General features: G+C 48.6%; 6 protein-coding genes across 35 annotated transcripts; 3 read left to right on the top strand and 3 right to left on the bottom strand.

Annotated features, from left to right (window-relative positions):
- The first annotated feature begins 25977 nt into the window (after window positions 1-25977).
- FAM219B (family with sequence similarity 219 member B) lies at window positions 25978-31803 on the top strand. Of its 7 annotated transcripts, none has more exons than XM_036349235.1 (6): window positions 25979-26226; window positions 26430-26514; window positions 27049-27126; window positions 27377-27450; window positions 27567-27615; window positions 29204-29338. In XM_036349235.1, the coding sequence occupies exons 1-6, from the start codon at window positions 26070-26072 to the stop codon at window positions 29205-29207; spliced, it is 447 nt and encodes a 148-aa protein (XP_036205128.1). In that variant the 5' UTR covers window positions 25979-26069; the 3' UTR covers window positions 29208-29338. The 7 variants fall into 7 exon arrangements, with proteins under 7 accessions (XP_036205094.1, XP_036205128.1, XP_036205113.1 ...); XM_036349220.1 differs by having other exon boundaries at window positions 29201-29334; XM_036349201.1 differs by lacking the exon at window positions 29204-29338 and having other exon boundaries at window positions 25978-26226; window positions 27240-27450; window positions 27567-27621.
- A 1589-nt stretch (window positions 31804-33392) lies between these two features.
- Window positions 33393-41391, bottom strand: MPI (mannose phosphate isomerase). Of its 7 annotated transcripts, none has more exons than XM_036349073.1 (8): window positions 41315-41391; window positions 40702-40829; window positions 39132-39332; window positions 38047-38188; window positions 37521-37703; window positions 35309-35482; window positions 34419-34627; window positions 33393-34108 (listed from the first exon to the last, which is right to left on the bottom strand). In XM_036349073.1, the coding sequence occupies exons 1-8, from the start codon at window positions 41328-41330 to the stop codon at window positions 33890-33892; spliced, it is 1272 nt and encodes a 423-aa protein (XP_036204966.1). In that variant the 5' UTR covers window positions 41331-41391; the 3' UTR covers window positions 33393-33889. The 7 variants fall into 7 exon arrangements, with proteins under 7 accessions (XP_036204966.1, XP_036204975.1, XP_036205015.1 ...); XM_036349082.1 differs by having other exon boundaries at window positions 39222-39332; XM_036349122.1 differs by having other exon boundaries at window positions 40702-40920; window positions 41315-41383.
- Window positions 41392-52409: 11018 nt separating this feature from the next.
- On the top strand, window positions 52410-86968 carry SCAMP2 (secretory carrier membrane protein 2). Of its 4 annotated transcripts, none has more exons than XM_036349163.1 (11): window positions 52410-52626; window positions 53736-54622; window positions 64698-64809; window positions 67645-67713; window positions 68626-68727; window positions 70584-70701; window positions 71186-71314; window positions 72008-72167; window positions 73493-73594; window positions 85133-85250; window positions 85463-86968. In XM_036349163.1, the coding sequence occupies exons 3-11, from the start codon at window positions 64777-64779 to the stop codon at window positions 85595-85597; spliced, it is 966 nt and encodes a 321-aa protein (XP_036205056.1). In that variant the 5' UTR covers window positions 52410-52626; window positions 53736-54622; window positions 64698-64776; the 3' UTR covers window positions 85598-86968. The 4 variants fall into 4 exon arrangements, with proteins under 4 accessions (XP_036205056.1, XP_036205066.1, XP_036205038.1 ...); XM_036349173.1 differs by having other exon boundaries at window positions 52418-52626; window positions 68629-68727; XM_036349145.1 differs by lacking the exon at window positions 64698-64809 and having other exon boundaries at window positions 52422-52626.
- A 649-nt stretch (window positions 86969-87617) lies between these two features.
- On the top strand, window positions 87618-94742 carry ULK3 (unc-51 like kinase 3). Of its 15 annotated transcripts, XM_036348961.1 has the most exons (16): window positions 87618-87835; window positions 88542-88682; window positions 88767-88887; window positions 89432-89536; window positions 90223-90366; window positions 90578-90660; window positions 91103-91258; window positions 91439-91544; window positions 91738-91778; window positions 92249-92351; window positions 92460-92524; window positions 92610-92688; window positions 92763-92803; window positions 93190-93237; window positions 93464-93530; window positions 93651-93810. In XM_036348961.1, the coding sequence occupies exons 1-16, from the start codon at window positions 87734-87736 to the stop codon at window positions 93665-93667; spliced, it is 1419 nt and encodes a 472-aa protein (XP_036204854.1). In that variant the 5' UTR covers window positions 87618-87733; the 3' UTR covers window positions 93668-93810. The 15 variants fall into 15 exon arrangements, 12 of the variants coding, with proteins under 12 accessions (XP_036204854.1, XP_036204845.1, XP_036204838.1 ...); XR_004973982.1 differs by lacking the exon at window positions 92763-92803 and having other exon boundaries at window positions 93651-93726; XR_004973983.1 differs by lacking the exon at window positions 91738-91778 and having other exon boundaries at window positions 92309-92351; window positions 93651-93677.
- A 6518-nt stretch (window positions 94743-101260) lies between these two features.
- On the bottom strand, window positions 101261-104976 carry CPLX3 (complexin 3). The gene is made up of 3 exons (XM_036348933.1): window positions 104788-104976; window positions 103556-103643; window positions 101261-101883 (listed from the first exon to the last, which is right to left on the bottom strand). The coding sequence occupies exons 1-3, from the start codon at window positions 104949-104951 to the stop codon at window positions 101659-101661; spliced, it is 477 nt and encodes a 158-aa protein (XP_036204826.1). The 5' UTR covers window positions 104952-104976; the 3' UTR covers window positions 101261-101658.
- A 4325-nt stretch (window positions 104977-109301) lies between these two features.
- LMAN1L (lectin, mannose binding 1 like) lies at window positions 109302-114105 on the bottom strand. The gene is given in 5 exon segments (XM_036334590.1): window positions 109302-109596; window positions 110238-110266; window positions 110269-110379; window positions 110673-110881; window positions 114062-114105. Coding segments are annotated over 5 exon segments (447 nt in total). The 3' UTR covers window positions 109302-109542.
- Window positions 114106-117250: the final 3145 nt, after the last annotated feature.

Raw genomic sequence — 117250 nt, 5'->3', positions numbered from 1 at the left:
CTGCCCTCCCCTGCCGACCATCTTGTGATGATGTGGGGAGGCCATCTTGTGACAACATGGGGCAGCCATCTTGTGGCAATGTGGGTGCGGCAATCTTGTGATGATGCGAGGGCATGAGGGTCAATTTGCATATTACCTCTTTATTATATAGGATTTCCTTGTTGATAAGGCCAGCAAACCCTGGGCTTAGGGAATTGGCTGTCTGAGGATAGATCAAATTGTGTACCTTCCCAAAACAGGTGAAATAAAATTTAAAAGTGGTCATTGAGATAGTCCTGAGGATGTGCTGTAGGGTTGCCAGCCCTCTCTTAGTGCCCCTTTCCTTCCCTGCCTGGTCTTCCCTGACAGTGCAGTATTAACTTTAGACATCAAAGAATTTGCTGTTGTATATTTGGAGGCTTTCTCCTTAAAGAACTGAGTACATGGGTTTACTTCTTGAGAGAATTAATAAAATAAACAAATCCTGTCTTTAGAAGCCCCATAATACTGGATATCCACTGCTGAATAAAGAGGTTCTAGGACTGAGTGACTTCTACTACAGCCAGTTCAGACTGCAGTGTCCAGGGAATAGGGTTAATGTTCAGGTGAAATTTTTTTTTTTTTTATCATTTGTATCTTTACACTTTTACTATATAATTTTTTTTAATCTGGAAAAGTGAAAATAAGATTTTTCTTTCAGCATGTTCAAGTTTATGCCCCAATCTCATTATCACAGAATATGCTGATACACTATGTGGAAAGTGTAAAAATGGGGAGAAAACCCATAATCACACCTGTAATGTTATTTTTTCCCCCATTTTTTATTTTTATTTCTTCATTAATCTTTATTGTTCAGATTATTACAGATGTTCCTCTTTTTCCCCCCTAGTTCCCCTCCCACCTGGTTCCCATCCCACCCCATGCCCTTACCCCCTGCCACTGTCCTCATCCATAGGTGTAAGATTTTTGTCCAGTCTCTTCCCGCACCTCCCACACCTCCTTCCCCCCAAGAATTGTCATTCCACTCCCTTTCTATGCCCCTGCTTCTATTATATTCACCAGTTTATTCTGACTTAATTTTTAGGTTCACTTGTTGATAGATATTTATTTGTTTTCACTTTGTTGTTCATAATTTTTATCTTTACCTTTTTCTTCTTCTTCCTCTTTTTAAAGAATATCCTTCAGCATTTCATATAATCCTGGTTTGGTGGTGATGAACTCCTTTAGCTTTTTCTTTTCTTTGAAGCTCTTTATCTGACCTTCAATTCTGAATGATAGCTTTGCTGGGTAGAGTAATCTTGGTTGTAGGTTCTAGCTATTCATCACTTTGAATATTTCTTGCCACTCCCTTCTGGCCTACATGGTTTCTGTTGAGAAATCAGCTGACAGTCGTATGGGTACTCCCTTGTAGGTAACTAACTATTTTTCTCTTGCTGTTTTTAAGATTCTCTCTTTGTCTTTAGCCCTTGGCATTTTAATTATGATATGTCTTGGTGTGGACCCCTTTGGATTCCTCTTGTTTGGGATTGTCTATGCTTCCTGGACTTGTAAGTCTATTTCTTTCATCAGGTAGGGGAAGTATTCTGTCATTATTTCTTCAAATAGATTTTCAATATCTTGCTCTCTCTCTTCTCCTTCAAATGTTGGTACATTTGAAGTTGCCACAGAAGCACCTTACATTATCTTCATATTTTTTTTATTCTTTTTTCTTTTTGCTCTTCTGATTGGGTGTTTTTTGCTTCTCATATTTCAAATCATTGATTTGATTATCAGAATCCTCTACTCCCTTGAAAGTCTCTCTAAATCCCTTGACACTCTCATTAATTCCCTTGAAGCTTTTATTAAGTTCCTTGAAACTCTCATTAAGGTCCTTGAATAACCTTATAACCATTGTTTTGAACTCTGTATCCAGTAGTTTGCTTGCTTCCATTCTTTTCATTTGTGACATGTTTGTTTCCACATTTTGGCTGGTTCCCTGCATTTGTTTCTATGTATTGGGTAGGGCTGTTATCTCTCCTGGTGTTGGTAGAGAGGCCTTGTGTAGTAGGTGTCCTGTAGGGCCACATGGCTCAGCCTCCCCAGTCACCTGACCTGAGTACTCTAGGTGTGCCCCTGTGTGGGCTGTGTGCACAGTCTTGTTGTAGTTGAGTTTTGATTGCTCTTGGTGTCACTGGGAGGAATTGTCCTGCAGACCATTTGGCTGTGAGGACCAGCTGTGTCTGCAATAGAAGAGCTGCTAAGCAGGAGACACCCCTATGAAGCAGGACTTGCTTCAAGGGGACTTTGGTGCTCACTGAGTCTGCCCCTTGAGTGTGTTGCTTGTGGATGGTGTAGAGCTGTAATCTTCTATGATCTAAAGCTAGCCACTGGGTGCACTGGCCCTGGGGCCTCCATGGAAATGCAAAATCAGTCACTGCTTGGGGCCACCTGGCAGGAGCTACAGAGTGATCTGCAGATGGCTGCTACTTGTATTGGATAGGAAGTGCCCAGGTGAAGCCCAACTGTGAGGCAAGGCAGGCTGGTGCTAGTGCTGGATCTTGGGCATTTTGAAGGACCTCTTTGTGGAAGTGTCCATTTAGGTCCTTTACCCATATTTAACTTGGGTTGTTTACCTTCTTTTTGTTGAGTTGTATGAGTACTTTATATATTTTAGTAATTAACCCCTTATCAGATGTATCACTGACAAATAGCTTCTCCCATGCGGTGGTTCCCTGTACATTTTGGAGATTAAACCCTTATTGGAGATAACATTGGCAAATATGTTCTCCCATGCAGTGGGCTTTCTTGTTGTTTCATTGAAGGTTTCTTTTGCTGTGCAGAAGCTTTTTTTTTTTTTTTTTTTTTTTTTTTTTGATGTAGTCCCGTTTGTTTATTTTCTCTTTAGTTTCCATTGCCCTAGGGGCTGTATCAGTAAAGATATTGCTACCACATGTCTGATATTTTGCTGCCTACAGATTCTTCTAAAAATTTTATGGTTTCCCATCTTACATTTAAGTCCTTTATCCATTTTGAGTTTATTTTTGTGTATGGTGTAAGTTGGTGATCTAGTTTCATATTTTTGCATGACTCTGTCCAATTGTCCCAACACCATTTATTTAAGAGTCTGTCTTAACTCCATTGTATGCTCCTTTGTCAAATATTAATTGAGAATAATGGCTTGGGTCAATTTGTGGGTTCTCTATTTGGTTCCATTGGTCTATATGTCTCTTCCTAGGCCAATACCAGGCATTTTTGAGACTAGTGGCTTTGTAGTATAGCTTGATATCTGGTATTGTGATCCCTCCAACTTTGTTCTTTCTCAGGATTGCTGCAGCTATTCGGGCTCTTTTTTATTCCATATGAATTTTTGGAGAGTTTGTTCTAGGTCTGTGAAATATTCCATTGGCATCTTAATGGAGATTGCATTGAATCTATAGATTGCTTTGGGTAATACAGACATTTTAATGATGCTGATTCTACCAATCCATGAACACAGTATATTCTTCCATTTGTTTGTCTTCCTCTATCTTTTTTTTTTCAACGTCCTATAGTTTTCCTCATATAGGTCTTTTAGCTCCTTAGTTAAGTTTATTCCTAGGTATATTCATTTTTTTGTCGCAATGGTAAATGGGATTATGTTTTTAGTTTCTCTTTCTGTGAGTTCATTATTGGTGTATAAAAAGCCGTAGATTTTTGGGTGTTAATTTTGTATCCTGCTACGTTGCCAAATTCATTTATTAAGTCTAGTAGTTTTTTTTATGGAGTCTTTGGGATTTTCTATGTACAATATCATGTCATCTGCAAATAATGACAGTTTTACTTCTTCTTTTCCAATTTGGATGCCTTTTATTTCTTCTTCTTGTCTAATTGCTATAGCTAGCACTTCCAGTGCTATGTCGAACAGTAGTGGTGAAAGTGGGCATCTTGCCTTGTTCCTGTTCTGAGGGGAAATGGTTATAGTTTTTGCACATTGAGTATGTTGTTGGCTGTAGGTTTGTCATATATAGCCTTTATTATGTTGAGATATGCTCCCTCTATTTCAACTTTGCTGAGAGGTTTTATCAAAAATGGGTGTTGGATTTTGTAGAATGCTTTTTCCGCGCCTATGGATAGGATCATGTGATTACTGTCTTTCAGTTTGTTTATGTGATGTAGCACGTTTATTGATTTGCGAATATTGTACCAGCCTTGCATCCCTGGAATAAAATGCACTTGATCATGGTGTATGATCTTATTTATCTAATCTAATAAAAGACAAACATGAAAATTGACCATACCTTCGCTATGCCTTAAGCCATGCCCACCAACCAATCAGAGCAACTGTATGCAAATTAACCCAACCAAGATGGCGGCCAGCGGTCACGGAGATGAAGTGAGCAGGAGGCTTGCTTGCTCCAGTGAAGGAGGAAGCCAGCCTGCCACCAGCTCTCAGCTCCACTCAAAAGCAACAAAGTTGCAATTATAGAAGGTAAATAAACCCCAGATACCTGCTTTCAGCCGGCCGTGGCCACGGAGCTGGAGCTCAGCTCTCAGCTCCACTGAAGGCAACGAAGTTTCAATTATAGAAGGTAAATAAATCCCAGAATAAAAAGAAAAAAGAAAAAAAGAAGAGGCTGGGAGCTTCCATTGCCAACGGGCTTGGCCAGCCTGAAAACGGCCCTCAGCCCCTTACCCAGGCTGGCCAGGGACCCCAGTGGGGGCCCCCACCCTGAAGGGGGTGTGACCAGCTGCAAAAAGGCCATCAGCCCCTCACCCAGGCTGGCCAGGCACCCCAGCGGGGACCCCCACCCTGATCCAGGACACCCTTCAGGGCAAACCAGCCGGCCACCACCCATGCACCAGGCCTCTATTCTATATAATGAAAGGGTAATATGCAAACTGACCATAACAGCAGAAAGACTGGGAATGACTGGTCACTATGACACAATGACCAGCAGGGGGCAGATGCTCAATGCAGGAGCTGCCCCCTGGTGGTCACTGTGCTCCCATAGGGGGAGCTCTGCTAAGCCACAAGCCAGGCTGATGGCTGCCAGTACAGCGGTGGTGGTGGGAGCCTTTCCCGCCTCCTCAGCACCGCTAAGGATGTCCAACTGCAGTTTAGGCCTGCTCCCTGCTGGCAAGTGGACATCCCCCAAGGGCTCCCAGGCTGCCAGAGGGATGTCTGATTGCCAGCTTAGGCCCAATCCCCCAAGGAGCAGGCCTAAGCCAGCAGGTGGTCATCCCCTGAGGGGTCCCTGACTGCAAAAGAGCACAGGCCGGGCTAAGGGACCCCTCCCCCAAGTGCACAAATTTTTGTGCACCGGGCCTCTAGTATATATATAAAAGCCAAAGCAACCAAACGACCAGATGACCAGTCAACCGGTTGCTATGATATGCACTGACCACCAGGGGGCAGGCACTCAACGCAGGAACTGCCACCAGGTGGTCAGTGCGCTCCCACAGCCAACCTCCCATGGCTGGCCAACCTCCTGTGGTCGCTCCCCTCCAGCTGGCCGGCCGTGATTGACCCTGATCACCAGCCAGGCCATGGGACCCCACCCGTGCACGAATTCATGCACTGGATCTCTAGTATAACCTATCTAATAAAAGAGAAACATGGTAATTAGCGTACGGCCGCTACCCTTCCCATTGGCTAATCAGGGTGATTTGCAAATTAACTGCCAGCCAAGATGGCGGCCGGCAGCCAGGCAGCTTGAAACTAACATGAGGCTTGCTTGCTTCAGTGACGGAGGAAACCAACGTTCCCCGCCTGTCTTGCCGACCTCTGAGCCAGCAGTTTGAAACATTGTAACAAATATAGAAGCTAAACAAAACTCCAGAAACCTGCTTTCAGGGAGCCAGGATCTCAGAGCTGGAGTAATACATTCTTTCGATTATAGAACCCAAACAAAGGCCAGAAACCTGCTTTCAGCAGCGGAGGCCTAAGAGCTGCAGCCTCAGAGCTAAAGCTGGCCCAGAATTTTAAAAAAAAAAAGCTGTTCGGAACTTCCGTCACCCGCCAGCCTGAAAACAGCCCTCAGCCCCTCACCCAGACTGGCCAGACACCCCAGTGGGGACCCCCACCCTGAAGGGTGTGTGACCAGCTGCAAACAGCCCTCAGCCCCTCACCCAGGCTGGCCAGGCACCCCAGTGGGGACCCCCACCCTGATCCAGGACACCCTTCAGGGCAAACCAGCCAGCCCCACCCATGCACCAGGCCTCTATCCTATATAGTAAAAGGGTAATATGCTCCCAGCACCGGAATCAGCGGAGCCGCAAGGCCTCCCAGCACCGGGATCAGCTGAGCCTCGAGGCCTCCCGGCACCGGGATCAGCATAAAGGGGGCAGCACCCAAACCCCTGATTGCACTGCGGCTCTGTATGTGACGGGGGCGGGGCCACAACCTCCCTATCTGCCCTGCTCTGTGCCTGATACGGGGGAGCTCCCCAACCCCCTGATCGCCCTGCGGCTCTGTGTGTGACAGGCTGCGGCGCCCCACCCCCCACCCCCCACGGGCCCTGCGCTGTGACAGGGTAGAGCCATAACCTCCCCATCGGCCCTACCCTGAGTGTGAGAGTGGCAGCGCCCCAATCCCCTGATCGGCCCTGCTCTGTGGGTGATAGAGGGCGGCGCCCCAACCCCCACCCCCCATGGGCCCTGCTCTGTGTGTGATGGGGTAGAGCCATAACTTCCCCATCGGCCCTGCCCTGAGTGTGAAAGTGGCAGCGCCCCAACCCCCTGATTGGCCCTGCTCTGTGGGTGATAGAGGGCGGCGCCCCAACCCCCCCACCCACGGGCCCTGCTATGTGTGTGATGGGGTAGAGCCATAACCTCCCCATCGGCCCTGCCCTGAGTGTGACAGTGGCGGTGCCCCAACCCCCTTATCGGCCCTACTCTGTGGGTGATAGAAGGCAGCGCCTCAACCCCCTGATCTGCCCTGCTCTGTGCGTGACAGGGGGCGGCGTCCCAACTCCCCAATCAGCCCTGCTCTGAGCCCGACCAGGGGCTGCACCTAGAGATTGGGCCTGCCCTCTGCCACCCGGGAGCAGGCCTAAGCCAGCAGGGCGTTATCTCCCGAGGGGTCTCAGACTGGGAGAGGGCACAGGCCAGGCTGAGGGACCTCCCTTCCCCCGAGTGCACAAATTTTTGTGCACCGGGCCTCTAGTATATATATAAAAGCCTAAGCAACCAAACAAATGACTGGTTGACTGGTAGCTATGATGCGCACTGACCACCAGGGGGCAGACGTTAAATACAGCAGCTGCCCTCTGGTGGTCAGTGCACTCCCACAGTGGGAGTGCCGCTCAGCTGACAAACTGGTGGGTGGCCCACCAGCCCGGCGGCAGCCACTCACTCCTTCAGCATTGCTGCAGGTCCAATATCCGGAGAACGGGCCGGGCACCGACAGACCGGCGCCACCAGCAAGATCCTGACAGCACCACCAGCCTTCTTGAAGTTGGCCTCGAGCACCACAGCCTCTTCTGCTCCCTAGACGCTCCACAAGGAAGAAACGATATAAAGGCAGCCATCAGGTGTCTGCCAACAACCAGTGCGAACATCAGTGGGATGGATCCAGATCCCAATCTGATCCCAGTCCGGCAAGGGTGTCCCACCAACCGCCTAGAGAGCCGATCGAATCCCAGTTTCCCCCACCCCCTCAGGACGGGCACCAGATGCAGGGCTCATGGCTGGCGAGCACTGCTGTGGCAGTGCAAGCCTCTCCCAATCAGGACTGACTGGTGCAAGACCACGGCAAGCACAGCTAGGCTGAGAGCAGCAGGCAGGAGTGGCAGGCCGCTTTGGACTGCCAGTTTTTGGCCTAATCCCCACAGGCCAAACTGAGGGACCCCACCCATGCACGAATTCGTGCACTGGACCTCTAGTTTTAATATATTGCTTGATGCAATTTGCTAATATTTTGTTGAGGATTTTAGCATCTATGTTCATCAAGGATATGGGCCTGTAATTCTCTTTCTTTGTAGTGTCTATCTGGTTTTGGAATTAGGATAATACTGGCCTCATAAAAAGAGTTTGGAAGTGTTCCTTCCTCTTGGCTTTTCTGAAATAGTTTGAGGAGTATAGTGTTAGTTCTTCTTTGAATGTTTGGAAAAACTCCCCTGTGAATCCATCCAGACCTGGGCTTTTGTTTGGTGGAAGTTTTTTTTATTACTGCTTCTATTTTATCAGTTGTTATTGGCCTATTCAGGCTTTCTAATTCATCCTGATTCAGTTTTTGGAGATTACATTTTTCTAGAAATTTGTCTATTTCATCCACATTGTCAAGCTTGTTGGCATATAGTTTTACACAGTATTGTCTTACAATCCTTTGTATTTCTGTGGTGTCCGTGGTTACTTCTCCACTTTCGTTTACAATTTTACTTATTTGGGTCCTCTCTCTTTGTTTCTTGATGAGTCTGGCTAATGGTTTATCAATTCTGTTTATCCTTTCAAAGAACCAGCTCTTGGTTTCATTGATTTTTATTTTTAGTCTCTATGTTGTTTATTTCTGCTCTAATATTATTATTTCCTTCCTTCCACTAATTCTGGGCTTTTCTTGTTGTTCTCTTTCTAGTTCTTTAAGTTGTAGGGTTAAATATTTTATTGCTGATTTTTCTTGTTTTTTGAAGTACGCCTGTAGTACTATGAATTTCCCTCTCAGGACTGCTTTTGCTGTGTCCCAGAGATTTTGGGTTGTGTGTTCATTTTCATTTGTTTCCAGGAAGTTTTTGATTTCTTTCTTGATCTCATTGGTAACCCATTCATTGTTTAATAATATGCTATTTAGCCTCCATGTATTTGAATGTTTTTGGGTGTTTTTCTGTAGTTTATTTCTAATTTCATTTCACTGTGATCTGAGAAGATGCTTGATATGATTTCAGTCTTCTTGAACTTGTAGAGACTTGGTTTGTGTCCTAACATGTGGCTTCTCTTTGTATATGATCCATGTGCACTTGAGAAGAATGTATATTCTGCTGTGTTGGGATGATATGTTCTATAAATGTCTATTAAATCCATCTAATCCAGTGTGTCCTTTCGAGTTTCTGTTTCCTTGTTAAGTTTCTGTTCTGTCCAGTGAAGTCAGATGGGTGTTAAAGTCCCCTACTATGACTGTATTGTTGTCAATCTCACCATTAAAGTCCTCTAGAAGTTTTGTTATATATTAGGTGCTCCTATATTGAGTGCATATATGTTTCTCAGGGTTATATCCTCTTGTTGGATTGATCCCTTTAGTATCATGTAGTGCCCTTTGTTGTGTCTTTTGTTGTTGTTGTTGTTGTTGTTGTTGTTGTGTCTTATGATGGCCTTCATTTTAAAGTCTATTTTGTCAGATATGAGTATTGCTACTCCAGCTGGGTTTTTTTTTTCCATTTGCATTTTTTCCATCCCTTCACTTTCATCTTGTGCGTGTCTTTTGTTTTGAGATGGGTCTCTTGTAGACACCATATAGTTGGGTCATGTTTTTGTATCCATTCAACTACCCTAAGCCTTTTGATTGAAGCATTTAATCCATTTACATTTAAGTTTATTATTGATAGGTATTTATTTATTGCCATTTTAATTCTGTATGGCTAGGTTTCTCTCTTTGTTTCTTCTACTCAGCAATCCCTTACAGCAATCCCTTTAGCATTTCTTGTAATGCTGGCTTTGTGGTGATCAACTCCTTTAGCTTTTTTCTTTTTTTTTTTTTTTTTCTTTTTTGTTTCTTTATGTGATCATCTATTTTGAATGATAGCCTTGCTGGATATAGTAAACTTGGTCTCAGATCCTTGCTTTCCACCTTGAGTACTTCATGCCACTCCCTTCTGGCCTGTAGAGTTTCTGATGAGAAGTCAGGTTTCCACCTTATGGGAACTCCTATGTAGGTTACAGTTTTCTCTTTCTGCCTTTAAGATTCTCTCTTTGTCTTTAATTTTTGGCATCTTAATTATGTGTCTGAGAGTGGGTCTGTTTGGGGTCTTCTTGTCTGGGGTTCTCTGTGCCTCCTGAACTTGTGTGACTTTTTCCTTTACCAGGTTAGGGAAGTTTTCTGCCATTATTTCTTCAATCACCTTCTCTATTCCTTTCTCCCATTCTGCTTCTTCTGGCACACCTGCTATTCTAATATTGTTACATTTCATGTTGTCCCACGGTTTCCTTAAGCTGTTCTCCTGTTTTTTAATTGTTTTTTTTTTTCTTTTGGTTCTCTGCTTGAGTGATATTTTCAACTCTGTCTTCTAATTCACTAATTCTATTCTCAGCTTCCCCTTATCTGCTGTGTATTTCTTCCAATGTGTTCTTTTTTTAAAAATATATATATATTTTATTGATTTTTTTACAGAGAGGAAGAGAGAGGGATAGAGAGTTAGAAACATCGATGAGAGAGAAACATCGATCAGCTGCCTCCTGCACGCCTCCCACTGGAAATGTGCCTGCAACCAAGGTACATGCCCTTGACCAGAATCGAACCTGGGAACTTTCAGCCCGCAGGCCAACGCTCTTTCCACTGAGCCAAACCAGTCAGGGCCCAATGTGTTCTTTATTTGTTATGTCATTCTTTATCTCAGACTGTTCCTTTTTGATAGTTACTATATCTTTTTTCATACTGTTGAGCATTTTTATCATCATTATTCTGAACTCTGTTTCAGATAAATTTCTTGTCTTTGCTTCATTTATCTCTTCTTCTGGATAATTCTCTAGTTCTTTCATTTGGGGATTCTTTGTTTCCTCATTTTGGTTGTCTGTTTGGGTTTGTGACTATGTTTTAGATCAGTAGTTCTCAACCTTGGCTGCACATTAGAATCACCTGGGAATCTTTTTTAAATCCTGATTTCTGGGCCTCATCCTCCGGAAATTCTGTTTCTTTATTACTAATGTTCAGGCCTCACCCCATAACAAAGAAACAGACTTTCCGGAGGATGAGGCCCAGAAATCAGGATTTTTAAAAGATTCCCAGGTGATTCTAATGTGAAGCCAAGGTTGAGAACCACTGTTTTATTTTACTTTATTTTATTTTTTTGAATTTTTATGCGTTTATTTGAGCCAAACTTGACAACAGTTACCAGGAAGCAAAATCGGAACAGATTGAGAAAAGGGGTCAGAGTATGGCAGTTTTGCAGCTTATTTTATACATTAGAATACGTGAGAATAAAAGGAGGAGACATAAGGAGGGTTACATGAAATCCTTTGGTGGTAGATTAAGGCATAGGAGAGAGCAAAGTAGAGAAATTTCTGGGATTGGATAAAAAGTCAAAATAGACACATATTTCTTTTACATTAGTGGGTACAGGATAGTTAATAATTAACATTTTCAGGACATGGAGATGGTGTGTTGGGAGCAAGACAACAATGAGGGGGAGAACCACTGTTTTAGATAGATCCCCTATACCAGTGGTCGGCAAACTGCGGCCCCTTGAGTGTGGCTCTTCCACAAAATACCACATGCAGGCGTGCACGTACAGTGAGATTGAAACTTCATGGCCACACTCAAGGAGCCAAAGAGCCACATGTGGCTTGTGAGCCGCAGTTTGCTGACCACTGCTCTATACCTCTCAATCTCTAGTTCAGGACAGTGTTAAGGGCTGTTTCTGACTAATTGGATCAGGCAAACACTCAAAGACTTCAGAGACCATCTCAGTCTACAGCAGCCGAGGGCAAACTATGGCCCGCAGGCCGGATCTGGCCCGTTTGAAATGAATAAAACTAAAAAAAAAAAGACCATACCCTTTTATGTAATGATGTTTACTTTGAATTTATATTAGTTCACACAAACACTCCATCCATGCTTTTGTTCCGGCCCTCCGGTCCAGTTTAAGAACCCATTGTGGCCCTCGACTCAAAAAGTTTGCCCACCCCTGGTCTACAGACTAATAGGATTCTGACTTGAATTGCCCCCAGGCAATCGTCCTCAGGGGTAGGGAGAGTTTTTTTCAATAGGGTGGGGCAGTTGCTTCTGCCTGGAGGCTGTTACCTTTAACATCTTAAGTGGCCTCAGGGCAATGTGATTTCCAATAGGGTGTCTGGACTGTCTTCCCCCAGGTTAGGCAAATGTCTGTGTGGGAAAGATGTCCTCTGCTGGGTAAGGGAATGACTCAGCCTAGGAAACTTGGATGTCTGCCTTCTGAGTTCTATCCCCTGAGTTCTCAGTTCTGGGTTCTACTCTCACAGCTCCAGTCCACTTCACCCTCCCTCTCCCAGAGCACAAGGTGGGTGGCTCCACAGGGAATTTTTGTGCATTGGCCCTTCAAGGGGGTACCTGAACTTTCAGCTGCTACTCCCTGGCAGACAGCACCCCACTGCTTTTCACAGCTAGATGTTATGTGATACCATCTTCAGATTTGGTGCTCTCTACTGGGGAGCCCAGTTTGGGGATTAGATCCCAGAGTTCTCAGTGGCACCGCCCCCCCCCCCTCCACCCTCAACAGCTGATATATCTCTCCTCTCTCCGGGACTTCAATGTGCTTTCAGTGGTTGGAGGGGTGGAGGCATGGAACAGGCTGGTCCAATGCCCATGTGCTATTTTTCAAATCAGGATGGAGATCATCTCTGTGGAGGCCTTGTGTGGGGAGCAAGGGGTCCCAGCCCCACACCAACCACCAAACCCAGGGTTCCAGAGGTGGAAAGAGAAGTCCCCGGAACCACAAGCTGTAAAGACCAGCAGGGATTATGGCTGAGCAACAAGGAGGCTGCTGGAGACCCAGATGTTCCTCTTAAAGGGCCTGCGCACAAACTTACATGGTCCCATTTCTTCTGAGCTGCAGCGTGGGGTAGGGCAAGGGGAGGGGCAGACACATATGTCTTGCTTCAGGGCAGAAACTCGTGAGAAGCTTTCTTCCTGACAGGGGAGCTCAAAGGAGTCATTGTTCCTGTGCTGGGACCTCCTCTGCTGCAGGGCTGACTGGCAGCCATATCTTAGTCTCCATCAGCCTGGAGCACACTGTTTGCTCCACCCTGGTGATTCCCTGAGACTCCACCCCATCCAATTTGCAGCCCCACCCAAACTGTTTGTAGCAGCTTTTTCATATGAATGGCCTGTCCCAGCTCAGGCTTCAGACTTTGCTAAAAATCTCTCAAACAAGCAGCAGTAGCTGGTGACAGTATGCCCCAAACCTATCAATAAAAAGCCCAAGACCTGGCACTAGCACCAGCCCACCTTGCTTCACAACTGGGTCTTGACTGAGCACCTCCAAACCCAATATAAATAGCAAATAGTAGCTGTCTGCAGATCCCTCTGTAGCTCCTGCACCTCCTGGGAGGCCCTAGAGCAGTGATGGCAAATCTTTTGAGCTCGGCATGTCAAAATTTTGAAAAACCCTAACTTAACTCTTGTGCCATGTCACATATAGAAATATTCATAATTTTTTTTTATATTTGCAACCATAGTAAAAAAAAAAATTATATTTTTGATATTTATTTTATATATTTAAATGCCATTTAACAAAGAAAAATCAACCAAAAATATGTATAAAATGAACAAAAACAGAAAAACAATGTACATTTAGGAAAAAATAATAATAAAAACAATGATAATCAAATGGTATGAAAACTAGAAATTAGTGACTTTTTTGGTGCTGAAGTTTGTCTGCTAATTCTTCGATTGCAGGTTCATACTTGGTGCACTTCAAGGCCAAGCAAGTGCCACTAACTTCATCTGTTAGCCGGTTTCTTTTGTTCGTTTTAATATTATTTAATGCTGAGAACAAAGTCTCACAAAAATATGTTGATGAAAAAATTGTTAGCAAAGCCATTGCTAGATTTTTTATGTCACTAAAAGTGTCAGGTACTCTGTTCCAAGCACTCAAAATTTCTTGTTCATAGTTGCACTCTTCTTCATTATTGAAATGATTTCTTTCCAGATTTTCAAGTTTCAACCTTAAGTCGACAAACACATGAGTCCAAATGCTACCTTGAAAATCTGCAAGTTGCATCTCTAAATCGTCAATTTGCATCCATTGGAAATCCTTTAATTCCAAAGTACTGTAAATAACTACATCTGGATACTTAATTATTTTAATGGTCTGTTCTAGGCTTCTAAATTGGTTGAATCTTTCGCTGAACTGTTCAAATAACGAGTTTACTATATTCTGGCACATAAGTATGGACTCCATTACACTCATTGTAGTGGCCTTCTCGAAATACATTTTTATCTGAGGAAAATACTTACAAGTTTTAGTTTCACTTGAAAATTTTAAGTTTACTTTCAAAAGATTTGATGTATCCAAACATAACATCAATACTTTTGCCAAAACCTTGTAATTTTAAGTTCAGTTCATTCATATGAACAGAGAGATCTGTAAAAAACATCAAATTGCTGACCCACTTATGATCATTGATCTGAGGAAAGTTTACCAGATCCTTCTTCTCAATAAATACTGTAATTTCTTCAAAGCACTCCACAAATCGCTCAAGTACTTTACCTCGACTCAGCCATCTCACATTATTGAACATCAGTAGTCCACTGTAGGTTGAATCAACTTCCTGTAAAAGTGCAGAAGGGGTCGAGAAGCTATAAATTTCACAATTTTTGCTACAACTGACATTAAATCATTCAATTCTGAGAATCCCGATTTGGCACACAACACCTCCTAATGGATAATGCAATGAAAAGGTACAAATGGATGTCTAATAGCTCCCATAAACAATTTCAGGAATCCCACATTTTTTCCCACCATATTTGGTGCCCCATCTGTCGTGACTGACACAATTTTAGAGATATCAATGTTTAGGTCACTGAATGTTTTTATAACAACCTTACATATTTTGTTTCCTGATGTACTTATTGGCACTGATTCTAACTTTATCAACTCTTCTCTTATTGTGAGACCATCAGAATATCTAGCAACAATGGCCAACCGAGCATTTGATGTGACATCAGTAGTTTCATCAAGAGAAATCGAAAAATATTTACAACTACTTAAGTCTTTTTTTAATTGATGTTGTATGTTTTTGTTAAGATCTATTATTCTGTCTTTGATAGTATTTCTACTGAGTGGTAACTCAGAAATTCTTTTAATATCATCTTTATTTTTCATATAGTGAAATAGAGCTGGTGCACATCTTAGAAATGTTTCCTTAATAAATTCTCCGTCACTGAGGGCTTTTCCATGCTGAGCTATGGAGTGAGCAATACAGTAACTTGCTGATGTTAAATTTGTAGAGCATCTTACAAATTTAATGATGGAATTTGATTGACTTTTATAGAGGTATAGCTGCCTAGAAATGTATTCCTTCCTTTCATCAATACTTTTTTTTCAAGAGCTGACAATGATTAGTTTCAAAATGTCTCTTTACATTCCACATTCTGCTCACTACCATTTCATTACACAGTATGCACAATGATCTGTTGTTTCTGTCGATAATCCCGTACATCTCGGTCCATATGTCTTGCTACTTCCACTTCCTTTATCATTAAATCTTGCTTTTTTATTTTTTTGATTCTCCATCACAAGGCTGCAAAAATAAATAAATATAAATCACGGCATTTTTTATAAAAGATTGATAGGTTTCTTACCTATTAACTTTTTGCAGTGTTGTTGCACTGACCCCTGGTGCAAAACAATTCAAAGATAGTATGTATAACCAACAAATATATGGTGCTGTAATCAATTATCCGACATGCAGAATGTCTCCTCAAGCTCTGTTGCACTGTATATCTTTTTCTTCTAACCCTCCCACTCCTGTCTCCTAACAAACATGGCGATCAAATGCGTCCGTTTGCCGAATGCACCCGAACGCACGGGAAGCTTACCCGAGGCACATGTTGACAATAACGAGGCCGTTTCCAGAATTGGGCATTTTGTCACTCGAGTAAAAATAAAATGTCATGAGTAAAGATTAATCTCTTTATAGTGCAATTCTTAACCTTTTTATATTAATGTCAATATTGGAACAGTGTATCTTGGATGTTTTCACTATGTATCTTTGCTACGCAACACCGATGTACATGTTTACATCCGGTTTTAGAACTGCATTATTGATCATGAGTAACATGAGTAATAATATTACTCGAATGATGCCCAACTCTGGCCGTTGCGAGAGACAAATATTTAAATTATGCAATTTTTTGTTTCTGTCGATGTGTGTCACCCAAAATGAGTTTGCGTGTCATCTCTGACACATGTGTCATAGGTTCGCCATCACTGCCCTAGAGCCAGTACACCCAGTGGACAGCTTCAGGCCATAGCAGATTACAACTCTACACATGCACAAGTGACACACTCAAGGAGCAGACTCAGTTAACACCAAAGCCCCACTGAAGCAAGTCCTGCTCCATAAGGGTGTTTCAGACATAGCAGCTCTTCCACTGTAGCCGCAGCTGGTCTTCACAGCCAATTGGCGTGGAGGTCAATTCCTCCTAGTGACGCCAACAGCAATCAACACTCAGCTACAAGACTGTGCACACAGCCACACAGGGAACTAGAGTGCCCAGCTCAGGTGACTGGGGAGGCTGAGCCACTGGGCCCTACAGGACACCTACTACATAAGGCCACTCTACCAATTCCAGGAGACATAGCAGCTCTACCTAATACACAGAAACAAACACAGGGAAGCAGCCAAAATGTGGAGACAAAGAAACATGTTACAAATTAAAGAAATAGAAGTAAGCAAACTACTGGATACAGAGTTCAAAACCATGGTTAAAGATTACTCAAGGATTTTCATGAGACTTTCAAGGATCTTAGTGAGAATTTCAAAGACATGAAAAAGGACCAGTCAGAAATTAAGCATACACACCCCTAGCCAGTTTGGCTCAGTGGATTGAATGTCAGCCTGCATACTGAAAGGTCCCGGGTTCGATTCTGGTCAAGGGCATGTACCTCAGTTGCAGGCTCCTCCATGGCTGGGGCCCTGGTTGGAGCTCATGCAGGAGGCAAACAATCTATGTATTTCTCTCCCATTGATATTTCTCTCTGTCTTTCCCTCTCTCTTCTACTCTCCCTAAAAATCAATGGGAAAAAATCCTCAGGTGAAGGTTAACTACAAAATAATAATAATTAACAAAATAAAATAATTTTAAAAATAAAGAAATTAAGCATACACAGCCCAGCTGGCAGGACTCAGTGATTGAGCATCGACCTATAAACCAGGAGATCAACCAAGATCACATGCCTGGGTTGCGGGCTCAATCCCTAGAGTGGGACATGCAGAAGGCAGCCAATCAATTATTCTGTCTCATCATTGATGTTTCTATCTCTCTCTCCCTCTCCTTTCATCTCTCTGAAATCAGTAAAAATATTTTTTTAAAATAACAAAATTAAGCATACACTAACTGAAATAAAGAATAATTCACAGGGATTCAACAGTACAATAGAGGATTCCAAGAATCAAATGAATGATTTGGAATATAAGGAAGCAAAAAACACCCAATCAGAAGGGCAAAAAGAAAAAAGAGTCCAAAAATATGAAGATAGTGTAAGGGGGAAAAACTAAGATGGCGGAATAGATAAACACCGGGAAATTGCCGCCTCCCACAACAATTGAAAAATACCGCAAAGGACAGAGCAAACATCATCCAGAACAACAGGAAGGCTGGCTGAGTATAAATTCTACAACTAGAAGGAAAGAAAAGCACGCTGAGAGCCAGAGGAGCTGCGGAGGTGAAGTGCAGAGGTACGGCGGCTCGCGCACGCGGAAAGGGGGTGGCACCTGAGGACGCGGCTGTCTTTTTGAATCACAAGCTCCCGACTGCTCTGAACTCCGGTTCCGGGAAGTCTCTGGGGACCCAGGACTCATACGGGGAGAAGCTGGTCTGTCGGGCAGCGGGCGAACTTGAGGGCGGCTTTCCCTCAGAGGTGCTTGCAGCAATTATCGGGTCACTGAGACGCGCGACTCCGGGCGGAGAATCAGCCATAGCTGCTTTCTCCGCCCTTTGACTCCCTGAGACCCCGCCCCACCCAGACTGCGGCAGAGGCTTTTGCATGTGAATGTACCTAACTGCAGCTGAGCCAGGCAGACCGGGAACTTCCAAGAGAAGGCCCAAGGCCCCGCAGCGGCTTGCATTGCTTCACAGCTGAGCCTCTTCATGGCTCCTGCTGTGTGGCCTCAGGCAGAGGCTGAATTAGCAACTCCTTAGATCCAGGAGCCACTGTACCCAGTGGTCAGAGGGGGACCATCCAGATTACAACTCCTCAGATCCATAAGGGACACACTCGGGGGGCAGACTCAGTGAGCACCAAAGCCCCACTGAGGCAAGTCTTGCCCCAGAAGGGTGTCTTCAGCACAGAAGTTCTCCCACTTCAGACACAGCTGATTCTCACAGCCAATTGGCCTGGAGGTCAATTCCTCCCAGTAATCCTACAACAACCAAGGCACCAAGAGTGCACCAAGAGTGTCCACCCCAGGTAACTGGGGAGACTGAGCCACTGGGCCCTACAGGACACCTGGCGCGCAGGGCCACACTATCAACACAGGGAAGCAGCCAAAATGCGGAGACAAAGAAACAGGTCACAAATGGCAGAAATGGAGGAAAGCAAACGACTGGATATAGAGTTCAAGGCCACGTTTATAAGGTTTTTCAAGAATTTTATGGAAACCGCCAATAAATTTAATGAATCCCTCAATAAGTATAGTGAGACCATGGAGGACATGAAAAAGGACCAACTAGAAATTAAGCATACACTGACTGAAATAAAGAATAATTTACAGAGATCCAACAGCAGACAAGAGGATCCCAAGAATCAAGTCAAAGATTTGAAATACAAAGAAACAAAAAATACCCAACCGAAAAAGAAAAAAGAAAAGAGATTCCAAAAATATGAAGATAGTGTAAGGAACCTCTGGGACAACTTCAAGCGTACCAACATCAGAATTATAGGGGTACCAGAAGGAGAGAGAGGGCAAGATATTGAAAACCTTTTTGAAGAAATAATGACAGAAAACTTCCCCTACCTGGTGAAAGAAATGGACTTACAAGTCCAGGAAGCGCAGAGAACCCCAAACAAAAGGAATCCAAAGAGGACCACACCAAGACACATCATAATTAAAATGCCAAGAGCAAAAGATAAAGAGAGAATCTTAAAAGCAGCAAGAGAAAGACAGTCAGTTACCTACAAGGGAGTACCCATACGACTGTCAGCTGATTTCTCAACAGAAACCATGCAGGCCAGAAGAGACTGGCAAGAAATATTCAAAGTGATGAATAGCAAGAACCTGCAACCAAGATTACTTTATCCAGCAAAGCTATCATTCAGAATAGAAGGTCAAATAAAGAGCTTCACGGATAAGAAAAAGCTAAAGGAGTTCATCACCACCAAACCAGCATTATATGAAATGCTGAAAGGTATTCTTTAAGAAGAGGAAGAAGAAAAAGGAACTCTTACCATTTGCCACAGCATGGATAGAACTGGAGAGCGGATACATACCACAGGATCTCACTCATTTTTGGAATATAATGAACAACATAAACTGATGAACAAGGACTGATCCAGAGACAGAGAGGCATTGATTGGACTGTCGGGCCTTGGAGGGAAGGTAGGGGAGGGTGGGGGTAAGGGGGAAGGATCAACCAAAGGACTTATATGCAAGCATATAGGCCTAACCAATGGACACGGACAACGGGGGGGTGAGGGCATGAGCGGGGGTGGGGGGTAGGGTAGAGGGTAACGTGGGGACAAGGACACATATGTAATATCTTAATCAATAAAAAATATATTAAAAAAAAAAGATAGTGTAAGGAGCCTCTGGGACAATGTCAAGCATACAATATTCGCATTATGAGGGTGCCAGAATGAGAAGAGAGACAGCAAGATATTGAAAACCTATTTGAAGAAATAATGACAGAAAACTTCCCCTACCTGGTAAAAGAAATAGACTTACAAGTCCAGGAAGTACAGACAGTCCCAAACAAGAGGAACCCAAAGAGGCCCACACCAAGACACATCATAATTAAAATACCAAGGGTTAAAGACAAAGAGAGAATCTTAAAAGCAGCAAGAGAAAAGCAGTTAGTTACCTACAAGGGAGTGCTCATACAACTGTCAGCTGATTTATCAACAGAAATTTTGCAGGCCAGAAGGGAATGGCAAGAAATATTCCAAGTGATGAATAGCAAAGACCTACAACCAAGATTATTCTACCCAGCAAAGCTATCATTTAGATTTGAGGGTCAGATAAAGAGTTTCACAAACAAGAAAAAGCTAAAGGATTTCATCACCACCAAACCAGTATTATATGAAATATTGAAGGGTATTCTTTAAGAAGAGGAAGAAGGAGGAGGAAGAAGAGACAAAAAAATACAAACAATAAAAATGGCAACAAATACATGTCTATCAACAATTGAATCTAAAGAACAAAATAAATGAACAAGAAATGTAATGAACAAAATAAAATGATGAATATAATAGAACCAGAAGCATGGAAGCATGGAGCAGACTGACAAATCTTAGGGGGAAGTGGGGAGAAGGGGTGGGAAGAGATTAACCAAAGATCTTACCTATGGACACAGACAGTTAGGTGGTGAAGACCTGGGGTGGGGCGGGAACCAGGGGAAGGGGACATCTGTAATAATCTCAACAATAAAGATTTTTAAAAATTAAAAAGATAAGAAATAGCCCAGCCAGTATTGCTCAGTAGTTTTGCATTGACCTATGAACCATGAGGTCCCAATTTGATTCCTGGTCAGAGCACCTGCTGGGGTTTCGGTCTCAATCCCCAGTAGGGGACGTGCAAGAGGCAGCCAATCAATGATTCTCTCTCATCATTGATGTTTCTCTCTCTCTCCCTCTCCCTCTGTGAAATCAATAAAAATAATTTTTTAAAAAAATACAAGAAATATGTGTTGGCAAGAATATGGACAAAAAGGAACTCTCGTGAACTGTTGGTGGGAATGTACTTTGGTGTAGCCACTATAGAAAACAGTATGGAACTACTGTATGACCCAGCAATTCCACTTCTGGGTATTTATCCAAAGACAAGGAAATACTGACTCAAAAAGATATCCATCTGCCAAAACCGGTTTGGCTCGGTGGATAGAGCGTCGGCCTGCGGACAGAGAGGTCCCAGGTTCGATTCCGGTCAAGGGCATGTACCTGGGTTGCGGGCACATCCCCAGTAGGAGATGTGCGGGAGGCAGCTGATCGATGTTTCTCTCTCATCAATGTGTCTAGCTCTCTATCTCTCTCCCTTCCTCTCTGTAAATGATCAATAAAATATATTTAAAAAAAAAAAAAAGATATCCATCGCTATGTTTACTGCAGCATTGTTTACAATATAGAAACAACCTAAATGTTGATTTATGGATAAATGGGGGGAGATTTGTATACATAATATACAACTCAGTCAATAAAATAACATGAATTATTCTTATTTAGCCATAAAAAAGAATTAAGTTTTCCAATCTGTGACAACATGGATGAAACCTGAGGCATTATACAAAGTGAAATAAGTCATATAAAGAAAGACAAATATCATATGATCTCACTTATATATGTAATGTAAAACACAAAATAAATTCACAGATGCAAAGAACAGATTGGTGGGTGCGGGAAGGAGGAATGGATGAAGGGAATCAAAAGATACAAAAAATTTTTAAATATATTTTTATTGATTTCAGAGAGAAATGGAGAGGGAGAGAGATAGAAACATGAATAATGAGAGAGCATCATCACTGCACACTACCCACTGGGGATCAAGCCTGCAACCTGGGCATGTGCCCTGATCGGGATTTGAACTCTGTTCTCCGGGTTCATAGGTTGACGCTCAACCACTGAGCCATGCTGGCCAGACAAAAGATATAAAATTTCAGATATAAAATAATTACCATGGGATGTAAATGTACAACATTATGACTATAGTTAATAATACTATACTTCATATTTGAAAGTTACTAAGAGAGTAGATCTTAAAAGTCGTTATCTGCCCTGGCCGGTTTGGCTCAGTGGATAGAGCGTCAGCCTGCGGACTCAAGGGTCCCAGGTTCGATTCTGGTCAGGGGCATGTACCTTGGTTGCGGGCACATCCCCAGTGGGGGTGGGGGGTGTGCAGGAGGCAGCTGATAGGTGTTTCTCTCTCATCGATGTTCTAACTCTATCCCTCTCCCTTCCTCTCTGTAAACAATAAAATATATTAACAAAAAAAAGTCATTATCATGAGAAAAAAAAGAAAAAGAATTTTATAACTATGTATGATAATGGATGTTAACTAGACTTACTGTGGTGATCATTTTACAATGTATACAAATACTGAGTCATTCTGTTGTACATCTGAAACTAATATAATGTTATATTATGCTATCCTATATAATAAAAGCCCAGTGACTGAACTTGGAATGACCAGAAAAACCAGTCGACCAGTCGCTATGATGCTCACTGACCACTAGGGGACAGACGCTTAACACAGGAGCTGCCCCCTGGTGGTCAGTACGCTCCAACAGTGGGAGTGCCGCTCGGCTGACCGCGATAAGCAGCTGCTACCGCAGCTGGAGCAGCCACTCAGAGCGTGGATCCACAGCCACTCAGCTGATCGGGATGAGTGGCACTCCCACAGTGGGCCGATCCCCACAGGCCATGCCCCCCACCAGTGCACAAATCCCATGCACCGGGCCTCTAGTACCTCAATAAAAAATATTTCACCACTATTCCCCATCACTTCTTTTGCTTAATCACAGGTTCTTACCAGTGGACAGCAGAACAAGAATTCTTAACTGATAATGAAGATTCATCTGTCCCAGAACTAGAGAAAGGTTAGGAAATGGATGGGATGCCCATGATCTGAAGCCAAAGGTAAAGGATGTGACTGCACAATGGGAACAGAAGGGCCTGGAAGCCAGGATGGGAATTTCCCTCCACTCCATCCTACCCTACCTCCAACAACAAAGAATAAAAGAAGACTGGGAATCAAAAAGTGGGAGGCACCTTCTCTGTCCTGTTCATCATTAGATCTGTAGGGTCTCACATAGCACCTGCCCCACCTTAGATGAATAAAACTTTGCTGAATGGAGGAGCTAAGGCTCTCCAATCCAGCAGGGGTGCCAGCACAGTCATTCTGGGTTAAGGTCTGGGTAGATGAGGTGAGGAAGAGGGGCTTTTTGCCGTGTACTGTGGCAGTTCTTGTCCTGGAGACTTATCCCCTTGAGCCTAGGCTTTATTCTTTGTTGTTTGTTTTGGGGAGTTGGAAGTAATTTATTTTTTCTTCAATTCCTAGTGAACATCATATCTAAACAGAAAAGAGAGCTGTCCAGCCAAGTGAGAGAATAAATATGAAGTACTTAGAATACCATGTAAGCTGTGTAAAGTTAAATTTCTTGGTGCCAGTCCAAGCACTTGACAATTTAACCTCGTCATAGATTAGACAGTTATATAATCATCCCCATTTCTCAGCTAAAGGAACGGAGACGTAAGGAGGTTAAATAATTTGATAGTAAGTGATAGAGCAAATAATCTGGAGTCAGGGTCCATGTTCAATCACATAGCAATGAACTGAGCACTAATGATGGGAGATTGAGGAGGGGCATGAATGAGGGCACTCACTCTTTTTTGCTAAAAGTTCCTGAAGATTTTCTAACATCAAATAGGTTTTGATCACATTTTCTTTGGCCTTTGGTGAGGTCCCCATCAGTTTAACAGGCAGCATAGCCACGAGAAAAGCCATTTCTTTGGAGTCTACAGGGAGCTTGATTCAAATTCCAGATTTACCACTTAACTAGTGAAATTGACCAAATCTAAGCCTTATTGCATAACAGGAGTAACAACCAGCTTCATTGGGAGGTCAGAAAAGTTAAATATTAAGTTGCCCAGCCTGTGACCTATGAACTAGGAGGTCACAGTTCAATTCCTGGTCAGAGCATATGCTCAGGTTGCAGGCTCCATCTCCAGTAGCGGGTGTGTTTCTCTCTCCCTCTCCCTTCCTCTCTGAAATCAATAAAAATATTTTTAAAAATTAAGTTAAACCATATGAAATTGCTGTTTCTGGAAGTCAAAACAGAGGTGGAATCTAACAAAATAGTTAACATTCCTTTGTGCCTCTAATTTTTAAAAAAGTCCCCAGCTCTAAATTCTTTTCTCCTATGCTGCCTAAGGTATAGTCTAGCTCAGTGATGGCGAACCTTTTGAGCTCGGCGTGTCAGCATTTTGAAAAACCCTAACTTAACTCTGGTGCCGTGTCACATATAGAATTTTTTTAAAAAAATATATTTTATTGATTTTTTTACAGAGAGGAAGGGAGAGAGATAGAGTTAGAAACATCGATGAGAGAGAAACATCGATCAGCTGCCTCCTGCACATCTCCCACTGGGGATGTGCCCGCAAGCCAGGTACATGCCCTTGACCGGAATCGAACCTGGTACCCTTCAGTCCGCAGGCCGACGCTCTATCCACTGAGTTAAACCGGTTTCAGCAGAAATTTTTTGATATTTGCAACCATGGTAAAACAAAGACTTACATTTTTGATATTTATTTTATATATTTAAATGCCATTTAACAAAGAAAAATCAACCAAAAAAATGAGTTCGCGTGTTGCCTCTGACACGCATGTCATAGGTTCACCATCACTGGTCTAGCTCAACTGTTTGTATCACCCTTAGGGCTCAGAAGTTGCATTTGACTCCGAACAGCCTCAGGAGACTCATTAGTTCCTACAAGGATCTGGGACTTCTTTCCAACTAGCTACAAGCACATCACTTGGGGGCCAGAGAAGTCAAGAGCCATTGTGGCACAATAGTAAGAAGCTAGGAAAATTTCTGGGCAAGTAGAAGGGGAAACTGAGAAAATTCAACAAGGCCAAACAAGTTTGTGCAGCTTGCAGCCAGCTTGTAGCAAGACCTTACCTTCCCCAAGGACACTTGAGAGCAAATGGTTAATACCTCTCCTCCCAAACCAAAGAATACAGGGAAGGGGGCGGGGGGGCAGCGCGGGGGAGGGGGGGCAGCCGGGGGGGGGGGGGGGGGGTGGTGTTATCTCACCCATTGAACAAAGAAGTCAGCAGTCTTGGGATTTGCCAAGATAAAATAACCAGATGGTCTCATAAATTCTGGGAAAAGCCACAACAAAGTAAAAGGGGGACCTTAAAATTTAGTCTATTGCCCAAAATATCCAGGCAGGAACCTATAGAAGGGTAAAAACTGCTTGAACCCCATGGAGCAGTGTGCTCAGTTTAGCTGAGTGACTGCTTGAGCTATATGCCAAGTTTATCCTATATAATAAAAGGCTAATATGCAAGTTGTCCCCTCTGGAGTTCAACCCACCTGGAGTTCCACAGCTTGCTATGATGTGCGCTGATCACCAGGGGGTGATGCCCCACGAAAGAAGGCCCCCATCCGCCCTGATCTCTGGCCAGGCCTAGGGACCCTACCTGTGCACAATTTTCATGCACCAGGCCTCCAGTCTTTAATAGAGTTGCTTCCCTTGCTTCCTTAACAAATGTGCTTACTTTGCTTCAACACTGATGTCTGTCTCTCCTTTGAAATCTTTCTTACAGCCCAGAACGGGATAGCCTTCTCCCTCCCACTCAGACGGCTGACCCTTAACACCATGGCAGTTCCATGCCTTACCTACCACACACAGACTCAGTGCACACTTTCACCCTTCTGTTTACAGCCTATTTTACCCTTGTTTGTCGCTGCTGTAGGGTTAATGAGGTTGGTTCCATTTTCGAATGTAGAAACTGAGGCCTAAAGAGGGTCTGGCCTCGTCCAAGGTCTCAGACAACCCCTGGTGTTGGAAGTAACGTGATTTTGGCATTAAATCAGCCCAGGCACTGCCTCTAGTTATGACCTCCGCAAGGTCCTTGAATCTCTCTCCGAACTGTTTACTTTTATGGAGAAAAGCGCTAATACCTTTCTCATACAGTTCTTTTCCATTCAACCCAGGCTCTCTCCGCCGGTCCTTGAGGGGTCCGGCTGTGGCAATATGATCCGCGACACATGCGGAGACCACGTGCGCGCAGGGGCACACCCCTAACTCTCCATAAACATCAACATTTGATTTTTACTAGAGACAGAACTAGCCACGACAATCCCAAATTCAGACCTACTACAAGTACCGAAATGCATCGGAAAGGAGCGACTGAAATTACCTCGCCCGGGAAGAGCGGACGGCTGGCCACGCCCTCAGTGGGCGGGGCCGGAAGCTCTGCGGCTACAATCCGCGCCTGCTCGCCGCCATCTTGTTCAAAGAGAGCACCTCCCTTCGTTCCTTGGGCTTTAGGCGGGACTTGGCGAGGCCATGGCGACTGAGGAGCGCAGCGGGGCACGGCCTGCGGGGCCGGCCTCCGGGCGAAGTGGCTGCGGAGTCCCCCGGCGCGGGGAGCAGACCCCGGCGGCTGTGGAGAAGCGTGGGCCGTACAGGATGACTCGCGCGCCTTCCATTCAGGCCAAGCTGCGTGAGTGCGGCCCGAGGGGGTCTGCCTGGGCGGGCTGCCGCGTCCCCGCTGGCGGGCCCCGGAGCCCCGCTGGGGCGACCCCCGAGAGGCACCTGCAGCCCGCTCCCGTCCCCATACTCTGTTCGACAAGAGCAGCTTCCTGGCGTCTGGGAGAAACGGCCGAGCGGGGAAGACCCCGCTAACCCGGACCCTTTGACTTCCAGAGAAGCCCCGGGACCTGGCCAAGGCCGCCCTGCGGAGAAAAGGCGTGCTGGGGGCCGCGCGTCGCCCCGACTCTTCAGGGAAAAGGTGTCCGCAGGCGCCGCCCCTCCTGCCAGCGGTTTTCTGATGAGGCTGGGCGACCCTGGACTCCCGTTTAAGGCCCCGCTAGGGATTCCGCTGACGCCAGCCTGTCAGGTTCACTATTGTAAAACAGGAAGGAAAACGACCTTTTTCTCTTTTATTTCTTTAAGAATGTGATGGTGTCAGGGCAAGGGCTTTGGAATCAGAGTTTTGTCAGGGCATAGACTCACTCGCTGTCTTAAGTTAGGGAGGAGCACGGTGGCTGGGTCCCCGGGAGTGAAGATGGTCCGCCGCGGGGAGGGGCCCGCGCCGCCCTGAGCGATGCCAATGTGGCTGTCCTGGGTAGCAGTGGGGGCGTGGGTGGCAGTGCCTGTTCTGAGAGCTGTGTAGCCAGATACATAGCCGGCGGCGGCAGCCGTGTGACAGGTAGAGGGCAAGTCAGGAGTAGAGCCGTTCTTTTTCCGAAGGGAAGGATTCTGGCTTTCCCTGTAGATGCTGGTGCTTCATCTATGCTTGATCTCTTCTCCCATCTTCCCTCAGGTCAGTGAAGTTTAACAAGGGCTATACTGCTCTTAGTCAGAGTCCAGATGAAAACCTGGTGTCCCTCAACTCTGACAGGTGAGTGCTCTCCTTGGCAGTGCCCCTTGGGGAGTGACTTGGGTAAAACTGCAGATCGCTTGGTGCCTTCGCTAGTCCCCTGTCTCTTCCAAAACCCTTCATGCATGTTCCAGGGCTGTCTTCTTTGGAGCACTATTCCATCCCAAGATGGCTTGCTTAGAGGACTCAGAGGATTCATGCTGCTCTTGGATTTGGAGCACCAGCCTTGTCTGGAGAAACCATCCTTCCCTATTGTGTCTTGCACTGTTAGTGACCTTGTCCCTGCCGGAGCCATTGAAGGAACCATTTGTACACTCACAGCAAATTCTGGGCTTGAATCCTATGGTGTGTGGTCTTTACCTCACGAGTACTGCAGACCCTCTTGCATGCTCTTCATCTTGTCATTTGCAGCTGTGCTCCACAGGCATCCCCCTAAAATAACTGTCTTCCTCTTCTCCTAGTGATGGGGAGCTGGAATCCAGATACTCCTCCGGGTATTCCTCTGCAGAGGCAAGTGCAGAGTGCCTTCTTGCATGGGGCCAGGCGTCAGGCAGTGTTATCACCACTGCCAAGTGCTTGTCTAGTGCCTGCTGTATGCACAGCACTATGCCAGACTTCCAGTTGGTTCTCCAATCTACTCTGTCCTCTTCCCACAGCAGAGGTAGAGGTGTCTGAGGAGGGCTGTTGAAAATTCAGGAGACCATAGACTCTTGGGGCTGGAAATGGCCTCACAAATCTAATCCAGGCCATCACTGACAAAAGGAATCCTCCAGATAAATCCCAGCCAAGTGTTTACCAGCCTCTGCTTGGTTGCTTCTTGTAATCAGGTACTCACTACCTCCAAGAAACCTTGCTGCCCATCCTCCCTCCAGCACAGTGGTTCTCAACTTTGGCTGCAGATTAGAATCACCTGGGAATCTTTTTAAAATCCTGATTCCCGGGCCTCATCCTCCAGGATTCCCAGGTGATTCTAATGTGCAGCCAAGGTTGAGAACCACTGCTCTAGCACATATGCACAGTTCCTTCTTCATGCAGTTCTTAGAGCTAAGTCTTCCTTATTAATTTGAAATGTCTCCTGCAGCTGGACTCAATGGTCCTAAGCCTGCCCTCAGTGTCACACAGTAATTCTAGTCTCCTTTTTATGATAGTCTTTTATCTGACATCAGCATTCCTGTCCCTCCCCTGGCCATCCTCCACCAAGCTTGCTTGCTTCCAGGCCATACAACTGTTCCGTCTATGGGAACTCAGACTGAGATACTCGGGCTGGTCTTTTGGATGCGTTTCCAGAGTGATTGTCCCAGACAGAAACAAGGGATGTAAAGTTCTGGCATGTGCTTTCAACAGAAGTGAGTGCTGGGGACATGACTGTATACCACTGGTATTCTTATACTCTTGGAAACCTTTGACTACCCCCAATTTTCTGCCAAAGAGAATAGAGGCAGTTTTTAAATTGCTGCCTCCTTGTATATCTGGGTGCCTAAGATTGTTAAAACTAAGAAAATTAGCCAAGAGCCAGAGAAAGTCCTACACTGTCCCCAGTCTGACTTTCCTTCTGCTCAGAGCAACTGGTAAAACCAGACTGACAGGTTCCACTTTGCAAGAGACAAGCTCTGCAGGCATTGAAGGACAGTATGTCTAATGGTAGTGCTGACAAAGTGGCTCTCTACCCTGTTGTATAACTTATATTCCTTTACTATTTTACCCCACCATTCTGGTGTCATTGTCCCATATTTTTCAGCCTTCATAGGGACCAGTCTGGGTTCCCAGTGGGAATAGAGCATTGATTTTCAAACATATTCTAGAATCTAGTATTTACATCAGATTCCTCCATATTCTTTAGTGAGAGCAGCTCCCCTGGGGGCTTGTGACAGTGCAGTCTGGACAGTACTGGCTCAAGCTCCTGGGAGCCCTTCACTGCTGGCTGAGGCACAGGTAGAAAAAGCTGGCATTTCCACCTGCAGTCCAGGAATGTATGGGGTTGACCTGAGGGTGGAGAATGGACAGGAAACTCTGTAAAGGGAATGTGAGTCTGCATTTTGGGCAGCAGTTATTTCTACTTTGCAGGCTGGCTTATAATTTTCTCTCCTGCTCTTAGCAGGTGAACCAGGATGTGAGCCGCCAGCTGCTCCAGGATGGGTATCACCTGGATGAGATTCCAGATGATGAGGACTTGGACCTCATTCCCCCAAAGCCTATGGCTTCAACGTGCTCCTGCTGCTGGTGCTGTCTTGGGGACTCTTTCTCTTGTACCATCCAATAGACATAAGCCCCTAAAATGGGCCCTGCTTGCCATGCCTGCAGATCTCTTTTGGCTCTTCCTAGGTCACAGACTGCATTCCCAGAATCACTTGAGGTACTGGCCTTCTGGGAAGTCAGTGACCTGTAGTTACCCCTTACCTGGTGCTTCTCCGGCAGGAGGCCCCCATCTGGGTGATAGGGTAATATATGGAATTCTGCAGTTTTCCTCTGCTGTTGGAGCAGAGTTTGAAACCATTTAATAAGGGGGGGAATAGAGGAATTCTGTTTCTTAGGGTGAGTGATAATGCTGGCTTAGAAAAACACTTGAAAACATCTTGACTGGTATTTGTTGTCATGCTCTTTGGATGGAAAAAGAGCTTTTGTGCCCAGATTGTGCTGGATGGTGTTGTGTGGAGGCAGAAAATTTGTGGCTTGCAGCTGGGAATCTGAAAAAGAATTTATGTGGGACCAGTTCAAGAAATTCCTTAAGCTCTCCTTTCTAGCTCCAAGACGGGTTTACCCTTCAAGGAAGGATAAAGCTTTGGCCCTCTTCTGGTTGTGCCTGTCTGACTGTTGCAAGGAGGATAGCAGCTTGCTTGATGACACAGCAGGTTCCAGAATCCCTGGACCCAGATCATCCCCAAATGATCTGTATGAGTAGGTTTATTTTGTCGTTCCTTGGTTGCCATTCTCCACCTTGGTCTTAGCTAGTTTCTCCATCCAGTCTTGGAGCTAAATGTTGGCCCAGAAGCCTGCAGATTTTGGTTACCAGGAGAGGGAGCTGCAGGGAGCATTCAAATGTCTTTCTATTTAATAGCCTTGTAAACTTGAGAAGTAGCAATGGGTGAGAAGTATACTGGCTGAGCTGTGTGTGGGCTCTGACATAGACAGAGACAGACAGGATGGGGATTAGGGACCTGTGCCAGCTCCCAAGGCCTCTGCCTGAGGCAGAGGGCCTCCCTTCAACCCAATGTGGACCATTCCATTGTGTCCAGCTGTTCAGATTCTTCTGACCACAGCATGGGCCTCACAGTGGATACTCAGGATTGGACTTTGTACAGTAAACCTCTGTGTGCAACACAGCCTCTCAGCCCCCCATTGTGAACACAGCAGACACATAATCCCCTCCATGATCCCTACTAGACAACATACCTTGCTAAACCACACATCTCCCTAGAATTTAGTTTTAGTGTGTATTGCCTTACCTGGAAACGTGGTGAGGACTGAATGGGTGTGGGCAGGGTTCCTAGCCCAAGAGGTATGATAGCCAGGATTGGATTGTGGGCCCCACAGGGAAAGTGCCTGGTCTCTTGACTTACTTGATGCCCTACAACTACTAGGGGTATATGAGGGATGGCATGTACTCTTTTTTTGCTCTACTACTACATGAGGTGATTGAAAGACTGAGAATGTCAGATTAAAAGGCCATATTTGTCAGAGGACTAGCCTCATGAGGGTAATCCTATTAGCTTGATTGGCATCTATATTGGTGCTTTTCTCAAATCTCAGAAAGCTGAGAGGAATACAGTATCCAGGGGGCCGTGGCTAACTTATTCTGTGATCTCACAGTGCACACAGCAAGAGAGGGGACAGGGACCAGAGCCACTTCTGGGATAAGGGATAAGGGAGGCACATGGTCATTCTTTTCTGGAATGGGGCTCTGCAACTCTACATAGGTGCCCACTTTCTGAGCACTTTGAAAATGCTTGCAGGGAGTGAGGACATCTCCATTCTGACGCCCTTGCCCACCCACAGATATATCCAGGCCTTTCTGGCTTCTGCAGAGGTGACAAGATGTACACAAAGGGTGTCAGATGTAGGACAGTGTAAAGGAAGACAGTGGTAACAGGAAACCCAGTGGGGGCCAGAAAGTGGCTGTGGCAGCCAAATGTGGGACAATTTTCTGTGGGGGAGGTGGTTAGGACAGTGGAAACTGCTGGTGTGGCTATAGGAACCCAAGACCAAGGCCCTCTGGATCATTCTTGCTGTTAACACTAGTATATTTGGCTGCAGCTATTCCTGAAGAGGATGTTCCAGAGCTGGTTGACCCTGAGTGGGAGGCATTATCTTTGTGGGGAAAGTTGCAGGAACCTGAAATAGGGGACAGTGTGTAGTGAGGCAGGATAGGTATGGTCATTTGTTTGGGGCCAGAAGCTAACGTATCACCAAAAGGCACCAAGATGCCCAGAACCAAACTGCCTTATTGAGAGTGCTGGGTATTCTGTAGGTGACAGTACCCTGGGGACAGGGGTGTATTCAGGCTTTACCTGACTGATGGGAGTGGTGCTCTATGGTGTTTACAGAGTACTCTACAGAACTCTTGGCTTAGATTTCCACAGCTCTGTAAGTTTATAATAAATAGTCATGCTAGTTGAGCTCTCTGTTGCAATAGGATTTTTAAGAAAGGTCCAGGCCATAGTCATTGCTACTTCTAAATTCTGAAATAAAGAAATATCCAAATAGCCTGGCCAGTGTTGCTCAGTGGTTGAGTGTCAACCTGTGAACCAGGAGGTCGTGGTTTGATTTCCAGTGAGGGCACATGCCTGGGTTTCGTGCTCAATCCCCAGTGTGAGGCATGCAGGAGGCAGCTGATCAATAGTTCTCTCATCATTGATGTTTCTATCTCTCTCTCCCTCTCCCATCCTCTCTGAATCAATAAGAATATAGAAAAGAAATAGCGTAATAGCCCCAACTGTGACCATTCCTCCTAGGAGCTCCTCTCTGCTCTTCCCAGTAGGCTTCATTTTCAGACCCGCTTCACTGGAGACCATGGATGGAATTAGCCTTTGCACATCACTTCTCTTTAGAATAAGCTCCCTTTAACAGACGCTTTCTTCCCAGGTTTTTTGTTTGTTTTTTAAGCCAAGGACATTTGGGGGCCAAGAAAACCCAGAACAGATTGACCAGAACTTTTTTTGAAAGTAGTTTCCTAGAATTCACTTGAACAGGGAGTCTGGTGTGGGCAGTAGCCCAGAAAGATCCTTTGGTGAGAGTCCCAACCCTTATCCCACAGGAAGGAACCAATAGCCTGGGTTTCTGCTTAGTCTGGAGTGATAAGCTCTAAGACTGTTGGTCAGAATCTTCAGTGTAAAACACAACTGTGCAGCCTCCTGCAGAAGTGTGTCCCCCTGAGATGGTAGGCACAGGGAAAATTATATGCCCTCCAAGGTACTTTCTGCCAGTTTAGAAAAAGTACCTAGATTGCTCTTCACAAGACGAATTATATTATCTTGTCCCTGTCCCTGAGTGTGCTCCGGAGAAGTGGCTAACAAACTTTCTCTGTGAAGGGCCAGTCAGTACTTTGCAGGTTATACAGTCTGACATATCTACTCAACTTTGTAACCTGAGAGCAGGCAAAGAGGTATGTAAATGAGCAGGTGTGGCCAAACCTAGCCTGCTGGTTTTAGCAAGCTAATCTCAGCCCAAAGGCCAGATCACATCCTTAAACAGTGGTTCTCAACCTTCCTAATGCCGCAACCCTTTAATATAGTTTCTCATGTTGTAATGACCCCCAATCATAAAATTATTTTTGTTGCTACTTCATAACTGTAATTTTGCCACTGTTATGAATTGTAAATATCTTATATGCTATATGTGTTTTCCGATGGTCGCGGCCCACAGGTTGAGAACCACTGCTTAAGAATCTTGCTCTTTTTTTTTTTTAATTTTTTAAAAAAATATATTTTACTGATTTTTTACAGAGAGGAAGGGAGAGGGATAGAGAGTTAGAAACATCGATGAGAGAGAAACATCGACCAGCTGCCTCCTGCATATCCCCTACTGGGGATGTACCCGCAACCAAGGTACATGCCCTTGACCGGAATCGAACCCGGGACCTTTCAGTCCGCAGGCCGACGCTCCTTCCACTGAGCCAAACCGGTTAGGGCAAGAATCTTGCTCTTTTATACCCACTTTCCACTCTCTGCAGGGCTGAAGGGCCAAGGCCTGCCTGTAGGCTCTGCATCTGAGGCTGAAGCTGGCCACACCTTCCTATAAAAGTGCTCTAGAGTCCGGCCTACCCACTTCAGAGACTGAAATACCAAAGATTCAGTGCCTTAATACAAGTGATCTTTAATTGCTTTGACAAAGCAAGAGAGTGACAAGGAGCAATACTGGTCCACAGGTCTAACCTTTCACTCCTCTGCCACTGAAGAAATGGGCACTCCCAGGGCCAGAACCCTGTTCTTAGAAATTAGTTACTACCCTTTTGCTATAACTGATGCTGAGCTAACCATAGATTTCACCAACCTGTCTAATACTGTAGGTGAAATAGTTGCTCTATCCTGCATTGAGTCCGTCTCAGGTGTGGTGAGAATACAGGTGGAGTATTGGCCCTTACTCCTTACATGAGCCCCTCCTCCCAGGAAGATGGTTCAGCCTAGGCTTGCTTAGGAGTCACTACCTTTTGAGTTCACTGCTCTATACCAGCTCTTCTAGGAAGTACTAAAGAGTCCAGAGCAGGGAAGGAGTTTGGGCTGGACCTGAGGAGTTAAGACTGGCCAGGATTTAAGATGACTGGGCAGGAGAGCCAGAATGGCTATGCCCTCTACAACAGACAGCAAGCACGAAATATCAGCAGGTCCTCAGGCACAGTGAGCTTCAGTGAGACACTCTCATTGGCCCCAATGAAGAGCACCCCACCACGTTTCAGGGGGATTTCTGCCTGGGCTGTGGGAGTGCTGGCTGTCACTGTACCCTGCACCATTAAGAGGATGCTGGCAGAGTCCAATGCTGAGACTTTATACTCAGTGTCTGAACCAGGGACCTGGGTGGGAAGAAACAAAAGAATGATGTAGCTCAGACTCTGCTCCTACAGTTCACAGGCACAGGACAACCCCAAGGACCACCTTCTCTCCCACTGCTCAGGCTCTTGTCAGCATGGAGGCCTACATCTGGACCCTGGTACAGAGAGGAGTGGGCAGGCCCTGGGCCATCTCTCACCAAATGAACTTAACAAGAAAAGGAAACCCAGCCCCAAGTATAGCCCACAATGTGTATCTTGCCAGGTTTATCATGGCCCCCCCCCCCCCCAAACACACACACAAAAAGGACACCCACCATGGCCCCCTACTCACCTCCATCTTCATAACAGCAAAGTCTGGTACAGGGGGTGCATAGAGAGAAAGGTAGGGATCTTCCTGACTCCATTTTGGAGGAAAGAGCCTGTCCTTGCTGGGGCTGGGGGTATAGCTGAGCATTTCACACAGAGTTGGCACATCGATGAACTTTGATGTCAGGCCAGCACGTACTGTGTTGTCTGAACACGCCATGCACTCCACACAGTCTGAGGACAGAGAATTGTCATGCTGAGCTGATGAAGGATGCCTTGGTGTTTGGCTCTCCAAGGCTGGTCCTTCAAACTTTAGCACTACAAATCCACAGCAGCTAGGTAAAAACGTGTGAATTGCATTCTCTGAGAATAAAAACGTTGGACACCAAAAATAGGTGACAGTTCACTCACTGTTGTTAGGGGTAGTCATGTTCACCTTTGGGGAGCCCCAACCCTCCTCAGACCCTTAATTCTCCCAGAAATTCCTGTCCAAGAATGGATATAGGGCCAACAATCAAAATGGAGCACCCTTCCCTGGCAACATGTATTTTAATGTAAAATCCTTGGGTTAATAGGACAAAAATGAAGGCAGTGTGATGCAGGGGAGAGAACAACAGACTTGATCCAATATAGCCTAGGTTCAAATTGTGGTCCCCACACATTGACAGGGTTTTTAACATGAGTATCATGACCTCAAGGAGTTGGTGTATTGATTCAAGCAGTGTCTGACATCGTCTTAGTATTCATCATCCCTGCTGGCCTCTTCCCTGCTGACTCAGGAACTCTGGAACCCTGGGAAGTCAGAGCTGGATGGGACCTTAAAGGTCTCCTCAACCACCCTCTCTGTCATTTGTCTGGATGGGGAAACGGCCCAAGGGAAATGGCAGTGGGGCTCACTGCTAAAATGTGGCTCACCTCCTTTCAGGTAGGCATGGGGCACGTTGGCCTCAAGAAACATGGCTTCCCCTGGCTTCAGGGTAAGCAGGTTCAGGAAGTAGATGGCAAAGCATCCAATATCACCTGGATACTGCTGGTGCAGCTGCAGTAGGAGCTCCCCACAGATGTCTTCCACATTGTTTCCGGCAGCCACTGAGAATCACAGAGCACCCCAAGAGCATTTAGGGACACTCAGTGTATTCACAGCCCCACCTTAGAGAGTCAAGTGCCTGCCCACAAGAATTTAAACCAGCCATATGCTCAACCTCTTGGAGACCAGCCTTCCTTGATACTCCAGCTTGCACAGATGGCAATTTTTCTGTATGCCTAGCACTACACTAGGCATTAAAAGAGCTAGAGTGTGGCCTGGCCAGTGTGTTCAATTGGTTGAACCTCATCCCATGCCTATTTGATTCCCAGTCAGGGCACATGCACAGGTTGGGGGCTTGATCCCCAGGAGGGGGCTTGCAGGAGGCAGCCAATGGATGTTTCTCATCACATTTCCCTCCCTCCCTCTCTAAAAAGTCAATAAAAACATTGTGTGTGTGTGTGTGTGTGTGTGCGTGTGTGTGTGTGTGTGTGTTTTAAAGCTAGTGTTTGTTTCTCACCCTCAGCACTATTGACAATTTGGGCCAGATGATTGTTATGGGGGCTGTTCTGTGCACTGTAGGATGTTTAGCAGCATCCCTAAGTTCTACCCACAAGATACCACTAGCACCTCAACCCAGGTTTTTGTGTGTGTGTGTGTTTTTAATCAGAGAGGGAGAGAGAGATAGAAACATCAAGAATCATTGATCTGCTGCCTCCTGCATGCCCCCACTGGGGATCGAGCCTGCAACCTGGGCATGTGCCCTAGACCGGAATCGAACCTGGGACCTTTCAGTCCGCAGGCCGATGTTCTGTCCACTGAGCCAAACTGGCTAGGGCTCAACCCAAGTTTTGACAAGGAAAAATATCTCCAGGTAATTGCCAATGTCCCCTAGTTGAGAACCACTGTTCTAGGAGCTCAAAATCTAATTAAGAGATAACACAAGAATTCAGCCTTTCCCTTTTTTAGCACTAAAAGTACTGCATCTCAGAAAATTACTCAGTCCCAGGTTGGTCACCACAGATAGCATGAGACAGAATGCACCAAGGGTCAAAATGTGAGTTCAGCTTGGGCTAGAGTGGTGAGGGAAGGTTTTTAGAAATGGGCAGGGAGTGGGGGATAGCAGCTGAGTTGTCTTAAAGGTACTGGAGGAGAGGGGGTATTTGTAAGTAAAAAGCAGGGTGTGTCAGTGTCACATGAAGAAACCAGCTGGTCTACATTGGAGGGCTCTGAGTTCATACAGCTGAATGCCTACTCTGGGCTAAGCACTTGGGATGCAGAAAGGTCAAGGAGACAGGTCTATGGCCTGTGTGTGCACATGATATAGACTCACAGGTGTCAAGGGCTATACCTGACATATGAGCAGGGTGCTGTGGGATTTCCAGGTAGAAGGAATCACTTCTGCTATGAGTGCAAAAATCCCTAAAGGGACAGGCATGCAAGCAGAGAAAAGACCAAAAAACCAAAACAATTGGTAGACTTGGGTAAAACAGTTACTTGTGACTCAAGTAGTAGGGGAAATGTGTAGAGACAGAATCAGGAGAGTTCTGGGGTTACCTGGAGGAACTGGGGCCTCGTGTGTGTCATACTAGCTCATAGGTGAGAGTCCATTCTGCCTTGCTTTTCACTATTGACTCTCTAACCCAAAGAGACCACACCCACCACAGTCATTTCCTGAACTCTCCTTAATTAGCACAAGGTTGGGCACAGGGCAGGTATTTAAGATGTACGAATTGAGAGCTCTGAGCATCAGGCTTATGGAGAGAGAAAATTCCCTTCCTTCTTCCTGCTATCTAGCTCCAAAGTGCAAATCCATCCATAGGAGGCAGCTGTATGGCTGGGGAAATTTCAGAATGCCTGGGTGAAAAACATCCTAATTGTCTTCCAGGCCAATCAGTCTCCAGCCATCTAGAGAAGATGGCCAGTTAGGGCCCTGTCCACAAAGGTTAAGAAAGAAATGCCAAGTCACCAAAAGGCCACCTAAGTCGGGCCTGTTTTAGTGTTCCACTTGAGCAAAGGGGTTGAGAACCCTGTCCCCACAGCCCAGTGTCTGTGCCGGGGACCTAGGACAGGATGCTGGCCCCAGCCCATGGTGACACCCACCTTGCTGGGAGATCCGCTTCACCAGCAGGTTGAGCTGCTCCACCACCAGCTGCTTCTTGCTCTCCATCAGGTGGGAGAAACCGCTCTGCAGAGCAGAGGCCATGGCATGGGAGTCCTGGCTTAGGCTCTGCTTCAGCTGGGTTGTTGCATTATCTCCAACTAGGAACTGGAACTCAGGCACTTCTGCAGGAAGGCCAGGCCAGGGCCCATATCAGGAATGGCAAGATAGAACCCACAGAAGTGGGAAGTTGCAGGGGGCCTATCCATCCCATTCCTAACCAAGAAGTCAGGCGGTGCTAAGCAAACTGCAGTGAAAACCAACTGCTCACCACCAGCCCTCAGCAACCATACCTAAGCCTGGTCTCATGGGATTATCTCAGTGGCGTTAAGAATTCATGAGGCTAATCAGCCTTTCAGTTCCTGTGACATTCAACCTCTGTTCTTGGCCACTGTTCTAGCTCAGCCCTGGGTTGCCCATGTATTCTAGCCCCAATATGCATGCTGTCAGCATTTTGCTAAACCTTACTTGTCAGAAAGGTCACAATTTCCTCAACTGGCCGGAAGCCACATAAGCCCTGAAAGGAGGTGAGGGCAATGGCCATTTCTGGCTTATGGTTGGAATCAGGGTAGTGCTGTGGAGCCTGGAGGTGCAGCTTCTCTGCCAATTCCTGTGGGATGGCCAGGGGAAGAGGAGGAAGGTCAAGGTGCAGCCATCACCTAGCAGGATACCAGTCCCACCCAGGCCTTGCTCCCTACCCTCCCAGGCCCCAGAAAGCAGTAGCTTCCTACTTCTAGCAACAAGCCCAGTCAAGGCATAATGCAGAAATTCCAGGTTCAGCCAACCCAGGGCAGAGACATGGGCCAAGTCTGGGGACAGTCTTTAAGAGGCCTGGACTGCGAATCAGGAAACCCAAACACCAAGCCACACTCTGACACAAGCTGTTTGACTTTGGGTAAATCCCTCACTTCTCTGGGTCTTACTTTGCTCATCTAGAAATGAGGAGTTTGGATAGGCAAATGCTTATGATGTTACTCATGGGATTGTTGCAGAAAGACTCCCGGGGGTGGAGCTGAGGCAACAGCTAGGGTACCTGCCCTGCCCTAAAAGGTGAATTCTCTAAAAGAACCAAATAGGAAAATGTCAGATATGAATAGTCCTGGGCTGGGTAAAGTGAGAGAAACTCCCCTGGCACAGGCTGGTCAGCTGTTCACTTAGACTTAGCTGCCAGCATGTGTCACCATCATCTGGTCTTGCCGAGTTGTCAGGCCTGGATTTAGCTTTGAGCTGAAGCCTAGCATAGGTAGGGTAAAAGTAGCAGTAAAAGTTGTCAAAAGGGCCAGACTGGTGTGCTCAGTGGTTGAGCATCGACATATGAACCAGGAGGTCATGGTTCCATTCCTGGTCAGGGCACATGCCCATATTGTGAGCTCAATTCCCAGTGTGGGGTGTACAGGAGGCAGCCGATCAATGATTCTGTCTCATTATTAATGTTTCTATCTCTCCTTCTCCCTTCTCTGAAATCAATAAAAAATATATTTTAAAAAAATTGTTAGAGGGCCTTAAAAGTAAGCTCTTCTCTACCTTGATTGTACCCCATTCTGATCCTATACCTTGTTAGGGTGTGCCTGGATGGAGAGGGCTGTTTCAACCGAGAGCACTTTGAAGAGGAAGGGCAGCTTGCCATTAAAGGTATCCTTGACCTTTGAGCCTAAGCAGTCCTGGTTCTCAGCGATCCACTGGCCTAAGGTCCTCTGAGAGATTCGACTGTCAAGAATCTTGGCATCTCCCCGGGGATGGGTCCCCATCCACAGCTGGAAAAACAGGAAATTTGGGAGGAAAGAGAGAAAAACATACACCACCAGTTTGCTTGCTCCAATGCCTGAGTTACCCTTTGTTCCCCATAGGGCAGTTAAATCCCAAGACAGGCCTCCCAGCACTGGGTATAAATCCTCATGCAATCACGGACCTAAAATGAGGCAGCAGACCCCAGAATACCAGGAGCAGGAGACCCAGTCTCTAGTCCAGGTTCTGCCTCTAACCAGCTGTGTAGGCTTAGACTAGTTATTTCCTGTCTCTGGGTCTCAGTTTTCTCATCTGTCCAACAAGAAGAATAACAACCTACACTGTCAAAGTCACTAGAAATCTCTGAAGCTCAAATAGCTCCAGGAGGTGTTAGCATTCATTTATGCCAGTCTCCGATTTAGAGGCTAAAGCCTCCCTATGCTTTTGGCTTTTTCTCTACTAAATGGGCAGAAATATAATTTAAGCCTATAATTTTAGGTTTAAAAATGTAAAAGCTAGTGCCCTGGCCAGGTAGCTCAGTTAGTTAGAGCATCATCCCAATTCTCCAAGGTTGTGGGTTTGATCCCCAGTCAAGGCACATACAAGAAGTAACCAATGCCTGGCCAGCATGGCTCATTGATTGAGCGTCGACCTATGAACCAGGAGTTCACAGTTCCATTCCCAGCTGGCATATGCCCGGGATGCAGGCTCCATCCCTAGTATGGGGTATACAGTAGGCAGCTGATGAGCCATTCTCTCTCATCATTGATGTCTCTGTCTCTCTCCCTCTCCTTTCCTCTCTGAAATTAAAACTAAAAATAAAATACACAAATAAAAAATAGAAGCAACCAATTAATGCATAAACAAGTGGAACAAATCAATGTCTCTCTAATCAATAAATACTTTTGTTTTGTTAATCCTCACCCGAGGATATTTTCCCCCATTTATTTTTTAGAGAGAGTGGAAGGGAGGGAGAGAGGAAGGGAGACAGACAGACATCAGTGTGAGAAACACATGGATTGGTTGCCTCCTGCAAGCAGAGGATTGAACCTGCAACCCAGGTACCCACCCTTGACAGGAACTAGAACCCACGACCTTTCTACCCTTCAGTGCCGGTGGAGATCAAGACTAACCACTTAGAAACACTGGCCAGGGCAGTAAGTAATTTTTTTAAATAAATAAAAATGTAAAAGTCAAAGTAAAAACTTTAATTGTCAAAGAAGACTGAATAGAATTCAGTAAGTGCTAAGAGTTCTTTGAGGAAGGACACTGGAAACCCCGGCCTATTATGAGAAAACCTTTCTTCTTTGGGTGCAGCTTCCCCCTCCCAGGTGATCCACGTGCCTTGCCTCAGGTCCTGTTGAGCGGAGGAGTCTAAGTGGGCTGCCGGGCTCTCACCTCTGCGTATGGCTTGTCCTCTGAGATCCGGGCCAGTGGGTCACTGCTGGCCAGTAGCCGAGCCACTTCACTGTGTGAACCCATCTTCCCCCAGGCATACTGCTGCACCACACAGGAAAGTGGGAACACTGGGGGCACAGACAGGGGGTCAGCTTCCACTCCACCCCTGAGGCCGACTCTACTGTCCCGGGGAAACTTGACATCAGCTGCGGGTTTTGTCTGAGGGGCAAAGTCACATAAGGGGTTTGTAGGCTGTAGGCTGAGACCCTGCTCCTCTGCAGGCCCCCAATGTTCCTATTTATAAATCGGGCAATGAGGCTCTTCTGCTGACGTGGGGCAGATGGCTGCACCGAGATGACGGGGAGGGAGAGGAGGAACCTTTTCCACTGCACGCGGTCTCAAAGGGACCCTCGTGCGGCCTTTTCCCTAACGACCTTCCTCGAGGGTAGCAGTAACGACTCAGTGCCCATCGCAGGTACCCCTCCCCTTCCTGACGCCCATCCATCTTTCCGCAAAGTCCCGAGGGTGGATTCGACCTGCCATATCAAGTCAGGAAGGGTCCCCAGGACGCGATCCACACCCTCGCTCGCCTGCACCCCGACGCAAAGCCCACCTCGCTGAGAGGCCATCCTGGCAGCACCGGACCTGACTTCTCGCACGTATGCCCTTCCCGGCAGCAACCGCGCGGCCCCTCTGTGCCCAGAGCTTCATGGGAAACGTAGTTCCTCGAGAGGGAGAGCCTGGGATGCGCGGGAGCCCCCTGCGGCCATTCCTGCAATCGCTCTCCCACTCTCAAGTAACCAGAAGCCTCCACCAGTTCACAGGCTTCCAGTCTGCAATCCTTAGATCTAAGCGTTCATTCGTCCTCCACTGGACACATTTTTTGAGAACCTGCTAAATGCCAGGACTGTTCAAAGGGCTGGAGATACATCGGAGGACAAGATACTGATCCCTTTGTCTCTGTAGAGTTTACATTCTTGTGAAGGGAAAATAGTCAAACAAGAATAATAAATAAATCGTATAGTATGTTGAAAAATAAGTGCTACAAAAAGGGGTGGGTAGCAGTTTGCAGAATGTATTTATTTATTTTTAAATATATTTTTATTGATTTCAGAGAGGAAGGGAGAGGGAGAGAGAGATAGAAACATCAATGATGAGAGAGAATCACTGATAGGCAGCCTCCTGCACGCCTCCCACTGGGGATCGAGCCCGCAACCCCGGGCATCTGCCCTTGACTGGGACCCTGGGACCCTTTGGTCCGCAGGCCGACGCTCTATCCACTGAACCAAACTAGCCAGGGCTGCAGAATTTAAAATGTTGTCTAAGTAAGCCACATTGAGAAGCTGACATCTAAGCACAAACTTGGAGGTGAGGACAAGAGAGGGTTCTGGGCAAAAGAAACAGCTAGAGGGAAGGCCCTAAGGTGGGAATGTGGAATGTGCCTGCCGTGTTCTGGAGTAAATAGCAAAGAGGCCAGTGTGGGGAGAGCTGGTGAGCAGGACAGGGGTGGTCAGAGGGGAAAGGCAGTGAGCAGAACTTTGGAGGTCATTGTGAAGACCAGGTTTTACTCTGAGCATCACAATCATTAGCAGGTTTGAACAAAGAATTGCTGTGATCTAAGCAGGGACTCACTGATGCTTGATCATGATGGCAAATATCACATGCAAGGCCCTTAACCTGTCTGAGCTTCTCTTTCTTAATCTGTAAAATGGGATAATGCTGGACTGACAAGCTTGTTGGAGGGTCAGATGGGATGATGTGGGATTCAGGAAGGCAGTCAGTTCTGGGGGCTCCTCTCATCCTCCCTGCCCTAAGTTCTACAGCACTCAGAACCCCAGCCTCTCCTCCAGGCTGAACTGCTCACAAGTCACAACACACAGAAGTCAAGGAGAGTCACCAGGAGCCCTGTATGGCAAAGGCTAGCCTGGGCCTTGGATGTGGAATACTATTACTATATATATCCTGTGGAGAAAGGCTCTGACATCTGGACCTCCACAGTCAACAGCCCAGGAGGTGGGCAGCCAGCTGGAGGGGTCCAAGAACACAGTAGCCAAAGCTCCAGGGAACCTTGTGTGAGGGGGCTACAGTCCTGACTCTGCCTCCCCTACACTGATTCCCACAGCCTCTACCACACATGCCCAGGAAAAGAGGGGTACTGTTTTCTCTGTAATGTTATGTCCATCTGTAAACATCAACCTCCTCTGGGGTCCCCTGGCTCAGATAAATCAGCCTGCATTTCAAAGGAAGCTTCACCATATACTAAGGAATAATGAAACGGAAAAATAAGAATCATACAAACAGTCCTAGCTGGTTTGGCTCAGTGGATAGAGCGTCGGCCTGGGGACTGAAGGATCTTAGGTTCGATTCCAGTCAAAGGCACGTGCCCGGGTTGTGGACTTGATCCCTCGTGGGGGGCATGCAGGAGGCAGCTGATCAATGATTCTCTCTCATCATTGATGTTTCTATCTCTCTCTCCCTTTCCCTTCCTCTCTGAAATCAATAAAAATATATTTTTAAAAAAGAATCATACTAACAGCATATCTCCCCCTAGCCTTTTTTTGCTCAGTGGTTAGAGCATCAGCCTGCGTACTGGAGAGTCCTGGGTTTGATTCTGGTCAAGGGCACATACATTGGTTGCAGGCTCCTCCCTGACCTGGGTCCTGGTTGGGGCACATGCAGGAGGCAACCAATGGATGTGTTTCCCTCAGATTGATATTTCTCTCTGACTTTCCCTCTCTCGTCCACTCTCTCTAAAAATCAATGGAAAAATATCCTCAGTTGAGGATTAAAAAACAAAACAAAAAAGAGGGATTAGATTAGGTACTGAGGGTTCTTAGAGCATCTCCCACTATGACCACCACAGAAGACAGAGTCACTTCCTCATATTATTTCTATGGGAGGGAAGAACTTAGATTGCTGGGACAGAGCCTCCACCCCATGCTACCCTCCCTACATACAGAAAAACATATCTATAAGGAAAACTGAGGTGTTCAGAGAACCTAAAGCCTTTCACCCTTACCTCTTGCTTGTCTATCTCTAGCGGAACTGATCACACTTTATTATCCAGTGATGATCTGTTTTCCTCTCTCTTCTCTACTAGACCAAGTGTCTAATTCGCCATCACATATCTGCCAGTGCCCAGCTGAGGCTTAAGTTATAATAGCAGCTAACATTTATTTTCATTTCCTTTTTAAAAAAAATTTTTTTATTGATTTCAGAGAAGAAGGGAGAGGGAGAGAGAGAGAGATAGAAACATGAATGATGAGAGAGAACCATTGACCAGAGCCTCCTGCATGCCCCCTACTGGGGATAGAGCCCGCAACCTGAGCATATGCCGTTGGCTGGAATCGAACCTGTGACCCTTCAATCCAAAAGCCAACTATCCACTGAGCCAAACCAGCTAGGGCCAGCTATCATTTATTTTCTACTAAATCCTGTACTAAGCCTCTCTCAAGAATTCTCTCACTTCATTCTCAAGATAGGTACTGTCATGAGCCCCATTTTAGAGATGAGAAAAATGGATCTTGGAGAGATGAAGTAACTGGTCCAAGAACATAGAGTTCTGGTCTACTATACCTCCTCCCTTGTTGACTATGTGAATGAATAAATAAATGTATGATGTATCTTTCACAGGAAATGTGGACAGATCCCAGGAGACTTCAAAGACAGATAAGTGGGCCAGCTCTACACTGATAATAACAAGTTCCATTCTTTCTTCACCAGTCCACCATTTTACTAGGTTGGTCAGACAAGGAGAAGGCAGGACAGCTTCCTGCTGTATAGACTGTTTTCTCAGGCTGCAGACAGGCTGTATATCTCCTATGATATTATCTATATACTAGAGGCCCAGTGCAAGAATTCATGCACGGGTGGGGTCCTAGGCCTGGCTGGTGATCAGGGCTGATCAGGGCTGGGCCAATTGGGTCTTGCCAGCCTGGGGGAGGAACAGGGGGAGGGACCTCGGGCTGATCAGGGCCTGCTGGCCGGGGGAGCGGGGTGGGGGGGAGAGAAACAGGGCATGGGAGGTTGGCTGCAGGCCCCGAGGAGGGAGCTGGCCCTCCGCCCTGCTGGGAAAGGGGCTGCGTTCACCACCGCTCACCTCTGGTTCCCTGTCTCAGCCTGGGGCCCAAAGGCCCTGGTGAGGTCAGGAGAGGAGGCGATGGTTGCCAGGCAGGGCGTGGAAGGAACGGATGCCAAATACTGACACCAGCACCCAGCCACTGCGCGGTTCCTTACCTCTCCCCCACACTCCTTCCCTCACTGCCACTGCAGTGGTTGGGCGGTGGGCCGATCAGGGCCTGCTGGCCGGGGGCAGGAACAGGGCATGGGAGGTTGGCCGCAGGCCCTGAGAAGGGAGCCGTCCCTCGGCCTCCCCAGGGGCCATGTCCACTGCCACCCACCCCCAGTTCCCCATCCCAGCCAGGGACCCAAAGACCCTGGCGGGGTTGGGAGAGGAGGCGACGGTCACTGGACTGGGCGCAGAAGGACTGGATGCCGGATGCTGACGCTGCTGGCCAGCCACAGGAGGTTGGCTGTGGGAGCGCACTGACCACCTGGGGGCAGCTCCTGCGTTGAGCATCTGCCCCCGTGTGGTCAGTGCACGTCATAATGACTGGTTGACCGGTCATTCCTGTTGTTCCGGTTGTTCAGTTGTAACGGTTGCTTAGGCTTTTATATATGTACTAGAGGCCCGGTGCATGAAATTCATGCACGGAGGGGTTCCTCAGCCTGGCCTGCACCCTCTCCAATCTGGGACACCTTGGGGGATGTCCAACTGCCAGTTCAGGCCCGATCCCAAACTGGCAGTCGGACATCCCTCTCGCAATCTGGGATGACTGGCTCCTAACCACTTGCCTCCTTGCCTGCCTAATCGCCCCTAACCCCTCTGTCTGCTGGCCTGATTGCCCCTACCTTGCCCCCCTGCCTGCCTGATTGTCCCTAACCTCTCTGCCTGCCGCCTGATGGCTCCTAACTGCCTCTGCCTGCCTGCCTGATCACCCCTAACTGCCCTCCCCTGCCAGCCTGATCTCGCTCCCAACTGCCCTCCCCTGCCGGCCTGATCTTGCCTCCAACTGCCCTCCCCCTCTGGCCTAGTTGCTCCCAACTGCCCTCCCTGCTGGCCTTATCTCACCCCCAACTGCACTCCCCTGCCGGCCTGATTGCCTCTAACTGCCTCTGCCTCAGCCCCCACCACCATGGCTTTGTCTGGAAGGAAGTCGGACGTCTGGAAGATGGTCAGTTGACTCAGTTTAATTAGCATATTACTCTTTTATTATATAGATAGATTATATAGGATAGGATTGCTTAAATGGGGGGGGGGGCGGGAAGCCTTTTTCAACAGGAGGAGATGCTCTTGACAGACAAAAAATACATAATCCTTATATCTGGACTGATAGCCAGCCATATGCACCATACTGCCAAACCGGTCATTAAAAAATTGAACCATTTTCGGCTGGCGAGGCCCAGAGAAAAAGAGAGGCAAGAGCTGATCAGCAGGTCAGACCCTGATACTCTCTCCAGGCCTCACCAGCAGCCTGGGATGGCTGCTGATCAGCCCCACCTCTCTCTCTCTGAGAGGTCAGCAGTTCAGCCTGCTCACCAGTCCCCACCCACTCAAGCCTGCTGCGCGTACAGCCTGGTGTTCGGTCATCCCTTCGGTTATTTTGGACATTACGGACCCTGGCTCTTTATATATATAGAGTAGAATATAATCATTTAAAAATGTAATGACTGTTCCTAATTCAAGAGCTATACAAAAACAGGCAGTAGGCTGGATATAGCCTCCTGGATCTAGTTTTCTGTCACTTGCCCTACAGCACAATATCCTTGTTACCTAAAATTCCATTGACAATCATTTTTTAAACCCAGTCATAAAATCTATTAAATATTTCTTTTACATGTTCTCAGTCATCATTTGTTTTTTTTCTAGCTTCCCCTTATCTATCTTAATCACATTATTTCTTCTACTTTAATTTAGTGAATGATTAAAATTACAAATGAGACCTTTTCATTCAAAGTTCCATCTTCTTTTCTTTGTGATATCTTTAGCAAAAGTACTTTTTGAGAGAGGTTGGACAATGTAGGTAATAAACAGTGTATTAGAAAACCTGCAGTGAGTAAGCCATAGGAAATTTGCAATATAGGGAAAGCAGCTTAATTTAAATAAAAGCACATATATATATTAAAAAATTGAGCCACTTTCTTACACCTTACACCAAACAGCTGTTGCCCTAAAAACCCCTCCTCAGCCTTCACCTTAGGTTCTGCCTTCGCAGTTCACCCAAATTAGGTACTGATTGGTTGGTTTCTATTGCCAGTCAGTGTCAAAAGCTCCACCTCCTAGACAGACATTGGCTCCTTGCAATTCACCCAGATTTGGTCCTGATTGGTCGGTTTCTATGCCAGTCAGCATCAAAAGCCCTGCCTCTTAGGCAGCCATTGGCTCCTCGCAATTCACCCAGATTTGGTTCTGATTGGTCAGTTTCAATGCCAGTCAGTATCGCTGGGCCTATCTCTGGGCCTGATCATAGAGGTGGGGCTGATCAGCAGCCACCCCAGGCTACTGGTGAGCGGGCTGAACTGCTGACCTCTGGGAGAGAGAGATAGAGAGAGAGAGAGAGGCTTGGCTGCTGGCGAGGCCTGGAGAGAGAAGCAAGGTCTGATCACCCTGCTTCTCTCTCTGGGCCTCATCAGCTGCTGCTGCTGCTGCTGCTGATCAGCCCCGCCTCTCTCTCTCTCTCTTCAAGAGATCAGCAGTTCAGCCCACTTGTCTGCTGCACGAGCAGCCTGGCGTTCAGTCGAGCCTTCGGTCGTTTTGGATGTTACAAACCTGGCTCTTTATATATATACTAGAAGCCCAGTGCACAAAAATTTGTGCACTCGGGGGGTGGGGGGTGGGGTCCCTCAGCCCGGCCTGTGCCCTCTCGCAATCTGGGACCCCTCAAGGGATGACCACCTGCTGGCTTAGGTCTGCTCCCCAGGGGCTTGGGCCTAAGCTGGTTTAATCAGACATCCCTCTGGTAGCCTGGCAGCCCTCGGGGGATGTCCACTTGCCAGTGGGGAACAGACCTAAGCTGTAGTCGGACATCCTTAGCGCTGCTGAGGAGGCAGGAGAGGCTCCCACCACCAGTATAGCTCATGTACTGGCAGCCATCAGCCTGGCTTGTGGCTGAGCAGAGCTCCCCCATGTGGGGGTACTGCTGGGATGCCTGGCCAGCCTGGGTGAGGGGCTGATGGCTGTTTGCAGCTGGTCACACCCCATTCAGGGTGGGGGTCCCCACTGGGGTGCCTGGCCAGTCTGGGTGAGGGACTGAGGGCCGTTTTCAGGCTGGCCGGCGACTGAAGCTCCCAGCCTCTCCTTTTTTTCTTTTTTATTCTGGGATTTATTTACCTTCAATAATTGAAACTTTGTTGCCGCCACTGGAGCTGAGAGCCGGGCTCCTGCTCGTTCCAGCTCTGAGGCCACGGCCTGCTGAAAGCAGGTATCTGGGGTTTGTTTAGCTTCTATAATTGAAACTTTGTTGCTTTCGGAGCTCAGAGCCATGCCACGGCAGGCGGGGAACCTTGGCTTCCTCCATCACTGGAGCAAGCAAGCCTCCTGCTCACTTCAGCTGCGTCGCTGCCGGTCGCCATCTTGGTTGGGTTAATTTGCATATCTTGCTGATTAGCCTATGGGAGGCATAGTGAAGGTACGGTCAATTACCATGTTTGTCTATTATTAGGTAGGATAGATATATAAAACCCTAATATGCAAATAGACCAAATGGCGGAACAACCGAACAACTGGTTGCTATGACGTGTGCTGACCACCAGGGGACACACGCAAAACATGGCGGGCATCAGCCACGGATGGATGGTGGACTAGGTGAGCGGGGGCACCAGACCAAGGCGGGGCACCAGTCACTGTCATCTGGCAAGCCTCTGGTGGTTACTGAAAATTCTTTGCTCTTGCATGCCGTGGTCCCGCCCGGCGCTTGCACCTGCTGCCGGTGCCAGAGCCACTGCTCGCACCCGCTGCTGGTGCCTGGCGCTGGCCCCAATCACTTGGTGCCGCCAGTGGGTGCGAGCGGCGGCTGCTGGTCCCAATCGCCCCTGAGGGCTTCTCCACCTCCCCCTGCTCCTGAGGGGCAATCAGGGCACCAGCTGCCGCTTGCACCCAATTGATGGTGCTGGCCCCACTCCCACCGCTGCTGGTGCCGACCCCAATCGCTCTGCACCATCAGAGGGTGTGAGTGGGGCTGGCACCATCAGCGCATGGGAGCAGCAGCGGCAGGAGTGGGTCTGCTGGTAGACAGGGGACCTGGGGCTGCAGGGGGGAGGGGCTGGGCGGGGGCCAAGACCTGCCCCTGTGCCCACCGCAGCCTTGTAGCCCACAGTTCCTTTCTTCTTCTTTTTAAAAAAAATATATTTTATTGATTGTTACAGAGAGGAAGGGAGAGGGAGAGAGAGTTAGAAACATCACTGAGAGAGAAACATCAATCAGCTGCCTCCAACACACTTCCCACTGGGTATGTGCCCACAACCAAGGTACATGCCCTTGGCCGGAATCGAACCTGGGACTCTTTTTTTTTTTTATGTTAAATTTTTTTTTAAATTAAATCTTTATTGTTCAGATTATTACATTTGTTCCTCTTTTTCCCCCCCCATAACTCCCCTCCTCCCAGTTCCCGCCCCACCCTCCGCCCTCACTCCCCACCCACTGTCCTCATCCATAGGTGCACGATTTTTGTCCAGTCTCTTCCCGCATCTCCCACACCCCTTTTCCCCCCAAGAATAGTCAGTCCATTCCCTTTCTATGTCCCTGATTCTATTATAATCACAAGTTCATTCTGTTCATCAGATTATTTATTCACTTGATTCTTAGATTCACTTGTGGATAGATGCATATTTGTTGTTCATAATTTGTATCTTTACCTTTTTCTTCCTCTTCCTCTTCTTAAAGGATACCTTTCAGCATTTCATATAATCCTGGTTTGGTGGTGATGAACTCCTTTAGCTTTTCCTTATCTGTGAAGCTCTTTATCTGACCTTCAGTTCTGAATGATAGCTTTGCTGGATAAAGTAATCTTGGTTGTAGGTTCTTGGTATTCATCACTTTGAATATTTCTTGCCACTCCCTTCTGGCCTGCAAAGTTTCTGTTGAGAAATCAGCTGACAGTCGTATGGGTATTCCCTTGTAGGTAACTGAGTTTCTTTCTCTTGCTGTTTTTAAGATTCTCTCTTTATCTTTTGCTCTTGGCATTTTAATTATGATGTGTCTTGGTGTGGTCCTCTTTAGATTCCTTTTGTTTGGGGTTCTCCGCGCTTCTTGGACCTGTAAGTCCATTTCTTTCACCAGGTGGGGGAAGTTTTCTGTCATTATTTCTTCAAATAGGTTTTCAATATCTTGCTCTCTCTCATCTTCTGGCACCCCTATAATTCTGATGTTGGTACGCTTGAAGCTGTCCCAGAGGCTCCTTACACTATCCTCACATTTTTGGATTCTATTTTCATTTTGCTTTTCCGGTTGGGTGTTTTTTGCTTCCTCGCATTTCAAATCATTGACTTGATTCTTGCGCTCCTCTGGTCTGCTGTCGGGAGTCTGTATAATATTCGTTATTTCAGTCCGTGTATGCTTAATTTCTAGTTGGTTCCCCAATATAACATCGAGGGTCTCATTAGTTTTCTTGTAGATCTCATTAAGTTTATCAGCGGCTTCTAAACAGTTCTTGAGAGACCTTAAAAGTGTGGTTCTGAACTCTATATCTTCCATTGACAATTTTGTCCTGTTTCTTTGTCTCCGCATTTTGTTATGCTTCCTTGGTGCACCCCCTAGTGGTCTTTGTGCGCAGTCTTATAGTTAAACCTTGATTGTTGTAGCTAATACCAGGGAGGGTTTGACCTCCAGGCCAAGTGGCTATGAGAATCAGCTGTGTCTCTAGGGAGGTGCTAATCTAGCCTTTGCCTGAGGCTATCCGGCAAATGCCTCTGTGCAGGGCTTGGGTGGGGCGGGTCGCACAGGATCAACAGGGTGGGCCGGAGAGAGCAGTTATGGCGGCTCTCAGTCCTGTCCCCAGGGGCTCTGCCTCTCTGAGTCCCAGCACCCGCTGCAAAGCTCGGAGAGAAAGCTGCACTCTCTCTGACTGAAGCCAGACAGTCCCGCTTCATTTGAGTCTGGGTCCCTAAAGACTCGCCTGTATCTGGAGCTCAGAGTCTGCGACTCCCTCCCGATTGGAAACGCCAACCGCGCCCTCCCCAGCCAGCCCGCTCCGCGCACTCCGCACCTCAGAATTTGACTTCAGCACTGCGCCTCCTCTGAGTGTCCGTATGAGTTTCTCTTTCCTCCTAGTTGTAGGACTTCCACTCAGCCAGCGTTCCTGTGGTTCTGGGTGATGTCCCTTCCGTTTTTTAGTTTCACTTTTGAAGTAGTTGTTCAAGGCAGCAAACTCCAGCGTTAACCTATGCCGCCATCTTGGTTCTCCCGAACCTGGGACTCTTGAGTCCACAGGCCGACGCTCTATCCACTGAGCCAAACCAGTTAGGTCCCACAGTTCCTTTCAAGGTGCACTGGGCCCCTAGTATAGATATAAAAGCCTAAGTGACTATTCGACCGTTCAACTGGTAGCTATGACATGCACTGACCACCAAGGGGCAGATGCTCAACACACAGGCATGGAAACATGGAACAGACTAATGAATCTCAGAGGGAAGCGGGGAGGGCGGGAAGAGATTAACCAAAGATCTTATATGCATACTAGAGGCCCAGTGGCTTGCGAGGATTGGGCTGAAACTGGCCGCCTGACATCCCCTGAAGAGTCCTGGATTGTGAGAGGGTGCAGGCCAGGCTGAGGGATCCCACCAGTGCATAAATCCGTGCACCGGGCCTCTAGTGATATAATAAACAGCTCCTGTCCAGAACTCCTAAAACCTTTGTAATTTCCTAAGCAATAAAAGTGCTAGGGGCAGCTTTTTGTTCTAAAGTTTAGCCTCTGACCATGTTTTCTGAGGCAGAGCTCATAAATCCCTTGAATTTCCTGGGTGATTGGAGCACTTTTTGTCCTAATGAGGCAACTCTTGGTGGGCTTCTGGGTAGCCTCAGGATGTGGTTGGTCACCAGAAAGAACAAGCCTTGATTAGAAGCTTGAAACTTTCCACCCTCCCTTCTATCTTCCAGGGAGGGGAGAGGAGAGAGACTGAGTTAACTGTCAGTCATGACCATGCCTATGTGATGAAGTCTCTCTTTGGAAAGCTTCCAGGTTGGTGAACACATACACCCCAAATCCATTGGCACAGAAGCTCCTGCACTCAGGACCCACACTTCACCCTGTGAATCTCTTCAACTAGCTGTTTATCTGTATCCTTTGTCATATCCTTTATTATATAAGAAACCAGTAAACGTGTTTCTCTGAGTTTTGGAAGCAATTTTAAATTATTGAACCTGTTGAGGGGTTCAGAGGAGAAGCACAGGTGATGTCTGAGACTTACAATTGCCATCTGAAGTGGGGACAGTCTTGTGGGACTTAGCCCTTAACTTGTGGGATCTGATGCTAACTCCAGGTAGATAGTATCGGAACTGAATTGAATGACCACAGCTGTGTCAGAGAATTGGTTAGTATGGCAAAAACTAAACAAAACCTGTGTCTGGTCCCAGAAGTATTCTGTATAAGTAGTAAAGGAGAAAAACAAGTCTTTCCTTACACTACCCTTGGAGGGGTGGTTGTAGGGGGTGGGGGTAAGTAGGGTAGTTTCTAAGGGGACACAAACCTGGATCCCTTTCCATTCTCCCACTTGAGGACATTTCCTGTAGAAAAGTTCAGCTGGTCCTGTTGTGCCCAGATTTCATGATTCCCAAGAACCCACAGGGAGCCAGCGAGTCCGATGCAAAAGCAAAGAGTCATTCATTTCAAACCTAGGTTTGGCTCCCCTGCCACACTCACCGATGCAACGGTAAGCTCCAGTGGACGAGAGAGAGAAAACTCTGTGTGGAGAGAGCTTTTATAGGGGGTTGGGGTAAGGGGAGGAGAAAAGACTGTGGGCCCTGCCGATTGGCCAGGCGCGAGTCGGTGTCTCATTACACAGGATGTGGTCATAGTGATGGCGTGCACTTCCCTTGACTATCTTCCGGGAAGAAGCTTGCTGAGCACATGGCCAAGTTAAGATGGAGGGCATAGCCCTTACCCTGGGGCAAGGTGGAGGGCGTACTCCTCGCCCTTTCATTCCCTAAAAATAGTTGATATTTACACAGGGGAGAGGAAGGTAAGTGGATGAGGGAAATAGTAAATATTTTTTTTTTTAATATATTTTATTGATTTTTCACAGAGAGGAGGGGGGAGAGATAGAGAGTTAGAAACATCGATGAGAGAGAAACATCGATCAGCTGCCTCCTGCACATCTCCTACTGGGGATGTGCCTGCAACCAAGGTACATGCCCTTGACCGGAATTGAACCTGGGACCTTTCAGTCCGCAGGCCGACGCTCTATCCACTGAGCCAAACCGGCTTCGGCGGGAAATAGTAAATATTTACTAAATGCCTATTGTGTGCTGGTACTGTTAGTGCCAGAAATAAACAGTGAGCAAAACAGACCCTACTCATGCCCCTGTGTAGCTTACAATCTAGTGGGAGGGACAGGCACAAATAAATAACCACCTAGTCACGTGTGTACTACAATCTGCAATAGGTTTTATGAAGTAAAAGGTATAGGCTAATAATGAGTTTATGTGTGGGGAAGGGTGCTGATCCAACCTAGTATGAAGAGAGGCCACTCCAAAGGGGCATCTGAGCTTGAATTTGAAGGATACTAGGAGTTAACTAGGTGATAAGGGCATGAGCTAAGAGCATACCAGGAAGAAGGAACATCTGGTGCAAAGGCCCTGAGGCAGGAGGAATAAGGGAAGTCTGAGGAACTGAAAAGCCATTAGGAGGACTGGAATGCATGGGGGTGGGCAAAAGAAGGGGTGGGACCAAGAGGCCAAATTAAGAATTTGGGCCTTTATGTAAAATAATTTAAGGATTTTCAACATAAAGTTTCATAACAATTTTGTCCTCTTTAAATAGATCTCTGGTTACAACATGAACAAAAGACCAATGAGCAGCCCTGTACTAGTCCAGAGCAAGGAATGGTAGCGGCTGGATTCGGTGGTAGCAGAGATGAACAAAGCCAGAGAGGAGAATGCATAGTTTGTGAAGAGTGCAGCCACCTCCCCCATGGCTGATGGCTGTATTGATGAACTTCTTCATTCACTTAACAAATGCTTGATGCTCAGGTTCAAGTCCCAGCTTAGGCCCTAAACCTGTCTGGGCATCAAGGGGCAAGGCCTAAAAGAAGCAGAGCTCAGCTAGTGTGGGGGACAGCTGCGCGGCTGGTTCTTCAGAAGAGAACCCCTCCGCGGCCCTACCACTAGAGCACTCCCGCGCAGAAGCAGGCTCACATTCCATCTCCTCCCTCCTCCCTCCTCCCCGGTCTGCACCAGGTGTGCTTCCCAAAATTGCCCTCCAGGGAAGTGAAGGAGTTAAGTTTCCGGCTCCCCTTACGGGAGTTTACTTGGAAAGTTTACGGGAGTTTCCAACACAAATCTCGATGCTGTCAGACAGAGAAGCCGCGGGGCACGGCCCCGACATCCCAAGCCTGGCTCCCTAGTTCCTGGACGCCGGCCGACCAGGAAGCACGGGTACCAGGAAGAAGCAGAAGGCAGAGGAGTGCCGGCAGGAGGGCGGAGCGGACCTCTGTTACGTGCAGGATCACGCCCCTTGGGGAGGGCGCTGCGCCTGCGCCGGAACGGCCATCTCGCTCCCGGAAGTGGAGGGTGTGCCAGGAGAGAGCCGCTGGGTCTCGGTGCCCAGAGGCAGAAGCGCTCGCGAAGCTCGCCCGTCAGCCCCCGACTGCCATGTCAGCCTTTGACACCAACCCCTTCGCGGACCCAATGGACGTAAACCCCTTCCAGGTAGAGCTTCCAACACATCGCGCGCTCCAGTGCCGGAGGCCGCCGCCCGGCCTTTTCCCCAGTGCCAGGAGACGTGGCGGGGGAGGGACGGGCCGACTGCCCAATGGGAGAGCGGGCTCTCCAGGCTGGCCTGTCGTAGCGTGTGGGGGGCGGCACCAGCAGCAGGTGGAAGGCTGGGCGCTGGTAGCCTGAGAAGAGCTGCGACCCTCTAACTGCCCAGACAGAGCCCCTCTGACCGGGTGCCCCGGGGAAAGGGACTGGAGCAGACTGGAGGTTCCTCGAGTGTCAGAGAGTAATGGCTTCACCTACCACAGGTGCTCGGTGAAGTGTGACTACCACAATCCTGCAGTCTTGGTTTGAGTGAGTCACGTTAGGAGAGGGGTGACAGCAGCACAATGAAGAGGTGGAAGGCTTAGTGGGATGGAGAAATGTGGAGATCCCAAGACAACCCCGTCTCCTCTCCCCCAACAGCCAAACTAGCGTTTAAGGTATAAGAGGACCCCAGAGATTTGTCAGGAAAGGAAAGCTAGGGAGAGAGTGAGAAGCTGAAATACGGCCTTGATAAGAATGATACACTTTGGCCCGGCCAGTGTTGCACAGTGGTTGACCATCGGACCCAGCACCAGGAGGTCACCGGTTCCATTCTCATTGGGGCGCATGCCTGGCCTGCGGGCTCCATCCCCGGTGGGGGGCAGTCAGGAGGCAGCCCACCAATGTTGCTGTTTCTCTCTCATCCATGTGTCTATCTCTCTTTCCCTCTCCCTTCTCTAAAATCAATAAAAACATTAAAAAAAGAAGTACACACTTTGGCCAAGAGTCTGCTTTGGACTGGATTGGCTAGATAGGAGAGCCCAGGTTAGGGAGGGAAGAGAAGTGAGAGAGCTCTGAGGGTCTTGATGTTGGTCTGATGGACCTGTAGGTGGTGGCAGGGTAGTTGAGATGCAGTGACCTATGAGTTGACCTCACATTTTAATCAAACGATGGAGGAAGAAAGAGTCTTCCTACTTAAAGCCAAAACTTTTACGCCTTTGAGCTAAGGGGATAGGGGCTCTCTTTTTCCATGATGAAATGCTGGGACTCCTGTTAGTGCCCAAGCTCCTGTGCCTCTTGTTTCACGTCTGCTTAAAACCAGTTCTAGGAAACCTTACTTGTGTTCACTGGTGATTTATGAGCCCTGAGGTTTCTGCTCTGTGAGGATGTCACCAGGCACATTAGTAATTCATCCTGCTTGGACTTTGGTAGTTGTCAGCTTCATAGTTTCTTGGAGGTGTAGGGGAAGTTTTTGGAGGGGTCCTTCCTGCAGCTAACAGCATGAGCTTTCTCACCTTGAATCTCCTCAAGGACCAAAGCCAACCCAAAAGAGACTAGAACAAATTTACTATACGTTGTCAGGAAACTCAACATTTTATGCTTCTTTCATGGTCTCAAGGTACCTTAGCTAATGGGGACCCTCAAGGCAATTTGTTAACGTGTTCTTTGTAACATCAGGGAGTTCTTGTATCTTAATACTTCCTGACAGGACCGTTAGCAGGACCTTGTCTCTTAGGTGATTCAGTCATCTCTGTTAGTTGAGTAAAGAAAGAGCATTTGGCCCTAGCCGTTTTGGTTCAGTGGATAGAGCATCAGCCTGGGCACCAAGGAGTCGCAGGTTTGATTCAGGGTCGGGGCTCATGAGGAGGCAACCAATTGATGTGTTTCTAAACACATCGATGTTTCTCTCTGTCTTTCCTTCTCTCTCCTACTCGACCTAAAAAATCAATGGAAAAATATCCTCAGTAAGGATTAACAAAAAACACAAACAAAAAAGAATATTTGCATTTTATTTGCCAGTGTCTTCTGGTAACTGTTTTTGCTTTAATTACAAAACTGCTGTATAATACTGGAGTTTGAGTTTTCATAAGGATCTAGTAGGCTTTTGGTGTGTGTGCTGTGTAATCATTCGCTTTTTTTTTTTTTGTCCTGTCAGAAACAGAAGTAAAATATCTGTTGCTATCTGATAGAGGTGGTCAGCTTGTCCCCACGGCTAGTAGTGGGCAAGATAGTTGGCCTGAGTTCAGCTTTGTATTAGTACTAGCTTGAAAGTATTAAACTACATCTTCACCCCCAGAAATGATTGTGCAAACGGTGGTAGAAGAAACTTCTGCATTCAAGCAAGACAATCTGCCCATCAGGCAATCCCAGAATATGGCAGGATAGGAAACAGCTGTGGGCCTGTGAAGAGCAACATCTGGTTGGGGAATTCTTTGAAGGAAGAAGAGAGTTGGCTGGCTATGATTCTTCTTCATACTCTGGGCTGGTTTCCCTCTTGGTGCACAGTTGTGTGGGGAGAAGGAGCTTTGGAAGTGAGGCCCCCAAGCTCCTTCTGGAGCTGCTCTCCCTCTCCTTGTAATGGCAGGATCTGGTTCCCTGACTGCCAGGGCTGGGACAGTGGAGGGTGCAAGCCTTTGGGTGACAGGGTGTGAGCCCAGCTTCATTACCCATGGTGTTGGCACAGAACTCAGGAGGGAGGTGAAGGCCAGCCTTCAAAACAGAGTCCTTTGTTTCTATCACCTGATGGTGGGTTGTGAAAATATATTTAGCATCCAGAGTCCATGGTGGACTATTAAAGCTGGGAATATCCTCAGAAGTCTGTTCTAACCCCTTCAGTTAGAGATGAGAAAAACAAGAACCCAATGAGGATGGGACATGCCTGAGTCACTGGATAATTTGCAGCAAGAAGGAGCCCAGACCTGGATCTCATTCCTAGAACAGTGTTTTTCTAAAGGTTTTTAAGCTCAGATATTGTCTTAAACTGCTCTGGGGTTATTTAGCCAGCCAAGGAAAAAAATGTTATGTCATCATCACCACCACCATCCTTAAAATGAGAGTACTGCCTGGCTGGTGTGGCTCAGTGGTTGAGCATTGATCTATGAACCAAGAGTTCCCTGGTTCGATTCCCGGTCATGTGCCTTGCCCAGGTTTCGGGCTCAATCCCCAGTAGGGGGCGTACAGGAGGCAGCCGATTGCTGTTTCTCATCGATGTTTCTGTCTCTATCCCTCTCCCTTCCTCTCTAAAATCAATAAAAAAAAAAAAAACATTTTAAAAAATGAGAGTACTGATAGGGGTGAAAGTAACAAATTAGCATTAGCAGAGCTATTTTTTCCCCCCAGTGTGTGGTGCTGGAATAATTGCCTTATGCTTTTTAAAAAATATATATTTTTAAATTGATTTCAGAGAGGAAGGGAGAGGGAGAGAGAGATAGAAACATCAATGATGAGAGAGAATCATTGATCAGCCGTCTCCTGCACGCCCCACATTGAGCTGGCAACCCGGGAATTGAACTGTGACTTCTTGGTTCATAGGTTGACGCTCAACCATGCCAGCTGGGCAAGACAGTACTTTTAAAGTAGTGTATGGTCTGAGTAATAAGTTTTTGGGAATCACTACATATTTCTTTTTTTTGAAGATTGATAAGGCTTGTGAATTTGTTAAAGGCTCTGAGAAATCCTACAGTAAAGATATTTACTCAACTTTGACCCAACATTTCTCAAAGTTATTAAACCATGGAATCCTTTTTCTGCTAACTTTTGTAATATTTCATGAAACTTCCAGTTCTCCTTTAAGTTCTCTCTCTCTCTCTCTCTCTCTCTCTCTCTCTCTCTCTCTATATATATATATATATATATATAACAATATTATTATAATAATAATACATATATATTATTGATTTCAGAGAGGAATGGAGAGGGAGGGAGAGAGAAAAACATCAATGATGAGAGAGAGAATCATTGTCTGGCTGCCTCCTGCACATCCCCTACTGAAGACTGAGGTCACAACCTGGGCATGTGCCCTGACTGGGAATCAAACCGTGACCGCCTGGTTCATAGGTCGATGCTCAACCACTGAGCCATGCCAGCCAGACCTTACCCATGTTCTTTATCCACGTCCACTCCCACCACTGCTCCACACTGTGGGCGTGGCCTTTTATGACCTCTTCCTTGTGCATGGTATAGTTATAATTGGAATTATTAGAAAACTTCTTACACAGTAAGAGCTGCGAAAGAAAAGTTGTCACAAGAGTGCAGCTGAAGGTTTACTAAACTTGTAGGAGGAAGCAGGAAACTGCAAGCCAAGTGTTGCTGATTTCACAACCTCCAGTGGCACTCCCTAACCCCTCTATTAACGATGGTGCATCTGCTTTGTACTCTGTGGAGATGCTTGTCTTGCTTTGGACTGATTCCAGTATATCTGCTCCTAAAAGTTTCTCAGTCTTGTCATGGTAATGAGGTAAAAGGCTAAAAAGGTAGGCATTGTACTGTTCGTTTGATTTTTCAGCAGTCCACTAACAAGCAGGTCACTCAGGCACATGTCAGCGTTGCTTTCCTCCTTGGTATTTCTGCCAGGTTACCCCGGTGGCCCGCATTGATCTGAAGAAGGGGATTGGACCAGCTGGTGGTACTGAAGCAGTGGTTCTCAACCTTCCTAATGCTGCGACCCTTTAATACAGTTCCTCATGTTGTGGTGACCCCAACCATAAAATTATTTTCGTTGCTACTTCATAACTATAATTTTGCTACTGTTATGAATCGTAATGTAAATATCTGACATGCAGGATGTATTTTCATTGTTCACAACCCACAGGTTGAGAACCGCTGGAATAGAGAAAGCCTTTAGGTCTTCATGAGTTTCCAAATCACACAATTTATCACTTTCACATGTTGCCTCTGCAGTTAAAAGATAATCTCAGTGGTGTGGCTGCTTCCTGAGGATTTAAAACATTTTTCTCCTGTGGGAGGAAAAAGTGGTGACAGAAATGTGATTTGGGTGTAAACAAAGTTATATGAGGTTCTCTGCACAGACACTGAAGGTTTTGCTGCTTTCCAGAGAGGGTAGGCTCCAGCTTGACTCTAACTTTGGAATTTCAAAACCACCAAATGGACCTGGTAGGAGTTTCCCATGGGACAGGAGAATTATCTCAAGAAATTTATCTTATACATTTAGAAGTGTCCTGGAGTTCTGTCCTTGACTTTTTTCTCACTGTATACTTCTATGAGTAATTTCTTCAACTTGCATGGCTTCAGAATAGCATTCACATAACAACGATCCCAGATCTAGTCCTTTATCTAGCTCTCACTTATCTCCTGAGTTTCAAACCAGTATCCATCTCCCACTTGGACATTTCCATCCATTCCAACCAGTTATATTCCATATGTATCTCCATTTTGACTCAGTATCTTCTCGGATCCTCTTCCTGCTCCCACACACCCACGTCTGAAAAACCTGTTCTTTTTGTCCTGTGATCACTTATCATGCTCAGTGGTCGTCGCCCTGTTCCCCAGTTACCCAAGCTGGCAACTCAACTCCTTCCTTTCCCTTCCCTGCCTCCTCCTCTCTTGCTTTGTAGTAATGCCATATCCCTACCAATCCAGAGAGTGCCCAACCCTATGGCATCTACCTGAAAAGGGTCTCTGGGGTCTATCCCCTCTTCCCTTGTCCCCAGCTGTCATACTTTAGTTCAGGCCTCACTATCACCCGAGTGAACTGCTGTGTCCCAGCCAGTCTTCCCGGCATCCTTCCTCCAGTATTGTACAGTCCCCACTGCTGGCAGAGGAGATCATGGCAATCCCTGCTCACAATCTCTGGTTTTCCTCTATTGCCCATAGGGTAAAGTCCAAACTCTGCAGTCTGGCCCTACCCCTTCTTCAGGTTGGATTCCTGGTGCTCCTGGCTGCTCTCTGTACACACACCACTCCACAGCCCTCAGAACCTTCTCCTGTTCCCTGAACACATGCAAGCTGTTTTTAAAGGTGCCAAGTCTCTGCAAATTTTATTTTTGCCTTGCCCTTTAGTGCTTGCTAAATTTATTTCTCAACTGAGAGGCCACCTCAGTAAAGCCTTTCTTTTTATTTTTTTTAAATGGTAGTTTAGCCTGACTGGCATGGCTCAGTGGTTGAGCGTAGACCTATAAACCAGGAGGTCACAGTTATTCTCAGTTGGCACATGACTGGGTTGTGGCTCTTTCCCCAGGGTGATCCCTTGTGTGGGGCGTGCAGGAGGCAGCTGATCAATGATTCTCTCTCATCATTGATGTTTCTATCTCTCTCCCTCTCCCTTCCTCTCTGAAATTAATAAAAATAAAAGAATACCTTATTGATTTTTATTTTTATTTTTTTAAATTAATAAATCTTTATTGTTCAGATTATTACAGATGTTCCTCTTTTTTCCCCCCATAGCTCCCCTCCACCTGGTTCCCACCCCACCCCATGCCCTTACCCCCTGCCACTGTCCTCATCCATAGGTGTAAGATTTTTGTCCAGTCTCTTCCTGCACCTCCCACACCTCCTTCCCCCCCAGAATTGTTCTATGCCCTGCTTCTATTATATTCACCAGTTTATTCTGACTTAATTTTTAGGTTCACTTGTTGATAGATATTTATTTGTTGTCACTTTGTTGTTCATAATTTTTATCTTTACCTTTTTCTTCTTCTTCCTCTTCTTAAAGAATATCCTGCCGAAACCGGTTTGGCTCAGTGGATAGAGCGTCGGCCTGTGGACTGAAGGGTCCCAGGTTCGATTCCGGTCCAGGGCATGTCCCTGGGTTGCGGGCACATCCCCAGTAGGAGATGTGCAGGAGGCAGCTGATCGATGTTTCTCTCGTCGATGTTTCTAACTATCTCTCTCCCTTCCTCTCTGTAAAAAATCAATAAAATATATTTAAAAAAAAAAAAAAAGAATATCCTTCAGCATTTCATATAATCCTGGTTTGGTGGTGATGAACTCCTTTAGCTTCTTCTTATCTGTGAAGCTCTTTATCTGACCTTCAATTCTAAATGATAGCTTTGCTGGGTAGAGTAATCTTGGTTGTAGGTTCTAGCTATTCATCACTTTGAATATTTCTTGCCACTTTCTTCTGGCCTACATGGTGTCTGTTGAGAAATCAGCTGACAGTCGTATGGGTACTCCCTTGTAGGTAACTAACTGTTTTTCTCTTGCTGCTTTTAAGATTCTCTCTTTTTCTTTAGCCCTTGGCATTTTAATTATGATGTGTCTTGGTGTGGTCCTCTTTGGATTCCTCTTGTTTGGGGTTCTCTTTGCTTCCTGGACTTGTAAGTCTATTTCTTTCACCAGGTAGGGGAAGTTTTCTGTCATGATTTCTTCTAATAGGCTTTCAGTATCTTGCTCTCTCTCTTCTTCTGGCACCCCGATAATTCCGATGTTGGTATGTTTGAAGTTGTCCCAGAGGCTCCTTACACTATCTTCATATTTTTGGATTCTTTTTTCATTTTGCTTTTCTGGATGGGTGTTTTTTGCTTCTTCGTATTTCAAATCTTTGACTTGATTCTTGAATCTGCTGTTGGATCTCTGTATATTATTTTAAATTTCAGTCAGTGTGTGTTTAATTTCTGACTGGTCCTTTTCCATTTTTTTGGCATTCTCATTAAGATCCTCGAAGGTCTCACTAAGTTCCTCGGAGGTTCGTAGAAGATTCTTGAGTAGCCTTATAACTGTGGTTTTGAACTCTGTGTCCTCCATTAGTTTGCTTTCCTCCCTTTCTTTCATTTGTGACATGTTTCTTTGTCTTCACATTTTTGGCTGACTGAGAGGACCCGCTGTGTCTACAGTGGAAGAACTGCTGTGCTGGAGACAACCTTATGGGGTAGTACTTGCTTCGGTGGGGCTTTGGTGCTCACTGAGTCTGCTTCTTGAGTGTGTCCCTTATGGATGTGAGGAGTTGAAATCTGGTGTCTGACCAGGGGTACCCTGGCTCCTGGATCTCCAAGTTAACCACTGTGTGAGTCCACCCAGCAGGAGCTACAGCGATACCAGTAGATTTCTCCTCTTTGTTTGGGGTTTGGAAGTTTTGGAGCTCTCTGACCCAGCTGCAGTTTGTTAGGTTAGGCTGCAAAAGTGCAGGTGATTCCTTTGCGCCACTGCGCACAGCTGGGGTGGGGATGTAAATTGTGTGGGGCAGGGTCTCAGAATCACCAGGGCGGAGCAAGCAGCAATGGCTGTCGTCAGCCGGCTCCATGACTCCTGGGGTCTCTGCGTCCCCCGAGTCCTGCGCCCCCAAAGCAACAATGATCCCTGCGAGCAGCTCTGCGAGAAAGTCACCCTCGCTTTGCGACCCGCTTCTCCCCTTAGGAGTCTGGGACCCCAGAGTCTCACTGTAAATGAGTTTAGTGCATTTGAGAGCTTGTCTCACTTTCTGATTGAAAAAAACCGCGCACCCAGATGCAGCCGCCTCGTGCGGGCCTCTGTACCTCTGTTCTTGGCACCTCTGCACCTCCTACCCGGTCTCAGTGCGCTTTTTTCTTTCCTTCTAGTTGTAGAACTTCCACTCGGCCAGCTTTCCTGTGGTTCTGGATGATAGCTGTTTTGTCTTATAGTTGTGGTTTTAATGTTGTTGTGGGGGGCAGCACGTACAGGTTTGTACCTTATGCCGCCATCTTGGTTCCTTTACTTTATTGATTTTTAGAGAGAGAGTAAGGGAGAGAAGAAGAAAAACATCAATGTGAGAGCACAATATGGATAGGTGCCCCCTGCACTTCCGGTACTGCAATCAAACTGGCACAGGATGACACCCAGCCAACTGAGCCATTATGTTCCAGGGGGCCAGGAGGCCAGGGCAGTAAAGTCTTTCTTGACTCTTGCAGATAGGTTAGTCCCTTCCTCCTCTGTGATCCCCTTGCATCTGCACTCACCTTATTTCAGCACTGACTGTGTGCTATCTCTGCCTTGGTTTGTTTTGTGCTCTGTACTAGTATTTGCTTCTTGAGGGCAGGAACCAATGTTTTTCCTTGGTATCCTCGCCCTGTGCTTGGTGTGGAATGGTTTGTACTGTAGCAACAGACAGTGGTGAAGGCAATGATGAGTGGCTCAGTTTGACTGAGAATGGACTGTGCTGAGAGAGGTGCTGTGCCAGGTTGTGCTGTGCCAGGTCATGGGGCCTCCAAGCCAGGCCTGGCGGCTCAGACTCACTGTCTGTGGCAGGGAGGGAGGCCCGGGATGACACAGGCTCTTTTTAAAAGTATGTGTTTCCCTAAAATAAAAGTAACAATCACATGATGGAAAATAAAATTAAGGCATCCATTTCTACCAGTCTTTTGCAACTATTATTATTTTGATGTGTTTTCCTGCCAGTCTCTTTTCATGAGTACTTTGGACAAAATGTATTGCTGTATTGCTCCCTATGTTCATAGCTTTAATTATATATATATATATCTGTTTTTATTGATTTGAGAGTGAGAGAGAGAAACATTGATCGGCTGCCTCCTGCATGCTCCCTGCTGGGGATTGAATCTGCAACCCGGGCATGAGCCCTGACCAGGAGTCAAATGACCCGTTGATGCATGGGGCGACATTCAACCAACTGAGCCACACTGGCCAGGGCCACTGCTGTAATTTTTAATGGCTGCTTAGGCCATTGAGGGAATGTGTACCAAAACATGCTTGTGCTTACTGTCATTGGATATTTAAGTTGTTTTCTGCTTTTTTCTACTATTGTAAATACTGGTGCAATAAGTGTCTTTGCAGATACAGATTTTTATATGTTTTTGTCATATTTCCTTAGGATGAATTCTTAGGTTCTGGGTCGAAGTACCAAGGTTAACTGTGGCTCTTGGTACACTTGGGACCCAGTCAGCCTGTCTGGGGATGATTGTTTTTTTCTTGTTGTGTGACATAGCCTCTAAAGCAAATAGGACTTCACAGAGCTCCTAAAGTATTGGAGACTCCATGCCTCCCAGATAGAATGGCGGAGTGTTTTTTAGCCCACAGGGTATTTATTTAATGTTGATTTGGAGCCAGAAATAAACTCCACAGTAGGGTTTATTGGGTAGAGTATAGGATGGGAAAACAAGGAAAAGTCCCAAAGAGCTAGCTCACAGCAGGACCTGTGAACCACGTGGGAAGACATTGCCAAACCACGGAAAACCAGTGTGTGTTTCAAGGCCCCTCCTGGAAGAGCTCCAGCCTAACTCTGCCTCTTTTCCCTTGGGTCCCTCACACCCTAATGACATGGAAATGTTCCCCTGCCCCAGAGCTGTGGTGAGCCTTACTCACTGGGCCTTTGCTCACCTTCCTCCCTTCCTTCTAGAACCCTACCTTCCTCAAAGCCCTGCCTAGACCTCTCTTCTCCTCCCTTCCTGTCTTCATCCTGCCCTGAGTTCTTGTGCATGTCTCAGCTACCAGATCGTGGACTCCAGAAGGCAAGAGCTGTGCCTTGTTCATCTTAGTGTGTACCTAATGTTAACGGAATGAAAATGAGTTCAGGAGCATTTTGTTATAAATTAAGTAAAAGGCATTAGCCAGTCTGGGGCCTTTGGCATTGAGGGGGTTTTAGGTTACTTCTTTGTAGGTGAAACTTAGCTCTCACTATCCTTTTATTTATTTATTTGTTTATTTGTTTGTTTATTTTTAAAAAATATTTTTATTGATTTCAGAGAGGAAGGGAGAGGGAGAGAGATATAGAAACATCAATGATAAGAGAGAATCATTGATCGGCTGCCTCCTGCATGCCCCCACTAGGGACCGAGCCCCCATGCCCCCCCACTGGGGACCGAGCCTGCAACCTGAGCATGTGCCCTTAACCAGAATTGAAACCTGGACCCCTCAGTCTGCAGGCCTACGCTCTATCCGCTGAGCCAAACCAGCTAGGGCTCACTATCCTTTTAAATAACTACTTGACCCACTTATGAATTAGTTAATGCTCGGTGAGTGGAAAAGGATTGCTGTTGTTGACTTCTTATTTGTGACTCAGAGTAAAAGCTGAGGATCCTCATTCAGGCCAGTCAGTGTGGTTCTTAGTCACAAGACTCTCTGCATGTGTCCTACAAAGGGTGTTTCCCAAGAAGGACTTCTCTGAGGCCTGGGAATAAAGAAATGAGCAGAAGCAGTTATCCCGGTCACTCACAGTGCCTGCGTCAGTGTCCTTCTAGAGTGGGGTTCATTCAACCACACATTGATGGTGCACCTTCCATTTGTCAGGCGCTATTCCAGGTTTTGGGGGTGCACTGCTAAACAAGGTAGAACTGGGTCTTTCCCTCCCAGGTTTATCACTTTTGTCTTTGGAGACAGACAGCCTTGGATTCAGAGTCAGGTTCAGCACTACTTCTGAAATCTTGGATGAGCTGCTTCCCCTCTCTGAGTGGAGGCTTTCTCCAGCTGCAAACTATTAATATTCCTCCCTCACAGGGTGGTCGTGAGGTGGAATGTGGAGGAGAGGGTGTAGCTTTTCTCAGCCAGGGATCCTCAGCTGAGCCACAGGACACAGAAATTGATTGACTGTTTTCTCCATTCTCTCAAGGATAGGATATAACCAGGATGGTTCAAGATGCACGGGAGAGAAGTCAAGTCATGGCAGACAGTGGATGCCTTAGGATAGTGGGGCTTAATTCTCTTGAGGAACCAGGTTGAGAGAGGCTAGTAGAACCTTCTTTTTGGATGGCTTGACACAGTGGCCAGGTCTGGGGTGACTAGAATTTCACAGTAGCATCCTGGTGTGGTAAGCCTGGCACATAGTAGACACTCAGTAAATGTTAGCTCCCTTCCTCAGCCCCTCCTCCTCCCTACCTCTATCCCTAGGCCTCAGCTTCTCTTGAAACCACCCACAACTTGCAGAAGAGCCCAGGTGTTCTCAGATGGGAAGTATCCTTGTCTCCCAGGGTGTTCCTGTTCCAGGCTCCTCTTCCAGGGCAAGGTGTTTCTCGGCCCCAAGGCTGCTGCTGTGATGCAGACGCTCCTCTATGCCCTAGCATTTGGGCAGTGCCTCCTAGAGAAAGCAGAGGACCTACAACATGCAGCGCTTACTCGCAGAAATTACTTGAGCTTCTGCTCTACACAGACCTTCACGAAGCACTGGGAAGCCAGAGTATGAACTAGACACCTGGTGCAGAATTTATGGCCTATTAGTGGAGACAGGATTTGTTTATGGTGACCCTATTGTCTTTTTCCGTATAGAAAAATTAGGGGGTTCCATGGGGCCTATTTAATGTTAACATTGTGTTTAAAAATCCAACTTATGGAGGCTTCCTGGTGGAAGTGAGGCTGGGCCGGAAGGACAGGAGCATCTGGATGAGTAGTGAGTGATGGAGGGTGAAGTGTGCAGACAGGGGAGCCTAGGTAAGGCCTTGTAACAGGGTCCTTGACAGAGTCCAGTGGCAGTCTGCTTACTCTTCACAGCTGTTTCTCCCAAAACCCAGGCATTGTGTTGAGCTAAACCCGAGCCCCATACCTATATGTATGGAGAAGGGGGAGTGTGTAGGAGCTCTGCTGGGTGAGGACAGGATGAAGACAGACTGGCCTTAGGTCAGCCTGGAGGCTGCTTGGGTGAAGAGGGTGGCAGGGAGCCCTGTGCAGGGCTGGCCTTGGCAGAGATCAGATGGGAAAGGGAAGATTAAAAACTTAGGACAAGCTGTGTTCTGAGGATCTTTTTGTATTTTTTAAAAGAATCGAGAGAAAAAAATAACCAAAAACATTTCCCTGGCTTTTTATCTGAGCCCTTTATATCTCTTTATTCCTAGTAAGCACGCTTGATTTAATCAGTCAGCACTAGCACCTAGCAGCATGCTTTTGTTCTAAGACCTGTAGCTGTCCTTTTAAAAATAAGAGGAATAAAATAATAAATAAAACATTACAGAAAGGTTATAAAGTGAAAAATATCCACCCATTCACCCCCACCCCACCCCCACCATAAAACCCCACTCCCTGGGGGTAAATACTAGGAGCCGTTATGAATCCATGAAGGGCACTAACAAGAACACATTTTTGTATCGATTCCCAGGCCTCAGAGTATAAAGCTTGCTTTGTATCTTCTGGAAAGTCATCTGGGCTGAACCCCTCCTTTTCCAGAAAGAGGAAAGAGATTGCAGCTCTCTGTGGCAGGGGCCGGGCACAGGAGTCTTCAGAAGAGGCTGTTCAGAACACTAGGAAGGGCCATCAGCGGCCTCACTTAGCCGGCTCCCTGGGATTGCCTGCTGGCCCTGAGGTGGTTATGTCTGTTCTCCTTCTCCTCAGCGTCTAATGGCTCTTTTTTACCTCCTCAGGATCCCTCTGTGACCCAGCTGACCAGTGCTCCACAAGGTGGCCTGGCTGAATTCAACCCCTTCTCAGAGGTTGGTGAGCATGTCCTCTTTATGAGTCCCTGGGTCCTCTGGGTGGTGCTGGGGTCTCTGGGGCAAGGAGCCTTGGCAAGACTGAGTGTTCTGAGAATCTGCAGTTCTCAAAGGGACAATCTTTTTGTGTTGTTGTTGTTTTAAATATGTTTTATTTATTTTAGAGAGGAAGGGAGAGGGAGAGAGAGATGGAAACATCAATGATGAGAAAGAAACATTTGATTGGCTTCCTCCTGTGCACCCCCTACTGGGGATCGAGTCTGAAACCCGGGCATGTGCCCTGACCGGGAATTGAACCATGACATCCTGGTTCATGGGTTGATGCTCAACCACTGAGCCACAGTGGCCAGGCTCAAAGGAACAGTCTTTTATTTTTTAAAAAAATATATCTTTATTGGTTTCAGAGAGGAAGGGAGAGGGAGATAGAAACATCAATGATGAGAGAGAATCATTGATCGGCTGCCTCCTGCACACCCCCTACAAGGGATCGAGCCTGCAACCCAGGCATGTGCCCTTGACTGGAATCGAACCTGTGACTCTTCAGTCCTCAGGCTGACACTCTATCTGCTGAGCCAAACTGGCTAAGGCTCAAAGGGACAGTCTTAACGTGAACTTGAGGGGTGGGGGTAAGATGAGGAAGCCACCAGTTCTCCTCTTAGGGTCCATGATCTGGGCTCCTCCTGAAGAGGGCAGGGCAGTGCCAGGAGCTCTGGACCCAAAAAGGCCAGGGATCCTAGGTTAGGCCTCACACTGCTCAGAGCCTGAGGCTTGTTGGCTGAAAAGCTACAGAGGGAGATCCAGAGGGAGTACTCCTCATAGGAAGGGGCATATCACCCTCCCTGTTGTGGATTTGCCTCCCACATGGCCAACTAATGGCATCCCACTCACCTCACTCCTTTAATCTGTCCCAAGCAGACAAATGCAGCAACAACGGTTCCTGTCACCCAGCCTCCTGGGCCCTCGCAGCCAGCGGTTCTCCAGCCCTCAGTGGAACCAACCCAGCCAACCCCCCAGGTACTGTTGACAAAGATCCCTTTTGCCTCTCCTTTCCAGAAAGGGAAGCACCCAGACTAGTAGCTGAATCCTGAGATCGGGGTGGGCAGGGGGGTTCTTATTCTCTGGCTTCCCTTCAAGGGCCTCTTAATAATCTCTTTGGAGTTTGTCACTTGCATGTGGAGGGTCTCCTCACATAAACCCTCACCCCCCCCCCCCCCCCCCCCACTGCCAGCACCAAAAAATAAGCCCTACTCACCAGGCTGGGCTTCTGGGTATCTTCAGACAGAGCATTGCCCCTCATGCCATTCCAGATCCACCTGAGGCCTTTTTTTACTCAGGGCCCGGAATATATCTTTTTTTTTTTTCTAACCTTATTTATTCCTGTCTTCCTTCTTATTTTTCTTTGTCCCTTCACCAAATACCGTGAATCTTGTCTGCTTGGTACCCAACCCTCTGTCCCTTGCCTCACTGTTTACCCCACGCTCTTCACTGCCCCTGGTGAGCATGATCCTCAGTGGAGTTGTATGTTGCAGCTCCTCCTTAGACAGGCCAGCAAGTTCCTGCCTACCAGTTTCCTGGCAGTGAGCAAGCTCTCAGAGAGGCAGATGCTACTAGGAGGAGATAGTATTCTCAGAGACAGCTACATGCAAAAGCTTCCAAAGGTAGGCAAAGTATAGGTGAGCGTGAGTGAGGGCAAGATGCCTGGATTCTAGTGGGCCCCAGGCTGCTCCTGTCATTTGGCCAGACTTACTCTGCAAGTGCTGCCCCTGCATGGAATCCTGGAATCCTGGGATCCTGGGCCCCACCCATGGCCTAGAATGCTGTGAGGCAAGGCTTAGAGGCAGAGACTTTCTTGTTCAGCTGGGTGGTGGGTCCTGGGTCCAGCTCAACTGAAGTCACAGACTTGGAGAAATAGGCTAAGACCCTCACCGTGGTCAATTCTGCTCCTGCTTCTACCCCTAGTGCCTGAAATTTACCTCCTGAAGGTAGCCTTAGCTCTTTGGAGAACTCATTTTGGAGAGATAGAGAACACACATATGTATGTACACATATGCCTGGCTTATCATCCTGTGAGATGACCAGCTTGGTATTTGCTCCCTAAAAAGGACTGTAGCCTTCTGGAGGAACTGGGCTCTGGGCTGGAACTCTGGACCCAGCTCTGCTCAGCCTCACGTAGAATCCTCTAGCTGCTTCACTCAAAGGCGTTGCTCTGCCTGGAGAGGGGATAAAGCTTTGACTCTGCACACCATCAAAGCCAGGCAGAGCAGGGCCAACCTTAAGGGGCTGTACTGGGATGTAGCCAGTAACAGTTCCGGTGGACCTCAGGGGGCAGTTCCTGGGAATGGAGTAGGTGCAGGTGCTTGAAAATACATCCCTCTGGTTCCAGGTACACAGTATGGCCTCAAATGCTTCCCCATCCCACTCACTCTGGCAGGTTTGCACTGTTTCCCTTCACACACACACCCTCCAGGCTCTCAAGTGAGGCTTAGGTCTCTGGGTTTCTGACTACAGGACAGTCTGTTGTGACGCCTTCTGCCCTTTGCTATCACCCCAAAGGTCAATGTAATTGAACTTGGCCTGGACTACAGTATGGAGGATGGTTCTCTTATCTCAAGTTTCAGAATGAAGGGGAGAGGAGAACCCTGATAATGGCAAAGGGGCCACAGAGGTGTTTTAAGAGCAGTAGGGGACAGGTCCCTTGGCCTCTCTTTGGTGGTCTCAGGTGCCCAAGACATTGGAGGGGGTGGGACTACCCCTGGAACTCCCAGCTGGCTCTCCCTGCATGGGGCATGGGCCCTGTGACTTCCTGTCAGGCCAACACTGTTCCTCTGTCTCTCATGTTTGGTTGCTTTCCACTTCCCTTTTTGCTCCAGGCTGTGGCCTCTGCAGCCCAGGCAAGCCTACTCCGGCAGCAGGAAGAACTGGACAGGAAAGCAGCCGAGCTAGAACGAAAAGAGCGGGAGTTGCAGAACACTGTGGCCAACTTACATGGTAAGGGAGGCCACACTAGGTCCTGGGTTCCCGTCCTGGTGCAGGAGAGTTCCCTCAGCCTGCTTGTTCCTGGGGCAGCCTCAGCTCTTTGCTGAGCTCCTGATCATCTTAGAATGGTGTTGGTCCTGGGGAGAGCAGTAAGTGGAAGTCAGGAGACCTGTAGTGTAACCTTAATGGGTGTAGATTATTTCTGCATTCCTTTTCAGCTGTAAAATTGTTGGATAAGAATGGGGGCACTGGCCCCACTATTCCTTGGTTATAGGCTGTTCAAAAAAATAATCACTTAGGCTGTTTAGCTCTGTGTTTCCCAGTACATTTGGGGTCCATTATCTTGCACTGATCGTGTGGGTGTTTATGTCCTATCATCCTTTTTCCTTCCTACTTTATATCCATGAGTACCCTGAACCCCACTTGTTGACGCCCCTCTGGAGGTCCTGAATTGGCCCATAAGCTGGGCCTCATCTTGTTATCTCCTTCTACACAGTGAGAGAGAACAATTGGCCGCCTCTGCCTTTGTGGTGCCCTGTCAAGCCCTGCTTCTATCAAGACTTCTCCACAGAGATCCCTGCTGACTACCAGCGAATATGCAAGATGCTTTACTATCTCTGGATGTGTGAGTCCAGCTCCTGCACCTCTGAGCTTAGGGCTGAAATGGACTGTGTCTTGAGATCCTTGTCTATGCTCTGGCTGCTCCTCCCTGGCAGACTCCAGCCTTTCTCAGTGCTGGTTGGGCTGGGGTGGGGATCTTTGCCTACATAATTGGCCCTCTGAAGACTGCTTCCTGTCATGGGAACCTCCGACCTCAAGGGCGAGTGCAGACCATGCATCAAGTAGGGTGAGACTAGCTGGAGTCTTCTGAGTTCTTGGGGAGCTCATTGCACTAAAAGGTTCTCCTTCGGTGGAGGCTTCCCCTCTCCACAGACCCTTGGGCTCCTAGAAGTGAGGATAAAAGACTCCCTGTTGCTATCCTTTGGACCATCCAGGGCCAGGGAAAAGAGTTGCTTAGAGAAGGACTCCATTCCCCAAGGATCAGTTATTGGGTCTGCGCCCTCTCCATGGCCACCCCTTTGATACCTGGGCTGTCCCATCACCTCTGAGGAGCTTGGTTTGGTCCCTGGTTTTGAGGTCCCAGAAAAGCAAGGACAGGAGCTAGCCCTGCCTGGGTATAGACCGAGGTCCTCTACTTTTGCTGCAGCTGCCCTGACAGCATGGACCTCATCTCCTTTCTAGGGGATAGTTTGACATATCTGGGAGCCCTTCAGCCACCTTGGCACCAGCCCACGTCTGTCTCCCCCCCCTTCCACAGTGCATTCAGTGACTCTGTTTCTGAACCTGCTTGCCTGCCTGGCCTGGTTCTTAGTCGACAGCAGCAAGGGAGTAGACTTTGGCCTCTCAATCCTGTGGTTCGTGATCTTCACCCCCTGTGCCTTCCTTTGTTGGTACCGACCCATCTATAAGGCCTTCAGGTGAGTGGGGATGGGACAAGGGGGGGAGTATAATGCTGGCATCCCAGGTAGCAAGCCAAGGCCATGAGCCCTAGGATCCCATTCCAGTCAGAGCAGAATAGATCATGGGAAATTCACTTCCCATTCCCATCCACAGCCAGAGTTGGCAGGGATCAGGAGCCATTTTCCTCAGTTGTACCTAAGGTCTGTTTTGGGCCCTCTTCTTGGACCAGGAAAGGAGACCTAGAGAGGGGAGCACGAGCCTTACTTGTCCTTCCACTGCACCCAGTCTGTTTGGTGCAGGAGGATATCAGTCACTGGGAAGAGGAAGGGACTTCCTCAGCTCCCTTCCAAGGTTCTAGGGCAGCGATTTTCAACCGGTGTGCTGCAAGCATTTTAAAACATGCAGTACTTGACTATTTAGTCATGGGCACTGACCTCTTTTCCCTTAGATTGTCAAATAAAAAAATGACAGCAGCAAACACAGTAGCTGTTCAGTGTGAATGAATCAAAAGTATACCTATTTTTTGTCAGATTGGCAAAAAGTATATTTTTGTTGTGCCACAGAATTTTAGTAGTTTATGTGTACCATGATATGAAAAAGGTTGAAAATTGTTGCTCTAGGATATTCTATGATAGAGTCAGACTCTGAGTTACGCTCTTAATAGCTTATCTCTCCATGCTTACTTATGCCCCTCCCTTTACTTTCCTAGTAACTGTGGAGCATCGCTAAATGCCAGTATTTGACCAGCTGGCCGAGAATAGATTCTGTGGACTTTAATGGATCCACTTTACAGACCCTTAGGGCTTTTGGAATTGTGCCTCAGAGCTGATGCTTTCAGGGCTGGGATGCACTCAGCAGGGAGGACTTGAACCCTCACTGTATTCTAGCCCTCATGGACATGGAAATGGAGGTGCTCAAAACACCAGTTTTGTCTAGTGTCTTCTACTTCCCAAATACCTTTCCTGCCACTCAGGCCTACAGTTTTATTATTAGAGGTTTATACCTTTGGCTTAGACTTTCTTCCCTGTTATGAAATGCAGATCAGTACTCCGGAAGATGGACTGTTACACTCTTTCTATTGTCCTTTGGTGAAGCAACTTCATTAGTTCTTTGAGGAAGGGATTAAGTATTGTCCCCTTAGATTGGAAGGCAGTGAAAGGCAAGCCCTTTCTGATTACAGTTTGTGGGTTTGTAGACAGTGTGACCAAGTCTCTGGTGCTCTGTTTACTCCCCCCTATTCTGCCTCTGGCTTCTGGTGAGGAGGAGTGTCAGACCATATGAGGAATGCTGGGATGAGCCCCAAGCCCTTTTGTGACTTCTGGTTTCCCCCTTCTCTCCACAGGTCGGACAACTCTTTCAGCTTCTTCGTGTTCTTCTTTGTATTTTTTTGTCAAATAGGGATCTATGTCATCCAGTTGGTCGGCATCCCTAACCTGGGGGACAGGTGAGACCTGGGGCAGTACAGAGGGAACTGTTCTTTGGAGGCTCAACTCAGCCTCTCTTGCCCTATTTGCCAGCCTCTGAGGGCCCCTCTTCCACCATAGCAGGGAGAGTGGTAACTGGGCCAGCTTGGATCTGTCTTCAAGCCCCCTCTCCAGTTCTTTACCAGTAGCCACTCACTGTCTTGCCTTGTTCACCACTTTCTGGGGTGAACATGGCTTGAATCCTTAGGCTACCTGGCTGTGTCCTGCACTGGATTACAGCCTCTTCCTTTTTTCTTATCACACCCTCCTAGAAGCTGGTGCTACTTCCACAGGTTCCACACATGCCCTTGGGTTTGGGCAGCTGCTGATGGATGCCCTGGTCTTTGCAGACCCTGAGCTGTGACTTTCCTGGAGGCCCTGTAACCTAAGGAGATGGAGTCCTAGCCTCTCCTGGTTGGCTCCTCTGGCTGCTCTCTTGGAGCAGACAGCTGGCTTGAGTTTCCTGGGTGCTACAATCCTCCACTCAATATTAGTTTCAGAAATAAAAGCTGATGGTTGATGTTTTCCTTTCTGCCTCAGTGCACAGGGAACATTACAGAAAGGTCAGGCTGGCACTTGGCTAAAAGCCTGAGCCTGGAAGGGCTGCACTATTTTAGTCCCATCTCTCCAGTGGAGCTGGCAAGTACAGAGCAGTAGGGAGGGGCTGAATCACCTTGAACTCAGAGCCAAGTGCACACTGCCTTTCCACCACCCCTCTTCCTTCTCACCATGTTTATAACCTACCCCTTTTGTCTGTATATGGTGACCCAATTACATTACTCATTACCCTAAGTGAGATCCTGGTTGCAAGGCTATGATTAATAACGGCTGTTTGCACCCAGGACAGGGATGACTGTGCCCCTCACTGCCCTGCCTAGGTCTACCTGGATGAGTTCTGCAGCCTCCAGCCTCCCAATATCTTTCTCATCTCACCTCCTAACACTGTGTTTTGATTGTAAAATACGCATAACATAAAATATACCATTTTATGTACCAGTTAAACCATTTTAAAAGATACCTCTGTTTTCTTCTAAGTTTTATCGTTTGAGTTATTATTAGGTCATTGATCCATTTTGAATTAATTTTTGAAGTAAGGAATCCAACTTAATTGTTTTGCATGTGGATAGCCAGTTGTCCCAGCACCATTTTCTTATGAGTTCTTTTTTAAAAATCTTCATTGTTGAAAGTATTACATTGACCCCCTCCATTCTACCCCTGCCCTCCACCCCAGGCCCTTATTGTTTGCGTCCATGGGTTACACATATGTGCATACAAGATCTTTGGTTGATTACCTCCCACCTACACACCCTTCCCTGCCTTCCCTCTGAGAGATTCCCCACTCTGCTCAGTGCTTCCATGTCTCTGTATCCATTCCATTCATTAGTTTATTTTGTTAAGTAGATTCCATATATCATGTGATACTTGTCTTTCTCTGACTGACTTAGTTCACTTAGCATGATACTCTCCAGGTCCCTCCTTTGCTGTCTCAAAGGGTAAGAAATTCTTTTTTTTTTTTTTTTTTTTTTTTTTACAGCTGCCTAGTATTCCATGGTATAAATTTGCCATACCTTTTTTATCCACTCATCCACTGATGGGCTCTTGGGCTGTTTTCAGATCTTAGCTGTTCTTTCTGATTGGTGTTTTGGGTTTCTTAGGATATATTCCTAGAAGTGGGATCACTGGGTCAAAAGGCAGTTCCATATGAGGAAACTCCATACTGTTTTCCACAGTGGCTGCACCAGTCTGTATTCCGACCGGCAGTGCATAGGGTTCCCTTTTCTCCACATCCTCCTCAGCACTTGTTATTTGTTGATTTGTTGATGGTAGCCATTCTGACAGGTGTAAAGTGATACCTCATTGACATTTTAATTTGCATCTCTCTGCTGATCTTTGAGGATTTTTTCATACGCCTTTTGGCCATCTGTATATCCACTTTGGAGAAGTGTTTAGGTCCTTTGCCCATTTTTTAATTGGATTGTCTGTCTTCTTTTTGTTAAGTTGTAGGAGTTCCTTATATATTTTGGATATTAACCCTTTATCATATGTATAACTGCCAAATATATTTTCCCATACAATGGACCTCTTTTCGTTTTGTTGATGGTTTATTTTTTTATTTTTATTGATTTCAGAGAGGAAGAAAGAGGGGGAGAGAGAGAGAAACATCAATAATGAGAGAGAGTCATTGATTGGCTGCCTCCTGCATGCCTCCTACTGGGGATCAAGCTGCAACCAGGGCATGTGCCCTTCAGTGGACTCAAACCTGGGACCCTTCAGTCCGCAGGCCGATGCTCTATTCACTGAGCCAAACTAGCTAGGGCTGTTGATGGTTTCTTCTGTTGTGTAGAAGCTTTTTCTTTTGATATAGTCCCATTTGTTTATTTTCTCCTTAGTTTCCTTTGCCCTAGGACAGTGGTCAGCAAACTCATTAGTCAACAGAGCCAAATATCAACAGTACAACGATTGAAATTTCTTTTGAGAGCCAACTTTTTAAAAATTAAACTATATAGGTAGGTACATTGTTATTAACTTAATTAAGGTACTCCTAAGCTGGCCTTTGCTAAAAACATCCTCAATCTGATTGAGGTACGTTCGCTGAGGTCGACCCCTTCCAACTCTCCCATCCACACTCGTCTTGTATACTTGTTTCGTCTATCTCCTTTCCGAAAACCAACTTCTGCACATGGGCCACGAAGTTTCAATCGCACTGTACGTGTCCGCCCGCACGTGGTATTTTGTGGTATTTTTTGGACGAGCCACACTCAAGGGGCCAAAGAGCCCCATGTGGCTCGCGAGCCATTGTTTGCCGACCACTGCCCTAGGAGATGTATTGGTAAACATATTGCTATGAGAGATGTCTGAGATTTTGGTGCCTATGGTTTCTTCTAGGACTTTTATGGTTTCATGTCTTACTTTTAAGTCTTTTACCCATTTTGAGTTTATCCTTGTATATGGTATAAGTTGGTGATCTAGTTTCATTTTTTTTGCAAATACCTATCCAATTTTCCCAACATCACTTATTGAAGAGACTCTCTTGACTCCATTGTATGCTCTTGCTTCCTTTGTCAAGTATTAATTGAGTGTATTGGCTTGGGTTGATTTCTGGGGTCTCTGTTCTGTTCCATTGATCTATATGCCTCCTCTTGTGCCAGTACCAGGCTGTTGTGATTAGGGTGGCTTTGTAGTATAACTTGATATCTGATATTGTGATTCCTCCAACTTTGTTCTTCTTTCTCGAGATTGCTACAGCTATTCGGGGTCTTTTGGTTCCATATAAATTTTTGGAGTATTTGTTCTAGACCTGTGAGATATGCTGTTGGTATTTTAATAGGGATTGCATTGAATCTGTAGATTGCCTTGGGTAGTATGGACATTTAAATGATGTTAATTCTACCAGCTCATGAACACGGAATATTCTTCCAGTTGTTCATATCTTCTTCTATCTCTTTTTTCTACTTCCTATAGTTTTCTGAGAACAGGTCTTTTGCCTCCTTGGTTAAGTTTATTCCTAAGTGTCATATTTTTTTGTTGCAATTGTAAATGGAAGTGTTTGCTTAGTTTCTCTTGCTGAGAATTTATTATTGGTGTATAAAAAACCATCGATTTTTGGGTGTTGATTTTGTATCCTGCTACATTGCCAAATTCATTTATTAAATCTAGTAGTGTTTTGGTGGAGTCTTCAGGGTTTTCTATGTACAATATCATGTCATCTGCGAATAATGGGAGTTTTACTTCCTCCTTTCTAATTTGGATGCCTTTTATTTCTTCTTCTTGTCTGATTGCTGTGGCTAGGACTTCCAGTACTATCCTATCTAATAAAAGAGAAACATGGTAATTGGCGTACGACAGCTACCTTTCCCATTGGCTAATCAGCGAGATATGCAAATTAACTGCCAGCCAAGATGGCGGCCGGCAGCCAGGCAGCTTGAAACTAACATGAGGCTTGCTTGCTTCAGTGATGGAGGAAACCAATGTTCCCCTCCTGCTTGCCGGCCTCTGAGCCTGCAGTTTAAAAAACATTGTAACAAATATAGAAGCTAAACAAAACCCCAGAAACCTGCTTTCAGCGAACCGGGATCTCAGAGCTGGAATTGATACAGAGTTTCGATTATAGAACCGAAACAAACCAGATACCTTCTTTCAGCAGCAGAGGCCTAAGAGCTGGAGCCTCAGAGCTAAAGCTGGCCCAGAAAAAAAGAAAAAAAGAAAAAAAGGAGCAGTTGGGAGCTTCAGTCCCAGCCTGAAAACAGCCCTCAGCCCCTCACCCAGACTGGCCAGACACCCCAGTGGGGACCCCCACCCTGAAGGGTGTGTGACCAGCTGCAAACAGCGGTCATCCCCTCATCCAGGCTGGCCAGGCACCCCAGTGGGGACCCCCACCCTAATCCAGGACACCCTTCAGGGCAAACCAGCCGGCCCCCACTCGTGCACCAGGCCTCTATTCTATATAGTAAAAGGTTAATATGCCTCCCAACACCGGGATCAGCGGAGCTTGCGAGGCCTCCCGGCACCGGGATCAGCGTGACAGGGGGCAGCGCCCCAACCCCCTGATCGCCCTGTGGCTCTGTGTGTGACGGGGTGGGGCCACAACCTCCCTATCTGCCCTGCTCTGTTCCTGACAGGGGAAGGCGCCCCAACCCCCTGATCGGCCCTGCTCTGTACCTGATAGGGGGGAGCTCCCCAACCCCCTGATCGCCCTGCGGCTTTGTGTGTGACAGGGTGTGGCGCCCCAACCCCCCCACCCCTCGGGCCTGCTCTGTGTGTGACGGGGTAGAGCCATAACCTCCCCATCGGCCCTGCCCTGAGTGTGACAGTGGCGGCGCTCCAACCCCCTGATCAGCCCTGCTCTGTGGGTGATAGAGGGAGGCGCCCCAACCCCCTGATCCTCCCTGCTCTGTGTGTGACAGGGGGCAGTGCCCCAACTCCCCTATTGGCCTTACTCTGTGAGTGACAGCGGGGAGCTCCTCAACCCCCTAATGGGCCCTGCTCTGTGCATGACAGGGGGGAGCTCCCCAACCCTCTGATGGGCCCTGCTCTGTGCGTGACAGGGGCTGGCGCCGCAACCTCCCCATCGACCCTGCCTTGAGTGTGACGGGGCAGTGCCCCAACCCCCCAATCAGCCCTACCCTGAGCGTGACTGAGGGTGGCATTGCAACATCCCAATCCGCCCTGCTCTGTGCATGACAGGGGGCGGCGCCCCAACTCCCCAATTGGCCCTGCTCTGAGCCCCACCAGGGGCTGCACCTAGGGATTAGGCCTGCCCTCTGCCACCCGGGAGCAGGCCTAAGCCAGCAGGTCGTTATCTCCCGAGGGGTCCCAGACTGCGAGAGGGCACAGGCCGGGCTGAGGGACCCCACCTCCCCCCCGAATGCACAAATTTTTGTGCACCGGGCCTCTAGTCCTATATAATAAAAGGCTAATATGCAAATTGACCAAATGGCAGAATGACTGGTTGCTATGATGCACACTGACCACCAGGGAGCAAATGCTCAACACAGGAGCTGCCCCCTGGTGGTCAGTGCGTTCCCACAGGGGGGGCGCCACTCACCCAGAAGTCTGGCTCTCCAGTGGGCTCAGAGCTGGTGAGCACAGCCGTGGTGGTGGGAATCTGTCCCGTTTCCGAGGAAGCGCTAAGGAACAGTGAACCCGTCTTCTGGCTGAGCTGCGTTCCCAGCAGGTGGACATCCCCTAAGGGATCCCAGACTGCAAGAGGGCGCAGGCTGGGCTGAGGGACACTTTCCCCCCCTCCCCCCCAACTGAACGAACGAATGTCATGTACTGGCCCTCTAGTGTTGAATAAGAATGGTGAAAGCAGACATCCCTGTCTTGTTCCTGTTCTTAGGGGAAATGGTTTTAGTTTTTGCCCATTGAGTGTGATATTTGCTGTAGGTTTGTCATATATGGCCTCATCATGTTGAGATATGTGCCCTCTATTTCCACTTTGCTGAGAGTTTTTATCAAAAATGGGTGTTGAATTTTGTTGAATGCCTTTTCTGAGTCTATTGATATGATCATGTGATTTTTGTCTTTTAATTTATTTGTGATGTATCATGTTTATTGATTTGCAAATATTATACCAGCCTTGCATCCCTGGAATAAATCCCACTTGGTCATGGTGTATGATCTTTTTAATATATTGCTGGATGCAATTTGCTAATATTTTGTTGAGGATTTTAGCATCTATGTTCATCAGGGATATTGGCCTATAATTTTCTTTCTTTGTAGTGTCTTTATCCAGTTTTGGGATTAGGGTAATGCTGGCCTCATAAAAAGAGCTTGGAAGTGTTCCTTCCTCTTGGATTTTTTGGAATAGCTTGAGGAGTATAGGTGTTAGTTCTTTGAATGTTTGATAAATTCCCCTGTGAAGCTATCCGGACCTGGGTTTTTGTTTGCTGGAAGTTTTTTTAATTACTGCTTCTATTTCAGTTGTTATTGGCCTATTCAGGTTTCCTGATTCTTTCTGATTCAGTTTTGGGAGATTGTATTTTTCTAGGAATTTTTCCATTTCATCCACATTGTCCAGCTTGTTGGCATACACTTATTCATAGTATTTTCTTACAATCCTTTGTATTTCTGTGGTGTCCGTGGTTACTTCTCTACTTTTGTTTCTGATTTTATTTATTTGGATCCAGTTTCTTTGTTTCTTAATGAGTCTGGCTAACAGTTCATCAATTCTGTTTATCCTTTCAAAGAACCAGCTCTTGGTTACATTGATTTTATATATATATAATTATATATATATAATTTTATATATATATATATATATATATATATAATTATATATATAATTTTAGTCTCTATGTCATTTATTTCTGCTCTAATCTTTATTATTTCCTCCCTCCTACTTACTCTGGGTTTTTCTTGTTGTTCTCTTTCTAGTTCTTTAAGTTTTAGGATTAAATAGTTTATTATTAATTTTTATTGTTTCTTTTTGGGGTAGGCTTTTAGTGCTACGAACTTCCCTCTCTGTACTACTTTTGCTGTTCCAGAGATTTTGGGTTGTTACATGATCACTTTCATTTGTTTCCAGGAAGTTCTTTATCTTTCTTGATCTTGTTGGTAACCATTCATTGTTTAATAATATGCTATTTAGCCTCCATGTGTTTGAGTGTTTTGGGGTATTTTTACTGTAGTTCGTTTCTAATTTCATTCTACTGTGATCTGAGAAGATGCTTCATATGATTTAAATCTTCTTGGACTTGTAGAAACTTGGTTTGTGTCCTAACATGTGGTCTATATTTGTGAATGATCCATGTGCACTTGAGAATAATGTACATTCTGCAGCTTTGGGGTGAAATGTTCTATAAATGTCAATTAACTCCATCTGATCCAGTGTATCCTTTAGAGTCACTATTTCCTTGTTAATTTTTTGTCTGGAAAATCTATCCAGTGAAGTTAGAGGGGTGTTGATGTCCCCTACTATGACTGTATTGTTGTCAGTCTCTCCCTTAAAGTCCTCTAGAAGTTATTTTATATATTAGGTGCTCCTATATTGGGTGCATTATGTTTCCCAGGGTTATATCCTCCTGTTGGATCAATCCCTTTAGTATTATGTAGTGACCTTTGTTGTCTGTTGTGATGGACTTCATTTTGAAGTCTATTTTGTCACATATAAGCATTGCTACCCAACTTTTTTTCTTTTCTTTTCCATTTGCATGGAAAAGTTTTTTCCATCCCTTCACTCTCATCCTTTGTGAGTCTTTTGTTTTGAGGTGGGTCTCTTATAGACAGCCTATAGTTGGGTCATGTTTGTATCCATTCAGCTACCCTGTGTCTTTTGATTGGAGCCTTTAATCCATTTACATTTAAGGTTATTATTGACTAGAGGCCCGGTGCACAAAAATTTGTGTACTGGTGGGGTGGGGGGTCCCCTCAGCCCGGCCTGTGCCCTCTCTCAGTCTGGGACCCCTTGGGGGATGACCACCTGCTGGCTTAGGCCTGCTCCCCGGGGGATTGGACCTAAGCTGGCAATCAGACATCCCTCTGGCAGCCCGGCAGCCCTCGGGGGATGTCCACTTGCCAGCGGGGAGCAGACCTAAGCTGCAGCCGGACATCCTTAGTGCTGCTGAGGAGGCGGAAGAGGCTTCCACCACCACTGCTATACTGGCAGCCATCAGCCTGGCTTGTGGCTGAGCAGAGCTCCCCCATGTGGGAGCGCACTGACCACCAGAGGGCAGCTCCTGCATTGAGCATCTGCCCCCTGGTGGTCAGTGTGTGTCATAGTGACCAGTCATTCCCAGTCTTTCTGCTGTTAGGGTCAGTTTGCATATTACCCTTTTACTATATAGGTTAGAGGCCTGGTGTATGGGTGGGGGCCAGCTGGTTTGCCCTGAAGGGTGTCCCGGATCAGGGTGGGGGTCCGGCTTGAGTGCCTGGCCAGCCTGGGTGAGGGGCTGATGGCTGTTTTCAGGCTGGCCACACCCCCTTCACGGTGGGCGTCCCCACTGGGGTGCCTGGCCAGTCTGGGTGAGGGGCTGAGGGCCATTTTCAGGCTGGCGGTCAACTGAAGCTTCCAGCCTTTCCTTTTTTTCTTTTTTTTTTATTCTGGGATTTATTTACCTTCTATAATTGAAACTTTGTTGCCATCACTGGCACTCCCAGCTCTGAGGCCGCGGCCTGCTGAAAGCAGGTATCTGGGGTTTGTTTAGCTTCTATAATTGAAACTTTGTTGCTTTCGGAGCTTAGAGCGGGGCGGCGGCAGGCGGGGAACCTTGGCTTCCTCCATCACTGGAGCAAGAAAGCCTCCTGCTCACTTCAGCTGCGTGGCTGCCGGCCGCCATCTTTGTTGGCAGTTAATTTGCATATCTTGCTGATTAGCCAATGGGAAGTGTAGCGGAGGTATGGTTAATTACCCTTTTTGTCTTTTATTAGATAGGATAGGTACTTACTTATTGCCATTTTAATTCTGTCTGCCTAGGTTTTTCTGTCTATTTCTTCTCATCACAGCAGTTCCTTTAGCATTTTTTGTAATGCTGGGTTGGTGGTGATGTACTCCTTTAGTCTTTTTTTTTTTTTTGGTCTTGGAAGCTCTTTATTTGACCGTCTGTTTTTAATGATCGCCTTGCTGGATATAGTAAACTTAGTCTCAGATCCTTGCTTTCCATTATCTTGAGTACTTTCATGCCATTCCCTTCTGGCCTGTAGAGTTTCTGATCAGAAATCAGGTGTCAGCCTTATGGAAGCTCCTTTGTAAGTAATAGTTTGCCTTTTCTCTTGGTGCCTTTAAGATTCTGTCTTTGTCTTTAATTTTTGGCATTTTAATTATGATATTTCTGGGTGTGGGTCTGTTTGGGTTCTTCTTACTTTTAACTCTCTGTGCCTCCTAAACTTGTGTGACTTTTCCCTTTACCAGGTTAGGGAAGTTTTCTGTACTTATTTCTTCAAACACATTCTCTATTCCTTTCTCCCTTTTTGCCTCTTCTGACACACCTGTTATGTGAATATTGTTAGGTTTCATGTTGTCCCACAGGTCCCTTAAGCTGTCCTCCTGTTCTTTTTTTTTTTTTTTTTTTTAATATATTTTATTGTTTTTTTACAGAGAGGAAGGGAGAGAGATAGAGGGTTAGAAACATCAATGAGAGGGAAACATCGACCAGCCGCCTCCTGCACACCCCCTACTGAGGATGTGCCCGCAACCAAGGTACATGCCCTTGACAGAATCAAACTGGGGACCCTTCAATCCGCAGGCCGATGCTCTATCCACTGAGCCAAACTGGTTCCGGCCTCCTGTTCTTTTAATTATTTTTTTATTTTTGGTTCTCTGGTTGAGTGATTTTTTCAACCCTGTCTTCTAATTCACTGATTTGATCCTCAGCTTCCCCTAATCTGCTGTGTATTTCTTCCAGTGTGTGTGTGTGTTTTTTTTTTAAGTTTTATAAGATTGTTTTTAGAAGTGAAAATTTTTTTTTCAAGAAAAAATATTTTAAATATAAAAACCAATGTGGCCCTAACCGGTTTGGCTCATTGGATAGAGCGTCGGCCTGTGGACTGAAAGGTCCCAGGTTCAATTCCGGTCAAGGGCATGTACCTTGGTTGTGGACACATGCCCAGTAGGGGTTGTGCAGGAGGCAGCTGATTGATGTTTCTCTCTCAGTGATGTTTCTAACTCTCTATTCCTCTCCCTTCCTCTCTGTAAAAATTCAATAAAATATATATTTAAAAAACAAACAAAACCTCCCCCCCCCAATGTTTTCTCTATTTGTGCTATGTCATTCTTTATTTCTGTTTTTATAGTTACTATATCTTTTCTCATGCTGTTGGGCATCTTTACCATCATTATTCTGAACTCTATATCAAATAAATTTCTTATCTCTATTTCATTTATCTCTTCTGGAGAATTCTCTTGTTTTTTCATTTGTGGGTTGTTTCTTTGTCTCCTCATTTTGGCTGCCTGTTTGGGTTTGTGACTCTGTATTAGGTAGATCTGCTGCCCCTCTCATTCTCTAGTGCAGGACAGTGTCAAACACTGTTTCTAGCTAATTAGATCAGGCAAAGACTAAATGCTTCCAGAGACCCCTCTGCCTACAGCCTGATAGGATTCTGTCTTGAATAGCCCTCAGGCAATTGTCCACAGGTGTGGTGAGAGTTTTTTCTAGGGGGGAGGGCAATTGCTTCTGCCTGGAGGCTAATTGTTATTCTCAGTCTCTTAATGGGCCTCAGAAACACCGTGGGGCAAGGTGTTTTCCAATAGGGTTGTTCAGCTGCCTTCCCCCCAGGCAACGCTGCCTGTATAGCAAATGTCTGCGAGGGTTTCCTTAAAAAAAAAAAAAAAAAAAGATTTTAAGAGAGAGAAGAGGAGAGGGAGAGAGAAACATCAATAAGAGAGAAACATTGATCAGCTGCCTCCTTCCAGGGATGGAGCCCGTAACCTGGGCATGTGCCCTGACTGTGAATCAAACCGGCAACCTTTTGGTGCATGGGATGATGCTCAACCTACTTAGCCACACTGGCCAGGGCCCAGCACCATTTGCTGAAGAGACCATTCTTTCCTCATTGAGTGGTCTTGGCACCTTGTGAAAACCAGTTGATGGTAGATGTGTGGGTTTGTTTCTGGGCTCTTATTTATATTCCATCAACCTCTATATTGTATATGTCTGTCCTCATGCCAGTACCACACTGTTTTGTTAACTGCAGCTTGGTAGTAAGTTTTTAACTCGTGAAGTGTGAGGATATTTCCTTTTATAGATGAAGAAGCTGGAGCTCAGGAAGGAGACATGTTCGCAGGCAGGGGCCTGTCCGTGCCCCAGTGGGAGGAGCTGAGGTGACAGGATGAATGCAGCTCGTTGGCCAGTAGTTCTCTTTTTCAGAGGGTGGGCCGTCGGGAATGATCAGCCGTACTTTCCATATCCCCCCAAGTCCCCAAAACAGCAGGTAAAGTGCTGCTCCTGACTGAGGTTAGCAGCCACATCCCTTCCAGACCTCACATGGCCCAAAGATTCCATGTGGGCAGTGGAGAAAAGCCCCTCATAGGACCTCTGGGGCCCACTTCTACTATACCCTCTCACCTCCTCTTCCCTTTGTAGTGGTTGGATTGCAGCCCTGTCTACGCTGAAGCAAGACTTGGCTGTGTCGATCATCATGATGGTGGTAGCTGGCTTCTTCACACTCTGTGCTGTGCTCTCACTCTTCCTTCTAAAGCGGGTAAGTGGTGGGTGCCAGGCCAGCAGCTAACCTGAGGAAGCAGGCGCCTCTCTTCAGCCTTGCTATGGGGGTGTTCATCACTACAGCAGTTGGGACTCCTATGTCCCCAAATGTCCAGTGGCTTTCTCCAAGGCTCTGGTGGGAGGTCAGCAGGCATGGGTTCCTTGTGGGCCTACAGGACAGGCTTTTCTTACCACAGCCTTTTTCCCCAGGTGCACTCTCTGTACCGCCGGACTGGGGCCAGCTTCCAGCAAGCTCAAGAGGAATTTTCCCAGGGCATCTTCAGCAACAGGACCTTCCGCAGCGCTACCTCATCTGCTGCCCGAGGAGCCTTCCAAGGGAATTAGTCCTGACTCTCTTCCCTGTGTCCCAGCCATTTTTCCTGCCTGCCTTCTGAGCTGCACTTTCCGTGGGTGCCTTAAGCAGTGCTATGGCCAGCACAAACCTGGAGAGGGTCTTGCTGTGGCTCTTCCTCCTTCCTCAGCAACCAGCTTTCCCTTCCACCCAAGGGAAGGGGAGGGAGGGACAGGAACTTTTTTTACATAAGAGAAAAGGGGGGAAAAAAAGTTTTTTCTTCTCTGGTGGTGGTTTGGTAGGATTCTTTTGTCCCTCTGAAGCAGTGGGACTGAAGTTCTCTTTTCCCTACACACACACACATGCACAAATGTACACACTTGGGATCACTGGCCAACCTGGGCCCACCCAGCTGGCGTTGTATTTCTGCCAAGGTCATGGGCCTCCACTCATCCCCTAGAAACCTGGCCTGAATCTGGCTTCACAGCCCCAGCCTGTGGCTTCCATAGTCCTGCCCTCCCTTCCTGCTGGGCTGGGATGACCTCCCAAGGGCTCCCCTTTAGATGAGCTATGGCCTGGGCTGGTGGACAGCTCTGTTCCCCCAGATCACTCTGATTAGGTCTCTGGGCTTCCAGAACCTCTGACCGGTTCCTCAGCCTCTTCTCTGCTTCATGTTTCTCACAAACAGATTCATAGCCCTATCGGCCACCTGCACCTTCCAACTGTGGGCAGCACCCTGTGTCATCTGGGGCCCTCCCTGAGCCCTCCCCTCCTTAGACTTACTGAATGTGCATTGGGGTTGGTTGGGATTTGGGAATGGACAGGAACAGAGGACAACCTGTGTTGTCCTGCCCAGCCTTTAACAATCTTCTAGGAGGAGTTTGTGTGACTGTCCCGGTGTGGGTTGTTTGTCCGTTTGTTTTGATTTCCTCTTCTCCTGGGGGACAGCTGTGCTCTGCCTTGGCCTCACATTCTAACCATTTGTTCCCTCATCAGCAATATCTAGCTTGTATGACTCTTAGGAAGGGCAAGTCGAATCAGTTCAGAACTGAATCCTTCAGACTGGTCTTATGAGCCAGGGTTCCAGACTCATCCTCCAGGGTTCTCCCATACCCCGAGTAGGAGTAGTCTGGGTCACCTTCCACTGGTCCTAGGGATTCCCCAGGCAGTGTGCACTGTGATGAGCACCTAGGAGTCCACCATTAACACCTGCACCCTGCCCTGCTGTGGACTGAGGGAACTTCTCAAAAAGCAGGCCAATCCAGAGGCAGCCCTGTCTATAGCCCACTCCACTCCAGAGCCACTGAATGATGATTTAATGACAGTGACCAAGGTTTTGTAAATTTCTGGTACTTTTTTTCTCCATGTACAAATGTATATGTTGTTTCAATTTTGTGCTTAAATAAAGACATTTTCAGACAACACTGGTTCTAATGTCTGCTGGACTTGGATGGATGTGCATGGCCCCCAGGAGTAGTGGCTAAAGTGCTCCATCTGTAGGTGTGAGGGGTCAGTCAACATGCTGACACCCCCCCCCCCCCCCCCGGGGGAAAGTCCCTTCCTGAGATAACTATTGGCCTTTTCCATTATATATATGTTTTTCTTTTTTAAAAAAATATTCTCGCAGATTTTATTGATTTGAGAGAGAGAGAGAAACAGATTTGTTATTCCACTTAGGTGTTCATTGGTTGATTCTTGTATGTGCCCTGACTGGGGATGTCTGCAACCTTGGCACATATCCCAGTAATTCCACTTTCAGAGCTGCTGGTCTTGGGAAGAGGGGCCTCTTTGAATCCCCCGCCCCCCTAACCCTTCTTGGTCCTCTCGTGGGCGATCTCTAACATCGTAACGGAGCCCAAATGGGATTCCTGATAACCTCGTGTGCGGGTCTCTAGTTCCCCCCTTTGGCCCGCGGGGGCCTCAGCATCCCCACGTGGATCTTGCGGATCATGTGATTTCTAGTGCTGACGGCGGCCGAGTGGGGGCAGCACTTAGCCGAGCCGCGCAGAAAGCAGCGGGAGGAAGAGTCTCTAGGACCCGGGAGCCTGGCCCCGCCCCCCGGGTGCACTTCCGGCGGCAGCGAGGAGGCCGGCAGTTGCTGCGCGCCCTCTTCCGCTCTCCGCGCTGGACTCCGGCCGGAACCCGCCCCGGGAAGCAGGAAGCGCCCGGTGGTGGCGCGGGTGGTCAGGATGGCGGGGTCCAGCTGGGGTCCCCCGCGGCTGGATGGCTTCATTCTCACCGAGCGCCTGGGCAGTGGCACGTACGCCACGGTGTACAAGGCCTACGCCAAGGTGGGGGCGAGGCGCGGCCGGAATCGGGCTTGAGAACCTCTGAGCGCCGGGCCGCGTGCCCGCCAGACCCTGAGCGAGCCCAGGCGGGTGGCAGGCTGGGAACCCAGGGAGGTTAGGGCCTGAGAGCAGTTAGGTACCGCGGCCTGACTTGTCCCGATCTGGTGTTCGGTGGACGAGGTGGGAGCTGACTGCCCCCCATAGGTCTTAAAAGCAAACACGTACACACAAACACATACCCACACCTGTGTTTTGTTTGGAGATGCGGGTGGAGACCTGGAGGGAGCCTCGTGTCAGTGTCTTAAGAATGGGCTCAAATGTATTCATTGGTTGATTCTTGTATGTGCCCTGACTGGGAGGACACCTGGTGGGCTGGGAGGAGTCTTGGACAGGGTTCTGGAAGGCTGGACCCACTTAGGAAGCAATCTGGGCAGTTCTAGAACATGGAATGAAGGACATGCCTTAGTGGGAGCACTCTAGAAGGGCTCATAGGACTAAGGGAAGAGGGTTTAAGAACACCAGGCTGGGTGGGGAGGCCAGAGTCCCATAATCAGGGGTTCTCGTTAGCCTGAGAAGGGGAAGGTTGGATGCTGGTGTGAGTGGGTAAGCCCAGTGAGGGGGAGAAGAGTAGAGGGAATCAGAGCCTTTCTGGCCAGGCGTGGGTCCTGGCTTGCTCAAGGTAGAGCCCTCAAATCTCCTGCCTCCGTAGAAGGACACTCGAGAGGTGGTAGCCATAAAATGTGTGGCCAAGAAGAGCCTGAACAAGGCATCCGTGGAAAACCTCCTGACAGAGATCGAAATCCTCAAGGGCATTCGGCACCCCCACATCGTCCAGCTGAAAGACTTCCAGGTGCGGGCCTGTGGTTCAGCCACCCGCAAAGGAGACTGGAGAGGAGACACTCCCTTCAGGTTGCCTTTTTGCCTCTAACCACAGTGGGACAGTGACAACATCTACCTCATCATGGAGTTCTGTGCAGGAGGTGACCTGTCTCGCTTCATCCATACCCGCCGGATTCTGCCTGAGAAGGTGGCTCGTGTCTTCATGCAGCAGATGGGTAAGAACCTCTGACCCCAGACTTCCCATGGTCTCTGTCCTCCCTCTGCACCTGACCCAGGCTCGGAGCCGCTGCGCTCTTAGCAGTTGCCTCCTTTCCCAGCTCGGATTTATAGGCCCTGTCTTTGCCATGTGCCCATCCCTAGCTTAAGGCTGTTACTAGAGAAAGGTAGGAGCCTTAAGCTGTAAGAAGTCCAGATTTTCTACATGCTGAAGATAATAGAAAGACCTTGTAGGACACATCAGGGCCCACTGGGTTGTATCTAAGTGCTTTGCCAAAAGAAAGAGCAAAAGTCGAAAGGGCTGGAGGCTTCTAGGAGGAGAGGAGACTTGCAGAGGGGCCCAAGGGAGGAAAGATGGCACTGAGGGTGGGAGTGGGGGGTTCTTAGAAGTGGCAGGAACCTGGTACTTTTATGTAAAGCATTCAGAAGGCCAGAATTGGGGTCATGCAGGCTTGAAGAAGCAGATGTAAGTCAGGGAAGGCGAGAGGCAGGTGGCAGATGGGTCCCTCTGACCTGTTCCTCTGCATGTGTCCTGTTCCCCAGCTAGTGCCCTGCAGTTTCTGCACGCACGAAACATATCTCACCTGGATCTGAAGCCACAGAACATTCTGCTGAGCTCCTTGGAGAAGCCCCACCTTAAACTGGCAGGTGCGAGTCTGGAACAGCAGGGGAAAGCTGGGCCTGGGTCTCCACAACAATCTGTGAGCTGTTCTGGGTCCTTAGAACTGAATGGAGCTTCAGGGTTTGGAGGGTGGGTGTGCACTCAGCAGCCCTGGTTCTTGTGGCGCCCTCTATCGAGTCATCAAACAGCAACAGGCTGAGAGATCCAGAAACGGGCCCCATCACCAAAAGGTAGGGCCTTTCTCAGCCATCCACACTGGATTCCAGCAGTGTAATGCTTGGGATTAGGGCCAGGACTTGGTGGGTCACCAGAATTGAAGCTCAAGCTGTAACTCAACCTGCAGCAGTGTTGGAGGGAGTTAGGTGGGGGAGGGGTGGTTGTGGTCCCTGATAGGATTTGGAAAAGAATTTGCTTGAGGCTAGAGAGGGTATAACCTGCACTTGGTGGGACAGTGAGCCATTATCTTCATAGCTGATGTGAGCAGGGTGGGCTTCCTGGAAAAGTACCTGAGGGGGGCTGTGTGTGATGGGTAGGACTTATGCCCCCACTGAAAGATGCAGGAGGGTGTTAGCTAAGACTGGGAAGTAGGATTGATCCTGGTGAATCTGGAAGGCGGGGAGGAGTCCTGTGCTGGAGCTCAGGGTAAGGCTTCAAAGGCCAAGAGCATAGGCAGCTGGAATTTGAGCCCTGCTGTTTGGCCTCTTGCCTGCAGACTTCGGCTTCTCACAGCACATGTCCCCATGGGATGAGAAGCATGTGCTCCGCGGCTCCCCTCTCTACATGGCCCCCGAGATGGTGTGTCGGCGGCAGTATGATGCCCGTGTGGACCTCTGGTCCGTGGGGGTCATTCTGTATGGTGAGAGCTCTGTCCCCTGCCCCCACCCTGTGAGGCCTGCACTGTGTGTCCTCAGGCATGCCCTCCCTGGCCACTCCTGAAGGGCTTTAATGAGAAGGCTGACTTTAATGGCCCTGAGCCCCTGCTCTGGGGGTTATCAGGCCCTCCCACGAGTGGGCCAGGCCAGGCTGCTCCCTGTTCCTCCCAGCTTGCCCTCTGCCTCCCTCCACAGAAGCCCTCTTCGGGCAGCCCCCCTTTGCCTCCAGGTCGTTCACAGAGCTGGAAGAGAAGATCCGGAGTAATCGGGTCATCGAGGTGGGTCCTGCAGGGCCTCAGCAACCTGTTGTGGGACAGGGAAGCAGAGCCCTCAGGTTGGAGACCTCACTATCCCTGCACGGACTGGGGTGTGGGCTCTAGGTACCTTGTGTTGCTGGGCATGCTTGAAGCTCCATTCAGTTCTAGGGACCTAGATCAGCCCACAGATTGTGTAGACCCAGGCCCAGTCTTCCCAAAAGCATAAGCCTGGGAGGGAAGAACCCGAATTAGGATTCTACGACAGCTCAGGGCTCCAGGGAGGGCGTGGGCAGGAGCCTGGGCAGGAGGCTTGGCTCTCTACTGCCTTCATCACCCAGACGTGTCACTGTTCCTCTTGGCTCTCAGATTCTCCACCTGTCAGACATGTACCTCTGGGGCATACCAGGACAGGGTTGGGGAGGTTCTGGAGCCCAGTGTGACCTGTCCCCCACCCTCCCCTCAGCTTCCCCTTCGGCCCCAGCTCTCCCCAGACTGCCAGGACCTGCTGCGGCGGCTCCTGGAGCGGGACCCTGGTCGTCGCATCTCCTTCCAGGACTTCTTTGCCCACCCCTGGGTGGACCTGGACCACATGCCCAGTGAGGAGAGCCTGGCACGAGCAGTGAGCAGGCCACTAGGGATGGGCTGGGGTGAAGGCAGGTTGGGGGTCTCATCTACACTTTTTGGTGGTAAACAGGGGGCTTGCCCCCAGGGGAACGAGGGTGGGCTCAGGGGACCTGCTGTTCCCATTTTATGGTGAGCAGAGGGGTGGGCATGACTCCCTGATCTGCCCATCCTCCAGACCATCCTGGTGGTGCAGGCTGTGAAGAAGGACCAGGAGGGGGATGCTGCGGCTGCCTTATCGCTCTACTGCAAGGCTCTGGACTTCTTTGTGCCTGCCCTGCACTGTAAGTGCATAGAGCTCTGGGTGTAGCAGGGGTTGGTCGGCCATAGCTGCTGTGGGTGGATTCCAGAAGCATGTCCCCATTCATAATTTTATGGGAGACAAGGCAGAGGATAAATCTAGAACTTAGTGCTTTTGAGGATTCTAGAGGGTTTGGTGTGGGGCAGGGTCCTCATATAAACCACCACTGTTTGCAGACGAAGTGGATGCACAGCGGAAGGAGGCAATTAAGGCAAAGGTGGGTGAGCAAGTCCCCTGGAGGAAACTGATGAGGGGTCCTGGGGCTGCCTGAGACTGGCTCTCTTAGAACCGGGACTTCCTGTCCTGGGAAGGGGTCAGGGCGGCCCCTGACATTTCAGCTTGGGACAGTCACTGAGGACCTAAACCAGTGATGGTGAACCTTTTGAGCTCGGCATGTCAGCATTTTGAAAAACCCTAACTTAACTCTGGTGCCTTGTCACATAGAAATTTGTTGATATTTGCAACCATAGTAAAACAAAGACTTTTTTTTTAATTGATATTTATTTTATATATTTAAATGCCATTTAACAAAGAAAAATCAACCAAAAAAATGAGTTCGTGTGTCACCTCTGACACGCGTGTCATAGGTTCGCCATCACTGGCCTAGAGGGAGAACTTGCATGTGGATGCTGGCGAGGGAGGCAGGGTGGGACAGCCCCTCCTCCTCAGCCCCTCGTGCTCCTGCAGGTGCGACAGTACGTGTCCCGGGCTGAGGAGCTCAAAGCCATTGTGTCCTCCTCCAATCAGGCCCTGCTGAGACAGGGGGCCTCTGCCCAAGACCTGCTCAGAGGTAGGCCCAGCTCCTGACTGACCACCAGGCCCCCAAGCGGATTGGGGTCAGCTCCCTGAGATGAGAAAAGCTGCTCCCCTCACCCTGAGCCTTTGCCCTTCATCCCAGAGATGGCTCGGGACAAGCCACGCCTCCTGGCTGCTCTGGAAGTGGCTTCAGCTGCTGTGGCCAAGGTTTGTACCCAGTGGGAGGGGTCCAGGTGGGGCAGGGAGGAATCGAGAGCATGACCCTAAATGACTGGTGTTTCTGTGGCTGCAGGAGGAGGAAGCTGGTGGGGAGCAGGACGCCCTGGACCTGTACCAGCACAGCCTGGGGGAGTTGCTGCTGCTGCTGGCAGGTGAGGCCCTCACCACCACACTCCCTGACTCCCTGCTGCCCTGCCCTTAGCACGCACCCTCCCTCTTTTTGCAGGGGAGCCCCCAGGCCGGAGGCGGGAACTGCTTCACACTGAGGTGCCCACCGGGGTTGGGTGGGTTGTGGGGGGCTTCATCTTCCCCTTTGACCCTCCTTCCATCTGGGAGGACCTTCTTGGGTTCTCTCAGGGTGTTTCAAGTCTGGGAGTCAGACCTTACAGACCTGATAGGTTGTTGGCCACATGTGGTTCATAGGGGCTAGGAGCTCAGGTCAGGCAGTGGGACGGGCAGTATCAGGGGACCCAGCAACAGAAAATTGGCTGGGCCACTTCAGTCAGGAAGGCTTTCTGGAGGAGGGAGCAGATGAAGGACACAGAATGCAGTTGTTCTGGGGCAGAGGGTTCTAGAGAGCAGCAGAAGTGAGGAGGGTCTCACTCTGAGAGCCCCACCCCACCCACATGGGCACGTATGTCTTCCCTTGGCAGGTTCAGAACCTCATGGCTCGAGCTGAATACCTGAAAGAGCAAGTCAAGGTGAGCACATGGGAGGTCCCCATTGGGGCAAGGCTATGTGGTTTCTGCTCCTCTGCTTGTAGCTCTCTGCCCCCCTTTCCCCTGTGTGTCTCCCTTTCCGGTTCCATCTGCAGGCCTCCCCACTGCTGTCTCTTCTTTCACTCCCAGTTGCCCTGGGACTGTTGATGCGGCTCCTTTGCCTGCCCCTGGCTGCCTGTCACCTCGGTGCCGCCTTTTTGTTCCACAGATGAGGGAGTCTCACTGGGAAGCCGAGACCTTGGACAAGGAGGGGCTGTCGGAGTCTGTTCGGAGCTGTGAGTCCTGCCTGGGGTCTTACACTCTGCCCCAGGAGGAATGACGGCCAAGGGCAGCCCTGGATTCTGCCTTGTTTGCCAGAGACCTGACACTGACCCTTCTCCCTTACCCCTCCACAGCTTGCACCCTGCAGTGACCACAGAAAGATGACTGCACAGACCATGGGCCACCTGAAGTTGGGGGACACACCTAGGCTGCTGCCCGGAATTCTGTGGCCTCTGCAGCCTGGCGGGGTAGCCTTCCTGGATGGGCAACCCTGTGAGCACCGCGTCCCAGGGTCCCTAACAGCCTCAGGATGCCCTCCACCCCACAAAGGCTCTGATGGCCCAGCCCTTCATGGGCTGGGAGCACTGGGTCTGGCCCCAGGGGAGGGAGCAGGCCTCTGGGAGAAGTGTCTCATGTGACTGTGGTTAACTGGTGACTGCTGGACCCTGAGCCTATCAATTTAGGGCATGAAGGCTCAGATGTAGCCTGTGTCCACCCCTTTCCTTCCTGGGAGCCCTTATTTCAACTCGCCTCTGTCCTCGCAGTGGACCAGGGCGCTCAGGGACCACCCCCCATGGTCTGCACTCAGCCCCACAGAACACCAGTCATCTTGGAAGCTGATGTCTGTCCACCCTGTCTCAGTATTTTAAGTTAATCCTGCAAGCCATGAAAATAATATATTTCGAAGGATGGGGCAAATTGAAGAAACTCATGCCTGTTCCTTCCCTGCCCCAGAGGGTCTGCGGGGAGGTCCTTCATCCTCACCCCTCCAGCCTTCATCTCTCTTTAGGGAGCACCCCTTGTTTTCTGCAGAGCTGGTCCTGGTCTAGAACAGGGAGGCATGGGGCCTGCCCGACTCCTCAGGTTTTGGAGACCCACTAACCCAGGAGACATTTCAGGACTGACACGGCTGCCACCCCAGCCTGTGCCCTGGGCAAGCACCTTTCCTTTTCTGGGCCTGGGTCTTCCCAGCTCCGTTGGTGTTGCTGTGATCTCCTAACCCCTCCCCCCATGTGGGCTTTTAGGAGTACCAAGTGACTTCCATCTGGAGAACAATGTATATACCTGGAGTTACTTGGGGATTTGTTTTTAAAACTCTGGCTGTTGGTGATTTCTAACCTTTCCACCTTTCAGTGCCTCCTGGGGCAAGGGTGGTCTTTTCTGCTCTATCAGAGGCCAGTAAGAAGTGTATCATTTATTGTTTCCTTATTAAATTATTTTTTGAACTTGTGATTCTTTTCTTGTCCTGGAAGAAGAGAAGGAGTAGGTCAAAGCAGGCAGCCCCTTTTCCTAGGCTAGTGCTATAGAGACTCCAGGAATAACAGGGTAGCCTGAGAGAGGGCTGCGGGAGGCCACGGGGTGGTGCGGGAGTGAGAGCCACATTGCCTTCTGCCCTCAGGCCCAGGAGAGTCAGGCTGACCGGCTGCTGTTCTGCCCACCACCTAAGGGACTGGTGGGAAGGGGACAGGCACAGGCCTGGGTGCCAGGCAGTGCCCTTCCTCTGTGCACCCGGAGAAGGGCAGACTCCACGGCAGGAGCACAGTCCTGTAAAAGCTCTGTGCTCTGCTCTGCACAGGCCGTTGCCCCACACAGGCTCCCTGGCCTCCCACCCCTCTTTCCCTTGGGCCAGTGAATGAGCAGGGTTGGGGCAAAGGGCATTCTCTAGGGCAGTGGTCAGCAAACTGCGGCTTGTGAGCCACATGTGGCTCTTTGGCCCCTTGAGTGTGGCTCTTCCACAAAATACCACGTGCAGGCACGTACGTACAGTGCGATTGAAACTTAATGGCCCATCCACAGAAGTCGGTATTTTGTGGAAGAGCCACACTCAAGGGGCCAAAGAGCCACATGTGGCTCGCAAGCCGCAGTTTGCCAACCACGGCTCTAGGGTATCTCATACTCAGCCCTCCAGGAACCCCAAAAGCTGGGGTAATTCCCAGCAGCCCCTACCCCACCCACAAGGTCTTGGTCTTAACAGCCCTTAGAAGCATCTTTGGGGACTTAGGGGATAGGAAGGCGCCCCCCCGCCCCAGGGAAGCACCAAGGCAGCAGTTCATAGATTTGTCAGATGCCAACCATGAAGATAACCTTCCAGCCAACATGAAAGGGAGGGAATTATTTTCCCTGAAGTCCTTGGCCTGGCTGTGAGGGGCAATGTAGAGCAGTGGTCCAGAAGGCAGGAGGCAAGGCTAAAATCCTGGCTCTGCCACTTGACCAAGAGACCCATTGACTAACCCAGTGATTTTCAACCCCTTTCATCTCATGGCACACATAAACTAATTACTAAAATTCTGCGGCACACCAAAAATATTTCTGCTGATCTGACCAAAAAATGTGTAATTTTCATTCATTTACATCAGGTGGCTATTGTCTTTTTTATAATTTGACAATCTAAGAAAAAGAGGTCGGTGCCCCTGACTAAATAGTCAGGTATTGCATATTTTTAAAATTATCGCTGCACACAGGTTGAAAAAAGCTGGACTGGCCCATTTCTCAGTTAAACTAGGATGAAGTGAAGGGCCCTGTAGAAATCTCTAAGACGGTAATGAGTTACTGTACACTAGCCTGGCACACAGTAAGATTCAATCATTATTTTCAGATGTAGGGAGAGAAATGTACTTCAGATTATCTTTGGGCATGGGCTGGGCAAAAAAAGCCTCAGTAAGTAAAAGGAAGGAAGGGAATGAATGGAGCTGGTTGTGGAGGTGACTGGGGAAGATTGACTGGGAAGGAGAGACTGACTGACTAGGATGATGGGATAGAGGGTTGGTCTACAGGCCCCAATTATTTCTTTTTTTTTTTTTTTTAAATATATTTTATTGATTTTTTTACAGAGAGGAAGGGAGAGAGATAGAGAGTTAGAAACATCGATGAGAGAGAAACATCGATCAGCTGCCTCCTGCACATCTCCTACTGGGGATATGCCTGCAACCCAGGTACATGCCCTTGACCGGAATCGAACCTGGGACCTTTCAGTCCGCAGACCGACGCTCTATCCACTGAGCCAAACCGGTTTTGGCGGCCCCAATTATTTCTGATATCTGCATTGACTACCTGCCAACAGGGCACTGGACAGGTGGGACTGTGGGGGATTGGGCCCTCTCTGGGCAGAGTGTTTGGGTGCCTCCATGCTGGTCCTGTATTTGGGCCATGTGCCAAGGAGGGAAACAGCCCAGCCAGAGAGCTAAGGTCGGGAGGAGGTGGGTTCACTCTCTAGGGCTCCCTTCGAATGGCAGAGACATATGAGGAATAAGCCAATCTGCTTTAAAAAAAAAAAAATTGTTTTATTGCTGAAAGTATTACAAAGAGTATTACATAGGTCTCCTTTTTTTCCCCCTTGACCTTACCCCGGCCACCCCTACCCCCCAGTGTCTTGTGTCCATTTGTTATATGCATGCAAACCCAATCTGCTTTTTTAAAAAAAGATTTTTCTCTCTAGGGGTAGGAGTTGTTTTTGCCTCTCATCTTTAACACTTTGAAAATGCCCAAAGCAGGGCAGACACTTCCCCAGCATCAGGGTGCCTCACCCTGCCCTGTCCTCCCACCTCCACTCAGTCCCCCAAGTCAAAGCCAGTCCTGGGCCAAGCTGGGGAGCACCTGGGCCTGGGACCCACTGGCTCCCATGGGACCAGCCCTGGGGACAGCAGATAGGCCTTGGGCAGATTGAGGGACGCAGGTGCCCCTGTGCCCAGCCTGTCCCTTTCTTGGCTAACGGGAGTTTCAGAAGGTCATTGAACCGTGGTTCCTGCAAGTCATCTAGGAGGACTCTTATCCTCAAAGACCACTGAGGTTGGGGCATGCTTTCCCTAGAGTAACTCATACCCATACTTACCCGCTTGAAGTATCATAGATACACACACACCGACACTAACAGGCCACAGGCCTCAGCACCTACAGAAACACCGAAGCCACGTCCAAGCTCACAGACCCAGGCAGATTCCAGGTAGACTTCTACTCATGCTCACACACAGGCACGTCCGTGCTGAGCAAGGCGAAGGCAGCCTCAATGCTGCTGCTCCCCGACCCAGCTCACCCTGGCCTCTGCTCTCTTGGAGCCTCGCATGGGTTCTGGGAACAGCTATGCCTGGTGGGTACTGAACTAGAGGCAGGTAGCAGGCTCTGTGGCTTTCTCCCAGTCCCCTCACATGTGTTCCCCACCCCAAGCAGCCTCAGGCATCAGCTGGACCAATAGGCTCTGCCAGCAGCTCTGGCACAGCACACACTCCCCCAGATGTTCCCAGCTCGCTGGGAGCCTCCAGTGTCTGAGGGGGGACCGTGGCCACTGGGGGAAGGGGGAGGCTCTCAACTCCAAACCCTGTCACCATCCTCCCCAAGTCCACCCTGGGGCCAACTGGCCCCTGGAGAGTCTCCCTCTGGGAATTAGGCCTGAGCTATCTGGATGGGTAGAAGGAGACTTGAGTGGAGCAGGTACCAGGGCTTGCCACCAATCCCCTGAAATCTCCCATGTCATGGGGCTAGAGAACCTAAGGGTGGGGGTAGGGGGAGCAGGCCAGCCATCTTTGCTGTCACTCTCTTCCTGAAAGAGTGGTGGTGAAGGGGTGCGGGGGGGGTGTGTGTGTGTAGAGGAACTGTATCATCACCTTTCAACATTTCCTGTGTCTTCAGACTGCCTGCAACGCTGAGAAGGACAGTGAGAAGGATGAGAGAAAGAGAGAACAAGAGGGAGAGGAGGAGAGGACCTGGGGAGGTAAATGCTTTAAACTATGGGGCCTTATTGGTGGGATTTTAATCACGATGAAAAGGGAAGTTCTGGTAGCAGGTGGCTTTCTTTGTCGTCCTCATATAATATCAGGTGGACTAGTCATGGAGCAAGTAATTATCTAAATCAATGGGAGTAGAAATAGGATGTGAAGAGGGCATCCTCAGTAGGCCCCGAGGGCTTAGAAATGAGGCAGGTGGGAGGGTGTAAGATGGGTATGAACCAGGAATGAGCCGGAGAGCAGGGACATAGATGAGAGGGGCATGGACTGCCAGAGAAGCCAGAGAGCAGGGGAAGGAAGGGGGAGGTGAGGCAGGGGGAGGCCAGTAGAGCTTGGGACCCTCAGTCTGCTTTCCTTGCCCATTTCGGCCTGAGCAATGGAGCTGGCTCCTGCTACCTCAGAGCCTCCTTCCCCCAGTTCCAGGGAACATGCAGACAGGTCAGGGCTTCTTGGGGGTCCCAGCCTGTGAGGAGAAAACCAGTGTGGGGGCTCAACCTCCTCCCTGACCCCAGATTCCAGCCATTCTCTTTGGTGAGGGTTCAGTGAACACTAACCCTAGCCTCCTCACAGCCATGTCCCCCTTGGTCTTTCACCCTTGGTCCTGTAAACCACTGGGGGTAAAGGGGTCCATCCGACCCATCAGGCAGGAGGCCCCTGGAAGGTGGAGTGCTGACGTGGGCCTTGCTGCAGTTAAAGAATGAGTTATTGCCCTAACCAGTTTGGCTCAGTGGATGGAGCGTCAGCCTGCGGACTGAAGGGTCCTGGGTTCGATTCCAGTCAAGGGCATGTACCTTGGTTGCGGGCACATCCCCAGTAGGGACTGTGCAGGAGGCAGCTGATCGATGTTTCTCTCTCATCCATGTTTCTAACTCTCTATCCCTCTCCCTTCCTCTCTGTAAAAAATCAACAAAATATATTAAAAATAAAGAATGGGTTATCATTTATTAATATAGCCTGTCATGTGCCCAGTGCCCATGTCCCCACACACACACAGCCTGGGCCCCGGGTTGGGTCTCCTCCAGCTTCAGGAAGGTCAGGAGGGGTTTTTGTCCAGTGACAACCTAGGGACAGCCTAGGCCCGGGGATGCTCAAGGAGGACCTAGCATGACAGCCACAACAGCACTGTCCCCTCCTGGCCTGTGTCCTTCCCTGCTCTCACCTTCCTATTTCCTCATCCTCTTGTCTCTCTTCCACCTGACAGTCCCCACGTCACCTACTGCACAGGTTTATGCGCCTTGTTCTTATTTTGCCACAGAGGCCATAATGGAAACCAAACCCTCCGATGGCCGTTCCGCCTGTAAGTCTTCTCCACAAGCTGGTGCCAGGGGTGGGGTGGGGGAGATGTTGATACCTCGTTTTTGTTCAGGCCCCTGGGATGGCCTGCTTGCGGAGCCTCCTGGTTGGTTCCCCAGACACTACACAGGTGAGCATGATGATATTTGGGCTCTTCAGTCATTTTAAAGAATGAGTCATCATTTATTGATATGGCCTATCATGTGCCAAGTGCTTTACAAATGGTCACCCTTTGAAACATGTATTATTTTTGGATGGGGGGGAGGGCTATTCATTTTACCGGGGAGAAAACAAGCTCAGAGAGGGAAAGGGACCTGCTCAAAGTCACACAGCAGTGCCAGGGCTGGAATGCAGTTGTCCCGCCTTTTTTTTGTCATACCTTCCATCTCCAAGGTAAGGACTTGCCAGAGACGGCTGTGGTCAATCGGTGGCCTCTCCTGTGGTCTCAGGTAACACCTCAGAGGCCCTGCCCATCCTGCTGGCTGCCACATTCTCAAAGCCCAGCGTCTGACCTGGTGCTTGATAATGCAGGGGGACCCCTACCTAGGGCCCTGAGAGGGTGGAGCTTGAACATCATATAGGGGCTAGTCCCCACATGAGGCTGTGGTGAAGAGATAGAGGACACCACTCCAAGGAAGGATTGGGTGCTCTGTGAACCCGAAGACTCTTGGAGGTCAGTAAGAAGGGCGAAGATAAGCAGGTCATTTGGAATTTTTATTTTTCACTGAGCTGAGTGAGGAGATCCAACTATGGAATCCAGAGAGAGAGAGAGTTCTACAGGAAGAAAACAGAAATAGGCCAGGCCCTGGGCTCGGCTCAGAGAAGGCCTGAAACCACCTGGGCTACCTTTCGCTGCCAGCTTCATCCTTGGCACTTGTCCCTCCCATGGCATCACTCAGCTGCCAGAAGCCAGAGCCCACAGTGGCAACTGCTTGATGCTATAACTGCAGCTGCTGCTCTGCCCAAGGAGAGGTGTGGGTTGACTACGAGGAGCCAGGGAGGCCAAGCTAGGAAGAACCTTAAAAATCACCGAGTTCAAGAGAGAAAATATATTTCTGTTGTTCAAGCCACCCAGTCTGTTGTACTTTATGGCAAACTGATAGTCTAATATGACACACTTAATGGTCACCTGTATTCGTTAGCTCTCCCAAGGCCAGGATGTTTGGTTAGCCTAGAAACTTCATCTTGTAATCCTGCTAGAAAACTTTGACCTTAGTGTTTTATTTTCCCCACTGTCCAGAGACCACTAATAAAAGCAAATCCAACTAATGCTCTACATCTGTGGAAACATGCTTACATTCGGGCATCTCATTATTGTATTTCACACACCCATATGGGGTGGTTTATACAGTCGGGAAGCAGACTTTGTTTTGCTAAAAATTATAAATGTGAGAGTTCCTGCATTAGGGGGTTAGAATAACAGTGGGAGAGAAAAGCTATTAGACGAGGCAGGCTTATTATCTTTTGTTTATAGAACATCTTCACTCTGTAATGGTGTCTGGGGATATTAAAGTGTCTGATGAAAAAAAGACTTTATAACAAAACAAAACAAAATCCCCGAGTTCATCCTCATTTTATAGATGATGAAATGAGGCCCAGAAAGAGCAATGGATTTCAAAGAAAATGAATGTTGAGACTCAAACTCAACTCTTGTCTGCTGCGTTTGTCTGCCGAAAGCCCCCTCTACGCATATCTGAGTGCTGCTGCCCGAGGCACCAGGGGGTTGGCTTGTGTCTGTGTGTCTGTGTGTGGCAGGATGCAGCTGTGGTGTCTGCCTCTGCACAGGCCAAGGTCTCTGTGTCCCTCTGTGTGTCTCTAAGGGTGCACCTATGTGCAGGAATTTGGGGTCATGGCGAGAGAAGGTCAGTCGGGCCTATTCCTACAATCTTGGGAGGCTTCCAAGGCTGAGTAGGGAGGCTGAGTCCTGAAGGGTAGGGGGAGAATGGGGACTTTGCTCCCAGAGGAGAGGGAGAGAAGGCAGGCTGGAGCAGACAAGGGTCCTGGGACTAGCCTGGTGCAGGGGAAATGAAGACGAGGTGGGGTATGGGTCCATGGAAGTTGAGGCAGGCTCTTAGCACTCATGTGGGCCCAGCCCTCTGGTCACCCCAGTGAGCAACCCCAGGGGAAGTAGTCACATGATGTGGCACTTCTCAGCTGATGGCTTGAGGTTCCCCAGTGTGGCTTGGGCTTTGTCCTTGAGGGAACCAAGGTCTAAGCCAGGAAGGTTGGCCAGCTGCCCGAGGACTGAGGCCCTCTCTTCCTCCTCCTCTGTGTCCTCCTCAATCATCTTGGCCAGCTCCCGGGGCAGCTCCACATCTCCACCTGCCATCTGGATCTGGCTCTCATCTGTCTCATTCTGAAGAAAGGGAGGGTTGGGCTGGAGTTGGAGATCTGTGGGACCCCAAGCTGAGGGTGTAGGGAGGAGCCTGGACTGGGTTCCAGGCTCCTAGGTTCTTGAGCCCCATGTTCCAGTGAGCTCAGTCCCCACCCCCACATCCCAGGATCAAGCTTTTGACATTTATACTTTATACCACTCTACTTCACTCTGAGATACTGAAGGGGATACAAAATAGGAATACTTAGGAGTCAAACTGTTATAGTTAGTCATATATTGACTATTGTTAACTACACTGAAGGACATTACCAATACTAGTAGTGGGTACCATTCATCAAACACTTTTTATATGGCTGATATTGAGCCGTGTGCTTTTAATTCTCACAATGACCCTGCAAGGTAAATATTGTTTTCTCCATTTTACAAATAAGGAAGTTGAGGCTCAGATAATTTAAGTAAGTACCTTGCCCATGGCCATACGACTTGGAGGTGGGACAGCTACATGTAAATGCATGGCACTGATACCAGCATCTGTGCTCTCTTGGCAAGGCATCTATTGTTGTCATTGCACTTCCTCATCCCTTTGGGTTCCCTGGGGCTTTCCACTTATGTCCTACTCAGTTACAGCCAAGTCTTCCCTCTTCACTGGACTGAGTTCCCTAATGGAAGTTGTGTCTATTACATGCTTAATGCAAGCATTTGAGGAATGACTTCATTCCTAGCTGTGTTTAACTCAGTTACTTCCCAGAAAGGCAAACTTTCTGGACCTGTTTTCCCTTTGAGATACTTCTAAAAGACTGGTGCACTGTGGGGAGTCAGAGGCAGCCAGAGGCTCAGGAAATATTTGTTGAATGAGTGGGTGTGATATTCACATATCTGATCTTCTAATTCAGGTGGAAGATCAAGGTCGGTATACTGTAGCGCTGTTTCTGTTTCTCCTTAGAGTCTATCGTAGTTTTGGGCACTTGGGGTAGCTTGTGCCTTAGTTCTCTGCTTAGGCAACAGGAGTAGAACACTTACAGCCCATCTGGTGCTGCAGTGCATAGTGGAGTCATCCTCCTGGCTGCTTGGTCAACCAAGGAGTTACTTTGCTCTCTGCAGACAGACCCATACTCTGGAAAGCAGTCAGGGGCCTGGAGAAGGCTCAGCATTCACAAGCTTGAGCACCATCACTCACTGGTTGGATGATCTTAGCCAAGTCCTTTAATATATCTGAGTCTCAGTTTCCTTATTTGTAGATGTGGGTGATTGCTACCTAGTGGAATTACTAAGGGGTTAGGTAAGGGTGTGAAGGTTAAGTGCCTGGCACACAGATGGTGCTACCTTCTCTTTCCCATCCCACCTTGCCCGGTGTTCAGAAGCCTCAAGAGCCTCACCCCCATGGTAAAATCTATTGCCTTCCAACTCTTCATCTGCCTGGGCCTGACTTGTATTGGGGGAGTGTAGGTTGGAGGACAGAAGGGGCCTGGACTGGCTCCAGAAACACAAACCTATCAGTCTCTAGAGGACTGGACTATCCTTCCTTGCCAAATCCTAGGCTTAGGCAGGCTCCAGTTAAGGAGTGAAGGAGTGAAAGAACAAATGGTCTCACCAAGCTCTCCATGAATCATGGCTCCCAGAGTGGGGCAAAGGAGTCCAGGGCCCAGGGCTCAGGGGCCTGGATGTGCCTCAAAGCCCTATCTCTTAAGCTTACCTTGGGCAGCCGGTATTTGTCTCGGAAGTGGCTCCGTAGCATGGCCCGCTCTGCCTTCCTCTGTGTGAACTGTATGTCACGTTCCATCCTGCAGGGGCACAGGGCCAGAGTCATTGCCAGCACTAAAGAGATGGGCACCTGTGGGCCTGTGTGTCAGGAGGGTGCTTGGACCTGGCAACTGCCTGTTGCTCTTTACGGCCTAGCCCCCCATCACAGGGCCCTTTCTAGTCTCCACACATGCCTCTGGACAGAGCTATGGGAGGGAGGTCATTCTGGCTCCCTAATATATATCCCTCTAAGCCTCGGATTCCTTGGGTCTTTTCCCTTCCTGGCAGGTTATTTGGAGGGTGTGGGGTGTGGGGATTGAGTGTGTGTGTGTGGGGGAAGTATTCGAAACAGACTTGGTTTCATATCTGGCTCCATTACCACTTTTGTTATGGACATGTCTTTGGGTAAGTCACTTACCTTCCCCTTTTGTAGAATGGGGATAAGTTTTTGCAATTCACAAAACTGCTATCAGCTGAAATAATTATAGCTAACATTTAATGATTTACCGTGTTCTAGGTGCTGTGCTAAGCAGTTTACATTAAGTAATTTAATCCTCATAAATATAAGGCATGTTTTATAATTATCATCCTCACTTTACAAAAGAGAAAACCAAGGGACAGAAAGGTTAAGTAAATTACCTAAAATCACTCAGCTATAAAGAAGCAACGCCAGGATCTGACACAAGCAGCCCTGGAGTCTAGCCCTAGCCCCACTCCAGCTGTTTCTCTGTTCTAGCATTGTCTGAACATCCGTGGATTCAATATCTACAAGTGCTCCCATTTCAGGATCTGTGTCCCTGACTCTGAGCCCCCTCAGCTGCATCGCTTTTTTCAGAGCCTCAGGCTCAGAAGCGCTCCATTTGGAAGACCCAGATATTGGGACCAGATCGGATTAAAGGATTACTTGTTTCATCAGAAATGCACGTGCTCCACCCAGTCCCAGACCCCTATCGCCCCTGCCCCCACTTCCTCTGGACCTAATGTGAAGCTGAGGCGGGGCCTTAGGTTTGAAATGTTGTGGCTCAGGGTGGCAGAGGGAAACCTAGAGGTGCACATCCCAGCCTCTTACCAGTCTAGAGAAGTAGGGGAAGGGATTGAGTTCTGAAACTACCCTAGAGGTGGGCCGGGCAGCTGGAGGATGGATGTGGGAGAGGGTCGTTGGAGGTGGGAAGGGATCTCACTCACTTCTCTTCCACCAGTTGCTTCTGATACTCCTCATACTCCTCTTGGCTCATGCCCTGCGCTTCGGCGGCGGACTTGTCCCCATCCTCCTTGTCTTCGCCACCCCTCAGGCTCCCGGTGAGGTTCTTCAGCTGGCTGCCCACCATGGTCTTCACCATGAAGGTCATGGTCTTCGCTTGCCCGGGCACTGGGCACCGGGCACCACTCCTCGGGGAACCAGGCACGTCTGCGCCTACTTCAGCACTAGGTCTCACGGACAGCTCCCGCTGCGGGCCAGCACCCCACTCTCTGAGCCGCCTGCTGCTCGCTCTCCACCCCCCGGCCCGCCCCCATTTCGCAAACCGCTCCTCGCAGGGGGTGGGGGGGCATGCACGGGGCTGAGGAGATTGGACCACGTGCCCGCTCTGCACTCCCGCCTCTCCCACGTGCCTCCTTCAACGCCAAGCTCTGCCCAGCACTGCTACAAAAGGATTACGCAGCCGTGGGCAAACTACGGCCCGCGGGCCGAATCCGGCTCGTTTGAAATGAATAAAACTAAAACAAAAAAAATTGACCGTACCCTTTTATGTAATGATGTTTACTTTGAATTTATATTAGTTCACACAAACACTCCATCCATGCTTTTGTTCCGGCCCTCCGGTCCAGTTTAAGAACCCATTGTGGCCCTCGAGTCAAAAAGTTTGCCCACCCCTGGATTAGGGTCTTTGGGCATGGGGTCGCTCCTTAGGGGAATGGGCTGTGCTGATATGTGCCCCGGGAACCTGGCTCCCTACGATCCCCAGAGAGTTGCAGCCAGGGGCAAAAATCCAGTGCTGGGCCCGACCCCTACTTCTCCCCAACCTGCTGCTGCAGCAGCTGCTTGAAGAGCTTCACACTGGGAAAGGGAGGGAGACCAGAGAATGGGGAAACCCAATTATGGCTCCATGGGCTGCCTCACAGAGTTCTCCATCATGTGCCTTCCCCTCTGACCCCCTGGAACTGAAGGGAACTGGGGGAGAGAGAGTTGTTCATGGTGATGCTGGCTGGGTTGAATTTGTTCTGGTGAATTTGGGGACAGAATTATACACAGTTGTGACTCCCTCTCCCTCCACAGTCCAGGGCTCAAGATCTATGGGGTATCCAGTCTTTTCATATTCAAGCCAACTCTTGGCCTCCTGGGCCACTTGAAGCCCACTCCCAGCTACCTCTCCAGAGGAGGTGGAAGAGAAAGCCTTCAGAGACGTAAAGGCAAACCTGGAAGGTAAATGAACATATCAAAGCTTGGAGAGAGGGAAATCACCTTTAATATGGTCGGAGCTCCCCAAAAGCTGAGATGTGGGTAGGAGAGGGAAGATACTGGCCTAGCTCTACACCCCCTAGACACCATTCACTTCCCCGTGAAGAGAAGCGGACACTCCTTCCGGGCTTTGAAGTAGGTCGCACATGCAGGCATGCTTGGGGGAGCGGTGCTGTCTCCTCAGATGCATGGTACAGGACCCAGGGGAAGGCTGCAGACTGTCCTGAAGGCTATTGTTCAGCTCCTGCCTGCTGCCAGGGAGGGGAGAAGCTTACTTGAGCCTCCCCCTTCTGGGCTTTCGAGAGCAGGTTCCTTACACTTATTACACTTACTGCACCACAGTCTCCCCTGATCTGGGACCTTCTATGGCTCCTTTGGTCTGCCCTATGAGGAACACACTGTCCCTCTGGCATTCAAGGTCGGTCTGTCCAAGTGGTTCCAGCCTTATGGCCACCATTGCAGTCCTATGTAACATATAAGCCTGTCACCATTCCACCTCACTATTCCACCTCAAAATACTATCGCTATTCTCCTCACCTGGAGATCGTCCCCTCTGCAACTCTGCTTTTAAAGCTCAGCACGCTTTACTGCTCCTCCAGGACCACCTCCCCTACACGGATTCTTCTGGTCTTGAAATTCCACCAACAGAAGCTGTCAATCCCATTTCTGAGCTCTTTAGCACACCCTACGTCTCTAAATGCTTCGCTCATTCAACAAACACCCACCAAGCAGGAATAGTGACCTCCACCCAACCTTTGTGGCTTTTTAAATATATTTTTATTGATTACAGAGAAGAAGGGAGATGGAGAGAGAGATAGAAACATCAATGACAAGAGTCACTGATCAGCTGCCCCACACTGGGGATCAAGCCTGCAAACCCTGACCTGGAATTGAACCATGACCTCCTGGTTCATAGGCTAGGCAATCTTTGTGATTCTTTTTGCCCATTTTCACAAATTGGTCCCAGCCTTTGCTCTAATAGTTCTAAACTTGCCACTTTTTCTCTAAAATATTGTGTTCTTTCATGCTTCCATGCCTTTCCTCATGCTGTTTCCTTTGTAATGATGACTGTACTTATCAGGTTGGAGAACTAGTTGCCTTGATGACCTGTATCAAAGGTCCCTTCTAGGCCAGTTCCCTGATCTCCCCAGGCTGAGTCAAGTGCTTTTTCTTGTACTATTATATGTCCCCTGAGCTTCCTGCCATCATGGCACTGATCACATAGGGTGTGACTATCAGGTACTTGTCAGTTTCTCACACTAGAGAGAGATTATTGTGAGGGCAGGATCTAGATGGAACCGGTGGCTGAGCACATGGTTAGTAGTGCCTATTGAAAATATGGGCACTGCTCATTGCCAGCTGGTAGAACAGGCAGGTGGGTCTTAACGCTCCCTCTCTCAAATCAAATTATTATGCCCAGAACCAAGCCGGGTAGGTGTGGAAAGTTCTGCCTATGGGAAGGCCCACTTGAAGTGCACATAGAAGAAGAAAAAGGAAGATGAGGAGGAAGAACAGGAAGATGCTGGGCTGTAGGCACGAGGAGGGCCCTGGGGGATGGCCAGCTGGGCATGGTTCCTTGGCTGCTGCTTTCTGAAAGGGGAAGTTCTATGGTCCTGGATCAGCTTCTCACCCAGAATCTGGGCCATTGTGGGTTCTGTTTCTCTCTCTCAGGCTTGGGGTGCTATGGTTTTCATCCAGGGCACTTGGAGAGAGGGAGCAGAGTGCAAAGCTGCCTTCCCCAGCTTCTATTTCTCCATCTGTGGGAACAGCTGGGAAGGCCTGGGGCCTGGGATCATTATGGACCAATGGTTCTTGAGATGAGAGAGAGAGAAATAGAGAGCAAAAGACAGGGTGGGTGGTAAAGGCAAGGGAAAGAGCAAGATGGGGCAGGGGTATGGGGAAGAGCAGGCTGCTCTGAATGATCTTGGGCATAGCCCACTCCCATTTCTCTTCCAGTCATTGAGGGAGTTGGACCAAGTGGTCTCCAGAGCCTTGCTGGCACTGAGACTCTGTGAGACTCTCCAGAGAGCAGACAGGGTAGAGAGAAGATGAGATGTGTCCTGTGTGCATGTGTGCATGCACACACAGATACAGACACAGGTTTGCCTTCCAGGGATCCAAGGAGTGAAGGATTAAGACAAGACAGCTTGGGGCTCAGAAGTATTGGGAGAAGGAGCTGAGCCTGGGTCTCATGGATGGAACACCAATGGTTCCCCTTCCTTCCCCCTTATTGCTGGGCCCGAAGGCCTGCAGGAGGCACAGGATCTGAGCCAGCTCTAAGATGATGCTTGATGCCCACAGGCAGGTAGAAGACCTGGGCTCTTGAAGCCACGTGGGTTACTGCATCCCAGTGGGGAGTAGAAACCAAGGCAGAGGACTCATTACGCATTCTGGTCCCATCCAAGCTGCCTGACCATGTCTCATAATTCCCAGAGCAGCACCTGGGTGGGGAACCGGCACCATCTATAGGGCCCCTTCTTCTGAGCTGTTCTTACCCCAAACCTCCTTTCTGGTTCCCAAGACAGCTTTAGCCAGTGAAGGATCTCCCTAAAGCTATCTGTCTCAACCTCAGGCTCTTTGGGCTCTGCCTTCCATCCCTAGTCCTCAGGAGATTTAGCTCTTTTCCCTCATCCCTTCTTCCCACTCCCAGTCTAGAGAGCAGGGACAGGGATTGGGCTGCAGCCATAGCATCCAGCCTGAAGCCTCCCTCCTCCCTGGTATCAGGTAACCCCTTGTTCCCAGGGCTCTATGGGTAGCTCCAGAGACCTGTCCTAGAGTGGGATGCTGTGAGATGGGAGGGGCCAAAAGGAATTCAGGGGCCTCCTACCATCATTAGGCCTGATCTTGGTTGTGCTTCCTCCAAGAACCCTATCAAAATGCCCTCTCCTTCCAGGAGCTCAGATTTACCATCCCTCCCTAGGGTGAGAATGTCCAGTGGGTGTTGGTGGAATGGGGCTTCTCTTTCCTCCACCCTCATAACCCCTCCTAGTCCTGTGCCTTTACCTCATCTCTTACAGGTCTTGGAGCAGAATCCACTGCTGTCCACAGAACAGGGTGCTGACCCTGGCAGAGTCCTGCAGGAAAGCAAGCCTCTTCTCTAGGGGCCAGGGCACAGCCCCCCTGCTCTCAGAGTCTACCTTTCTAGGGCACTGCAGCCCTCTTCCTTCTAGAGGCCTTACCAGATTACCTGACCCCCTCATTATGGACACATTGAATTTATCTGACCCCTGTCCACCTCAGCTCTTGGACTCCCCCTCCTCTCAAAACCCTCTCCCGAGTATGGTCCTACTCCCCTCCCCCAGACAGTGGTCACTCCTGGGGTTTCTCATAACCCCTCCACTTTCTAGAAATGGTTCTGCCCCTGAAGGAGCAGATGCCCAGTTCAGTCCTCTCCTCCCCACTTCCCCTGGGGCACAGTCCAAACTGTGGCCAGTGCCAGTCAACTCAAGCTCAATGCTTGAACTCCTGTCTTGCTGAGCGGCCTAGAGAGATTGCCTCTCTGGGGTGGATAGGATCTGGCAGGAAGGATCCTGGGCCTGGAAATAAGATTAGAGAGGCCTAGCCTTGGAGTGTGGTGCCACTCCAGCAGCCCAGCCTCAGTTGCTCTGGCCTGAGGACACAAGATTCAAACCTTGAGCTACCAGAGCCCAGCAAATCCCACAGGAATCACTGGCCTCTTCTGCCCAGTATCTAACATCTTGGCTGGTTCAACTCTCAGGCTTCAGGTTGGGAAGGCCATGGAGAGAAGCCAGGATGGCAGTGGAGATGAAACGAGGACTCTGGTTCTTCTGAGCATTAAGCAAGTCATATGTGAATCAAGTCACATGTGGAACTACATGCAAATTAGAACCCGGTCTACTTTTGTTACTTGTCTAAGGACCTACGTCCAAATACCTGGCATCTCCTCTCCCCAGTCCCAGCTGTGTGGCTCCTTGGGCATTTGCTTGTGGTGTGTTAGCCTCCTGCACAATCCCCTGCCTGGCAAGTCCATCCCATCCTGTGACCTGCAGCATTTCACCCGTGCCCTCCTTTCCCTCCAGACCTCGAAGGACAATAGTTCCCAAGTATAGTGCTTGCTCCTCTTTCAGGACACAGGGAGCCCCCTGGTGCCATGGGGCCTAGTGCCTAGGGAGCTCAGCTTCTTCAGGCCAGCATGGATGTTCCAGGGGCCACTCACCCAGGCTCCCTCAGGCCTGGCCTGACCTAGGGATCCTGCTGCTGCTTCCATTGCCTCTCAGCCTGGGCCAAGTGCTCAGAGAGACCCTGCAGGATCTTCTTGCGTCTGTTCAATGTCTCCTCCAGGTCGAAGATTCTTTCCCCTGGGGATTGGTGCAGAGCTGGGACAGCCAGACAGCTGGATGGGGCAATGGATCCTATCTATGGGGGCTTTTTGGAGAGGGGGACAGAAGGCATGGCTTCTGCCTCCAAAACTCCCCTGGAAAGATGTGTCTGGGTGGTGGGGTGGGAATAGGAGAGAGCATCTAGGCCCCAGGGACTGCTTAGATATAGCCTCCATCTCCCCATTGGTTAAAGAACTCCTGGTTGGAAGGGAAGAGTATCCTATGATACTCAAATGGGCCCCTTCCCTACCTGCCTCTCCCTGGGCCCCTACCCTCTTCCTGGTCTTTGGAGTTCAGCTTTGGAATCATGTCTTCCCTGGTGCCCAGGGCCAACCTTGCCTGCAGCCCTTCCAGCTGCCCTGGGTGGTTAGGACCCCTTCTCTGTGCTCCCACAGCCTTCAGCCAGCCTCCAAGGTCCTTAAGGACAAGGCCTGGCTCTAGGTCACTTCTGATCCCAGCACTGCCCAGCACAACGCCTGGCCTGAGCAAAACTCAGAGAGCAGGTAGAGATAATGGTTGGAATAGCAGGTCTGATGGCACCATGACATGAGCAGAAGCATCTAGGGAGGAAAGGAGTCCCTGAGCTGCCTCTCCCCCAGCCCTGCCCCCAATGTGGGCCCATGGCTATCACCTCTGGACCTTTCAGACTGAGGTCAGATAGGACAAGACATCATGGTAATCTGGAAAAGGGGATAGAGAAGGGAAGGGAAGATCTCCCATCCCCAGCAGCCCACTCACTTAGTCCTCACCTCCCAGGCTCCATTATATTTCAGGCAGGCAAAAGATCTGTGTGACCTGAGGCAGCTCTGACCCTTGTCTGGCTTATTTCAGAAGAAAGGTATGAGGGTCAGACAAGCAGATGGGTGGTCTGTGAGGGTCAACATCCCCCACCAGCCAGAGTAGGGCCCCCAGTGAGTAGGAAAATTAGGCAATTCTGGACTAGAGCCATGGAAGCAGACTGAGCAACACACTAAGGCCCCAGGGAACTACTGACAAAAGCAACCACATGGTGGCTACCTCCTCAATATGACTCTGACCATGTCACTCTCCTCGGAAACCTTCGATGACGCCCCAGTGCCCAGAGTCTAAAGACTGAAGTCTTGGCATTCACGAACTCCCACTGTCTGATTGCACCAACTATGGGTCCCTCCATGGACTCTCCATTATATCCTTTGCTCCATTTCCCTAAACATCCCTCATGGCTGTCCCTCTTCCACTTGCCCCACAGCTCCCAGCAAGGGCCACTTATGGGGCCAACGCTGGGATAAAAGCTTCTTTTGTTTTATCCTATTTGAGACTTTCAACAACTCTGCAAGGCAGGCAGGAGAGGACTTGTGACTTGCCCAGGTCACACAGTGGGGAAGTGGCTGGCAACACATCCAGTGCTCCTTAGAAGGTGTGCTCAGATGGTTCATTAGGCACATTCCTCTGTTTTCACCTGCCAGGGTTCTGGTGGCTGATGAGACCCCAAAGAAACTTCCAGGAGCAAAAATCAGGGGCTCCACATCAATGCAGACCAAATCCAGGTCTCTGGGAGTATTCAAGGACATCTGAGGGGCATGGAAGGAGGTGAGCACCTTACAGATGGACCTCCCTCCTCTTTGCTTGTGGCAGGGAAAATTATCCCCAAATCTGAGTGTCTGGGTCCCGTGGTCCTAAAGGGGGGCAGGCAGCCACAGGACTTGGTGTCAGAATGGCATGGAGCGGTTTGCACACCTGGTCTTGTGTTAGCCCTCACAGGTATGTGCTTTGGGCCAGCTGGGATTCTGTGTAGGGAGGAGGATCCATGTATGTGCTGCCCATGTGTTCCAGGGGCCCTGCGTGGTGTCAGGCACAAATCAGTTGAGGCCACGAACAACAGATTACACAGTATCTCTGTATCTCTGAGCCTGTAACCTGCACACCCTGCATGTTTGTAGGACCTGCAAAAGCAAAAGAGGCCGTGTGTGAGTAGGACCTGCTCATGAGCAGACTCTGCGCCCAGTAGGCGAGCTTGCTTGGAAGGGGTATGGCCGGTTCCGGAAGTTGTGGTAATGAGAGCCCAGCACCCAGCTGGCTCCATCTCTGTGGGGACTTAGAGTCCAGTAGGGCCATCCAGGACCCAAGGACTGGACAGTGGGGGTGGTCCCAGAGGGCATTCTTCCCAGGCCAGCAGTGCCACTTCCCCCACTGGATGACCAACCTGCTGGGACATGTCCCTGTGGTCCCTTGTATGTCTGCTCTTTAGCACAAGAGGGAGAGGCAGGAGAACAAGCCCTGCCTGGCAGAGTACAGGGACTTGGAGTTCACAGAAGAGGTCAAAGTTCTTTCTGGGACTTTCCCAGGAGGACAGAGGCTGGACCCAACGTGGAGTTTCGCACTCAATCCGCCAGACCACCACCTCCTCCCACTGTCCCTTGCTCTTTCCCCTTTCCTTAAACCCCAAGTCCCTCCTTGCCTCTGGGTAGGGCTTCTCTTTCCTGTCCCTCTGCCAAGCTTGGACTGTAGCAGGACAGACAACATGAGATGTCTGCTAATGGACAAGGACAATACGACCAGCTTGCCTGTCCCGCAGGGCTGTGCAGCAGGTTCTGGGGAGTTAGGGGAGGGTGTGGAGCCTGAGAGGCCCTGAGTTTCTCTGTGCATACAGACCACAGGTACTGATCATAGCACAATGCCTGTCATTGCCACCTTCAGAGGAAGGTGACACAGAGCAGGGAGAAGCCAGCTCCAAGCAGCCACCTGCATATGCCTCCTAGCTGTGACCATGAGCAAGTTACCTACCTTTCCAAACTCCCACTTCCTCATCTTTAAAAGGAGAATAATAATCAAAACTATCTCATAACGTTGTTATGAGGGTAACTCAGACAATGAACGGTGCTGTGTCTGGCATACAGTAAGCTCTGCTCCATAAATGTCAGCAATTATTCAAATGGTTACGAGCTAAGGGATGTTTGCTGAGAGACGCTGGCGAACTGGCCCAGCTGCTGAGGAGGCAGTGAGCTGGAGAGGGCGGGGAAGCACGTCTTCTGGAGAAAGGGAAGGGCGCCGAAAGGCCGCTGGCACAGGGAGGAGGGTGTGGACCCTCCATCAGCAAGTCTGGCCTCGAATCTCAGGTCAGCACACAGCTGTGTGACCCCAGGCCAGTCGCTTCACCTCCCTGGGCCTCAGTGTGTCCATCTGTAATTGGGACGAACAGTCCCCACTTCCCAAGAACATTGTGCATCAGATGAGATGACATGAGAGAAGACTCTCAGCACAGACCTCACCCGCATCATTTCACTACCCCCACTGGTCTGGAGCTGCTGGGCTGAATGAACGAAGGATTCTCTGGGGTGGTTCCCAGGAAGAACAAGCAAACTCTGCTCCTGGGCCCAGAGGAGGCACAGCGGGGACTGAGTGGGAGGGAGTCCCAGGGAGGCACTACCTTTGAGCTATCAGCTCAGGCGAGCAAGGAAAACATAGCCCTAGGAGGGGTGGGCTCCTTGTCAGAGGCTGGGGCAGGGGCACGAGCGGGCAGTGTGGATACAGCCCAGGAATGGGAGTAGGTGTCAGTCCAGATAGGCTTGCAGGGGATGTGCTCTTCACTGGTCAGCACGTGGATGGGAGGGCTATCCATGCGTTGACCAGTGGACACAAGGAGGAGGGTGTAGGTGTGGGCAGGCAGAAGACCATTACTTACCTGGGTATCTTGGAATGAGGAGTCGAAGAGGATTCCAAGGCCATTCCTCAAGGCAGGCTCCACCAGCGCAGAGCTGACTTGGCCCCTGCTCTTAGCCCCTGGTGTACTACACAGTCCTTGGGTCCCCAGCTGCTCAACTCCCCTGTGGGACACTGGAACCGCGGGGTCACCACTCACCTCCCTCACTCACCCTCTCTGCTGGGGGCCACTCACCAGGACCTGGGCTCCCTGGTGCCCTGGCCCAGTCATTCTCATCTGCATGTCTGCCTGCCAGCCAGACAAGAGGACAGCGGCCCTGCTCTACACTGCACCACTTCAGTTCCATATGAATGGGGCCAGCGCACTTCCTCTGGATGGTGTCTGTGGACCAGGGCAAATCAGGGCCTGGGCCCCACCTTCCCTTCCTCCCCATTATTCTCTCATTGGCCTGGCTGGGCTCTGGGAGAAGGAAGCAGGTAACATCAAGGCTTGCCATTAAATACCAGGTTGGCTGGTCAGACACAGGAATCCACTGAAGAAGTGGGCACTGGAGCCTAGCATAGGGGAGGGCAACGCATGCCACACCACGTAGAGCACTCTGCTTGCCTTCTCACTTGAGCCTCACCACAAGTCTGTTTTTATCAGACCACATTTTACAGATGAGAAAACCGAGGCTCAGAAAAGTTAAGAAATTAAGTGGATTGGAACTCAGCTCCATCTAACTCCAAAATACAAGCTTTTTCCACCAGAAGAGGAAACTAAGGCCCTACGAGGGAAAGGACATGTCTGAGACCATAGAACATAGGGAGCACTTTGAGAGAATTAACCATGTGGAGGACTCCAGAGTTCCCAATGAGACTGGGTGAGGGGGTGCGGGGGAGGTTCCTGGTGGGGGAGTTTAAGGGGAAGAAATAGAAGGTGAGAAAAGCATGAAAGCAAAGGTAGAATTAGCCTGCAAGATGGAGAAGGAAGGAGGAAGGATGGAGTGTATGTATGTGAGAATTATCATTGGTGGAGGTGAGGAGGATGAAGGAGCCCTATTTTGTAAAACAGAAGAAAGTGGAGAGAAACTGAGACAGGATTGGCCAGAACCAGGGAAAGGGAAGTCACCCCAGTTGGCTCCCCACCCCTCCATCCTGCTAGACTGGAACCTGGCCCAGGTCCCAGTCCCTGCCAGGACTTTCTAGAGATGCTATTCTAGCCTCTTAGCTTGGCAAAGGCCAGGGCTGGGGGCAGGGAAGCTCAGAGGCTGCAGAAATCCTGGCCAGAAATCCTGGGGGCCCTTGGAAGCCACCACTGCCTCTGAAGTGACTTGCAGGAGGCAAGGATTGCTCACTGTCTACTACACTCATGCCTTGCGCCGTATGTAGATTGTTCATGGAACTGTGAGCTCCTTGTGTCTGATACAGCCCTTTGTCTTGGAGCTGGGCACAGAGGGACATGGGGAGGGAGTCCAATAAAAAGATCAACGAATGAATAAATGGACAATGAGCATACCCTGGGTAATTTGCTCTTCCACATGGTCTGTGGCGCCCCAAACTTACCAAGGCCACCGCGGTAAGTGTGGTACAGGCCCTGCCACCTGGCGCTGAGGCAGAGCCTGGCTGATGCTGTGAGAAACAGCCACTCCTTTGTTTGCCCCTTGGTGCCTCTGTGAGCAGGATGGGGCCAAGACCCCAAGGTAGGAACTGTCGTCTTAAAGGGACATTTGTTCTGGTCTCAGGAATAGTGCTGTTTTTCAGAACGTAGATCTATGAGAAACACAATGGAAATACACAATGGATCTTCTTCTGTTTGCTTTGCCTGCTAGGAAGCTCTGAACCAGATTCATGGCCCAACTCTGAAGGGTATGCAGATCTTGGTATAACCTGGGCAGACCTATGTTTTGGTAACAAGCCATCTTCCTGAACTCATTTTATGTCTCAGCCCTAACCACAAGCCTCATTCTTCTTGCTCACTCCTAGTTAAAACTCCTGTCTATTGCATAGGTTCTTGTAAGTCCTCAAAAATCTTATTGAACGTTAGATAGAAGACAGATTTTTTGTAGGTCTGGGTTTGGAAGGCCCTGAACACAGACCTGTGGGTGAGATGTTCTCATACATGCCTCACCCAGCACACATGCAGGGCAGAGCTGGTGTCTTTGGCAAAACAGTCAGCCATGAAGAGCCCTCTTCCAGGCAGCCCCCTGGTCCTCCTGGACGGCCATAGGCCCAGCAGTGTGGAGCTAGGAGAGTAGAGGTTTGTGCTGATCCAAGTTGCCTTGTGTCTCTGTGTCTGGGACTCGGCATGTGAGCATGTGTGTGTGTGTTCATGGGTTCAAGAGGGAGGGATTAGGGGTGTGGAGGGTCATCAAAGAAGAGGCGGAAGGAGAGAGAAACCCTAGGGCACAGAAGGAAAGAGGCAGAGAGGAGAAACTGAGGCTGTGGATAGGGCTTTGATGTAGTGGGTGGAACAGGAGACAAGTCTGGGAGGGGTCTGGGGTCCCTGGCACCGCCTGCCCCAGGCCTGGACTCATCTTGGGCAGAGGCTGGTATTGGCAGACCCACTCCTCACCAAGTCACAGCCACCCCTAGTGGTCAGCTGCTTCAGCGTGCTGAGGAATCCCGAGCATGGCTGGTCCCCATCCCATCCTTCACTCCATGAGGGCTCCAGAATGGTAAGCCAGGCCCAGGCAATGCTGGCCTTGGTCCTTTGAAGCTGAGATTGTACTCAAACTTTCACTGAGGAGGATGGTACCCCTCAGGGCTGTGGGGGGTCAGGGGCAGGAGGAAGAGAAGGCAGAGCAAGGGATCAGGGCCACTGACCACAGGTACTGTTGGCTCAGTGGCTAGAGCATCGACGTGCAGACTGAAGGGTCCCGGGTTCGATTCCGGTCAAGGGCATGTACCTTGGTTGTGGGCACATCCCCAGTAGGAGGTGTGCAGGAGGCAGCTGATAGATGTTTCTCTATCATCGATGTTTCTAACTCTCTATCCCTTTCCCTTCCTCTCTGTAAAAAAATCAATAAAATATATTAAAAAAAAAGGAAAACTCAAAAAAAAAAGATCTGGTGTCTGGGCCCAGGGTGGGTCCCTACCTGGGAGGCCACGGAGGGGACCCAGGGGTGGGCAGGTGGGAAGGAGCTGGGTACTGGCTGTTGGTACTCCACTCTCCCTCCCTCCCCACACAGACATTCTGTTCCTTCTGGGGCTGATCTCAGGCCCTGCCCCT

Source organism: Myotis myotis, unplaced genomic scaffold (assembly GCF_014108235.1).
Source record: "Myotis myotis isolate mMyoMyo1 unplaced genomic scaffold, mMyoMyo1.p scaffold_m19_p_1, whole genome shotgun sequence".
Taxonomy (NCBI): Eukaryota; Metazoa; Chordata; class Mammalia; order Chiroptera; family Vespertilionidae; genus Myotis; species Myotis myotis.
Note: the sequence above shows the minus strand (reverse complement) of the source record. Positions and strands in the feature narration are given on the sequence as shown.

Bases quoted from the DNA above. Each gene is read 5' to 3' on its own strand.
- FAM219B (XM_036349185.1), top strand. From the start codon at position 26,070: ATGGCGACTGAGGAGCGCAGCGGGGCACGGCCTGCGGGGCCGGCCTCC. The intron at 26,227-26,429 runs GTGAGTGCGGCC...TTTGACTTCCAG, and splicing joins TTCCATTCAGGCCAAGCTGC to AGAAGCCCCGGGACCTGGCC. The intron at 26,515-27,048 runs GTGTCCGCAGGC...ATCTTCCCTCAG, and splicing joins CCCGACTCTTCAGGGAAAAG to GTCAGTGAAGTTTAACAAGG.
- MPI (XM_036349073.1), bottom strand. The intron at 38,189-39,131 runs GTATAGGATCAG...GCCATCCCACAG, and splicing joins TCCAGGCACACCCTAACAAG to GAATTGGCAGAGAAGCTGCA. The intron at 34,628-35,308 runs GTGAGCCACATT...CTCTGTCCTCAG, and splicing joins CCATGCCTACCTGAAAGGAG to ACTGTGTGGAGTGCATGGCG.
- SCAMP2 (XM_036349145.1), top strand. From the start codon at position 54,566: ATGTCAGCCTTTGACACCAACCCCTTCGCGGACCCAATGGACGTAAAC. The intron at 67,714-68,625 runs GTTGGTGAGCAT...ATCTGTCCCAAG, and splicing joins AATTCAACCCCTTCTCAGAG to CAGACAAATGCAGCAACAAC. The intron at 85,251-85,462 runs GTAAGTGGTGGG...CTTTTTCCCCAG, and splicing joins CACTCTTCCTTCTAAAGCGG to GTGCACTCTCTGTACCGCCG.
- ULK3 (XM_036348945.1), top strand. From the start codon at position 87,734: ATGGCGGGGTCCAGCTGGGGTCCCCCGCGGCTGGATGGCTTCATTCTC. The intron at 91,259-91,438 runs GTGAGCAGGCCA...CCCATCCTCCAG, and splicing joins AGGAGAGCCTGGCACGAGCA to ACCATCCTGGTGGTGCAGGC. The intron at 92,689-92,762 runs GTGAGGCCCTCA...CTCTTTTTGCAG, and splicing joins GTTGCTGCTGCTGCTGGCAG to GGGAGCCCCCAGGCCGGAGG.
- CPLX3 (XM_036348933.1), bottom strand. From the start codon at position 104,951: ATGACCTTCATGGTGAAGACCATGGTGGGCAGCCAGCTGAAGAACCTC. The intron at 103,644-104,787 runs GTGAGTGAGATC...GTGCCCCTGCAG, and splicing joins AAGCAACTGGTGGAAGAGAA to GATGGAACGTGACATACAGT. The intron at 101,884-103,555 runs GTAAGCTTAAGA...CCCTTTCTTCAG, and splicing joins ACAAATACCGGCTGCCCAAG to AATGAGACAGATGAGAGCCA.